Below are 144179 nucleotides of genomic sequence, written 5' to 3' on the forward strand. Positions count from 1 at the left end.
GGGTGGCAACTTTCAAGGATCTGTGTACATGGACACCGAGATCTCTCTGCTCATCTACACTACTAAGAATCTTACCATAGCCCAGTACTTTGCCTTCCGGTTACTCCTACCAAAGTGCATCACCTCACACTTGTCTGCATTAAACTCCATTTGCCACCTCTCAGCCCAGCTCTGCAGCTTATCTATGTCTCTCTGCAACCTACAGCATCAGTTAGCACCAGTTTATGAACAAACGCAGATTTTGCTTAAAAAGCACAATAGTTCTGCATCATTTGTGAAGAAGATTCAGAGCTTCTGAGGAAGGGTCACTGGACCTGAAACATCAACTCTGATTTTTCTTCAGGGATGCTGCCAGACCTGCTGAACTTTTCCACCAACTTCTGTTTTTGTTCCTTATTTACAGCATTCACAATTTTTTTTTTATTTTGCATTACATCTCGCTTGGGGCCATAGTTTGCTATCACCTTAGACAACAGTAGCTGCCTCTTCATTTCTCTAAAGTCTACATCCTGGCTACAAGATTACTTCCAAGGCTAACCCTTTTTCAATAGCAGATGTAAACAGGATGGAGGCCAGATTACATATGAACTTTCCATAATAATTCACTAATCCAAGAGAAGTCCTAAGATCAAATACAGATGTGAGAGCTAGGCACCTTTGAACATCCTCACTTTGTCTTCCAACTGGTGTAACCTCGTCTTGTTGACTCTGTAGCCGAAGTTGGTCGCTTGGGGTGCCTGGAATGCACATGTTCCCTTCTAAGGCATATGCCCGCCTTAGAGAATTGAATAAGCACTGTGTCCAGGTTCTCTAAGTGCTCTTTATTGGTCTTCCTTGTTATTAGCACAGATAAATCCAGATAAATAGCAATCTGTGGTAAATTGTGCAAAACGTTCTCCATTGTCCTGAAAAATGGCACAGACTGATGATACCCCAAATGGTAGTTTTGTATATTGGCATAAACCCTTATGTGTGTTAATTGTAGTGTCCTTCTGGAAATCTTCATCTAACCACAACTGCAAGCACGCATCGCTGATGCCCAGATTTGTGAAGGACAGGACACCCTACCAGCTTTGCCTCCATGGGAGGGATTGAGTATTTATTCAGCTGCAAAAAGCAGTTTATTGTTTGTTTAAAATCCCCACAATGGAAACTGACCCATTGGGCTTCATAATTGGTACAACTGGTGCTGCCCATTCCACAAACTGTACTGGTTTGATGATCTGTAGTTGGGGAGGTGACGGCCCAGTGGTATTATCATTGGATTATTAATCCAGAGACCCAGATAGTGTTATGGGGACCCGGGTTTGAATCCCACCATGGCAGATGGTGGAATTTGAATTCAATAAAATTATGGAATTAAGAATCTAATGATCATCATGAATTCGTTGTTGATTGTCGAAAAAACCCATCTGGTTCACTCATGTCCTTTAGGGAAGGAAACTGCAATCCTTACTTGTTCTGGCCTACATGTGACTCCAGATCCACAGCAATGTGGTTGACTCTCAACTGCCCTCTGGGCAATTAAAAATGGGCAATAAATGCTGCCTGGCCAGTGATCCCCTCATCCTGTGAATGAATAAAGAAAAAAAAATTCCTTCACTTTCCAGCTGCCTGATTTCTGCCTCTACTTCTGCACATAAGGCAAATTACACTGGATAGGCCTTGCAAAATTGTGGAATTGCTTCCTGGTTAATATGCAAGGTGGCCAGGAGATAGCAAGAACTGCAGATGTTGGAGTCAGAGTTAATACAGTGTGGAGCTGGAGGAACAGAGCAGATCAGGCAGCATAAGAGGAGTAGGAGAGTCAACATTGCTGGCCTAGACCCTTCATCAGGACTGGTGCATGCAAGCTGGACCTGGCTCTTTTGATAGTCCCTCAACCTTCCTGAAAATCATCTGGGTATTTGATAGGACTTCACTTGCGCAGCCATTTTCTAATTGAAAAATGCTGAGCCAATCAAGGTAAATCTTTCTCAACCATTTTCGCTCCGTCAGGCTTTGGCCCGAGCCTTTTACTGCACTAGGTGATAACTGAACCAGCTGCTTCTCATACAAGATCAGAACTGATGTTGTACCTTCAATGTGTAAAGGTTTGCCTGTGTAGTCTAGCTAAGGTCAAATGCAAACTTAACGGTTCGAGTCAGAGCTAATTTTATTAAAAACTGGCCCTGAAATCACTGATATAGCTGCAAGGGTATTAACCTCCATTAGAATCAGGTGACTATTTAACTAGATGTTTATTTTGATTGGTTCTGATTTGGATGTTGCTGAGCAATTTACCTATTCTAAGCCAGATGTAGGTAGGCTTTCCAGGTTGTGCGCTTTCCTGAATACAGGCATATGAGTTCTCTTACTTAGTTCAAGCCAAGTGGGACTCTTTCATTGTCACGAGGCCACACATCAGTTGCAACTACAGTGGCTTGCCAGCTCAGATCCTGAAGAAAATGCTAATGCTTGGCTGAGACTTCGCTTGTTTTGGGGTTTTGCATTGGGCTGACCTAAAATTCCTCTGTTTAGGATATTTCCTGAGTGAAGCTATGCAATTGCTTTCACTCAGCTGGTCTCCCACAAGCTCTGGTGGCCTGGCAAGAGTGTCCATTTCTATAGGCATACAAAGAACAAAGAACAATGCATCACAGGAACAGGTTCTTCAGCCCCCCAAGTCTGCAACAACACATTTTGCCCTTCCGTTCTAAAACTGTCTTCACTTACGGGATCTGTATCTCTCCATTCCCTTTCTATTCATGTATTAGTCCAAATGTTTCTTGAATGCTGCTATTGTGACTGCTTCCACATCTCCTCTGGCAGCATGTTCCAGGCACTCATTGAGTCATAGAGATATACAGCCTGGAAACAGAACCTTTCCCCTTTCACACAAAACCTATGCCCTCCTGTTTTGGACTCCTCCAGTCAGGGGGAAAGAACCTTGTCTATTTACCCTCTTGATGCCCCTCATGATTTTATAAACCATTATAAGGTTACCTCTTAGCCTCTGATGCTCCATGGAAAATAGCTTCAGTCTCTCTCTATAGGTCAAACCCTCCAACCCTGGCAACATCCTTCTAAATCTTTTCTGAACCCTTTCAAGGTTTGCAACTTCCTTCCTGTAGCAGGGAGACCAGAAGTGCACTCAGTATTCCAATAGTGGCCTAAGCAATGCTCTGTACAGCTGCAACATGACCTCCAAACTGCTATACTCAGTGTACTGACCAATCAAGGCAAGTGTACCAAACACCTTCCACACTATCCCATCTACCTGCGACTTCACTTTTAAGGAGCTATGAATCTGCACTCCGAGGTCTCTTTGTTCAGCAATACTCCCCAGGACCTTACCTTTAAGTATAAAATTCTGCCTGATTTGCCTTTCCAAAATACAGAACCCCTCAGTTATCTAAATTAAACTCCATCTGCCACTCCTTGGCCCATTGGCCTATCGGCCCATCGGATCAAGATCCAGTTGTACTCTGGGGTAACCTTCTTCTTCGTTGTCCACGACACCTTTAATTTTGGTGTCATCTGCAGACTTACCAACCATACCTCCCGTGTTCTCATCAAAATCATTTGTATAAATTATGAAAACCAGTGGATACAGACCAATCTTTGTGGCACACTGCTCATCACAGGCCTCCAGTCTGAAAAACAACCTTCCACCACCATCCTCTGTCTCTATCTTCGAGCAAGTTCTGGATCCAAATAGCTTGTTCTCCTCTATTCCATGTGAACTAACCATGCTAACCAGCCTACATGAGGAACCTTGTTAAATGCCTTATTAAAGTCCAGTTAAATCATGTCCATCACTCTGTCCTCATTGATCTGCTTCGTCACTTCAAAAAAGTCGCTCAAGTTAGTGAGACACAATTTCCCACACACAAAGCCATGTTGACTATCCCTAATCTGTCCTTGCCTTTCCAATTACATGTAAACCCTGTCCATCAGGATTTCCTCCAACAACTTGCCCACCATCAACATCAGGCTCACCAGTCTATAGTTCACCTGGCTTTTCCTTACCACCTTTCTGTCATAGCGGTATCACATTAGCCAACCTGTAGTCTTCTGGTGCCTCGCCTATGGCTATCAATGATACAAATATCTCAACAATCACTTCCCTAACTTGCCATGGATTTCTGATCACCTGATCAGGTCCATGAGATTTGTCCACCTTAATGTATTTTAAGCCACCAGCCTCTCCTTCTCTGTAAGATGGACATTTTCGAGAGGTCGCTATTTGTTTCCCCATGTTCTCTATCTTTCAGAGATAGTAGGAATTGCCGATGCTGGAGAAATTGAGACATCAAGGTGTCAAGCTGAGATAATGGCAACTGTAGATTCTGGAGAATCCGAGATAACAAAGTGTGGAGCTGGATGAACACAGCAGGCCAAGCAGCATTTTAGGAGCACAAAAGCTGATGTTTCGGGCGTAGACCCTTCATCAGAAAAGGGGGATGGGGAGAGGGTTCTAAAATAAAAGGGGAGAGAGGTGGAGGCAGATCAAAGATGGATACAGGAGAAGATAGGTGGAGAGGAATACAAGAGAGTTGCAGTTGGAGAGAGATCCCCTGAGGCTTGGCTGGAGGGAGGAGGGTAACTTCTTCAGGTTAGGCATCCCTGGAAGAGGCTTCACAGTGTAGAGCTGGATGAACACAGCAGGCTAAGCAGCATCGGAGGAGCAGGAAGGCTGACAATTCGGGTCTAGACCCTTTTTCAGAAATGGAGGAGGGGAAGGGGATTCTGAAATAAGTAGGGAGAAACGGGGGCGGATAGGTTGGTCCTATCCCCTCCCTAACTCCCCACCTACACTCACTTTTACTGGCTCAAACCCCACCTCCTTGACCTGTCTGTCTCCTCTCCACCTATCTTCTCCTTTATCCATCTTCTATCTGCCTCCCCCTTTCTCCCTATTTATTTCAGAATCCCCTTCTCCTCTCCCATTTCTGAAGAAAGGTCTAGACCCGAAATGTCAGCTTTCCTGCTCCTCTGATGCTGCTTGGCCTACTGTGTTCTCTATCTTTCTTATCCTTCTCCACAGTAAACACTGATGCAAAATACTCATTTAGTATCACCCTCATCTCCTGCAGTTCCACACATATATGGCCTTGCTGATCTTGAAGGGGCCCTACTGTCTCCCTGGTTATCCTTTTGTCCTTAATGTATTAGTGGAATCCCTTTGGATTCTTCTTAACTTTATTTACCAAAGTTATCTCAAGTCCCCTTTTTGCCCTCCTGATTTCCCTCTTAAATATAGTCCAACTGCCTTTTTACTCTTCGAGGGAATCACCCGATTTCTGCTGTCTGTACTCACATATGCTTCTTTCTTATTCTTGACTAAAACACTCACATTCTCTGGTCAGCTTGCATTCCCTACACCTACCAGCCTTGCCCTTCACTCTAATAGGAACATACTGTCTTTGGAGTCTCATTATCTCATTTTTGAAGGCTTCCCATTTTCCACCCATCCCTTTACCTGTGAACATCCGCCTCCAATCAACTTTTCAAAGTTCTTGCCTACTACAATCAAAATTGGCCTTCCTCCAGTTTACAACTTTAACTTTCAGATCCTGACTATCCTTTTCCATCACTATTTTAAAACTAATAGAATTATGGTCACTGACCCCAAAGTGCTCCCCCATTGATACCACAGTCACCTGCCCTGCCTCATTTCCTAAGAGTAGGTTAAATTTTGCACCTTCTCTAGTAAATACATCCAGATACTGAATCAGAAGATTTTCTTGTACACACTTAACAGAAGCCTGTCCATCCAAACTCTAAACACTATGGAAGTCCCAGTCTATGTTTGGAAAGTTAAAATCCCCTACCACAACCACTCTATTATTCTTACAGATAACTGAGAGCTCCTTACAGATTAGTTTCGGAATTTCTTGCTGACTTATGTGAGGGTCTGTAGTACAATCCCAACAAGGTGATCATCCCTTTCTTATCACCACGCTTTGAGTGAAAAACTAGCCTCGCACATCTCATTTAAATGTTGCCCTAGCATACCTTGAACCTGTGTCCCCTAGTAATTGACCTCTCCACTCTAGGAAAAGCCTCATACTTTTCACTCTATCCATAACATTCACAGTCTTATAAACTTCTATCCGGTCACTCCTCAATCTTCTGCATTCCAGTGAAATCAAACTCAATCTATTCAACCTTTCTACACAACCAAAACCCCCCATACCAGGCAACATTCTGGTAAACCTTTTCTGTACCCTTTCCAAAGCATCTACATCCTTCTGGTAGTGTGGTACATTGCCATCTTCAGTGATCTGTGGATCTGCACACCCAGATACCTGTGCATATCAATACTCTCAAGGGTTCAGCTATGCACTGTATAATTTCCACCTGCACTTGATCTTCCAAAATGCATTACCTCACATTTGTCCAGATTAAACTCCATCTGCCATGCCTCTAACTGATCTATATCCTGCTGTGTCCTCTGACAATTCTCCTCACCATCCACTAATCTTTGTATCATCTGCAAACTTACCAATTAGACCAGCTGTGTTTTCCTCTAAATCGTTTATGCAGACCATGAATAGCAGAGGTTCCGGCATTGATCCCTGTGGAACACTACTAGTCACCCAGCCCTCCATTCTGAAAAGCATCCTTCCACTGCTATCCTCTGTCTCCTATGACTAAGCCAGTTCTATAATCATCTTGCCAGCTCACCCATGATACCATGTGACTTCATCTTTGGTACCAATCTGACATGAGGGACCTTGTCAAAAGCTTTACTGCAGCCTCTGTAGACAACATTAACCACTTTTCTCTCATCAATTGGCTTTGTCACATCCTCAAAAAAATTAATCAAGTTAGTAAGGCATGACCTCCACCTTACAAAACCATGCTGTCTATCACTAATAAGTCAGTTTGCTTCTAATGCATATCAATCTTATCTCTAACAATCTTTTCCAACAATTTCTTTACCACTGACATGAGGCTCCCAGGCCTGTAATTTCCTGAATCATCCTGCTACCCTTATTAAACAATAGGGCAACATTGGCTATTGTTCAGTCCTCTGGGGACCTCACCTGTGGTCAAAGTGGATACAATGATATCTGTCAATGCTCTAGAAATTTGTCCTCTTGTCTCCCTCAATATTCTGGGATAGATCCCATCAGGACCCAGCATCTTATCTTCCTCAATATGATTCAATATGAAATGTTAGGCTCCTATTACCTGAGAAAGCTGCATATTCACAAGCTATCAGGAAAATTAGTCTTTGCTTTTTAAAGACACACAACACCTCTTCCTTTGTAGTAGCAACTTGCCTTTGAAATTCAACACTCCCTTCCCTGAAATCATCCTCCACCAATTCCTTCTTTTTGGTGAACACTGACGCAAAGTATTTGTTTAAGATTACATCTACCTCTTCTGGCTCCACACACAGTTTCTCTCCTTTGTCCTTGAGTGTTCCAACCCTTTCCCTAGCTACCTCTTGCTTTTCATATATGTGTAAAAAGACTTGGGATTCTCCATAATCCTGTTTGCCAATGACTTTTTATGACCCCTTTTTAGTCTTTTTAATTCCTTGTTTAAATTCTTTCCTATTTTCCTTATATACTTCAAGGGCTTCATCAGTTCCCATCCTCTAGACTTATGCTTCTTTTTTACTTTGTGACTGAGGTTATAACATCCCTGGTCATCCAAGGTTCACATAACTTGCCATATGTATCCTTCATTCTTGGAGGAACGTGCCACTCCTGAACTCTTATCAACTGCCGTTTGAAATACTTCCACATGTCCAATGTGGATTTACTTTCCAACAACCACCTCCAATCAAAATTCTCCAGTTTCTGCCTGATATTGTTGTAGTTCACCTTCTCCAGATTAACATCTTCACCCGAGGACTGCTGTTATTCCTATCCATGACTATCCTTAAAACTCACTGTATTATCGTCACTACTCCCGAAATGCTCCCTCACTGAAACTTCGCTCACCTTGTAACTCATATGCTTCACTGGCCACATTCTCTAATGACAAAAACAGTTGTAATTCTTGTTTAAAGTCTAGATGGGTTTCAGCTGGTTGGTGTTTTACATGGTTACCTCAATAATCCTACATACCAAATGGTCTCTCAGCAGCTCATTAAGGGCTAAAAGTCATAAAACCAGTCATCTTAATGTTGCCAAAAATTTCGACATGGATTCTCCTGGTTCTCAAACTGCCAAGTAAAACTGAGTGTCTCAGAATTAAAGGAGGCTTAGGATTGTAACATTCCTTGACTTAATTTACCAACTCTTGAAGATTTTAGTATCTGATACCCCAGGAAATGTTAGGCTCCTATTACCTGAGAAAGCTGCATATTCACAAGCTATCAGGAAAATTAGTCTTTGCTTTTCATCCACCCTAATGGCATTTGCCTGGAAAGAATAACACATTCTTTCCACACAGTAGGCCCAGAGTCTAATGGCAAGATTGAATGAGTCAGGGTTCCCAAATAACGGCATGATGCCAGAAATGTTTACCCCAACTCTAAGACAACTGTTATGAGTGAACTTCTTCAGGAGGTGAGATGTTAATGGGTTAACATCCCATGAATTTTTATGCACCTTCTCTCCTCATACAGGGGTATGTGAACACTGTCTCAACTTCTTGCCTGAGTAGGATTGGGTGTGAAACATCTATATACACAAAAAGCATTAAGCTCTGTAATCTTAGGTAACAAAATGTGAAGCTGGATGAACACAGCAGGCCAAGCAGCATCTTAGGAGCACAAAAACTTTTGTGCTCCTAAGATGCTGCTTGTCCTGCTGTGTTCATCCAGCTTCACACTTTGCTATCTTGGATTCTCCAGCATCTGCAGTTCCCAAGCTTTGTAATCTTTATGGCTCTACCCCCACACTGCTGCCTACCCCTGAATCTGCTGAAATGGCCAGGCCAGTGACCTTTGATCAAGCCAGGCAATTGTCACCATATGAAGTCACATCCTGTCGTTATCATACACTTTGTGACGATCACAACTGTATCCTGTTCTCAGATGTAGTAATTGTTTTATGTATGTGCCAATTCCAAGGGTATAAAAGCGGGGGCTGTCCCCAGTTTGGGGACAATCGCACACGATACTCAGCATTCTGTGCTGGCTTGCATACAGCGATCCTCCGTAGCTTGTACTTGCTTAATAATAAAGGATTGTGTTTTTGTAACAAGATCAGTGTCTTGCTCTTGCATCAAGTCCGTGAGGGTCTCTGAAAAGTGAACCCAACATTTGGCGCAGCGAGCATGGTTCCAACATGTACTGAGGTCTTACGTGGAAGACTGAATAAGTGATTGTTCGGGTGTCGGTTATGTGAGACAGACAGGCCCACAAGGTATGATTCACCTTGGTCTCTCTCACAAACTTACCATGCGTGTGGCCCCTCGTCCCTATGCAGCTCATGACTGATGGAACCCTGAGACGACTCATGATCTTGTACACTGATTGATCCTATGCCTGGAGGTTAGAGTCCCCAGGGCTATGATAAACTAATTCTGGGAGGTTAGAGTCCCCCAGTGACTGGTGTTCGAGTCCTCTCAACTGTAAGTACCGGGAATTTGGGGGGTTAGAGTCCTTCTGGAATTCGGAGGTTAGAGTCCTCCAGTACCAGTGTTCAAATCCTAGGACATTGTACCTAAGGTAAAGGATAACTACAGTGACTGTCTCAACCACCCTGCCTTAGACCGGTTGTAAGAGGGGAAACCCCCCACGCGAAGGTCAGGACCCTGAAGTGGGCGTGGAGACCAAGGATACTGGACTAGCATATAGAGGTAAGTAAAACTTGAAGCATTAAAATGGGAAAGACATTGGATAAGTCGGGTGCCAGAACCCCTTTGCATCGGTTATGTTGGGATGACCCCAAAAATGAAGAATTGTTCAGACATCTGTTGGCATGCCTAAATAAGAAATTGGGAAATGAAATTTAGCCAGTAGGGGCAACTTGGGATGTAGCTAAATGCATTAAAGCAAAAGAGGTAATTTGGAAACGTAATACGGGGACAAAATGGAAAACTTTAATATCCACATGGAGAAGGAGTGCTGAGGAAATAACGAATGAGTCTAAACAGGCCAGCTGAGAGAATAATGCACGTCGGAGAGGGATTAGAGTATGTGATCATGAGGGAATCCCTAAGTCGTGGCAGTGTGAGGATTATGATTTGAGTAAAGCAGAAGAGGAAACCTCAAGAAAGGAGAGGCAAAATAAGGAATCAGGGTTGAAGCGTCAAGCCGGTTTATCATGTGGGAATAAAATCGGAGGTACCTCCTGACATATCTGGCTTGCCGATGTTGTTTCAAAGTAACGACACAAATGAGCAAGACGAGGAGGACTGAAGAAGGCACCCCTTTGCCCCACCAGGACCACTACCCCCTCCACAACTGTACCCGCCTGAACTCTGTAGCTATGGGATTACCTCCTTGTTCTCAGACTCTTCCTGCGATTTATTCTTTAGTTACTGCGGTCTCTACTATTACTCTCCACCAGCCTCTTATCGTCTGTACCTCACACGCTGTTGTAGCCCTCCTCACCTCCCATCAGACTCAACACCTTACCCAGGCACGTTTAAGCCGCTACGAAGTAGCACTCCTTCACAATCCCCTTTGACATTCTTTTTCTGCTCTATTATTAACTCAGCCACATTCTTTGAGCAGAACACCCACATGACTGCTTACTAAGGAACCAATTTCTAACCTCTCCCCACCCAGACCTTACTGTGATGTCTCTCTCCCTACTTTGGATCTTATCTTCCATGTCCCCCGATTGTCGACACCGCCTCACATTAGAATTGGCAGCGTTTGAACTGAGCAGAACTTTTTGCCTTCACCCATACTTTCATTCTAGCCTCAGGGAAGTCAGCGAATATTTACACTGACTCTCAGTATGCCTTTGGCGTCTCCCACGACTTTGGCCAGCTATGGTCTCAGCATGGGTTTTTAACGACCTTGGGCACGCCCATCCAGAATTATTTGTATGTCCAAAACCTTCTCCAGGCAATCCTTGTCCCTAAACAATTGGCTATTATCAAATGCACTGCCCATTGCCTCCGATGACAGTGTAGTTACTCAGGGCAATGCTCGGGCCAATCAGGCTGCCAAACAGGCTGCTGCAGATCACACTTTTATTGTGCCCTCTATGCGCAAGCAGGCGATAAATCGCTCGCCTGCTTCGAACATGACGGGTATGCCAGACATTGTCAACTGCTCAGCACTGGCAGGGGGATGCCCCTGCCTCAGAAAAGGACATTTGGAGGGCACATGGATGTTCGCATTCTGCGTCGTCAGGCGTTTGGGTTACTCCAATCTGCCAAGTGTGTATACCTGATGCTTTGCCTCTGCTCATTGATTGTCTTCATTCTGATACCCAGAAGGAGGGAATGAGTGGTATCATGCTCTATATCTGGTGACACCCCCGACTGGCTGAGGCAGTCTGGTCTCGTATAGCATCATGTTTGACATGCCAGCAAAACAATGTTGGTCAGGGGGTGAGATGCTCACCAGGAAGAATACTCTTGCCAGGTGGACCGTATGAACGTATTCAGCTAGATTTTATTGAATTACCGCATGTAATTGCAGTAAGTATTGTCTTGCAATTGTTGATGTATTCAGTAGATGGATAGAGGCTTTCCCAATGACAGATAACAAAGCCTCAACGGTGGTAAAACTGTTATTAACTGAAGGAATACCAAGGTTTGGAGTGCCTCGACAAATTAGTTCAGATAATAGCCCCCACTTTGTAGGAAATATTAATAAGGAATTGTGTGATGCATTACACATCCAACAACAATTTCATTGTGCCTACCACCCCCAGGCAGCAGGAATAGTGGAAAGGGTGAACCGGATTCTTAAAACCAGAATAACTGTGTTAATGTCTGAAACAGACCTCAACTGGTTGAAGGTCTTGCCTTTAGCCCTGTATCATATGAGAATTACCCCATACTTGACCACTGGACTGTTGGTCGCAGGAATAATTTATGGCCGACCCAGTAGGACCCCTTAGGATGCTGACACAGACTCACCTGCCCAAGTAGACTTAAATATTATGGGAGAGGAGATACAAAAGTACTTTCAGCAGCTAACATCGTCTCCAAAGTTTTTCCATTCACAGGTAGAGCACGCCTTCGGACCACCATCACAAGCGATGAATCAGAGCTCAGACAACCAGAATGAACCCCCACACTGCAAACAGGAGACCTCATGCTGATCAAAGACTGGTTTCGCTCCAAGCTCGGACCCATATGGAAAAGACCCCAAAATGCTCCTTCAGACGCCAACGGCAGTCAAAATCCAAGGACAGAGTCGCTGGATCCATCTGAGTGACTGTAAACAATGGGGCCCTCAGATGGCCTAAAGACGACACTCACACTTTGCAATATCTTGGCCACCTTTGTGGTATTAGGCCTGGAGGACAATTTGTTTTATAAGACACATATCCAACTGCATGGTAATCGAACAGTATGATATCTGCTAGCACAGTCTGTAGAAGCTTTATTTGTAGCAACCCCAGGATGGAACCCTCACTAACTCTATGAAGTCGATTGTTCTGGGTGAGCCTTGCCAAGGGGAGGGAGGAGCTTGGAAGAGGGGTGCACAGGGTTGATGTGTCAAATTGATAGTTAACAGCCCCTCCAATTGTACAGGTACTAAACCCAAGTCTGGGAAGGAAGGGGCCAATTGTATGAATCCTACCAGCTATCTACTTTGTTTAAATGGTACTGCAAGTTGTTGTGTGTGTGCCTTAGTAAATGTCACCAACCATCAGCATGATGCTTCCTGACCCGTCAGTGTGTAAAACCAAACTTGTACAACTAAAGGAGGGCTATTAAACTGCCCTAGTTTGGAATCAAGCCTGGTAAGTGTGACTTCAGGCATACAGTGGATTTGTGGGAGTTGTAATGGCACCCATTGTAGAAATGGGGTATGGGGTGTTTCCATTTCACACCTCGGACTTCCAACTATTTAAAGGTCAATCCTCCTGGAATAGTTACAAGATAGCATGTGAGTCCATTACCTGCTAACATGCTAAGAAGGGATTCGTTTTCCTTCTCAAATGGGACCTTTTCTACTATACTCCACCTTTGCTGGTGCTGTTTGCTGTTGGGACCATTGGGTCTCTCACGCTCCCTTGTCCCCAACGAGCACATACTCGACGACGAATTGTCACACACTCCATAAGCAAGATGTTTTACGCTGAGTGGCAGGATCCGAGCACCCTGGGCTCTCGTTTGGGATATGGCTTCCTGAGAACTGTCACTTTGGGAGTCTCCTCGGGGACGGTGTCCGCTAAAATCCGAAACTACCTTATGTGTGGACTCACCGGCCTGGGAAATAGCACAACGTTGGCATTGGGAGCAGTAAATCGAGAATTAGCCGAACTTCGGCTCTATGTTCAGCAAACCCGGTATGCAGTGGACTATCAGCTGGCTCAACAAGGAAGAGTATGTATGATTATAGGGGATAAATGCATTACCGATGAATCCTATAATATTACTCAAGCTATCCAAGCCATACAGGGTCAGTTGGACCAGTATAGAGGAGGACCCCGACCTGGAGAAGAATGGTTGGGGTGGCTTCTGGGCACTTCTTGGGGCTGGTGCCAACTGTATGGATTGGTTGTCTTACTGATTGTCGTAACTGTTTGCTGCGTGTTCCTGGTATGCTTGAACTCTTGTTGCATAATTATTACCGACAGACTAGTAGCTCCCTTCTCGGCCCTGATTTAGGTTATCATGGAATGATAAAAGGAGGGAATGAGATGTTAGTGGGTTAACATCCCATGAATTTTTATGCTCCTCTCCTCATACAGGGGTATGTGAACACTGTCTCAACTTCCTGCCCGAATAGGATTGGGTGTGAAACTTACATAGGGGTGTGAAACATCTGTAAACACAAGAAGCATTAAGCTCTGTAATCTTTATGGCTCTATCCCCATACTGCTGTCTAGCCTTGTTTCTGCTGAAATGGCCAGGTCAGTGACCTTTGATCAAGCCAGGCAGTTGTCACCACATGAAATCGCATCCTGTCGTTATCATACACTTTGTGACAATCAAAGCTGTATCCTGTTCTCAGATGTAGTAATTGTTTTACATATCTGCCAATTCCAAGGGTAGAAAGGCGGGAACTGTCCCCTGTTTGGGGAGAATCGCTCACAATACTCAGCACTCTGTGCCGGGTTGTGTTCAGTGATCCTCCACAGCTTGTACTTGCTTAATAATAAAGGATTGTGTTTTTGCAACCAGGTCAGTGCCTTGCTCTTGCATCAAGTCCATGAGGCTCTCTAAAAAACGAACCTAATAGAGGGATGTTTTGTCTTGTTGCCACTGAAATAACTCTAGAGACCGGTATCCCATCAACAAGTCATTTTTTTATTGTATGTGCATGGTACCTTACAATGATCCAGCTTCCTCAGAGCAAACAGAACATCTGACATTCCTGTTTATATTTGTCAGCCAGGGCTCCCTGATTGCACCAGGTTAACAAATCCAATCAGGGAATTTGTATTCTATGATGTGTACCTGGCTGAATGTGTTACAATGTTATGTTTGGTTTTTGAATCTGCAAAGACTATATAAAATCAATTTTCAACCTTTGCATGTACTTGGTATATACTTTTTTATGAATAAAGTATATTTTTCAAAATAGGATATATTGTACTTTCTTAGTGGCTGCAGAACAGACAAGACTTTGGGTCACATACACAAAACAAGGGGGTGTTGCTCAGTTTGTGCAACCAATGTGGATTTGCATAATTAAGTCTAAGTGGTAAACATATAGACAGAGAAATGCCGTAGTGTTTGAACATTTTCAGTCAATTAAGCTACTATGGAGGCCCGATTTTGAAGAAGGGTTGTACTCTAAACGTTAATTGTTCCTTTCGTCCATATGCTGCCTGACTTGCTGTGTTTTTCTGGCCTCCTGTTTATCTCTATCAAGGCGCAGTATTTTGCGGTCAAGTTTGTGATATGAACGTTTTGAGCACACAGACAGCGTGAATGAAAGTAGGGAACCAACCTGATGAGTAAAGCTAAAACCTCTCTGTATTTTTTAAAAAAAACGCCCTATCAGCTGGAAAACACTGCTCCCGTCCGCTTGGCACCAGCCGGTCAGTTGGAACCTTGTATTTAAAATCCGCGCGTGCCTCCACGTGCGGGTTTCCCGTTTGTGACGTAAAGGAGTACGGCTATGGGGGTCTTGAAACTGTCGAACCGGAAGAGAAAGCCGGCGCGTTCTGGTCGGGGTGCGAAGGGTGAATGGTTGGAGGGGGAGGGGCCTGAAAACCGTCGAACAGGAAGAAGCTCGTGACACTGTCATTGCGCTCAGTCTGTCGGTGCAGGCGGGCGAGAGTGAGGAGGTTGTGAGAGAGCTGGGGGTGGTGGGGGGCAGCAGAGGGGTGGGAGGGGAATTTTTTTTTAAAAAAGCAAGTTTTTCTTTTGTGGTGTATATTTGTGGAGGCAGGGTGGGCGTTTAAAAAAAGCAGGTTGGGGGTGGGGTCGACATAGGAAGATAATTATTATAATGTAATAACTGACAATGTGAGCTAAGCCGGTCGAGGAGGACGGGAGAGAGAGAAAAAAGCTGATGGTTCTAATTGGATTTTTCTGAGGCGAAAAAGTGGCACTGAAAAAAGGCGGTGACTCGATATTTACGTCCCCTTTTTGTAACCGTATGTTTTTTTTAATATTTTTTAATATTTAGGAAGGAAACAGAAAAAGGAGGGAGGGTGGGGGAGAATTGGTGCGGCCGTCACTCACGCTCGATGGGGGATTACGGGTTCGGTTTACTAGTGCAGACCAATAATACCAACAGTAAGGTAGCTTTTCCAGTCAGATACCACCAGACTCCTCACCACCACCATCACCAACAGCAGCAGAGCGCCTCCACTACCGCCGGCTCGCCTTGGTTTTTTCCTGCCCCGGTTCCCCAGACCATGCAGGATGAGCTACTGCTATCGGAGAAATCCAAATCCCCACAGCAGCAGCAGCTCTCTCCCCGACTCGATCAAGCCGCTCCTCCTGAACTAGTGCTCCTGCCCGACTCTCCCCAACCCGAAGAGGACAATACGAGTGGTGCTGGCGGCGGCGGCAGCAGCAGCAAAGAGAAGCTGAGGATGGAATCGCCCATCCTGGCGGCTTTCGACTATCACGAGCCACCTCCTCCACCTTCATCCTCTTCCTCGTCGTCCTCATCGGGACTCGGAGGACCGGGGACGCCCTCTCTCACTTCTTCTTCCTCCTCCTCTTCCTCCTCCTCCACCTCCTCCTTGACCGGTTTCAGCAACTGGTCAGCAGCGATGACTCCTCCTACCGTCGGCGAGGACAACTTCTTTCACCAGGGAGTCCCTGCTCCCTCCGCCAACGGGGCGCTGCTCTTCCAAAACTTCCCTCACCACGTCAGCCCGGGCTTCGGGGGCAGCTTCTCTCCTCAGATGGCCCTCTCACAGCACCACCATGCCCCCCACCACCCACACCACCATCACCATCATCCCCCTCCGCCTCCACCCCCACCGCCTCCACCCCCTCACCAGCAGCCGCCTCAGCAACAGCAGAACAGGAGATCACCTGCCAGCCCGCACCCCGCTCCATTTCCGCACAGAAATGCTTTCAATCAGCTGCCTCACTTGGCCAACAGCATCAGCAAGCCCCCCTCCCCGTGGAACAGCTACCAAAGCCCGTCGCCCACGTCGTCCTCTTCGTCGTCTTGGAGCTCCGGTGGTGGGGTCGGTGTTTGGGGTGGAAGCCAGGGGAGAGATCACCGCCGAGGGATGACCGGTGGGATGGCAGGCCTCAGCTCCATCTCCCCAATGAAGAAGCCTTTCCCCGGCAACCACATTCCGGTGCACAAGTACTCGAGATCCAGCTCGGCTTTCCCACCAAAGTCTTGGGTGGAAGATAGTATGTTGAGGAGTGATAATATTTTACCGTTTCAGGTAAGTAGTTATTGGAGCTTAATGTATATCTCGATTCAGCTGCAGATTATTAAATGATCGTTGACGAAAGTATGTAAATATATTGTCAACAATACGGCAACTTGTTGACAGTGGCGGATGAGTAGGTTTCAAATACAAAGGATTGTTTACACAGAGCTTTAGTAAGAATCCCGAAAGTAGTCTTTGATTTTAGTTACAGTATCTATAAGTCAAGTAATCATTGCTTTGAATTTCTTGCATTTTTCCCAGTCTTTCTTTGCTCTTCCAAATCTGAATTCTAACTGCGAGGAAAGAGGCTTGACGTTTTTTAAATTATCGAATGCGTCTTTGATTGCGACCGTTTGCTGTTGGAAGTGTGTGATTCTTTTGCAATAAGTTATTTTTCCTTAAATTTAGGAGACCAGTTCCACTTAGCCGTTTTTTTTTAAAAAAAAACTTATAATTAAGAACATCAGAATCTTTGATTCTTTAAATAGACAAATGCATTTCAAAAATGCCTACAAGGGATGCAGATATTAATCTGTGTAAGGAAAGTGTGGTTCAGTGCCCCGCATAGCTTTTTAAGTCAAAATAGAAACTTTGCATTTTAACTCATAGCAATTTTTAAAAAAACTTCGCTTAACATAATATCGATAGACAAACGGTTTAGCATTTATACAGTGTTTCCACATTTTAAACCTTATTACCTTGGAAGAGTTTTGATATTTTTGTGCATTTGTTGGTATGTAGGTTGGCGATGCACCTCCAAAAATTACAATGATTAAGATTGCTGAACGGAAACAGAAGTTGCTGGAAAAGCTCAGCAGGGCTTCCTGATGAAGGGTCGCCTGACCCGAAACGCTAACTCTGATTTTTTTTTTCTTCACAGATGCAGCCGGACCGGCTGAGCTTTTCCAGCAACTTCTGGTTTTGCTCCTGTTTTACACCATCCATTGTTCTTTGGGGTTTTTATTAAGATTGGCCTCCCTGAGACGAATGAACTCCATGTGTGTGAAGGCATGATTGGTTAAATGAATTAATCTGTTATGCAGATATTTGCATTCAGATCAAAGTCAGTTCTGTGCTTTTAACCATCACGTTTGATAAACGGTTGAACCTCTGCAAAATATATGACAAAACAAGCTCGGAATTAGTAACAAATCCACACTGGACTGATGACGTTTTCAGCTACTGGGTTGTGGTATGCCGACTTATTTTTAACCCTGTACTAATAAAGCAAATTAAATATCCTATAGCAATTTCTACTTGGTATAGCCAAAGTGATTACACTCTTGTTGACTTTGAGGAGATTAATAGTAGCTCTTAAGTATTATTTTGACTTGGGGATATGAAAATGAAGGATACTTCAACACTGTTCCTTTGTTTCCTTAATGAAGCACTTCATTAAGGAGCAAGACTCTGAAAACTTGTGATTTCTTCATATAAACCTGGACTATAACCTGGTGTCGTGTGGCTTCTGACTTCAAAGTATTGCACTCATTAATAGAATAATTTTATATCAGAATATTGCCCTATTTTTAAACTGTCTGTGGCTTAATTTGCTTTCAGGATTTTAAGTATCTTAATTTTGCAATGAGTCAATTATGCAGACATACAGCATGGAAACAGACCCTTTGGTCCAACTCGTCTATGCCAACCAAATATCTTAAACTGATCTAGGCCCATTTGCCAGCATTTGGCCTGTATCCCTATTCCTATACCCATCCAGAAGCCTTTTAAATGTTGTAATTGTACCAGCCTCCACTGCTTCCTATGGCAGTTATTTCCATACATGCACTTGTAAAGGGGGCCTAACAGGCAACTTTTTCTATCTTTCCCCTCTCATCTTAAATCTGTGTTGTCTAGTTTCTGACATGCTAGCCTGAGGAAAAGACCTTGATTGTTCACTGAATCCGTGCCATTGTTGATATTATAAACTTCTGTAAGGTCACCCCTCAGCCTCTGCTCCAGGGAAAATAGCCCCAGTCCATTCAACCTCTCCTTTTAGTTCAAATCTTCCAAGGCCAACAGCATTCTTGTAAATAATTTCTGAACTCTTTCAAGTTTCACAACACATTTCCTATGACAGGGAAACCAGAATTGAATGCAATATTCTAAAAGTGACCTAACCGATGTCCTGTACAGCTGCAACATTTTCACCCAACTCCATACTTGAGGGACTGACCGATTTAAAGGCGGGTGTACCAAACACCACCTTCGCTACCTTGTATCCCTGCGATTTCACTTTCAAGGAACCTGCATTCTAAGGTCTACTTGTTCACTAACACTTTTTGAAAAATTTGCATTTATAGTACATTATTTGCATTGAGTATATGAGGTCTCACCTGCACAATAAAGTTTTTGGGTACTGGGAGCATCATACAGATCAAGTTGCATCATCACTCTGATAATTGTTTTTATTTAATAAGCTTCCAATGCAGTTCTGTAAGGTTGCATTGATTGTTCAGTTTCTTTACGTTGCCTCACTAAGGGCTGTCTTAACATATTTAAGTTTTAGCAAAAGTAGTTGCTTTATGCATTGTCCTGTGGAAGTACTGTGGAATGGAGCCATTTGAATGTTAGTTGAGTGTTGGTTCAAGTAGTTTACCAAGCAAGAGCAGGACGTTTAATTTTTTTTAAAAAACAAAAGGAAATCAGTGTTTACCGCCTTTTGAAGAATTGGTCTCTTGCTGGGATCTGAAATTTTGTTTAAATGTTTAATCATGAGTCAGCAGGTTGTTTGTTCATGGGAGGTTGTCACAGGTGCATGTCCTATGCTAATGTTTACAATATCACAACAGATGATGCTAGATAGAAATTAGTAAATTGCCATCTTGTTTTATTTAGTCACCCCCTTAGTTTGAGCATTGAGTGTGTGTATTTTCTTTGGCCTGCTTGAGATCAGTTATGTATGCGAGGAATTGAGTCCAAAATCTTCTTGTTTATATGGCTTAATTGATTTTATTCTGGTTTTATTTCTTGTGGCAGGAAGAATTTTACGTGGAGCATGACAGATTGTATTCGTTCTTTAAATGCCAAAGATTAACTTAGTAAATAGGAGAGCACACAGACATAATTAGGGTAAAATATGGGTCAGAAAACACTACTGCATATGCATGACCTAAACTTTCGGTGGTGGGTGGAGAGGGCGGAAAGCAAAGCTTCTAGTTGAGCAAGTACTTTATAAGGGGGCAAAAGCAGAAGTTGCTGGAAAAGCTCAGCAGATCTGGCAGCATCTGAGAAGAAAAAGAAACCAGAGTAATTGTTTCGGGCCTGGTGACCCTTCCTCGGGAACATTAACTGATGTTTTCTTCACAGAGGCTATCAGCTAATGTTCCTGAGGAAGGGTCACTAGACTTGACACATTACTGTTTTTTTTCTTCTCAGATGCTGCCAGACCTGCTGAGCTTTTCCAGCAATTTTTTTGCTCCTAACTTACAGCATCCGCAGCTGTTTGGGTTTTTATTTTCTAAAGGGGCAGTTTGTTGGATCAAGAAACCTTTTAATGAGCAACGGTAATGGTACATAAGGCCCCTTCCTCTGTGCCCCAACCTGAAGTACTCAGTAAAGAAACATACACATTTGTACTAGAAAATAACAAGTCTTTGCCAATTTTATACTTGGACTCAAACATTTGGAAATATTGGTCATTTAGCCTAGTAATGATCTAAGGTGAAATAGGTCATCATTTTGCAGAACGTTTTTGTTTTTTGTTCAGAGGTCAGCATTCACCAGCAAGTTGTGCCTTACATATGATTTAAATTGTTTTGATGTTAGACATGCCTGAAGGTTATCTCCTACCTGCCTTTAGAAGGAAATGAGGCTTTTCCTGTTAAGGGGTTTTGATGAATGACTCTGCAAAAATCTTTCTAGTTTTATTGAAAATTTAGCTGAGGAAGAAAGGTGAAAAAGTCATAATGGGGGGAAAAGAACAAGCTTGTCCATCACTGTAAGTAAATGAGCTCTGTTCTGAGTCCCTTGATGCCTGTATTTAAGAATACTTGTAAGACTTACTGATGGCTGTAAACTTCAACCATTTAATGAGGGGATTATAACTTATAAAGACCATTGATGTAGTGAGCAGAATGGCAATGTATACATCTAACAAGTCAATAGGTAAAGGATAAAAGAATATGTAGTAGAATGGCAAAGTGGATTTGAGTTTGAATGCCTTTATGAACACAGATATTAAAAATTTGTTCAAAGCTAGGCTTCTGCTAAATATAGTAAAATGTTTAATGAAATGTCATTGGAGATCCAATTAGATGTGGGTTCTTGTGTGAATATTCTTATTCTTTTTGTACTGCATTCAATGCAGCCTTAAATCTGGTGTTCTTCAGAAACGAATTTCTAAATTTACAATGCTAGTGCATTATTTTCTGAAATGTAAAGTTACAGAATAAAATTGCCCTGGGTAGAGTGACTGTGACTCAGTCAGTTCTGTTGATCAGCCGGCAATAGTTTGAAAGATTTATCATGTATGAATGGTTGAATGATTTTCAAGTGATTACAAGAACTTTGGACAAGGTTATATCTATAAGTATGAAGTTTTTGGATGTTGGGAAGAAATTCATTTAAGATTGCTTCGCTGTGTTATCAACAAAAATAAGTGCATGGGATTTTAGATAATCCTTTGACATGGGAGGTATGAGAAGGAGAATAGGGTAAACTATTCAGTTTCTGGCTATCGTGACATCATTCTTCCCAGTAATTGTGCAACCTGTTCCACAATTTGTTAGATTCTATTTAGAGTTCTGCATTCAGATTTATTTATTTATTTTTGACGCCAAACCTTTTGGGGAGATATTGGCTTTGGAAGAAGTGGCCTGCATTGATTAGAATAGCATATAATGTGCAAAATTATATTGCTAAAATCTTGTTTCCTTGAACGAGTTTGAAGGGTGATCTAGACTGGCTTTTATATGGATATTTGAGAGAATTTCTTTGTAGGGGAGAATCCACAATGTGAAGATGTGATTGTAAAATTAGAGGTCATTTAAAAGTAAAGTTACGTATCACACTTCTCAACGGAGATTTAAACTTCTTACCCAAAAATGATATGCAAATTGTTTAAACATAAGGCTCAAAAACAATAGTTTTGTTAGGTTATGCAGCAAAAGCAGTTAAATTGTGCTCAGATACAGACCAACTATAGCCCAATTCAGTGATGAAGTAGGCACAGGGCTGATGACCTTGTAATTATACCAATAATCACTACAGAATATTTAATCTTACCACAGTTGGATTAAAGTTTTTCGCTCCATTATGCTTTTGAGACAAATAGTTTGCCAGGATGCAAACAGCAAAGGGGTTTCTGCTTCATATTTGCTTTTTGCAATTCACAAGCTGAAATTGGAATAGACATTGGAGATATTACTAGTGCTGCATTAGCCAGCCTTCATTCTGAAATTTATTCTAGTTTTTCATTCATTCCTTGGATGAAGGTATTGCTGGCTAGGCCAGCATTTACTTTTCATCCCTAATTCTCAAGGGCAATTAAGAGTAACCACGTTGCGGTAAGTCTAGAGCCACATGTGGGTCAGAGCCTGAGGATGGCAGTTTCTTTTGCTGGAGGTCATTAGTTAACTGGATGGGTTTCTCTAACAATTGAAAATAGTTTCGTGGTCATCATTAGACTCTGGATTTCTGTTTTGTTTTCTTTAAATTGAATTCACATTCCACCGTCTGCTGTGGAAGGATTCAAACCTAGTCCCCCAGAACGTTACCAGGGTCTCTGGATTAGCAGTCCAGCGGTAATGCCACTAGGAATTGAGAATCTCAGTGAATTTTAAACCTACATTTTAAGACATCTGTCACAAGTAGGTAGTGCTTTCATTAAATTACAGTAGTTTATGCGAAGTAGGACGGTTGTCAGTAAGCTAAAATAAATTGTGCCACATAATTTAATCAAAAATAAAGCTCAAAGTTTTATCTAATTTTTTAAATGATTTTTGTGGGCTGTGGACATCATTGCCTAGCCAACATTTATTGCTCATTGCTAGTCGCCCTTGAGAAGATGATGGTAACCTGCCTCCTTGAACTGTTGCAGTTCACCTGGTGTGGCCCATAATGCCATTAGGGAGGGAATTCCAGGTTTTTGACCCAGTAACAGTGAAGAAAGTGATATATTTCCAAGTCAGGATGGTGTGGCTTGGAGGGGAGCTTGCAGGTGATGGTGTTACCATGTATCTGCTGCCCTTGGCTTTCTAGATGGAAGTGTTCGTGGATTTGGAAGGTGCCTGTCTGAGGATCTTTGAATTTCTGCAATGCATCTTGTAGATAGTAGTAGCAGTGTGCACTAAGCACCGGTGGTTGGGGGAGTGGATGCTTGTGGAGGTGTGCCAATCGAACAGGCTACTTTTGTCCTGGATAGCATTGAGCTTTGTGCACTGTGGGAGTTGCCCTCATCTGGGTAAGTAGGGTATTCCAACACACTCCTGATCTGTGCCTTGTGGATGACGAATGAGCTTTGGGGAATCAGGAGGTGTTATTGCAATATTTATAGAGTCAGAGTCGTAGTCATTGATTAATACAACATGGAGACAGGCCCTTTCACCCAAAAAGGTCCATGTAGACCATGGTGCTCACTCAGCTGCTTCCAGCTGCCCACATTTGTTTCATATCCCTCTCAACCCTTCTCATCTATGTACCTATCCAAATGTTTAGATGTTGCTATTGTACCTGCCTCAACCACGTTGTCTGGCAGCACGTTCCATATACACGCTAGTCTGTGCCTGAAGAAGTTGGCCCTCAGGTGGTTCTAAGTCTATCCCCTCTCACCTTAAACTTGTGCCCTCCAGTTTTCAGTTCCCCATCCATGGGTAAAAGACTATATACATTCATCCTAACTATGCCTCTCATGACCTTAAACAACTTATTAAGGTCACCCCTTATTTTCTTACATTGCAAGGAATAAAGTCCTATCCTGGCCAATCTCTCCTTATAACTCAGAGCTACTAGTCCTGGCAACATCCTTTTAAAATCTTCTTCGCACATTTTCCCATTTCGCTGTCTTTCCTATATCAGTGTGACCAAAACTGTACACAGTACTTCGTGTGGCCTCACCAACGACTTATGCAACTGTAACAGAACATTCCAACTCCTATATTCACAGCCTTGACCGTTGAAGGCCAGCATGCTAAATGCTGCCTTCGCCACCCTGTCTGCCTGTGACGCCAGTTTCGATGAACTATGTACTTGTACTCTAGGTCCCTTGGTTCTGTAACCCTCCTCAGGACCTTGCCATTTATTGTATATGACCTACCTGGGTTTGGTTTCCAAAGTGCAACACCTCACACTTATTTATATTGAATGCATTTGCTAATCCTCAGTCCTGCTGTAGTGTTAAAGTCTTGGATGGAGAGGAATTTGCTAAAGTGTTCAGGAAGAATTTCTCATGCAGTATGTAGACTGTCCTACTAGAGGAGGGGAAAGACTTCACCTCCTGTTGGGAAATAACGTAGGACAAGTGACAAGTGTTAGAGGGAGAGCACTTCGGGACCAGTGACCATAATTTCATTGGTTTTAAAGTAGCTGTGGAAAAGGATAGGTCTGATCCACAAGTTAAGGTTCTAAATTGGGACAAGGCGTATTTTGAAGGTCCTAGACAGGAACTTTCAAACATCATTTGGGGATGTTGCTGCTCACAGGCAAAGTGACATGTAGTAAGTGGGAGGCTTTCAAGATTCAATTAGTGAGGGTTTAGGGCCAACATGTTCCTGTTAGTGAAAGAAGTAGGGAACCTTGGATGATGAGAATTTTGAGGCCCTGGTCAAGAGAAAGGAGGAGGCATATGTGTGTGTAGGCAGCTGGAATCCAGTGAATTCCTTGAGTACAGAGGGTGTCGGAGTACATTTTGAGAGAAATCAGGAGGACTAAAAGGCAACGAGAGATGGCTTTGGCAGATAAGATAATGGAGAATCCACAGATTCGACAGGTACGTGAAGGGCAAAGAGTGACTGGGGAGAGAAGAGAACCTTTTAAATATCAACAAGGTTGTCTGTGCAGAGCAGCAAGTAACGGATGAGATCCTAAATGAATGTTTCTTGTCAGCCTTTACCATTGAGAAGGGCATGGATGTTAAGGAATTTGGAGCTAAACCGTGATGTCTTAAAGAGATTTCACATTACAGAAGAGGTGCCAGAAGTCTTAAAACACAGTGAGGTAGATAAATCCCTGAAACTTGATGAAGTATATCCCAGGATTTTGTGGGACGCTAGGGAGGAAATTGTGAGGCTCCAGAGAGATGTTTATATCATCAACAGCCATGGGTGAAGTGACTGGTGATTGGACGGTGGCTAATGATGTGCCAATATTTAAGAAAGTCACGAGATATTAGGCAAAATGGATTGCAGCTGCCAGGCATTTCCCAGAAGCCTAAGTTGAGAGTGGCTTCTGAGAGTCAGCATCTACAGGTGTTTGGAGAGGTAAAGACTCATTGGGATAGTTAGCATGGCTTTATGCATGAGAAGTTCTCTTATGAATTTGGCAGAGTTTTATTGAAGGGGTTACCCAGAAGGCAGAGGAGGACAATGCAGTAGACAACTGTGTGGACTTTAGTAACATCTTTGGCGAGATACTATATGGAAGGTTGTTGAGTAAGATTAAATCTCATGGGATCCAGGGAGAGCTAGCCAATTGGATATAAAATTGGCTTGATGGTAGAAGACAGAGGGTGGTGCTTGAGGGTCATTTTTCAGACTGGAGGCCTGTGACCAGGAGTGTGCCATGAGGATTGGTGCTGGGTCCATTCGTATTCATTGTTTAAATGAATGAATTGGATGAGAATTTAGAAGATATGCTTAGTAAGTTTGCGGATGACACCAAGGTTGGTGGTATAGTGGACAGTGAAGAAGGTTATTTGGGAATGGAACGAGATCTTGATAACTGGGCCAGTGGGCTGAGGAAAAGCAGGTGGGGTTTAATTTGGGTAAATGTAAGATATTGCATTTTGGTGGGTCGAGCCAGGGCAAGACTTACAGTCAGTGGTAGTGTCCTGGGGGGTGTGAAAGAACAGAGATCTAGAGATACAGGATCATAGCTATTTGAAAGTGTAGTCATAAGTAAACAGGATGGTGAAAAAGGCTTTGGTATGCTTGCTTTCATTAGTCAGACCACTGAATGTAGGTGTTAGGATGAATTGTTGCAACTTACAAGATAGAGGCTACATTTGGAGTACTGCATACAGTTCTGGTTGCCCTACTATAGAAAGCATATTATTAAACTAGAAAGAATGCAGAGAAAGATTTACCTCCCCTGGACTGGAAGGTTTGTGTTATAGGGAGAGGTTTCTTAGATTAGGACTTCTTTCCCTGGAGTGTAGGAGATTGAGGTGACCTAACAGGTCTGTAAAATCTTAGCCATACTCTGTGATAAAACCGAGGGCATCAGTTTAAAGTGAGAGGGGAGAGATATGAAAGAGTCCTAACCTACCACGCACGCACACCGTGGTACATGTCTGGAATGGGGGCTGACAGGGTTAGTGTTGGAAGCAAGTAAAGTTTCATCATTTAAGAAACATTTAGTCATGGGTGGGATAAGTACAGAGGGATATGGACCAAACGTAGGTAAATGGAACTAGTTTAACTGTGAAAACTGGGCAGCACGGGCAGGTTGGGGTGAACGGCCTGTTTCCATGCTGTAGACTTATATAACCACTATCTATGTGGGTGTTGACTTTGACATTTCAGTGAATGTTCAATAGAAGTGTATCAGAAATGAGTGAGTGCTAAACACTCAATATACTTTTAAAATTTGGTTTAAAAAGAGAATGAAGTTTTGGAGTAAGTAACAACAAAATAATTTTTTCTTTGGTAAATTAGTGTTGTGATGTAAAATAACAAGGTGTAGAGCTGGATGAACACAGCAGGCCAAGCAGCATCAGAGGAGCAGAAAGACTGACAATTCAGGCCTAGACCCTTCTTCAGAAATAGGGGAATGGAAGCGGGTTCTGAAAGAAATAGGGAGAGAGGGGAGGCGATAGAAGACGGATAAAGGAGAAGATAGGTGGAGAGGAGACAGGTCGAGGAGGCAGGAATGGAGTCAGTAAAGGTGAGTGTAGGTGGGCAGTTAGGGAGGGGATAGGTCAGTCCAGGGAGGATGGACTGGTCAAGGATGCAGAATGAGGCTAGTAGGTAGGAGAGGGGGGGTGGGGCTTGAGGTGGGAGGAGGGGATCGATGGGAGGAAGGTGGATTCTCTGGAACGGCAGAAGTTAAATTCTTTTCTCTGCAGGGTTATGAGAATGTGGAATCCTTTCACCATGGACACACTATGATGCAAATTTGAAGGAGTTTGGATAAGTATTTGAAGTGGAAAATTGTAGTTGATACAGAAAGAAAATGTGATTAAAATAGATACATTACCATTTCATAGAATTCTAACAGCCATGGCCTTAAGGACACCATTAAGTGCCATATTTTCTTTGATCCTCTGCTAGCAGTCCAACAAAAATTGATGACCTGAGTGGCAGTGCATCTGACCAACACATGAAACTAGTCAAAGTTATGACGGGCTCAAAGTATCCTGGGAGTTTGTAAACTTCAGTGTTGTCATCATGGAAGAAATTTTTTAAAAATTGCTTGGAGCACAACATAATGAATTCTCAAACATATTGCATCATATCTCACTCAGCTGTTTTCTCAAAAAATTTACATTTTTTGTTTTTGTACCAATTGATGTAATTTTGCATCATATACTTATTGGTTGAGTAATGAGTTCTGTCAATATGTGCAAATGTTATTGTTAAAACATGTCCCTTTTCTTAACTGGAGAGCAATTCTCAAGTTGTTCTTTTATTAGAAATGTCAGCCATAGGTTAGTATAGTCGCACTGTTCTCACTTGAGTGAGAAGATCGTGAGTTCGATACAGAGAGTTGAGTACAAAATCTGGGTTGCCAAACTTGTGCAGTGCTGAGAGAATGCAAGTTTGAAGTATAATCTTTTAGATCAAATATTGAAGCCTGCCAGGCCTTGGTTTCAAGTGGTCTTAAAAACTATTCTGGTGCTATATTTTAGAGTGTATGAACAAAAGAAATAGTCCATTAAAATCTTTCAACCGCACTGGAAAAAAGGGAAAGTTCTGCCCAGTAGTTGTATCACCCCTTTTTAAAAGGCGTTCATCTGCTAGTTACAGCATTACTGTTTGTAGGATCTTGCTATGATCTAAATTAGTTGTGAATTTTTATAGCTGTTACTGCACTTCAAAGGTACTGCTGGGCACAATAGGACATCCTCACTTTATGAAATGCACCCTTCGTAAAATTTGATAGACGCTGGACACAAACTGACCCGACACCACAACTAGGCAACAAAATCCTATACACGCTACAAAGACTTAAACAGGACAGATCAACAAAGCAGACTACTTAAGAATGAAACCCAAAGGAAACAACACAGCCCGATTCTTTGGCCTCCCTGAAGTGCGCAAGCTGGAAGTCCCCTTCAGACCCATCGTCTCCCTACCAGGCACTCCATCGCACAGATTAGCCAGAGAACTACAAAGACGACTCCATTACCTAGTCAACAAATCACCCCTCTCCATCCATTAGCCCAAGAATTCCTCAACCCCATCAACAACATAAAGATAGAGGAAGAAGTGACCATGATATTGTTTGATGTCACTGCCCTATTCATGTCAATAGACACACCACTAGCAAGGGAAACAATGACAACACTACTTGAACAAGAACACGACCCCAGTGAAACCATCTCCAAGGACAACATGCTTAAAGTACTGGACCTATGCCTGACCACCCACTTCACCTTCAATGGGACACCCATGGGGGATTGCCTATCTCCGGACTCCCAGCAGAAGTAGTGTTGCGAAGACTGGAAAGGACTGCCCTTCCGAAAATCGAACCGAAACTATGGATATGCTACATAGATGACATCTTTGTTATCATTAAACGGACCAAATTAGAAGAGAGACAAACTCCTAAACAATGCCCTCACCAGAATAAAATTCATCAGAGAGGGGGAGAAGAACAAACAACTCCCATTCCTGGATGTCACGGTAGAGCGCAAGACAAAGGGAGAACTGCAAATGAAATTACACTGATAAGCCCCACACGCAGACCAGGTATTGAACTTCAATAATAACCATCCCAGCGCGCGCACGCACACACAGCTGTGTGCAAACACCCTTTAAAAGGGCATCAACACACTGCAGCAACATGGAACTACACCAAGCAGAGGAGGAATACCTCTTCCAAGTGCTCAAGGATAATGGATATCCAAAGAACTGGGTCAGGAGATGCCTACATGAACAGCACCAGAAAGATTCTACACGCCCCAACACGCATATCACTACCCTATGTCAGGAATGCATCAGAACTCGCCGCAAGACTTATGACCGCTGGGCATCAGACTGGCTCATAAACTCACATCAACCCTACGACAGCTACTCACCCAAACTAAAGACCCACTCCCCACTATGCACAGGACCAGTGTCATCTACAAGATCCCCTGCAGAGACTGAGAAACACTACATCGGACAAACAGGAAGGAAGCTAACAATAAGAGTACATGAACGCCAACTGGCTGCAAAAAGACATGACCAATACACGTTCCTTTCAATCCACATGGACAAGGAGAACCAGGACTTCGACTGCGACAATGCCAAGATGCTGGGACAGGCTAGGCAGAGACAAGCACAAGAATTCCTAGAAGCATGGCACTCCATGAAGCAGGCTATTAATAAACACACTGAACGCAACCCCATATATATTCCACCGTGGAGGAAACCCAGAAGTGAGGCTTAAGTTCCTTTTTTAGAGATTATTCCTATCTCTCGATTGTTAAAAGTTCTGTGCTACTGTGCCTACACGATGAAAGTTACGTAACCAAAGATTGGTTATGCTCTGAATATCTGAAAGGGTTTGTCCATTTTCCTAGTCTCATTTTCAGAAAGTTGCTCTTTCAAAATGTTGGGATAATGATCCGGACAGACTGCTATGCTGTATCTTTCTGTGATTTACTTTTGAGCACAAAGCACTCTTAGTTGTTTGATACAGACGGTGACAATTTCTGGAAAAATTAAACATTCAAAGCTTTTCATTTTCCACTTGTCAGATCAATTTACAAAAATACTAATTTGAGGCAGGTACCAACATTTATGCTGGTAAGAGGAGAATGCTGATTGGCAAGTACACCCCTGTGGAAGTGTTGCTCTGGCAAATGCACCAATGAATGACAGTTAACTGCTAGACTTTGTTTAACTTTTAAACCAGGCAGGTTGACTCTGAGGACATTTTATTGTGGCACGCTTGCATTCACTGGAAGCTACTTCAAGATTCTCCTGCTTGCTGCCAGATTCAAGCTGATCTTTGGAACAGGGAAGTTCATACCGCAAGGATCTATTGGATAAGGGTAATACTGTGACCAGTTTGGTTTAAAACTTCAGCTGTTGATCATCATTCGCAAGCTTATTCTCCATGGCATTGCCTTTACTAATCAAAGCCCTCTTGCCAATCAATTACCATTCTCCTCTCATTGAGCATAAATGTTTTTTTTCTTTTAAACTGGTCTTGTGAATTGCCCTTATGATGAGGACATGACAAAGCTTTGACAACTTGTCTTTCATCCAGGGGAAAAAAAAATTCCAAACTTCCATTCTAAGCATCTAGACTGATTTTTATTTGAAGTTCCCACAGATTGCTACATGAATATGACACAGCAAATATATAAAATGTAGCAATGCTTTTTAACTAGATAAATCACAAGCAATTTAAGAATCTCCCAGGTTCCATACTTTTTAGATAAGAGTTCACCAAAACTTTTCTATTTCCAAGACTAATGGAATCAAATGACACACTCAAGAAATCATACCAATAATGAGATATTACTGCACTGTATCCTATGTTTGGTTATGGAAACAAAACCCTTAAGTCTATTGATCTTACAGTGAAAAGTTAAAAATTTGATTGCAGTTTATGGTAAAATTGCTACAACAATGAATTATTGAAAATAAGTTCTTAAAGGTACAAATGGAAGAAATCTGACTTTCTTACAGCTGTCTAAACTCGTGCTGAAACGAATCGACTTCAGCATTTCATTGATTTACTTTTTGGCTTAAATTAGTGTTACATATGATGATTTAACTAAACATGGGTCCCGAAGGCCAAATTGAGACACTAAAGTTGATAAAGAAGAATTGTGCTGGTGGGTGGTAAGTTTAAATTTACACCAAAGATCAATGATATTGCTTGTCTTTTGATGAAACTAGCCTTCATAATTAGAAAAGGAAGAACTTGAATGGCAGCATTCATGTCCTTAAGTTCCAGAATATTCAAAACTCACGTAGTGATCTCAAGTTGCTAAGTAGGTGGTTTATCAGGTGCTAAGCGAAGGTCTACTTGAAGTGACCAGTACTTAAAGCCTTCAGAACACCTTCTGTTTACTTCCAATTACTCACAATCCTGGATAATACCAATTATGCAGTATATGCAGATAAATTTGATATTCTTAATTATAAAGTATGCTATATACCTTTTAGTATGATGTAAGCAAATTCCAGTTTTTTTCAATTTTTAAAATTGGCTTCATATGTCACCTTTTTATCTTAAATGCATTATTCTCTCATCATTAATTTTGCCCTTAAAATTTTATTAAAAGATGATCAAAGTTTTAAGCTGTCTGAAAATTCTTCAAGCAGCTTATTCTGCTTGACATCTCTTTGACTGGAGATTCTGTTGATTTGAAACCAGTTTCAAACTTCTCTTTGGAAAAGGGAAATTCATACCACATGGATCGTTGGATCTTTGTAGGTGTCTTTTTGCAAGGTCAATAACGGTGCCATAATTTGTAACTAATGGCAAAATTTAAGCCATGATGTTCACTTGTTTATCTAATCATAGCATTTTTAAACTCCAATTAGAGTTAATAATTTTTCTCCTAAGGATTTTCATGTATGAATTTGGTATTGAAATAATATTGACTCGGAATCTGAAGTTGAACGAATGCAATTTTGAACAATGTGATCTTGCAAACAAAACTTCACTTTTTTTCATTTAAAGTTGCTTATTCATTTAAAATCACCAAGATTTAAATTAACATTTTACAATACTAAGCTTATTTTAATGTTGACTTTCTGTTGGGAACTGATTTTTGTGAAACTTCATTATGAATTGCTGAATATCTAAAGTTGTACACTTACTGTTGAATTGCATATAATACTAAGTGTATGGCACTTGAGTTGTATAGGTTTTGCACCTCGAGGCGTGCGTAAGAATGTTTAGATTCTCCTACAAGAACTCTTGCATTTGAGGTTAACATACCTAAAACACGTACTGTTTCTATGTATTAATTAAATTCCACATTCGCCTACCATCACCTTGTGTGGCAATGGGTGGAGTACTGAATAAAGGAAGTGAATTGTATGCAAAATTATGCCTTTCTTAAAACATGTGTTATGTTTTGCCTCAATGTAAAATCATCTTCTATTTAATAGTGTTAGAAGTTTAATTTGTGGTAAGCAGTTCTGAAACACTTTTTAAATTACAAATTTCAATTTTTGAAAATTTCTAATCCATCTCTTCGAGGTTGTGGAATTTATTTGAGCTGGAATAGTTGAATGCTGCATCTTTAACCTGGTATTTATACACAAGTTTGTATAATTCTTCTGCTACTGATGAGCGTGAAGTATCCCAAACCCACAATGAATAAAACTAATGTAAGGTACAAAATACCATGCAAGGACTGGGAAAAACATTACATAGGCCAAATTGGAAGAAAGCTGACAATAAGAGACCAATTCTCACTGGTCTCACTACACACAGACAAAGAAGGACAAATTCAATAATGGATGTGTTGTCCTAAAATCACAACAAAACACACGTGCTACAGAATTCTTGGGAGGCCTGGCACTCCAACCAGAACTCCATCAACAAACACACTGAACTGAACTCAATATACAAACCACTAAACAGAACCAGAAGTGATGCCAACCACCCCAGCAAACCGAGGCATATAAATATCAAGTGGAACAGAACCCCAACGCTTCACCAGAGGCGCACTGTTGATGTTACCTAACAGGGTGATGAAACATCTGCAATCAAACACACTGGCTTGGCGAGCAAGGCTACAACCTCGACTATAACCCAAGCTACAAAACTTCTCAACTTTTAATTCTTCAACCCCTTGATCAACAGGTATTATTTTGTAAAGGAAGGGAATAAAAAAAAACTCTTCACTGATGAATTTTTGTTCAAGTTGAAACTTCAGAAGAGAGAAACTGTTTGGCAAACTGTGAATCTGTTGAGGATTGTAATGATTTAAATTATCGTTTTTTTTCATTTTAAGGTTTCTTGTTTAGTTTTGTTTACAAGACGAGACTGTTCAAAACTGTATCAGCTTTACCACTTGACATTTCAGTCACTAATACAATTTCAACTGTAAATGCATTTCCCTTCACACCATTGCGATGCTTCTTTTGTAAAGATGTCCTTGCCTATGTATCATCAAAACATAACCAGTTTTGCTAGTGGGTCGTACGATTAATTTGGACTGTATACACTGCTTTCAATCTTCAGTACTATTAAAGTGCAGCAGTTGAATAACTACATCTATATCATCCATATCCTTCAACAATGCGGTTTTTCACCTCCAAACTTGCACATTGAACAACAGACTTTTTTTTTGAGAGCCAGGCTGTGATGTTTCATTTATGAACTCTTTGCCTTTGTATGCCCTGTATATTTGCATGTCATCCCTACATCTCCCTCACTAAATTTTGTGCCAATAAATTTGATCATTATTCACGCTAAAGTTGAAAAGTTTAAAAATTACTCTTGGTAAAGAACTAAAAGGTCATGTTTCTTGACTTTTCTCTCTCATTTCTTCTCAGCTTAGATGTTGTAATATGGTTCCTTAATTTAGCTTTGTGTTGAGTTTGACTAATTGCTGTATCTTTAAGGTTTTTTTTCTCTCGACCTCCATTCTGGAACTTTTACTTCCCTTTAGTTTTCTAAATCCGCTGTCTCTCTTTAAAGGACGGTACAGTGGCTCAGTAGTTAACACTGCTACCTCACAGTGCCAGGGACCTGGGTTTGATCCCAACTTCTGGTGGCTGTCTGTGTGGAGTATGCATGTTCTCCCTGCGTCTGCATCGGATTCCTCTCAGTCCAAAGATGTACAAGCTAAATGGATTGGCCATGCTAAATTCTCATAGTGCTCCAAGATGTGTAGATTAAGTGGGTGGGTTATAGAGGGATGGGTCTGGATGGGATGCTTTGAGGGTTGGTGTGGACTTGCTGGGCTGAAGGGCCTGTTTCCATACTGTCAGGATTCTATGATTTGATTTTTAGTTTTGTATTTACAAGGTCAGATCAGGCAAGGGTCCCCACATTATTAATGTCATCCATGAGGATGAATGCACTGGCTCCCCTTGTTTGTACACCTGCACCTTTGGTCACAAAGTTAAAGATACCCCTCCATTATGGATACTTTTCTCCCAGTCCTCAAAACGAATTTTAGAAGGAACTAATAAGCAGGTTTTCTTGTCCTCACAAAAATTAAATTTAATAAGTAACTATGTGAAGAATTAGTAACAGCACATTTTTATACAAGTTAAGAATAAGTGAGTCTAAAAATATTTTTTAAATACAACAGGCCAGACTGAGTTTGTGAAGAATGAATTGTTGGGAGAACATTGTGTTTTGGTTGTTACTGGTAACTTTGACGTTAGTAGTAGATAGATTTCAAGGTGCTTAGCTTTGCAGATCAAATGCAATTCTTTTATACTGATTCCTTTGTGACATTGACTAGCTGTTAACACTCAGTGGGGAAGTAGCTTTTCTTCTTTGTTGCAGCAGTGATTAATGGCTATTTCCAAAGCTGTGACCTTCACGTCCTACATGTGAGGACATCAGGCCAGTAACCCTACCTCTGTGTATTCTTGAAAGGGGAAAATGCAAATGTACCTCCCCAAACAACTGTCTATTTTGTGAACATGTTTTTACCATCTATTTGGGAAAGTGAGTCAATACTCGAGCCTCATCAGTTACTGGGATTGTCATGAGGTTTAATTAAGTTACTTTATTTCCCAATAAGCTGCTATTTATGACACAGAATTCAAATCAATTCTAACCATAAATAAACAGGATTAATGATCAACACAGAACTCTGCTTGCTTCAACTCTATATATTTCCTAAAACCCTACACATAAAGACAAACATATTGAATACCAAACAGATGGAAAAGGACTGGGAAACAGTTCAATAGCACCAGTCAGCATCATCCAGTGATCTTGCTTCCAATCTCTTTAATTTTAGTTCTTTAAAGTCTTTGCTTTTTAAACAGGATGGTTGAGATATTAATTAGTCAATCTTTCAGTTAGGGGCAACAGTTTCCATCATTTGCTGTAAGATATTAACTATCTTTCAGTTGTTTGTCAAGTTGACTCCTCCACATCTAGTTCTGACCACGCACATCACTGTGCAGTCTGTCTCTGGGTGAAGCGTGCTGTGCGGACGCACACATGCTGTTGTACTATCTTGGATATCTGCCCCCAGAACCTGAAGAAAGTAACAGTGTAAATACCTCTCAATGAGTTCCAATAACTTGTTATAGAAATGCAGAAGCTCTTTCCACAGGTCTTCAATTGAAGCAGTCCTGTTACCATTTGGACATGATCCAAAAATAAAGAAAGTTTAAAAAAGTGATCATTCACAGACTGAGATCCTCACAAGAAAATACAATTCAGTTTGTAGTGCATTTCTAACTTTGAAAGCTTCCTTGACATCTACAGTTGTAATTCCTCCTGCCCCCACCCCTTCCACAAGACAGCCACTGGATTTACGTCAGTCATTTTTGCTGTATCAGATGTTTTATTTTCTTGAAAATAAAAGAACTAAAGTTTGATATGTTGGTAAATGATCTGAGATTATAATCCAGGGTCTTGACTTGGGTAATCTGATGTAGTAAAATCACTAAAGGATTATACAGCAAACCGTCTCATTAATGAACCAACCCTCTCGATAAACCAAAAATTTTATATACCTGAAATGTTAGAAGTTTACTTTACAATCGTGAACTCATTTCAGAGTAGCCGGTTGAGGGTGCAAGTGAGAAGGCTGTGTATTGCAAGTTGCATTGTTAAAGTGCTTTATGCTATAGATAAAGTACAACAGTGTGTATGCCCCCTACGTTGCATCTCTACTACTTGGTGTTTTTAGATATTGGACCCCTTGATTTAACTGGCACACTCCTGGTCCCGTAGATTCTGGTTAATTTTGCTGTCCAATCTCTCCTTGCATCGATTTGTTGCATTTTTCACTTTGGTCACTAATTATTTGGAAGCAAATAATACACTTTTTCACTAAATATTTAGTAATATTTTGGATTATAGGGCAGTTGTCAAAAGTAATTGAAAATATTGTTTTTCTTTAAATTGTAACAGGTTTCTGTAGTAGTGGCGAAGAAGTAACTTCCTTTTATGTCATCAGTTCATCATGGGAATGATACTAGTTAAAAGTCTAATTGGATTTCTTTCAAGCTTGCATCATCCACAAAATTCTTTCAAATTTTTGTAGAAATTCCAAATTTGATTACAAAATAAGCCATTGAGTTCATCTGTTTTGAAATCATCACTGGTAACTCTAACAGTCATAATTTGTCAGCTGTAATGAAGTTGTCAGCAAACGAATTCTGTTCTTTTCTAGGATCGAAATAGATTATATGATACTTTAAACATGCATTCACTGGAGACTTCACTAATTGACATCATGAGAGCTGAACAGGACCCACTAAAAGGTAAATTTAATGTTTCATAGTTCTTACAATAGTCATTCAACTCAATACATTAGAAATTTTGCTTTTTTTCATCCCCTCTGTGTTGGAAAGGGCTTGACACCTGCCCTTGGCAATATGGCTGAAGTCAACATCTTGATGTTTTTGTGACGATTACATGAATCTCTAATAGCTCCTTGATGTGATTAACATTTAAATTAGCAGATTTCAATTTGAGAACTAAATTTGGTTGTGTGTATAAATCATTTGAACCTTTAGATTGGCTGACTGGTGAGCTCTCTGTAGTGAGATGATAATAGAAGCAATGGAACGTAGAACATTACAGCACAGTACAGGCCCTTTGGCCCTCGATGTCGTGCCGACCTGTCATACCGAACTCAAGCCCATCTAACCTACACTATTCCATGTACGTCCATATGCTTGTCCAATGATGACTTAAATGTACCTAAAGTTGGCGAATCTACTACTGTTGCAGGCAAAGCGTTCCATTCCCTTACCACTCTGAGTAAAGAAACTACCTCTGACATCTGTCCTATATCTTTCACCCCTCAACTTAAAGCTGTGTCCCCTCATGCTCGCCGTCACCATCCTAGGAAAAAGGCTGTCCCTATCCACCCTCTCTAACCTTCTGATTATTTTATATGTTTCAATTAAGTCACCTCTCAACCTTTTTCTCTCTAATGAAAACAGCCTCAAGTCCCTCAGCCTTTCCTCGTAAGACCTTACCTCCGTACCAGGCAACATCCTAGTAAATCTCCTCTGCACCCTTTCCAAAGCTTCCACATCCTCCTTATAATGCAGTGACCAGAACTGTACACAATACTCCCAAGTGTGGCCGCACCAGAGTTTTGTACAGCTTCACCATAACCTCTTGGTTCCGGAACTTGATCCCTCTATTAATAAAAGCTAAAACACTGTATGCCTTCTTAACAGCCCTGTCAACCTGGGTGGCAACTTTCAAGGATCTGTGTACATGGACACCGAGATCTCTCTGGTCATCTACCCTGCTAAGAATCTTACCAAATGCGGGTAAATTTTCACTTTGCACGGGCATGAGTTCTGTTGATCCATGACACGTCAGCTTGTTTAGTTCTGCTCAGTGCTGTTGAGCATACCAAATTAAGGAACACCAGAAAATGAACAGTCTTGCACCTGTAAAAGTTTTGTTTTGTTATCAGGATCAGGAAGACAACTGTCATGGATATATGGCAACATCTAGAACCATCAATTAGAATTGCGAATATGATGCTCCAGGTTCATAGATATGCTCTATTATTACCAGCTTTATCATCTGGCACTCAAATTAACTCGTGAATTGCAAAAGTAAGAAAGTTGGAACAACAGCAATCTGACAGAACGTTTGAACTGCAAATTTACCAAGCCCATGACTGCAGTGCGCCGCAGTAGAATAATTTTGAAAAAGTAGAAGCATGGCCGTAAGATGGCTGCAGTGGTCACTTGATCACAGGCAAGGCTGATGAGACCCATGTGAAGTAATCAAAGCCAAATCAGTGGTAGAACCTGGTTGGCTTCTTGCTGCCTCACTTATAGGAGTCCTTAGTTAGCCATATCCTCTTGTTTAAATCATGACACCTCCAAAGGACTTGTAAATAATATAAGCCTTGTTCTCCTTGCCTGCACCACACTCTTGTTTTTAAATGTGTATATTGCAATTTTTTTTTCTGGATTGTATAATAAAATTCCTCAGTTTCCCTTCAGAAAATCTTGGCAATTAGCTTTGTTATTGAACGAGCTGTTTTGTTTGAAAGCTGTATGCTTAAACAAACGTTATGACCGATCAAGACAGTTTTACAAAACCCCTCACGTGGTGGTGTTAGTTCTTGCCGGTCACCTGTTACAGATGGTCATTCCTGAATAACGCTCAAGAATTAATCTGTTACACTCCTTTGTGGGGACAAAAGTACACCATCCATGTCAAATGCAATAGGTTCAGTTCAGACATCACGACTGAAAACTGTCAAATTTGAGCTTCTATGGGATGGCAGCAACAGAACTGTATTCAACCAAAATCTGTAATCTCATGGCCTAGTATCTGCCACTTTGCTAACGGCACCACACCAGGCTGGTAATTTTGGTTTTGTGTGGTATTCAGGACAATATGCCAGATGCAGCACCATGCATACCCAAGAGATTTGAAACTACAACACAGGACTGTGTATATGTCAAACTGTGACAGAGGTACGTGATAGACAAGCTAAGTGAACCTACAGCAAGTAATTCAAACCAAAGCTGTCTGGTGCTCATGGATCTAGACACGAATAAAATTGTGCATTTAATTAACTGAACACTTAACAGGAGCAGGCCAGAAACTTACCCCATCGTCAGTTTGGCAAGAGCTGGCATATTTGTGTAAAGCCAAGAAGAAAATGTGCAATCATCTTCAAACAGGAATGCCTTGTAGCTAATCAATCTTTACCTCCTCAGGGAGTTGTCTGTTTCACATCAGTCTTTAGTCAGTTCATTTCACAATATGACAAACTGCTGAAATCACTGAAAAGTAAACTTTCTGGACTCAGACATCACTTGGCTATTACCATGAAGGCTTGTGTGCTTGAATTAGCCGTGCCGCAATGCCAAGCTGCTCCACTACAGCTAAACATTTGCATCTGTGAGATAATACAGAAATAAAATCTTGATTTGCAAATGGGTGAAACATTCAGTGATAGTTCAGCTCTGGCAGCATCTGTGAAGTGGGGGGGGGGGTGGAAATCAGAGCTAATGTTTCGGGTCCAGTGGTCCTTCCTCAGGACTTGAAACGTTAACTGTTTTTTTCTTCACGGATTCTGCCAGACTTGCTGAGTTTTTCCAGCAACTTTGTTTTTCCTGATTTACAGCATCCACAGTTCTTTTGGTTTTTATATCAGTGATAGTGTCAAGTCAAATCTGTTCATTGGTGCTCTGATTCCCACAAAAAACATGTAAAATAGTAGCATATGTAGACCATTGAATCTTTCAAGCCTGCTCCATCATTCAGTAGGATCGTAGCTGATCTTTGTGCTCAGAATTCCACACTACCCTCTACCCTCTACTCGTGATACCTTTTGATTCTCGTGCAGAATAATCACTTTCAAGACAGAAGTGGATGCCCCCTTCGGCGGCTGAATTCTAAAATCTCTGCCATCTCGAAGGGAATCTCTCCTTGTGTCTGTAAAATCTTAAAGCATTATCCTGTAGCTCTAGATTGATCCAGAAGAGCAAACTTTTCTTGCCCACCCACTTTATCAAGGTCATCCAGTATGTTTAAAATTCAAACAAGTTCCCCCCACTCTTCTAAACTCCAGTGGAAACAGTCCCAGCCTATCCAACCGATATCAAGGCAACCCAATCATTCCAAGTTTTTGGTGCCATAAGTTGACTTGCTTTCGAGATACTTAAATCCCTCCTTCAATAAGGAGACCAAAAATTTGTTCACAATTTTGAGATGTGCTCTCTGAATGCCGTATACAACTGAATCATAACATTCTTAATTTTATGATTTCCTCCCATAAAGAATAGCAACCCTTTAGTGACCTTGATTATGTGATGTATCTACATACAATCTTTGTGGATCATTAGATCACCTCCAATCAATGAATATTTGCAGAAGTTCTCCATTTTAAGTAATTGTTTTTATACTTGCTAGCAAAGTGAACAACTTCACATTTTTCACATATTTATATGTCATCTAACAAATGTTTGCCCACTTACCAACCTATCTATATATCCTTCTCCATACTTTGCTACTTTGTCACTAGCAAATTTAGCTACCATGGTAGCTCTTCCCTCATTTTAAGTAGGTGTTCAGCCCCGGAACTATTGTTTATGTTCCGCTTAAGGTTATAATTAGATCTGAATGAGAGCAATACGTTAATCGGTGTGGTTGCCATCACTGAATCTAAGATTTTTGCATATAAAAATTGCCCGGTGTACTTAAACTCATAACTAGCCAATGTAGCTCTGTTTTGCTTTTTACTTTACCTTGTAATAAATGAACAAAGCCAAGAAGATACGTAATAAATATATGTTAAGATTAGATTGCCTACAGTGTGGAAACAGGCCCTTCGGCCCAACAAGCCCATAACGTCCGTTGGAACATCTCACCCAGACCCATCCACCCCAATAACCCACACACCCCTGAACACTACAGGCAGTTTAGCATAGCCAATCCATCTAGCCTGCACATCTTTGGACTGAGGGAGGAAACCGGAGCACCCAGCGGAAACCCACGTAGACACAGAGAATGTGCAAACTCCATACACAGTTACCTGAGGCTGGAATTGAGCCCGGGTCCCTGGCGCTGTGAGGCTGCAGTGCTAGCCCCTGTGCTGCCCGTGACATGAATTCCCTAATCCCAAAATGATGAGATAAACCATTATTTTGGAACATAAATTTGGGTGTGCCATTTTGTGAAGGCAAAGCCATGGAGCGTTCACTTAGGCCACCATCGAGAAAAATAAAGACGAGATAAAAGCTAATGGCTGAAGTGCTACAAAGATTTCCTGTACTAGGTACAATTTGTTAGAAGGTGGAATGATTATTGTGTATGTTGACAGAAGACCAGAATTGAAGGTGCACACCTGCTAACAGCTGATTTTCCAAGGAGAGGCCAAATTTAATGCCCTGAAACTGAAATGAGAACGTCTATGACTGTCAAAACATTTCCTGCAAATCGTGGTTGGTTTGGTAGATTTGAAAGATGCCATTGTCTGGATGAGTGGTTAAGCTGTAATTGTGGACAGTATAATAATTAGTAATTACTGAGTTGAAGGCTGTCGTGAAGGGAGACACCACACCACAAAATCTTTTAATGTAGGTGAGACAGGCTTTGTTGAAAGGATAATGTTTAGTAGGTACTTTCTTTCAAAGAGAAAACTGCACCAGAATTAGTCAGGAAACAGTTGATTGCATTATCACCCAATAACAAAGCCAGAGGGTGAGTTCAGAATTCCAGTGAGTATGCTTTGCACATGAATTTTCAATAGCTTTTTGTCTAGTTGCTGAGGAATATTTTACTGGGGTGGGGAGGAGGAAAAAAATCGCTCCAAAAGCTTTGTTACTTTTGGGTAATGCCCCAGGACGTCCTTTTGAGCTTGAACAGCCCTCTATTTGAAGTGGTTTCTAAGTCTGTTTAGAAATCTGTACCCTTTCCTACCTGGATGTTGTATTGATTTATACTTGTGTAGTGTGAATTGTTTTATTTATTTACGGCTTAAATGTGAAATAAACATTTGCACTCTGGCTGAAAATTTTGGGTTAGTAATGCATCTCCAGAACTTAGATTATTTTAAATGAAAATCTTGCTTCAGTTTCAGTAGTGATTTAAACCAAAGCATTCCTGTCCTTCCCACATGCCTAGATGAGCACAACTCCAACAAAATCTGAAGCAAAGCATCGTGCTGGACAAAGCCTGATGGCACCTTATCTATAATATTAGGTATTCATTCCCTCCACTAGCAAGGTGTCAGCATTGTGTACACTTAGAAGACATTGTAGAAATTTGTAAACAGGTAACAGCTTCCAAACCCATGACTCTACCACTTAGATCAAAGGCAACAGTGAATGGGACTATCGCCAACTGCAAGTTCTCCTCCAGGCCATTGTTACACGCAGGCCCTGTAAGGTGCGATTAATTTGTTTTCCTTTATTCACCTGCTCTCTTCATTTGTCACAAGGCTACTTTTAGAAAAGACCCCTCTTTTGGATACCATTTCTGCCAAACCCAAAGGAGCTAATTTTGCTAGGATTTTTTGAGTTCGCAGAAGTGATATTAGTTAAGTACAAAGTAAATAATTATGCTGCAGACATGCACAAAAGATTATAAGAAATAAGTAAGCGCAAAAATAGGTATGAACCAACCTCACTGGGTGGTTTATGATCGGATAGTCTAGCAGTCAATTTCAATATTCTAGGCTTTGCATGTAGCTGAAATCCTTTTTGGTCTGGTTCATTTTGATGTTAGCTGGGACCACACAGGGAGGAAATACTTGTCGTGTTTCCTGCAAGCTGGCTTCTAGGCCTTGGCGAAGTTGTTTTGTTTTAAACCTTCAAAGAGTAACTAGTTAATTGTTCTTCTACTGTGAGCTGTATGGTGCACTAGTGCCCCAAACGCAGGCGACTACACAAAGATCGCTGTTCATAGCGCGCTTTCTCCCACTATTACACTCGCAGACCATAGTTGCAGTTGATTTTTAACCCTATTTGTATATACTTGGCAGGGCAAAATCCAAAAATGCAGGCAAAAGGAGGACTTTCTGCTAAGAGAGAGTGAGTTAGTCTGGCTCTGTGTTTCTGTGTGTCTCTTCCTGTCTGAACTATCCCTGATATTCCTTGACTGATGTGATAGTCCATGGATCCCACACAGTACTTTGCCAGATAGCACTGAATTTTCACCGGCAGTCTTAATTTTGTCTGTAGCAGTTCTAATTTCAAAGAAAATTTTGGAATATAGCCTAAAATAAAATTCCCGTGATGCTTTGGAACTTTCATCTATTGTAATGACAGCATTAGACGGCACGGTGGCTCGGTGACCGGTGCTGAGAGGCTGCAGTGCTAGAGATTTGGGTGCAATTCCAGCCTCAGGCGACTGTCTGTGTGGCGTTTGCACATTCTCCTCATGGTTTCCTCCGGGTGCTGTGGTTTCCTCCCGCAATCCAAAGATGTGCAGGCTAGGTAGATTGGCCATGCTAAATTGCCCATAGTGTTCAGGGTTATTGGGGGATGGGTCTGGGTGGGATGTTCCAATGGTTCATGTGGACTTGTTGGGCCGAAGGGCCTGTTTCCAGAGTGTAGGGTCTCTGATTCTAATTCTAATTCTAATTCATGCTGTCCTAAATTTGGTGGTTGTTTTACTGTCCCAGAATATACAGTTCAGTAGATATATCTGTGTCGTATGAACTGCAGTTGTTCAAGATGGTCTGCTCAACCTACACCCAAATATTTAGGATGGGCAGCATATGCTGGTTTACCAGTGATGATTATATCCCATAAACATGTGAAATAAGATCAGTGAACTATAGCCTTGAGATTGAAGGAAGAAGAGGAAAGTTTTTGATCAATTTAATTTATAGAACATAGAACAATACAGTGCAGAACAGGTCCTTTGGCCCTCATTGTTGTGCTGACCTGTGAACTAATCTAAGCCCTTCCCCCTACACTATCCCATCATTATCCGTATTATCCACATTTGGTTTGTATAGTGTTATTTGAATAAAAATGCTTTAAATGAAGTATATTTTGAAGGAAAATATTTTTACTTTGATAAAGAATTGAGAATATTGGAAAGAATACAAATAACTGCAGGGAAAGTGATTTGAAGTAGACCTGAAAAGCAACTGCAGCCATGATGGATCAAGTGACCAATGTTCTATAAATGTACAGACCTTGTATGTGCCATTAGTAGGCTTATCATTTAATGTAAAGCAAGGTCTTTGGCCATTGAAACAGAAAATGGGAGTGAGAATAAATTATTTGGCCCTCCGTGCCTGCTCTGCTATTCAATGATTGCGGCTGATCATCCAGCTCAGTACCCTGTTTGCATTTTATCCCCATACCCTTTGATCCGTTTAATTCCTTCTTGAAAACACTTCAGGTTTTGGCTTCAACCATTTTGTGGTAGAGAATTCCACCAGTTCATCAGCTTGCGGGAAATATTTCCTTTGTCCCAACTAAGTGGTCTGTTCTGTTTCCTTAGCATTGGACTCTGGTTTAGACTCTCCGGTTACTGGGAATGTCCTTTCTGCATTCAGTCTTAGTCCTGCTAGAATTTAATAGGTTTCTGAGAGATTAACATTTATTCTTCTACACTGTGGGGGTGTCGGTTTGTCAGTGGCTGGTTGGCTGTTTACAAGGCACAGTGATTCTGACAAGGTGGGCTCAATTCCTGTACTAGCTGAGGTTACCACGAAGATTCTCCTTAATCTCATGGCATGGTGACCACCAGGTTAAACCACCAGCAGTTCTCTTTTTTTTCTAATGAGAGACCAGCCCCATTATCTGATAAGACTGTGCCAACTTTACTTTTTTATAGTCCTAATCCATGCAGTCTCTTTTCGCATATTATTCCTACCATTTCAGGAATCCAAATCTGCTGTACAAATGGAACTTTTTTGTCTCATTCCAAATCAAGAGGAGCTCTTGGACAACGTACATGAAGTGAAACTGTATCTCAATGAGTCAGCATATTCTTAGGAAAGGCAGAAAACACTTGGGGCTGAGCACAATGAGGAGGAATAATAACTTCAAAATATTCAGTAGACAGTACTTTACTGTTACTGAAGAAATAGGTCACTCTGCTATTGAAACTTCATTATCCTTTATATGAATAGGTTGTTGATTTGAGAAGAGTATCATGCCAGCATGTTTTGTTGAATCAACCTAAATTGGTTTGCAACAACCAGGGAATGTTTGTTTTGTTCAAAGCACTGCTTCAATGAGTTGGATTAGTGAGTGTTTTTTAACACTTAAACTGGTCTAACTATTACTTCAAATATCTGACTTTTTTTGGAGAATAATTTTGATTTTTATTTTTCCCTGCGCTGTCACTTGAAACCAAATTTATTAAACTTGCTCATGTATGTTTGAGCAAAATTAGTGTTTTTGCTTCTTGTCCCACCTCTCTCTTCTCCCCCCACCGCCCCCAACTCACTGCTTATTTCTGGTTAACAACATTTTAGTATAATCATGTTGAACTAAAAGACATCAATTTCTGAATATTCATTTAAAGCATGCTGTTATTTTGTTTAAATTTGAAGTGAAAGGTATAGACAGTGGCCAACTATTCCTAAACAACTTAATTTTGTGCTCAAATCAGTTTGTGAAAATGTGGACTAGTATCTATTTTTCCTCCACTTTTTTTTTTCAAAAAATGGTGACTTCATCACTAGACGTTATTCTATACACAGCAGTTGCTCTCCGCAGTACTTCACGCGGTGATATGGGGAAACTTAAGAGCCAGTAGCAAAAACAAAGTTGCTGGAAAAGCTCAGCAGGTCTAGCAGCATCCGTGGAGGAGAAAACCGAGTTAACGTTTCGGTCCAGTATCCCTTCCTCAGAATGAGCCTGTAATCTTTTAGGGACGTCGCATCCAAGTTGTATTCTATTACTGTTATCATAGCCAGGTGTGTACTTTTCCAGCAGGAGTGATAGGATAAGCAAGTGTGATAACTGACTTGTCTTTTTCTCCCAAATTGTCTACTTCATTTCTGAAGAAAGGTCCCGACTCAACATCAACTTCCCTGCTCCTCAGATGCTGCATGGCCTGCCGTGTTCCTGCAGCTCCACACTCTGTTATCTCTGACTCCAGCATCTGCAGTTCTTACTATCTCTGTCTAATCATACTGCCTTGTTTGCTATCCTATTTGTTAGCAGTTAAATTGAGGACCATCTGTAGAGAAAGCCCTGTAGTAATGATATATCTTTGCTTGTATAAGGTTTGTTTCATCCGGCTGATTTTAGGTATTGAGAATATTGATCGGCATTCAATATGTGGGGTATTGTTTTCTAAAATCAGGAATGGCATAGTGGGAGAATTTCCTGTGTCTGTTTTGAAGAGTGTAGAATTTATGCACTCAAGTAAGCCGCTACTGGACTGGACCGGACCAAAACTTACTCATTTGTTTACATTCTTATCTGAGAATAGTATACTCCTAGATGTGGTTCAGAATTTTGTTAGGATCTTTAAGACCAATGTCTTTTATATTTAAAAGAAAACTGAAAGCCCAGTTATTTGTTGAGAAATGAAATATCAGAATTTCACTGTTTAAAACAACTCATTTTCTACATAGGAGATCTAATCTTTTAAAGCCTATAGTGTGGAAACAGGCCCTTCGGCCCAACAAGTCCACACCGCCCCTTGGAGCATCCCACCCAGACCCATCCCCCTTTAACTAACACACACACACACCCCTGAACACGGGCAATTTAGCATGGCTGATCCATCTAGCCTGCACATCTTTGGACCGTGGGAGGAAATCGGAGCACCCGGAGGAAACCCACGCAGACACGGGGAGAACGTGCAAACTCCGCACAGACAGTTACCCGAGGCTGGACTCGAACCTGGGGTCCTGGTGCTGTGAGGCTGGAGTGCTAATCACTGAGCCACCGACCCACCTCCTAAGGCAGAGCAAACATTAAATACTGACTTTGGTAATCTTCTCAAGGAATTTCAGCTCATCTTCTAGAACTTACCCTGATTCTCCAGCCAATAGCAGTGCACAGAGTTGCACAGAGTTCCACAGCGCATTCTTCAGCAAAGAGAAAAAATATCTGCAGAATTTCCTCAACACTGTCCGGAAGCTGCAGCAGCTGTATTTGGGTTTGATCTGAGCTTTATAACTTGGTTTTAGTCACTTTCAGATTGTGTGTACTGCCCAATGGACTTGATCAACTTCTAAGGTTTATAGCTTTCAACTGGTTTAGTTTCCTGTCAGTGGTTTAGTTTCCAATCATAATTTAAATCTTTGTTTCTTAGCGACTGATCAAGCCAACTTGACTTCCCTTTCCAGTCAGGGTTTCAAATACAATCTTTGATCATTGATTCCATTTGCGAACAACAGGCATTGGAGTCTAGATGGGTGATTCTTTTTCTTTGCAATTGGTTCCATTGGAATTCCGTGAGGCACCCAGTGACCAGAGATATTTAACTGGACCAGTTTCTCACTGTGGCTACAAGAACAAGTCAGACAGAAGGCATTAATTGGCAGTGACTTGCATCCTGACCACCCAGAGATCTGGCATTAGTTACAGGGGACAAGCCAAGCATTTGATGGAGATTCTTTACTTTTTTTGCTTGAGTGCAATTTCAATATAAATACTTGACACAGTATCCCCCTGATTTGCACTGTATCTGCAACTGCTACTTTAATTTGTTTAGCCCATTACTGGCTTACCATGACTACGTTTTGTGCTTGTCACCGTATTAACTTGAAATATACACTTGAGTCAAAATCCTGCAACTCCCTACCGTCAAATCATTTTCTCTTTTTTTTGGAAAACTTAACAGATCTTTTGCATGAAGTGACTTGCAGACCAACCTGTGCTGGTTTCATGAGAACGTTCAGATTGAAGTGCAGTTGTACAGTGATGGACTGTTAACTAAAAAAACTGTAGGAGTATCTTTACTGCACCACATGCAGCAGTTTAAGGAGGTTTGCCATAATTATTTGGGAGGCTTTTGCCCGCAACATCCAGACCCTGTGAATGAAAATAAAGCAATTCATTAGTACTGTCTCCTACCTGAAGGAATTCCACAATTGTTCTTGTATTGTGTTCATAGCTGAATATATAAATGCTTAGTTTATTTTTATTTGAAGGCTGTACAGGAGTACCTTTTGCAAAAGACTGATCAGGTGTTAGAAATTTTAATTCCAATCTAATGTAACATTAAATGCTACTGCAAATATATCAATACAGCAAGCATTTTATTAACTGGAACTCACAGGCGTAGTGGCATGGCAGTTGATCAACTGATCTGCATTGCGGCAGTAAACCCTGACAAAGCAAAACTTTGAGACATCCACATCCCTCAATCTGTAAAAGCATCCAGTGCACCTCCTGAAATCAACGTAAAAACACAGCAAGTTAAAGAAATGTAATGCAGATCACTTATGATTTATTTAGTGTCAGCAAGTAAAGGGTGGTGGGGAAAGCTATCGGCTCACATTCAATGAATGATCGTTTGGAACTGATCCAGTTTCCTGATTTGCTAGGAACCAGCAGGTGTCTATGCACCTAGTCCAAAAATCTGAAGTTCAGAAACTTTGTTACAATTGACTTTATACCTGCAGTTCTGCAGTGAATGAGCCAGCAGCTGATGGGAGCGAAGTGATGGTCATCCTCAAGAAGTGAGTAGGTCAACACATTTGCAGGAAAGTACTGAAAGGACCTTCATGGCTGTACTTTGTGCAGTGCTATTCTAAAGAGTCAAGCCTGCTGTGGTCAAGAAAAAGTGCACTTGGGCTTCCAAGAGTGCATAAACTTGTAAAAGATGGACATGGCTTATCATTAAAGAAGATTCAGTCAGAAAATAAATGCTCAGACACCATGGTTGATCATCATATTGGAGGTGTATAATTTTCGCTGGATTATCAAGAGTACCGGTTGATAAGGTGCCAGTTAAAATGGAGTTTGCGGTATATATCAATTTGGTCCTGCTGTGGTAATGTCACTGGGCTGACAATGCAGACCCTTAGGTTAACAATCTATTTTCATGAAGTGGAGGCCCTACTGATGGGCAAAGTCAGAATTCACACAATATCAGGTTATGGCCTAGCAGGCTTAATTGAAATCACAAGCTTTCAGAGCGCTTCTGTGATTCCAAATTAACCTGTTGGACTAAAACCTAGTGTTGTGACTTTTGATGAAATTCATGATTGAAAATCTCACTGGCAGGTAGTGAAATTTGAATTCAATTCTTTAAATGATTAAATATTTAAACAAAAAATCTGGACTAAAGGCAACCGGCCATATGACCTTGGTCAGTTGTAAAGACCCATCTGGCTCTCAAATGTCCCTGGAAGGTAATATGGGGAGGTGATGGCCTTGCAGCATTATCACTGGACAGTTAATCTGGAGACCCAGACAATGTACTGGACACATGGGTTCGAGTCCTGCCACGGCAGATGGTGGGTCTTAATTCAATACATACCTGGAATTAAGAATTTAATGATGACCATGAAACCATTGCCGATTGTCAGAAAAACCCATCTGGTTCACTAATGTCCTTTAGGGAAGGAAACTGCCACCCTTACCTGGTCTGGCCTACGTGTGACACCAGTCCTGCAGCCACCACGACTCTTGCTGCCCCTTGGCAGTTAGGGATGGGCAATAAATGTGACTCCCACATCCTGTAAAAAAAGAAAAAGTCTGTCTTTTCTATTTGTCCTTCTTGTGGACTCGACCCATTTAAGTGATTTGACATTTTAAAGCCTCCTTTGCAATTAGGGATGGACAATGTATGCTGTCTCAGCCAGTGATATCAATGTCCTATGAATTATTTTTAAAGGAGCCATAAAATATGAATAGCTATATTGGCTCTCATTGTAGACTTAATTTGGGCCTGCGTTAAGACAAATGTGACTTTAATGAATTTCAGATTTTAATATTTCATAAGTAACCTGAAAATAATTCTGTACTTGTGTCATCAATCTCCGTACCAACAAATTTGGAACCAAATCAACATTCAGCACCTTTTTGAAGTTTTGTTGTGAGGTTTCCTGCTGGAAAGGGTGACCTAAAATTGGCTTCTTGGTTCATGCCTCGCTTAACTTTCTTTATTTTTGTGTAGGTCGTCTAAACTACACACATCCAGGATCAGACAGTCCTCTTTCTATTAATGGTAAGTATGTATCATAACTTTTCAGTGCCAGTTCTTAATTGCTGAAATTGATGAACATTACAGGTCCAATCACCATGCCACGATGGTGCGGCAATAGAAATTGAGCCTTTTCCAAGCACTGAATATCTCAGTTCACTAAGTTTTTTTTTTGTTCTGAAGATAGCTAAAAGTATAACACTTCATTTTTTGTTTAAGATTCGTGCCATTTAAGCCTACTTTGCTACTCTTCACTGCCAACCATGTGCCATTATTGAATAGATAAAAATTAGAGTACACAGTGAAATTTACTTTGCACACTGATTTCTTAAATTTTTATGTTATGGCAAATCTTAGAACTGAACTGAGTATCAACAATAATAAACTGAGAGGGAGGTTCATGTCATGCTCAGTCTCTGGACAATGGAATTCTATTTCTCATCTTGGAATAGCATCACCGAAGAATAACACAAGACAGAAGTTACTTCTATCACCATTCAATTATCGTTCTATCATGCCTGTTCTGTCTCTTAATTGTTCAATTAGTTCCTTTCCGTACCTTTCAGCTATTTCCTCGCGAAACATGCGTCCAAGACTCTTATGAAAACTGTTTAATCTACTTTCATGTGAATTTTGGATCATAACAAGGTCAAACAGTAGAAATAGATTTTTCTTAATTACTCTATAAATACTTCATTATTTTGAACAGTTATCTCTTGTCCTAAAGTAAAGATCCATCTCCACTAATTTGCCTAAGTAACTGGTTTTTAACTTGCATACTGAAAAGAAATTAGATAAAACCATGAAATGCATGATGAAAAATATCAGCTTGATGGGTAAGAGTATAAAACAGCCTTAAGTTCTTATGAGTTTATAAACCTATACAATGGAACTTGGGCATCTTGTTTTTAAATTTCATACAGTTGGACAGCCAAAGTATTTCTCTAGTTCAGAATGACCCATTAGTGGTTAGTGAGATTTGAAATTGACACAACTTCCTGAAAGACAGTTATTTTTCTTGCGAGTTTGATGTAATCTGTGTCACAAATGTATTTTTGAAATCTGGAGGGAAAGTAATGTTACCAACAAGCTGTGCAATATGTAGTAGCCTAAAAGGTTCCTTGCAGTTTTTATTCTGTGATGAATATCAGCTGAACAAAGGTGACAGGACCTTGCACTAACAAAAAGCTCACAAGTAATATTTTTAAAGGGAAAAAGTTAACAGGGATTGGGTGTATGGGTTAGTGTATAACAAAGCATCTGTAAGAGAATCCCTAATACATTCATTTCTATTACACTTGACACCTTACTACGTTATCTAAATTTTTTTGGACAGGTATAGGCATGTCATGCATGAATTGTGTTGACAAATTGTACTGCACACAACCCACTATTTCTAGATTCCTACATTCTCAGTATAGCCTAAACTTTAATGCCTATTGTGTTGTGGAGACGAAGTGGTTTAAAAAGTAAATAAAAGCAATTGCTGAAAATCAGGTTTGATAGTATCTGTCAAGAGAAATAGAGTTAATCTTTCACTATGGCTGTGAAGAACTCTGGAACTTGGAAAGTACCATTGCTAGAAGTTGAATACCTGCTGAGGGCATGCTGCAACAGAAAATAATGAGAATAGATCATTACAAATGATGAAAGGAAAAGGTAAACTGGAGTGATGCTGCTGATTTATTGATTCGTGTATGAGTCATTTCATGGAATGTTAGTGTATTCGCATGAATTCCCAATCCTTGTGTTAGAGTTCACTTTTTTAAATTAATGTTTAAGCGATTGAAATGGCCCATTCCTAACACAAGTAATCTAAATTCAAACTTTGTGGATAGAAGAGGTGTAGTCCCATTCTTAATACAGCAATGGTAAACTGGTGAGTTTTGAAAGGTACTGTCACCAAAAAGCCTCAGACAGCACCTTCCGAACCCACAGCCACTTCCATCTAGAAGGTAAAGGGTAGCATATACATGGGACCACCGCCATCTTCAAGTTCCCCTCCAAGCCACTCACCATCCTAACCTGGAAGTGTATCATGATTCATTTACTGTCTCTGGGTCAATGTCCTGGAATTCACTCCCTAATGGTATGATGAGTCAATCCACAACAGGTGGCATGCAGCAGTTCAAGAAAGCAGCTCATTCCCAACCTCTGAAGGGCAACCAGGGGCAGGCATCCCACACAAAAAGGAAATATTTCACAATTCTTTGAAATTAAGTTTGATTTAAGAATGATTCACTGTCAAGATCTTCAGATAATTGTTTTCACAGCTTCAATTTAGATAATCATATGAAGCTAGTTACTCTTTAATGTTATATTTTATAATATCACTGAAGAATTTAGTTTTTATCAGATGAGGTATTCATGCTGTATCTTAAATGCTTAATTAATTAAAACTTTTTATTGGAACCATACCTTTTTTGAATTTTCAGATTAAAGGTCATAAACCACATTGCTTATGATGAATGTGCATAAACTGTTTTAACAGCACAAAATCATTTTAGGGTTTTCTTTATTTAAAAACGCTAGTTATACTTCATACTGTGACTAGAATGAAAGCGCATTACAGTTAACAGATGACAGTACTGAGAAGTGACGTAGGAGGATTCTAGGAAAATTTCAGCTTGGTCACCACCACTGAGAAAGGGGGTTGTGGACGACCTGGTGTTAAACATGAAGGAAAGCACCCAATAAGGGGCAGGTGTGAGAAGTGACTGAGGAAGATTCTGGGAGATTTTTTTCAATCCTACTGGCAGCGTATAAAGGGGAGGAAAGTGGGAGTGACCATTTTGGAGGGGGATGTTAAGGTCAAAGTCTGGCTTTGGTGAGCATCTGGTTTTACTGAAAGAGTTGGGAGATGGGGTGCAAGCAGTATTAAGACAGAGCAAGGTGAGGTCTTTCCTTATTTTAATCCAGTCGTTGCTACAGGGATGATAATGACAGTTAGTGCAATGGTATGCTCCTCCTGTGAGATTTATGAAATCATGGGGAAGCCAAGTGTCCCTGACAGCTCTCTGCAGAAAGTGTGTCCGCCTGCAGCTCCGTCCTGACCTCGTGTATTGGTTGAAGTGGCATCAAAGGTTCAGCCAGATAAATGGATAGGAGGGGCAGGCAGACAGTGCAGGAATACTGTGTGGCTGTTCCTTCTCAAACAAATATATACCGTTTTGCATACTGTTTGGCCTGATGGCCTGTCCGGGGAGCCAGATCAATGGCACTACAATTGACTGTCCCTGTGTAACAGAGCCAAAGTGAAGGTGATCAGAGGTCAAAGGGATTCTATAGTAAAAGGCACAGGTTTTTGTGGCTGAACCTCCAGAATGGTTGTGTTGCCTCCCTGGGTCCCAGGGTTGAGGATGTCTGAGTGGGCACAAATATTCTGAAGAGAGGGTAAGCAGTCAGAGGTTGTGGTCCACATTGGTAGTGATGATCTATACAGGAAGAGAGATGAAGTCCAGCAAAAGGTGTTGGGTTAAACAGTTGTAAAGCGGGATTTGCTCCCTATGCCATGTGCTAGTGTGGCCAGAAATAGTAAGATAATACTGTTGAATGCATAGCAAAAGAGCTGTTTTAGAAAGGAGGCAGGCTTTCAGATATCTGAATTACTGGGATTCCTGCCAGGGCAGGTGAGACTGTACACGGAGGATAGGTTACACCAAATTGGAGGGGCGCCAATATCCTTGCAGGGAGATTTGCTAATGCCACTAATTTGGCAGGGGTGTGAGAACAGAGCAGTAGGTCAGCATGTAGAGTGGTTTGAGGAGAAGGTAAAGGCTAGTTCAAGTAAATCTAATAGGAAGAACTGGTAGGGCCATGTAATGAACTCGGCAGAACAGGCAGTCTGACGTATTTATTTTGATGTAAGTAGTACAACAATTAAGGCAGATGAACTGAGGACCTAGATTAATATACAGACCCACGATGTTTTGGCCTTCACAGAAACTTGGCTGAGTGTAGGGCAGGACTGGAACCTCAACGTTCCAGGGTTTAGATGTTTCAGGCATGATAAAGAGGGATGTAAAAGAATAACAGTTGTATGAAAGATTTAAGGAGAATGTTATAGCTGTACTAAGAGGACATCTTGGAGGCTTAATTCAGTGAGGCCATATGGGTAGAATTTGGGAGTAAGTGAGGTGCAATCATTGTGATGGGGTTACAGTATCAGCCTCCCAATAGCGAGTGGGCAATGGAGGAATAGGTGGGAGAGAAAATGAACAGGTTGTGTCAAGGATGCGGGGATGAGAGGGAGGGTTGGACATGAGATGAGACCGGGTGGGGAGAATTAAAACTGAATTCCATGTTTAGGCCATCGGGCTGTAGGCTCCTGAGGAAAAATGAGGTGCTGCTCCTCCAGTTTGTGGGTGGTGTCATTGTAACACTGGAGAAGGCCCAGGATGGACATGTCACTCGGGGAGTGGGAGAGAGAGTTAAAATGGTGGCATCTGAAAGGTAGTGTTGTCGTTTGTCACGTGCAGAGCGCAGATGCTCAACAAAACAGTCTCCGAGCCTATGCTTGGTCTCACTGATTGTATAAGAGGCCACATTGGGACCTGCGGATACAGTCAACTTTGCATTCTCTTTTCAGTGAGATCCCAGAAGACTGGAGAATAACCACTCTTGTTCGTTAATGTAAAGAGGGCAACAGGGATAATCAAGGATAGACTGTCGTGACATTATTGAAGATTCTTAGGGATAGGATATACCTGCATCTTGGATAAGCATGGATTTATTAGCGATTAGAATTAGCATGCCTTTATGTGTGTTGAGGTTTTGTCTTTCAAACTTGATTGAGTTTTGAGGAAGTGATGAAGATTGAGAGTAGGGCACTGGGTGTTGTATATATGGACTTGGGTAAAGCATTTGATAAGTTTGTCATAGTGGGCTGGTCAGGAAGGACAAGTCATGTGGGATCAGAGGTGAGTTTGTGAATTGGATCTAAAATCAGTATCGTCAGAGATGGAAAGTAGTTGGGGAGGGGTGATTTTTCTGACTAGAGGTCTGTGACCATTGGTGTTCCACAAGGTTTAGTGCCAAGCTTGCAGATGGCATAAAAATTGGGGGTGGGGGGAGGTGGGGGTGTAGGAGGGAAGTGGTTATGGTTGGTAAGGAAGGTTGTCAAAACATATAACAGGGTATACATTGGTTGGAAAGTTTCACTGAGAAATAGCAAATGGAATTTGGTATAGAAAGTTTAATGCATTTTGAGAGATCAAACACAAAGGTAATTGGCAGGACCCTTGGGAGCATTAATATGCAGAGCCATCTTGGGCTACAAGTTTGTAGCTTCTTGACAGTGGCAACAGAAGTGAATAGAGTTGCAAAGAAGGCATAGTTATTTCTGCTATGTGTGTTTCGTTAACGTGAATTGGCTGTAATGTGATTGATTAAATTGCTATTTGGATAACACAAACTTTTTACTGTACAGCATAGTGATTTTCTATAGCGATTTCCCTATAACACAACTTTCTGTGGCGATTTTCTATAGCATGAGGTTGTGCAAGAATGCAACTATCATGGTTTCGTAGAACTCCTTGTACGGTATTGCTGGTCTTCGGTTGGGACCTTGAGTTTTTTTTTTAAAAAGTTGCCAAATTGTTGTAGCTGTGTGTGACTTTAGGCTACATTTGTGTGCAGTTCTGGTCACTCCACAGGAATTTTTACAGGCTTTGGAGAGGGGTTCAAAAGGGGTTTATCAGCATGTTGCCTGGATTAGTGTAAAAATTGTAAGGAGAAATTGGATAAACTTGGATTGTTTAGAGTGTTGGAGGCTGAGGGGCGATATGATACAAGTATATAGAATTATGAAAAACATGATTTTTTTTCCTCCCGGGGAAAATCTCTCTTACTGAGAGACAAAAGTTTAAGGTGAAGGGGTAAAGTTTTTTTTTAAAGAGGCTGGTAGGTGCCCGGAACACTTTGCCAGGGGAAGTGGTATAAGCAGATACAGGAGCAAAGTTTAAGAGGCATTTACGCAGGTAGGTGAACAGGCAGGGAATAGAAGGGTATGGACCATGTGCAGGCAGATGGGATTAGTTTAGAATGGCATAATGTTTGATGCAGACATGGTGGGGTAAAAGACCTGTCCCTATGCTATGCTGCTGTTATGAAGTGAAAGGAGTGATTGATTAGTTTTTGGGGTTTGTAATGAAGTGTTATCCACAATTATCATAACATAATCTGAGAATGTAATGTTAAGTAGCATTATTATTTCCTTTTAATACATTGCATTCTAGTTAAACAATGAACTTCATCTCTGCAGTCTCTTTTAATTATTTTAGTTATTCCAGTCTTAATGTTTAAATGTCTTTGGCAACGTCACATGTTAGCATGTGTTGTTTAATTCCCGATGGAATGTTTCCACTTACGACAGGTTTTCCTGATTGCAAGAGGGAAATAATGGTTATTTTGACATAGATTATATGTATGTAACAATGGCACATCTTTGACTAGTGAGTTCTGATCGGATAATCCATCTCCATCTTTGTTGTTCTAATAATAAAATGAAAGTGTTTGCATATTCTAAAACTATATAATCTGTTTCTGATTAGTCAACCTGTGCAGAATACAGCACTGACATTTGGGGGCTTCTAAATTCAGTAATTCTTCTGTTTAAACAAAATTAGTGCTAGCCCCTTCACATTTCATCTTGTGTGTTTAGATCTACATACAGGAACAAAACTAAGTTGCCTTTTAGTGAGACTTCCGTAAACTCTGTGGAGAACTGATAAAGGCTGGGTAAATATAAAAGGCACATTTACACTTTTTTATTAAAAACATGTAGATTAGCAGAATAGGCAGAGTTGCATTTAAGCATGACGTAGTACGTTATTGAAAGAAGTATATGCTCTGAAAAGATTCTAAAAGCTGTTTTATGCATGTAGATAAAGTCTTTAATAGCTTTTTTGGATTTTGTACGTTGGAATATAGGCAAGTCAAATAATTATGCGTAAGTGAATGGTTGGAGCAGATTTGGATTGTGCAGTTATGACTTAATCCACTACGTAAATACTGCGGAGAGCGTTGGAAAAAGGCTGTTTAGCCAGTTGAGCTGCTTCCATTATTCATCACAATAATGATCTGTCATCCAGCCTCCTCATTCTTTTGCAGGATGTGGATGTTGCTGGCAAGTTCAGCATCATTCCCATTTTCAACTGCTTGTGAAAATATGGCGGTAAGCCACTGCCTTGAACTGCTGCCAGGAGGAGCTGTACACTCCAGTGCTAAAAAAGGAACTCTAGGATTTACACACGATGATCGTGAAGGAGTGGCAGTATAGCTCCAAGTCATAATTGTGTGCAGTTTGGAAGGGAACTTGCAGATCGCAGTGTTTAATACATTTGCAGCTCAGTTCTTCCAGATGGTAGTAGTCATGGCTTTTGAAGGTTCTGTTGCAGGAGCCTTGGTGAGATGCTTCTGTACATCTCGTGGATAGTACACATTATACCAGCGCACAGTGGTGGCAGAGATTGAATGTTTGAAGCTGGTAGATGGGGTGCCAATCAAGTGGGCTATTTCCACCTGGATGATATTGAATACATTTGGAGCTATACCAACCAGGCAAGTGAAAAGTATTAAGCCACACTTAAGGCTTGTGCTCAGATAATGTGGATAGACTTTGAGCCAGGAGTGATTTTTACTAGTGGAGAATTTCTAGTTTCTGACTGGTTATGTGGCTGGTCACCGGTAACCTCCAGGATATTAGTGTGGAACTTAGCAATGGTAAGGCCATGAATTTCAAGGTCCATTGGTTGGATCCTCTTGCCTTGCTTTGAGGGAGCTGTTGCTTGTCTCCTTTATCACATGAATGTGACTTGCCACTTATCCAAGTCAGGATATTTGCCCAAGTTGTGCTGCATAAAGAAAAGGGCTGCTTCATTTCTGGCCTTGTGGAGAAAACACAATTGAAGCAGCTGAAGGTGCTTGGGCCTAGAACATTTCCTGTCTGTGCCCTGTATCCTGTCGCACCATTTGGTTAATAAAAATTCATCAATTAGCAATTAACCCAGCATTAATTGCCATTGTGAAAACAATCTGACTTTTATGATATTTTGGGTCGAGACCCATTTTCTAAAGAAGGATCTGAACCCAAAACATCGTGGTTTTTTTTTCTGCTCCTCTACTGCTTGGCCCACTGTGTTCATCCAGCTTCACATCGTGTTATCTCAGATTCTCCAGCATCGACAGTTCCTACTATCTGTGACTTTTATGATACTTTGACACGTTTTCTTACCAAATGCTTATTTGAAAAGCCATGTGGGTACAGTGGGCCAAATGGTCTGTTTCTCCACTAAGACTTGTGATTCTGTGCTGTTTATATTCAGACCAATCATTCATTATACAACTGTATTTTGTTATTAAGCTAGATATGCTCCTCTACTATTATAGTTAATCATGATGGCTCCGCTCTAGAATTGTTTTATATTAGAAACATACTTATTCCGAGTTCTGCATTATTCCCTTAGTCTGCCTTGGATCTCTGATCTATTCCGTAGCCTTAAATGTGAGTTTTGCTTTAGTTAGCTCTGTTTTCATGCCCATTTAGTTGCTCTTAGTTTAAAGTCCTAGTCTTAGACTCCATCTTCTACCTTTCAAACCAATGTAAAGTTAAACCAATCTAAGAAACATCTCAAAAGCATCCAATGAGCTCCTCATCAAAGCTGCTACTTGCAGCCTGATCTTTCCAGATTATGTATAGATTAAAGTCATCCTTCATTTCTGACCTTTTTTATTTTGGGGCCTGTAGACCACTCATGGTAGTGAAGACGTTTTCTCCCTTCGTTCCTTACCTTAATCTAAACTGATTTCTACATACTGGTCTCGTGAACCAATTTCAGTTTGAGCTATTGCAAAAATGCCATCCTTAAAATATTATTCTGTTTAGTCTACGTAGCACCCCCATCAAAGTGAATATCACTTTCCTAAGGTGATTCCCATAATTGAATGCTGATGCTTGATCTGGTCTAATCAGCCTCATCATCTGGTTAGGTCTTGCTACAGTTGTACAAGGCCTTGATGATGCCACACAGAGTATTGTGCCAGGTTTTGGTTGCCTTATCTGAGGAAGGATGTCCTGACTATGGAACGGGAACACCTGTTGCCTGGGATGGCAGGACTGGCATACGAGGTGAGACTAGATTGGCTAGGACTATATTCACTTGAGTTTAGGAGAGTGAGAAGGAAATTTTATAGAAACTCCTCAGTTTTAACAAGTCAAGATGGGATAAATGCAAGGAGGAAGCTTCTGATGACTGGAGTGTCTAAAATCTGGGGTCATAGTCTAAGATTATGGGATAATTTCTCCAATCTGTTTATGCAACAGAATTTGCTCATCCCTGGGAGCAATCTCATATCTTTCCTGCACTCCAGTGCGTGTGTAATTTTCCTAAAGTGTGGCACACAAAACTGCAGCTGAGGCTGAATAACAACTATGCAAGTTTTATAATTACTGCTTTTGTATGTATTAATAGTGCTGTCTCAACATATGTTGCCACCTTCAGTGATTAATGTGCAGTACACTCATGTCCTGCTATTCCTGCATGCCATTTTAAAACTAGCCTTTGTTTTTATATTCTTCCTACAAAAGTAAATCCCTTCACTCTTTTCTGCATTTAGTTTCATCCACCACACATGTACCAGCCTTTTGAATGTCCTTATGAAATTCTGACCTATTCCTTATCACTGTTCATGATGATTTCAAACTTTGTATCGTGTGTATGTTTTGAAGTTGTGCCCTGTAAACCAATGTCTAGGGTAAGATCTAGTTGAATGTAATTCACCCATAACAAATCTATGTTGGCTTTGTCTAATTAAACTGCATTTGCCAAGTCACAGTTTTGTCTTGAATTACGCACCAAAATTAAAGACTGCCTTGTCATTTCTAGGTTTAACTTTAAACTTTGAACAGTAACATTTGCAATTCTTCACTCCTCTTACTGTTTTTGAGTCCAAGGATGGCTGGAAAATCTGGTCATGCCGCCTGAATGTCCACATTAATTTCCCCACAGTAATTTTAGATACAACTTCTCAAATGGTCTCATACCTCATTGGTTTAATTACAGCTTGTCTATCCATTAACACCTGCCTTAACATTTTTAAACACTAATGACAGCTTTTCCCTGGCATAACTGATTCCTTACTTGACTGTCTAGTAAATGCTTACATATTTTATATATATTTTAACTACTTATTCTAAAGTCTGACTAGTCAAAAGATCCTCCTCTGTTTTTGAATCTCCTGTTATGTGGTAATAAATCATTGTTTTGCTTTGAAATCTATCTTCTGTTGTATTTCAAACTTGATCGATTTTTCAATTTGAAGCAAATGGAACAACCTCTGAAATTCTTGCAAATTGACATTTGTCCACTTCATCTCTCACTAGAGAAGTAAAAGTCAAGTCAGCTTAGTCCTACTAGTGTGTCTCATTAAAGAAACAATTGGTGGTGGTTAAACTTGAGGGTCATCACATATCAGGTGAGTGAAGATTTTGAAAAAGAGTCCTTCGTGGTAACCTCAGCTAGTTGCAGGAAGTGAACCTGTATGGTTGGCATCACATTGCATCACAAACCAGCTGTCCAACCTACTGAGCTAACTAATCCCACTTAGGAAATTAACTGAACCTGACCATTGCAGGACTGTATTAGCTACAACTTGAATTATTGTAGTTTAAGATGAAGTCAGTCCTTTTTATAACAGCACTCCTTGTCTTGTGCTGTTGTAGCACTTCCTTTAAAACTTTTGTCATATGTCAAATTTTCTTCTGACAGGCATGACTATCAAGCATTAATGTTAGCTGAAAAATATCATGAAATCATCTTCTGCTACACTTTTTAAAACTTTGGGAGATGTGATTACTTTTTTTGAGGTATGAAAGGGATAGCTGGGATTAGGTGCAATGTATAGTGTGCTTACTGTACACTCTGCATTCAAGGATTTAACATGTTCAAAAATTGATTTAAATAATTGAGTTGGCAGTTTTGGAGCCTTCTGGTTGTTGTGTAATAGAATAATATAGAGCATGAATGTGTTCTGCCTTCTGCCTTGAGGATAAACTGATTAGTTGATCAGATCATGTGCATTTCTACAGTGACACTCTCACCATCCGTTGCTTTTTGCCATTTATGTAAATGATTTGAATGTGAATGTGGAGGTATGATTACTAAGTTTGCAGAGGACACCAAAATATGTTGTGTAGTGGATTGTGAAGGAGGTTACTGCAGAATACAACTGGACCTTGATCAGATGGGCCAATGGAGCCAAAGAGTGGCAGGTGAAGTTTAATGTAGGTAAATGTAAAGTGTTCTATTTTGGTAAGGCAAACTAAAGCAGAACTTATACACTTAATGGTAGTATCCTGGGGAGTGCTGTCGAACAAAGACCTAGAGGTGCATGCCCGTATTTCCTTGAAAGTGGAATTGCAGGTAGGCAGGGGTGGTGAAGATTACGTTTGGCACACTTGCCTTCATTGATCAGAACATTCAGTATGATTTGGGATGTCATGTTGTGGCTGTACAGTACATTGAGGCCTCTTTTGGTATACTGTGCTCAATTCTGGTCTCCCTGCTTTAAGAAAGATATTGTGAAACTTGAAAGGGTTCAGAAAAGATGTACAAGGATGTTGCCAGGGTTGGAGGGTTTGAACTATAGGGAGAGGCTCAATAGGCTGGGGCCGTTTTTCTTTTCTGGAGCATCAGGAGTGACCTTTATCAAGGCTTAGAAAATCTTGAGGGGTGTGGATGGAGTGAATCGCCAGGATATTTCTCCTAGGGTGGTGGGGGAGTCCAAAACTAGAGGGCATAGCTTTTAAGGTAAGAAGTGAAAATTTTAAAAAGGACCTGATGAGTAACTGTTTCATGCAGAGTGGTGCATGTTTGGAACAGGCTACTACAGGAAGTGGAGAAACTGATGCAATCACAATATTTGAAAGACCTAATTTGGATAGGTACATGAGTAGGAAAGGTTTGTAGGAATAAGGACCAAATGCTGGTAAATGGGACTAGCCTGGGGAAAAGATCCTGAGTGTTCACTATCCACACCCCTCCTGATTTTATAAGCCTTTATAAGGTCATTCCTCCGCCTCTGACACTCCAGATTGGCATGTCTGGTTGTTGCAGACGAATTAAAGAGAAGGTTCGGTTTCTATGCTGTATGAATTTCCCTTTGCTTTCCACAGTGCTGCATTTATGGCTTGCTAAGACTACACTTGGAGTGGTGTGTCCGGTTTTCCTCCATATCTGAGAGGATATACTACTGTAGATATGTACAGCAAAGGTTCTGTAGCCTGATACAGAGGTTGGCACGATTGTCGTGTGAAGAGAGATTAGTGAATTTAGAAGAACAAGTGGATCTGTGTTTGGAAGACACAGCATTCAAATTGGGCAAGACAGACAAAATGCAGGGTGGGTGTTTCCACTGGGGAGTCTAGAGCAAAGAGTCACAGTCTCAGGATATGGAGTAGGTCATTTTAGAACTGGAATACGAAAACTTTCCCTCCCAGAAACTGGGTCTTGGGATTTTTTTGAGATATCAAGGATATGGAGAGAGCGTGGGAGTGTGGCAGTGATGTAGAGGATATTGAATGGGGGAGTAGGCTACGAGTCAAGCATCCTACTCCAGCTAGTTTTAATGAACTGGAATGCAAGATACCGTGTTATATTGTATCCTCTATCGCCTGGGTGAATGCAGCTCCTAAGACCAGAAATTTGCCATTATTCTGTACAAAGTAGTCCACTCAATCAGCATTCCAACCAGAGTTTGCCATTTACTCCATCTATTAACTACATGCACTGCAGCAGCTCCTAAACCTTCAACATTTAATAGGTGCATTTGATCAACATTGCTTTTGTGTTTTCTTTCAAGTCACACATACCGGTTTGAACTTTATCATCCTTCATTGCCACTCGGATGAAATCTTGGAACTCCTTAAGGAGCTAACATTGCAGCACCTACTTCTTCACATAGACTACAGTGGTGCCTCAGGCAAATTGTACTGTTGTTTTTGATCTAGGGTCAAGACTTCCCTAGATTACTCTAGGTGACCATTGTGATAGTTGAAATCTTTACAACTATTCGACTAATTCCATCTGTTTTTTTGGCAAGACCAAGAGGAATTTGATATAACTGTTCATTATCAGCTTTTTAATCAACTATGCAATTTATCCTGCCTTTCTTCATCTCTCACTTTTGAAAAATATTGATCATTTAGTAATTAATGATTGGAAAAAGTTGTTAATTTGATATCAAATCCTTGCTAATGCCACAATAGCAGGCTTCTGTTTAGGGTTTTCAGTATTAACATTTACACGTTTTACAAATGTGATATCCATTTAAATTGCACATTTCCCTTTTGCACTTTGAAACTAATTTAGACTGTTTTCTTGACATTGTAATCCATAGTTTCTGCATTGCTTTCTCTACATGGGTGTGATAAAGGAAATAAATTTATCTTCTTTGATTGAAAAGTGTTTTCTTTCTGTTTACATGCAGCAAGGACATATGGGCGAAGGCGAGGTAAAACCATGAAAATAAATTTTTAATATATTCATAGCATAGTACTTCACAATGACTAGTCATATGTTTTTAAATGCAAGTCACAACTTCAAACACAGTAACTCCTTATGAAGGACTTTGAAGTTTCAGCATGAGATGCATGACACAAAGTATATTTTATTTAGATTGCATAAGATATCAATAACAATGAAGTTTTTCCTTGTACATTCATAATTCATTCTAGACCTCCGACCTGTTTCTAAGATGCCCAAAATTTGGCCTCATGATTTCCTCTGGGTTCCTTGACTTTGCATGATGTTTAATAAATGCAAGCTTAGAATTCCATTTGATAATACAGAAGAAGACTTGATACACTTGTGGGGCGGTGGGGGGGGTGGTGGTGGGAGTTGGGGTGGAGAAAACTCTGTTACCCTTCCTACACAGTTTCACCTTGATTTGGTCATTACTCCATTCTGAACTACTTCCAATAAGACATGGAAAACTACTCTTTGTAGTTTGAACTTCACTTGGTGTCCCTTTAATTTTAACAAATTTGTATGAATATTTGGTACGTTCTAACTATATATAGCAATGATATAACTTGATTTATTGTTTTGAATATAGATTATTTTCATTAACACTTCACCACGTTTCCCTGTTAGATGTGGCGATGAAACCAAGGAGAGGGAGAAAAATGTCTGTCTGTGCAACTTTTCATCTCCATTTGAAAATGTGCATCTGAAATCTTTCATTCTTTGGAATTGTTTTCTCCAAATTGCCAGTCCTTAAAATAGCATTGAAATGGCATTTTTTAAAAATAGTGATCTGTTTTACTGAGACTTTTATTTTATAAAGCCAGTGTGTGTATGTAGCTACTGCAAGAACAAAGCGAAACTACTTTGCTTTACTGCATGACTAACCAATATTAGATGTCTACAACTGTGTACTAATTTATAAAATCGGATGCTTCAACAGTTTGTCCAAACAATAGAAAACTATTTCCATATTTTAGGAAAAAGTAGACCACATAAAAATGCAAACTTCATTTTAATTTATGCTGGTAATACACACATTTACACAGTGAATTTGTTTTCAAGTTTGTTCAAGTTGCATAATGATCACTAAAAGAACAGTCACTGACTAAAACTGAAATACATTTTCTTAACTCATGTGAAGTAAACGAGGTGAAAAACAAATGTGAATAGCTTGATGCCAGCAATAACTTTGTTAACAATCTCTAAGCTGTCATAATTGAACCAAAATTAATGAAAGATTAACTTCAGATTCAAAGTTCTGGTATGCAATATAATTAATTCTCGGTGCATTCAAGTAGTTAGTTTTTGAATTCTGGGGCTTTGGACAACATTGGATATTGCCAGAAAATGAGTACGGATTTAATCAGATAGTAGGAACTGCCGATGCTGGAGAATCTGAGATAACATGGCGTGAAGCCGGATCAACACAGCAGGCCAAGCAGCATCAGAGAAGCAGGAAAACTTGACACTTCGGGTCAGGACCCTTCTGAAGAATGAGGAAAAAGTAACCTTCAGATACACCTCTTATTTCCTAGGTTGCCTCGCTAGTTATATGTGCAGTTTCTTTTCACCTGGTGAGAGAAATCCAGAAATGATTTCTCTTCATTTTGCCTTAACTGAATCAAGACCTGTTAAGTAATTATCATTTCTTTATTCTGTAGTGATCCTAGTTGATGCAATCTTTTCTCTTCATCCACCCTCTCGGACTGATGAACTTGTGCAGCAACTTTCAAGCCCAATATATCTCTAAAATAAAAACAAAATGCTTAATAATCAGTAGATGAATCTGCATCTTTTGAGAGGAAAACAGACGGAATATTCCATATTGAACTTTGACAAAAATTGGGGAAATTTAGGAATGATGGCTGAAAGGAAGGGTCAATTAAATGACAAAATGGTGCAAGGTCAAAAGGAGTGACAAAGGAACAAGGAAGGAAAACTTGTCTAGAAGTGGTATGAATGGCAGAATGGTGAACAGCTGCTGTCTGAAAATGAGGAGAGAAGGGCATTGCAGGAAAAGCAATGAGTAAAGACTAAGCCAGTAGTTTTAATGTTGAGTATAAACTTAAAAGGCCTGAAGGCTGTAAAGCTCTCAGGGTGGGGGGAAAAAGATTGACGTGCTGTTCCTTGAGGTTCTTTGGGCTTTGCCTGCCATGTCGGAGGCTGATGATGGAAGAGTCAAGCTCGCAACAGAATTTAAATAATAGGTCTGTGGAAGCCTGGGGCCTCTATTACCAACTAAACAGGAGTGATCCAACCAAGTTGATACATCACCTGATCTTTTATTTCCTTGCTGCTTGCTGTCCAAGGGCCCAAACACTCCTTAGACCTGAATCAGCTTCTTGTTTGTATTTTCAATTTGGTATATCATATTACCTATTCAAAATACGGCTTCCTCCATATGTGAAGGCAAAATGAAGATCAGATGACTCTACTGTCATTTAACTCCCAGCTTTCTCTGTTGCAGATGTGTGATATACCCTTTAGAGATGTGCTAACTATGCCATCATCCAATCATTGCATGCAGGCTAATAGTATAAAGCTCTGACTCTGTCTTACTGAGCTTTGTTCTTTTATGCCAACATGTGATTGGAAGTGTACCGCAATACACTTAAATTCATTAACTTGAGCCCAGACATGCATGTACTATTGAATTTAAGTCTGCATAGTAGATACCAGGTGCTTTAATAATTCTTTGAATTATGTGACTGACAATTTAATCTGCAACTATTATAGTTACTTGTATTATCAGCTTTCACATCCTAAACTTTCACTTGCTGTTCCATTTCTAACTTTTCCCAGTTCTTGCCAATGTTTATTGACCAGAAATGTTACCTGTCAACCTGTCTTGACTGATGCTGTCCGATCTAAGAATTTCCTCCACTTTCTGGTTTATTTCTAGTTTCCAACTCATACGTTTTTTTTTTGGTTTTTGATATCTTTCCTGAAACTTGATCTGCAAAGCTGAACATTTATTGCAGTGTACAATCTAATCATCTCTTCCACATTTTTATTTCTGCCTCCAAGATAAAAGCTAACATTCCAATAAACAGCACATAAGTTGTGCAGTTGTGTCAGAACTTACATTTGCACCCTTTACTCACTATTCCTGTCCATTTTGACAACATTGACAAGTTGCAAATGTGGGGGGAAAGATATTGTTCGTTATGGAAGAGGTCTAAGTTGAATACTGCAGTATTCCTTATACTGTTGAATTATTTTAGATAATATATTGTGACTTTATCTCTTGAAATTTGTGCATTTCAAGTAACTTCTGATAATTCAGATTTACCAACAGCGTTAGTCCTTGGACAATACAATTGCTATTGACTTCACACATCCTGATTTTTCTAGATGGCAAATATGCTTTTGAGCTGCTTTCAGATTACATTATTTCTTCCCCCATCCAAAGCAAGCAGACAACTTACCAGTAATAAAAACACATGCTATTAACAGTAGCAGCTGTAGGGAGAGAAAGGGTTCACATTTCAAGTGGGATGTGATGCTTCTTTGCAACATATTCCATTCAGCTTTGTTCTCTTTCCATAGGTGTTTATAAGTGCTGAAGTACACAGACCTATTTTTAAGATAATAAAATGTGAGGCTGGATGAACACAGCAGGCCAAGCAGCATCTCAGGAGCACAAAAGCTGACGTTTCGGGCCTAGACCCTTCATCAGAGAGACCTATTTTTAATTTTGATTTCCAGTATCCTCTATGTCGTCTTTAATACTGGAAGGTGGTGGTTGCTGTTTATCAAATGGCACTTAGCATTAGTAAGCACACTATTGCCCAGTTTGGGTCCTGCTACTCAGCTCGTCCTCATCATGGATTTGATTCAAACATGGCCTACAGAGCTGAATTCCAGAAGTGGAGTAAAAATGACTGCCTTAAATTCTGCTAGAGCTTCTTGATGTCTGATATTAAAGTCAATGAGAGTCTGGTTAATTGCTGTCTGCTGGTTAGTCATACCAAGAATGAAGGATGGCAACTGTGGTATTAAAGGCCACTCATCTCCGTTTCAGTACACTGATGCAAGAGTTTCTCGGGATGGTGTTCTAGGCCTGGTCATCTTCAGTGGTTTCACCCATAACTTTCCATCATTTACGTTAGAAATGGGAATCATCAGTGCACAGTATTCAGAACCATCAGATTGAACAATAGTGCATCAAATGATTCCTGTACTCTGTACGTGGTCTGTCTTGTCATCACATTCTTCATAGTTGTGGAATTGGTACATGGGCTGTTTTTTAAAATCCCAGGCATCCCCTTTCTCATTTTAAATCGGTCTGCGTCTGCACCTGCGCCACCCCCCCGCCCCCAACCCTGAACAAAAAGCCTACCCATCGTGCACAATGTTCAAGTCAGGAGTGTGACTGATTATCCTCTACCATCCAGGATGAGTTGGTGACAAGTAAAGTCAAAAAGCTTGACTCCATCTCCAACCTGTGCTTTAAATTATTTACTCTCTTCATTATTGGCATAAACCAGCAGTAGTACAAAGCGTATAAGATGCATAGCGGTAACTTGGCAAGGTTCAGCTGACAGCTGCTTCTAAACCATGTGGCTCCCTACCACCTAGAAGTTCAATGGCACAGATATGTGGGAACACCACTTACAGGTTTCCCTCCAAGTCACATGCTCACTGACTTATTATTATTGGTTCAGAACTTGGATCTCCCTGACTTTACTGTATGTTCCTACATTACAGCGACTTCAGTTGAAGAAAACAACTCACCACCATCTTTTTGAAAGCAATTTGGTTGGTCAACAAATAGTCTTGACTGCAATGTTCTCGATGAATATAAAGAAAAATCCCCAGGAAATTTGGCCTGGAGGGCAATGTGGCACACTTACACAAAACTGCTTCATACAGAATTAGATATGTTTATCTTACAAAGATTTAAATTGTATAAAGACAGTCCCTTGATAGGTTTGAATCTTCCAATTATTATCTTCTCTAAGTCTAAATATTTGGTAATATGTTCAGTAGCTGTGACTGTTAGGATTGGCTCACAGGCTTCAATTCTATTTAAACATTAACATTGCAAACTGAAATTCCTATCTAAAGCTTCCCTGAAAATCATGTAAAAGGATAATTTATAAAAAAAAATGCAGAAACGAGAGCTCGAGGGCTGAAGAGCATCAGCTTTTACACAATCTGTTTTATTTGAATCAAGCAATTCTTGGGTTGTTTGATAGTTGTACAAATAGGATGAAGTAGATAAAAACAGACTATTTCCACCAAATGTATAAAATCCAAAGATACAAAATGAAACAATGTTTTAGAGCGCAGAAGATGTTTTTACAAGAAATCATTGGACTGGAATGCACTACTAGAGTTAGCGCTTAATGCAGAAATTGTGTCAAGTTATGATTAGTGTTTGAAGAAAAAGTATTATATTTATGGGCACAAGGTGCATACATTTGGATTTTTCTGCTTCAATGAAGGTTAAATGCCAGCAAGAACAGGTTGAGTTAAATAGTCTGCTTTCAGAATCCTCGTAGCTTGGGGTGGAAATGTAGGTAATTCCAGAGGATCAAAGCTGTGCCTTCAGCTGCAGGTATTTGCAAAGTTTAATGGAAGGGAGGAAGTCTGCATAAGACAATCCAAGTAAACTGGCGGAGATAGGGGGACTGAGACAGTTCATGTCACTAAGATGAGGGTAGCCATTTTTTTATGATAATGCATCTAAATATTAGAGATAACAAGGTGCGGAGCTGTATGAACACAATAGGTCAAGCAGCATCTTAGGAGAAGGAAAGCTGACGTTTCAGGCCTGGACCCTTTTTTTTTTCCAATGAAGGGCCCAGGCCCAAAATGTCAGCTTTCCTGTTCCTAAAATGCTGCTTGGCCTGCTGTGTTCATCCAGCTCCACACCTTGTTATCTTGGATTCTCCAGCATCTGCAGTTCCTATTATCTGAGTCTAAATATTAGTTCAGACTCTAAGAAGATTACTAGGTTGCAAGCTATCTGGTTCAGCTTTTGTGCCCAAGGAGGGATGAAGTCATTGGTGAGAGCAGAGATTTTGTAGTGAATGTCACATGCAATGTGACTTTGGTCCTCCACATTGCTTAGCTGGGAGATGTTGCTCAGATCTAGTATGCAAATAGTTTACTTTTCTAGATTAGGTACATTCAAGATCAAAAATGAAGTAAATGACCAGTGCAGATCCATACTTCATATTTTATACAGATACTTTGAGGGCAGGCTCCATACTATACTTGAAGTTCAGGAAAATCAGCAATACTGCAGCATTCACTTCTCAACATTTTATTTGTGTTAACATCATTGCCTGTGAACTAAAGTTGTATGGCGGTGGCTTACAGAACTGATGAGCCAGATATATTATGAAATGGACAGTTGATGAAATCCATTCTATTTCAACATTATTATAGAAAAATGTATAATTGTAATTTTGTAATCCTGAAGGTGAAATATTTTTTTAAAAAACTGAAGTTTTTTATTGCAATCATAATTTCTTCATTTGCAAAAAAAGTACAAGAACATTAAAAATCTGAGCAGGAGTAGGCCAATTAGCCTGTCTCACCAACTCTGTCATTTAATACTATGATGACTAATCCTCGGTGTTAACTACGTTTTCCTACCCATTCTAAAATCAAGAGACCTAAATCAGTCAGTTTTGACTATCACTGTATACGAACAGCATGTACTGTCTTCTGAGTAGAGTATTCTAAAGTGTGTCAAAGTTTTGAGTGAAGAGATTTCTCCTCTCAGCCCTAAGTGGTTGTCCTATGGCTGTGTCCCCATGTTTTAGATGCTCCAATCATGGAAAAAACCTGTCAATGTCTACATTGTCAACTCTAAACTTTTCCTCAGCAGTGGGAAATTACATTAGATACAAAAAGCGATTGGGAAGCTTAAATATCTCTAGGATATTTCAAAATAAAAGGAGACAAAAAAGCTGGTAGGTTTTGGGCCAATAGTGTAATGTCTTATTGGGGAAAATGTTAGTCTGTTGACAAAGTTGTAACAGCAGAGCATTTAGAATACGTAATATGGTGTTTGAGGTAGTATATTACCATGGATAAAGGGTTAGATAACAGATAGAAGAAGTGTTGGGATAAAGTGGGCAATTTCAGGATGCTGACCTGTAACTAGCCATAGGTGTCAGCGCTGGGTCAACCACCAACACTCAATACCAGCAATGTGTACAATGTACAAGTTGGACTGCAGAAATTCACCAAAGATCCTCAGACAGCATCTTCTATACCCACAGCCACTTCTACCTAGAAGGACAAGGGTAGCAGATATATGGAACCACCACCTTCAAGTTCCCCTCCAAGCTGCTTAGTGTCCTGTCTTGGAAATATATCACTGTTCCTTCACTGTCGCTGGGTCAAAAGCCTGGAATTCCCTCCTTTCTAATGGCATTGTGGGCCAACCTACAGCAGATGGACTACAACAGCTCAAGAAGGCAGCTCACCATCATCTTCTCAGGGGCAGCTAGGGACAGGCAATAAATACTGGCCAGCTAGTGATGCCCACATCCCACAAATGACTTTTTAAAAAAAATTACAATGTATATTGGTGACTTTGAGGGGAGTGAATCTACTATAATCCAGTTTACATTTGATACAAAATAGACAGGAAGGCAGGTGGTGAGGCGCAGAGTCTGCTGAGGGACTTAGGCAGGTTAAGTGAGTGGGCAAAACAACGAACAGTAACATGGGAGAAAATGCATTTTTAGCAGGAAGAATAGAGGAACTAATATTATTCAAGTGGAAAATGACTGCAGATAGCTACAGTCCAGAGGGATTTCAGAATCCTCACGCATAAATCACAAAAAGCTAGCATCAGTGTTCAGAAGGTAATAGGAAAGCAAATGGCTAATGGCCTTTATTTCAAAGGGAATGGAATGTAAAAATAGAAAGGATTTGTTAAAAACAATATAAGGCACTAATTAGGTCACAACTGGAATAATGTGAACAGTTTTGAGCCCGTTATTCAAGGGAAGATATATTAGCTTTGGAGATTGTTCAGAGAAGGTTCACAAGGTTGATTTTGGATACAAGAGGACTGGTTTATGAGGACATTCTGTAAGTTGGGCATTTAGTCATTGAAATGTAGAAAAATAAGAGGGAACCTTGTTGAAGCATGCAAGTTTCTTCGTGGACTAGGCAGGGTCCATGTGGCAACGTAACAAAGTGTGAAGCTGGATGAACACAGCAGGCCAAGCAGCATCTCTGGTGCACGAAAGCTGACGTTTCAGGCCTGGACCCTCCTTCAGAGAGGGGGATGGGGAGAGAGGGGGAGGCGGACCGAAGATGGAGAGAAAAGAAGATAAGTGGAGAGGAGAGTATAGGTAGGGAGGGGATAGGTCAGTCCAGGGAAGACGGACAGGTCAAGGAGGCGGGATGAGGTAGTAGGTAGGAAATGGAGGTGCGGCTTGAGGTGGGAGGAGGGGATTGGTGAGAGGAAGAATAGGTTAGGGAAGTGGAGACAGGCTGGGCTGGTTTTGGGATGCAGTGGGGGAAGGGGAGATTTTGAAGCTTGTGAAGTCCACATTGATACCATTGGGCTGCAGGGTTCCCAAGCGGAATATGAGCTGCTGTTCCTGCAACCTTCGGGCGGCATCATTGTGGCACTGCAGGAGGCCCATGATGGACATGTCATCTGAGGAATGGCAGAGTGAGTTAAAATGGTTCGCGACTGGGAGGTGCTGTTGTTTATTGAGAACCGAGCGGAGGTGTTCTGCAAAGCGGTCCCCGAGCCTCCGCTTGGTTTCCCCAATGTAGAGGAAGCCACACCGGGTACAATGGATACAGTATACCACATTGGCAGATGTCCGTGTGGCAAGGCTGTTTCATCTCATGGGAGAGTTTAGGACCAGAAGAGAGAATCTCAAAGTAAGGGGTCATCCATTTAAGACTACTCCAGCGGGTAGTGATTATGTGCAGAGGGTTGTTATGATATATTCAATGCTAAAATAGATAAAATAAACACTCTTAAGAAATCCAGGAATGAATAAATAGATAAGGAGTTGAGAATTATCAGATGAGCCATGATCTCGTTGAATTATGTTGTCAATTTGTTGTGCTGAATGACCTCCTTCTGTGCCTTATGGTCTTGTGTTCCCTCTTAAACCACAGTCAGATTTAAGTGCATTCCCTCTTTAACATCTCTGCTTTCAGTCCCTTTGTTTGATATCCGTGGTGCAACATTCCATTGAATCCAATGGGCTTTCATTTTTTGCGAACTAGTATTACTCTTCTTTGTAACTTCTATTGTAAATCTGTATGCACAACAACTGTTCTGCCTTCGTGAACTTCTTCATCATTCCAAAGTGCTGTATCAGGTTGCTTGAGCCCTCTTTGCCTTTAAAGATACCCATTGACTTTTATTTGTTAGCCCATACTTCTCTAAAATAGTTATTTATATACTTAGAAACAAGTACAAGTTTCTGTGGGAACCAAATACGAACTATATGCAGATTTTTGAAGTGCTATGATGAAAATATCTGAAATCTTCAAACTGGTGCGATGTAAACTGCGGTCATTGTTTTTCATGCATCTGTCTTAAGAAAGGATAGCTGAAGGGTAGAATACAAAGTTTACAGCACAAATGCTTTCCTGACATGAAACAAAGCATTTGCGAATTCCTTAATAGTTTATTATTTGTTTTTTTCTAGGTCATTCATCACTTTTCCCTGTTGAAGATGGGTTCCTCGATGATGGACGTGGTGATCAAACTCTTCATAGTGGCCTAAGCTCTCCTCATTGTTTTCCTCATCAAAATGGTGAACGAGTGGAGCGATATTCCCGTAAAGTGTTTGTTGGTGGCTTGCCACCTGATATTGATGAAGGTAGGTCTGCATTTTTGCAAGAATAGTTTGTTTCAAAATATGAGTAAATATTTTGTATATTTTATGACAATTTAATATTAGGACAAACCACAATTTTTTAAAAAATTGAAACGAAAAGTCCATATTTCCCTCTTGTTGTGTTATATTTCATACTGAAGCAAGACGGGCAATGTGCATGCATGCCAAGATTAAGTAGTGATCTCGGTCAAGAAATGACTCTGCTTTTACTTTTTTTTTCTATATTGACCGATGTAGAATATATTTTTTATGTCCCTTGTAGAATAACAATCCATGTATTTAGGAGAGACTGAGTATGTTTTTGTTCAAACAGATGAAATCACGGCTAGCTTTCGTCGTTTTGGTTCTCTGGTTGTTGACTGGCCTCATAAAGCAGAAAGCAAGTCATACTTTCCACCAAAAGGTAAGTCAAATTAGATCTGACAACTGACTTTTTGTGTAATACTATGATTGAGAGGGAGAAGTCACATTTGAACAAAGCTGTCTTAATCTTCATTGTCTTTACAAATGCTTTATTGATCTTTGTTTTAACCTTGTTGCATGCAATGAAAGGAAACAATTATCAAAGTAAGGTCTTTGCCTTAAAAATTGGATACTTAAATCAATTTTAAAGTCTCTAAACTTTGCAAAACTAACATTACTAACTAATGTGACAGTTAGAACAATCATAACATCTTGGTGTAGGTCAGTGGTTTCAACCTGGAATAATTATGAAATATTATTTGCAGGCTTTGAATGTGGCCGGCTTTTTTGGGTGTGGTACATTGTGCTGACTCAAAGGTTAAAAGTGAGAATGCGCACTTGATTGAGGTGGAGGTTGATGGAATAATATATTGGTCATGTGGGTTAATTGACATTAGGGGATATTAAATACAATACCATTTATCCAGATAGAGGGGTGGAGGAAAGAAAGCTACACTTTACACCAGTTTAATTAAGGTGGAGTTTCAGGCAGAGCCTAGGAAGGGTGTACCATCATGCTACAATCTTGGATAAATCCAAAGAATTGGAAGGAGGAAATAACATCAATAATTTCTAATGTGTAAAACTGATGTAGGCTATGTTTATCCACCTGCTGTCTCCACTTGCTCTATGCATAAGATCAGGACTCGGCTAAATTCATTTTTAAAAAATATGGCAGCCACTTAAATAAACGTCAGATCCCTTGTAACTGATAATGTTTGCCTCATGTCTGTTTTGTATTTCTATTCCTCCTATTTTTCTGTATGGTTGCAGCCTACTAACTGGCTGCTACCTAAAAGAAGTTTGCATTTCCTTCAAATTCAGTTAATATGCTCTTGATTACACCTGTGTTCCTCCCAACTCCATCACACACTTGAAGGCCATTCTTTTGATTGTCAAAGCAGTAAGATTGCCTAATTTCCCTATAATTAGCATTCGAGGGTCACTAGTGTTCTAAAACTTAAGACTAGATAAATGCTATGGCTACATCTTAAACATTTATCCATTGATTTGCTCCATCATCGGCACAACATGGCTCAGCACGTGCCAACATCAAAATGTATTACAACACCCAGCTTGGTCACCAACACAGACGATAGGCTGAAGGTTTCTCTGAACGCAGTTAAACTCTATAACACCTTCAATCAGTATCCCCCAATCTACAATGTCTGTCAGGTACATGGATGATGACAGTAAGCACATGGGAATACCACCACTTCCAATTTCTCCTCCAAGCTATTCTGACTTGGAAATACATCATTCTGTTCCATCTTTATTTTTATAAAATTTCAATTCACAAACAATATCTTAATTTAGTGACCATCTTCCATAATATTTTGAAAGATGCACTTTGATGTCAAAACTTCCGTCACTTATCACTTGTGTGGTTTAAAGTAATCTGAAGTGTCTTGGCGTATTGTTGGCCTTCAAGAAAGCTGACTACAAAACTAAATTTGAAGATTTTCCCCAACTGCAGTGTGCAATAATGGGATCAAGGAGGCTTGGAGAAAAAAGTTGATTCAATTTTTTCCAAAGAAAACATAGGATAAAGTATTTCCTAATTGATAAAACGCTACAACAAAATTTAAAATTTAACTGTTAAAATATAGAATAAGGAAGAAAACATGGTCAAGGAAAGCTCTTGGGTAGCTTCATGGTGTAGATAAGTGTTATTGCCATGATATTCTAATGCAATTCTCAATATAGTTTTAGTTGCATAATAGTATTTTTTCCAGTGATCATCTTTCCAAAATTATATACAACAAGGTAATAACCCTACCAGCAACCTCAGATCTAGTCTGTGATGACTGAACGCCCAGTTTTCAGATCCCTGTGTCATTTGTGGAATATCTCTTTAGCTTACTAAAATTACCGCAGAACTTTAATTTTATCAAGATGTAACAACATTGTATATGAGTCCTAATTAAAGAGGTGAAAATTGTGCCATTTGGTACTTGTGATTCTAAAATTGTATGTTCCAATATTTATAAAAGGTAAAATACTAGCTAGATGAATAACAAAAGTAGTTAACCTTAATAAATCACTACTACTTCTTATTTTGTAGGCTATGCATTTCTGCTGTTTCAGGAGGAAGGTTCTGTGCAGGCTTTAATTGATGCTTGCATTGAAGAGGACGCAAAGCTATACCTCTGTGTATCAAGTCCAACCATCAAGGATAAACCAGTGAGTAGATCTCATTGAACTCGATGAGAACAAAAGTACATTAGTCTCCTCTTAAATTAAGAATGGATTATATTTGAATTTTAAGTTTAATTGTAAATGCAAGTATTTTTAAACACAGGTTCAAATACGACCATGGAATCTCAATGATAGTGATTTTGTAATGGATGGTTCTCAGCCACTTGATCCACGGAAAACGATTTTTGTAGGTGGTGTCCCCAGGCCTCTGAGAGCTGGTAAGTCAATAAGAGCAATGAAATACTCCCATTGTATAAAATGTCATTTTTCTTTTTGTTTGGAATTATTCCATCTCCTGTGGCATTCCATATGTAGCATTTACTTAGAGGTTGACAGGTAATTGGACCAAGATACAGAGAGAGTTATTTATTCTCATTTTAATGAGATGGTTATAATTACATCATAAAACCCAAAAGAAATGTGGATAGTGGAAACCAGAAACAAAAACAGAAATTTCTGGAAGAGTTCAACAGGGCTGGTAGCATCTGTGGAGAGAAATCAGATTATGTTTCGGGTCCAATGACCTTTCTTCAGAACTGGTGAAAATCCTTCAGTTCTGAAGAAGGGTCGCTGGGCTTGCAATGTTAACTTTGATTTCTCTCCACAGATGCTGCCAGACCGCTGAGCTTTTCCAGCAATTTCTGTAATTACTTCATGTCATGTTTGCAGAAGCAGTTTCAGTTGTTGATAAGAACAGAAATGTGAAAAGTTTGAGATCAAAAGCCAGCAGACATTGGACTTTAATACTAAAAACACAAAATGAGTACACAAAATGAAAAATAATTTTATTCAACCTGATTTGTGCATTTTAGCTTTGAGCTCATTTCAGTTCTTAGTGTTCCCTCAATCACTTAACCACTCTCAGCTCCAAAGAAATATTTTGGAAGTTTGTCATGTGGCCGCTTTGCAAAATAAAGTTAACATGATGTCAGTGAATACAGTTCATAAAAATTCTGGATAGGATTTTGCTGCATTCTTTCAGAAAACAAAAATGTCATTTTCTTTGTATTTTGTAACTTGAGGACAGTTGTAGAATGAGTATTTCCAGAGGAAACACAAAGTTATCAAATCTCATGACACAAGTTCAATTATCCTTTAACATTTCCAAGAAACTAATGAAATATTTAATTTTATGCTTGGAAATGTTTGTTAACCTAGTTGTGGAATGTGCAACTTGAAATAAAACGGCTTAATGTACTTCAGAAAAAGGTCAACTTAGCAGATAAAATATTAAGTGTGAAACTTTCTTTTGGATAAATATGAGCACATTTTGAAGTGATAGAACAGTCCCCAGATATGTAAAGAAAGGAATCAGTATCATCACTGTACTTCTGGATGTTGTTTCAGAATTGTTGATGCAGTTAGACTATGACTGAATTGAGGAGAAATTCCTTCACTAGGAAGAGAGTGAATGTTTTGAAATTTTGTACCCTAGTGGGTTGTTGAATCTCAGTCATCGAATATGTCCAAGACATAGATGCATAGAATTCTAGACTGATGAAATTAGGGATATGGGGATAGTGCAGGAAAATGGCATTAAAGTCAATGATTGGCCATGGCCTAGATTTGTATAGGAGGCTGAAGGACTGAATACCCTGCTTCAATGTTGCTAAGGAAGTAGAAATGAAAAAATTAAAAGTCATGCAATGTATGATGGAAAGTGAGTTGATTACCAGAAGAAATTTCTATGGATCCCCAAGTATCATAGACACAATTTTCAGGGGCCAGAGGCCATTCAGTATACTGGGCCTTTCAGTAGGGAGGAAACTTAGATGAGATGATCACGTAGCAAAGCCCTTTGACCAGAATGTCAAGAAATCTTCGGAATAGTAGTAAAAATGTTTTATCATAATCTTTGATATGTGCTTCACTTTAAAATCATCCAGTGGGAAACAATGCTTGTTAAAGACTGACCTCTGTGAATTTTACTTGCTATTTAACAATGGATGTCTTGCCACATCTGTTCATCTATTTAAATAACTGGAAAATTGAGGTTAGCTTTGCTATCGTGGTGAAAATGCTGTAGTGTGCACCTTGTAGACAAAAATCTGGTAGGAGCGGACAGTTTGAAAATTGACCCTGGAGTTTCTCAGCTCAAGTTCTAAAACCAGCTTCGACTACATAATTGCTACATTGGAACGAAGTGATAGGAATCAGAAATTATGATAACAAAAGGATTAAACAGCAGCTTGCATTTAAAATAGGAAAACGTATGTTGAGGTGTTTTACAGAGGATAATTCAGCAGCAAAAGTATTGTAAGAGTAGTGAACTAGTTATCAACAGAGGTTATTAAAAGCTTAATTCAATGTATGTCTGGAATTGGACTTTGAGGTTTTATTGAGAAGTGGAGAAATTTTGGGAAGAAGTTCTAGAGCTTGAGTCTTGGTTTATCTTCAATCAAAGGCATAAGCACCAATAGTGAAGGAGAAGTGAGCAGAGAAAGTATGGCCAAAGAGAGAAATGTTTCCTTTGATTCAGGTGTAGAATTGTTAATTGCACTTGAAGTGCTGGTGAGGTGCCTCCTTGATTAATGTAATCCATTTAGTGTCCCAGGATTTTGACCTAACAACAGTGTAGGAACAGTGATATACTTCCATGTCAGGATGGTAAGGAGCTTGCAGTTGGTAATGTTCTCATGTACCTGCTGCCCTTGTCCTTCAAAATGGCACTGGTCATTGGTTTAGAAGGTGCTGTCTCAGGATCCTTAGTGAATTTTTGCAGTGCCAACTTGTACGTGATATACATTGCTGCTGTTGCGAGTTGGTGGTGGAGGGGGTGACTGGGACCGTATCCACAAACAGGCAGGTGATCTGCTTGGTGCTGAATGGTGTCAGCTTCTTGAGTGTTGCTGGAGTTGTACTCCCCTAAGCAAGATGGAGAATGAACTGAAAATGCTGGACAAAGTAAACAGGTTGGAACGGGTTTTGAAGTCTTGCTGGACTAAAGGTTAATTCTGTTTCCACAGATGCTGCCAGATCTCCTCAGTTATTCTAACATTTTCTGTGTTCTTTCAGATTTATAGTATCTTCTGTAGTTTGTGTTTATTGCGCAAGAATGAGTATCCTATCAATCCTGACATGTCTTGTAAATAGTTAGCATAGAAGTAGCAGCAGGAGGAGGCCATTCAGTCCTTTGCACCTGCTCTGCCATTCTTCACGATCATGGCTGATTGTCCAACTGAATAGCTTAATCCTGCTTTCTCCCAATAACATGTGATCCTACTCGCCCCTTGAATACATTCAATGCTTTGACATCAACTACTTCCTGTGGTAATGAATTCCACAGGCTCACCACTCTTTGGGTGAAGAAAATGCTTCCTCATCTGCATCTTAAATGGACTACCCCAGATCTTCAAGATAATAAAATGTGAGGCTGGATGAACACAGCAGGCCAAGCAGCATCTCAGGAGCACAAAAGCTGACGTTTCGGGCCTAGACCCTTCATCAGAGAGGGGGATGGGGGGAGGGAACTGGAATAAATAGGGAGAGTTTCCCTCCCCCCATCCCCCTCTCTGATGAAGGGTCTAGGCCCGAAACGTCAGCTTTTGTGCTCCTGAGATGCTGCTTGGCCTGCTGTGTTCATCCAGCCTCACATTTTATTATCTTGGAATCTCCAGCATCTGCAGTTCCCATTATCTCTGATACCCCAGATCTTCAAACTGTCACCCCTCGTTCTAGACACACCCACCATTGGGAACATCCTCCCTGCATCTACCCTGTCCAGTCCTGTTAGAATTTTATAAGTCTCTGAGATGCCCCCTCATTCGTCTGAACTTCAGCAAAAACTAATCCCAACGCAGTCAGACCTGCCATATCCGGAATCAGCCTCGTAAACCCTTGCGGCACTCCTTTGAAAGCAAGAGCATCCTTCCACAGAAAAAAACACCAAAAGTGTACACAATATTCCAGGGGTGGTCTCACCAAGGCCCTGTACAACTGTAACAACACATCCCTGCTCCTGTATTCGCAACCTCTCGCAATGAAGGCCAACATACCATTTGCCTTCTTTTATCACCTGCTGCATCTGCACCTGCACGCATACCTTCAGCGACTGGTGCACAAGGATGCCCAGGTCCTGTTGCACATTCCCCTCTCCCAATTTACAGCCATTCAGCTAGTAATCTGCCTTCATGTTTTGCCTCTGAAGTGAATAACCTCACATTTACCCAAATTATACCACATGTGCCATTGATTTGCCCCCTTACCCAACCTGTCGATCATGCTGAAGGATATCTGTCTCCTTGTCCTAATTCCTCCCCCACCCAACATGGTATCATCTGCAAACTTGGAGATCTTACATTTTGTTTCTTGATCAAAATCATTAATATATATTGTGAATAGCTGAGGTCCTAGCACTGATCCCTGTGGCACCCTGCTAGTTATTGCCGGCCAATTTGAAAAGGATAATTCCTACTTTTTTTGTTTCCTTTCTGCCAACTAGTTTCCTATTCATCTCAGTACACTTCTCCGAATCCCATGTGCTTTAATCTTACACGTTAATCTCTTACGTGGGACTTTGTCAAACATTTTCTGAAAGTCCAAATATTCTACATCAACTGGCTCCCCTTTGTCAACTCTACTAGTTACTACTTCAGAGAATTCCAATAGATTTGTCAAGCATGATTTTCCTTTCATAATTCAGTGTTGACTCACTGATCCTGCCACTGCTTTCTAAATGCACTGCTATGAAATCCTTGACAATGGATTCGAGAATATTCCCCACTGCTGATGTTAGGCTCACTGGTCTATAATTCCCTGTTTTCTCTCTACCTCCCTTTTTGATTAATGGAGTGACATTAGCCACCCTCCAATCTGCAGGGACCATTCCAGAATCTATAGAATCCTGGGAGGTGACCACCAATGCATCCACAATCTCTACAGCTACTTCCTTAAGTAGTCTGGGATGTAGATTATCAAGCTGCGGAGATTTATTGCCCATCAATCCCAAACATTTTCATAGCACCATTTCTCCACTAATATTGATCTCCCTCAGCTCTAACTGGCTTTGGGGAGACAGGACATGAATTACTTGCTGTAGGATCTTTAGCCTTTTGAATTGGTGTTGTAGCACAGTAGTTACAAGGCTAGCCCAGTATGGTTTCTGGTCAGCGATAACCCCAGGATGTTGATGTTGGTGGGTTCAGGAATTGCAATACAGTATGAGTTACGATTTAGATTTATTTTCTTGTTGGAGATGCCATTGCCTAAACATTTGTACGGTACAAATGTTGCTTGCTGCTTGGACCATGTGACATAGAAGCAAAATTAGATCTTTCAGACTACTGAGTTTGCTCTGTCATTTGATCATGCTTGGTATGTTTCTCAACCCCATTCTTCTACCTTTTCCCTTAACCTTTGATCCCCCTACTAAGCAAGAACCTATCTATCTCTGTCTAAGATACACACAATGATTTGAGCTGTCAGCCTTCTGTGGTAATGAATTCCACAAATTTACCACCCTCTGGCTGAAGAAATTCCTCCATCTCTTCTCTAAAGGATCGTCTCTCCACTCTGAGGCTGTGCCTTTGTATTTTAGTCTCTCATACGAATAGAAACATCATCTCCCCATCTCCATCCAGTCCTCTCAGTATTGTGTAAGGTTTGGTGGGATTTCCCCCCCCCCCCAACCCCATTTCTTCCAAGTTGTATTGAGTACAGAAAAAGAATCCTCAAAAGCTTTTCGTATGACAAGCCCTTCATTCCAGGAATCGTTCTTTTAAACATTGTCTAGACTCCCTCCAGTATCAGCACATCCACATTTTGATATGTGGCCCAAAATTGCTTAATACTCCAAATGCAGTTGACCAGTGCTTCATAAAGCCTCAGCAGTATGTCTCTGCTATTGTATTCTAGCCCTCTCAAAATGAATGTTAACATTTCATTTGCCGCCTTAACTGCCAACTGAACTAGCATGTTACCATTAAGAGAATCATGAACTCGGACTCCAAAGTCACTATGTGCCTCAGGTTTCTAAAACCTTTCCCAGTTTAGAAAATATTCTATGCTGTGGAAACATTGGAAAAGGTGCAGAGGAGATTTACCAGGATGTTGCCTGGTCTGGAGCGCAGGCCCTATGAAGAAAGGCTGAGGTACTTGGGTCTGTTCTCATTGGAAAGAAGGAGGCTAAGAGGGAATTTAATTAGAGACATACAAGATGATCAGAGGATTAGATAGGGTGGACAGTGAGAGTCTTTTTCCAAGGATGATGACTTCAGCTTGTACAAGGGGGCATTGCTACAAATTGAGGGGTGATAGATTTAAGACAGATGTCAGAGACAAGTTCTTTACTCAGAGTGGTAAGGATGTGGAACACCCTGCCTGCCAATGTAGGGTGCATTTAAACAGTCCTTGGATAAGCATATGGATAATGATGGGATGGTGTGGGGCATGGGGTGCTTAGATTAGTTCACAGGTCAGCGCAACATCGAGGGCCGAATGTTCTATGCCTGTATTCATCCTACCAATGTGTTCTTCCCAACCTCACTTTCCCACATTGCATTCCATCTGCTACTTCTTTGCCTGTTTGCCTAACTAACCTGTCTTAGTGCTTCTCTAACCTATCCTCATCCTGAATAGTACCTGTCCCTCCACCTATGTTTGTCATCTGTGAACTTAGCAACAATGCCCTTAGTTCCTTCATTCCGATCATTAATGTATAATGTGAATAGTTTTGTTCCCAATAATGCCCCTTTGTCACTAGTTGCCATCCTGAAAAATACCCATTTGAGCCCACTCTCTGCTTTCTGCCCGTCAACCAGACCTCTATCCAGGTTGAGACCTCAATAACCTGCCCCGAAAACAATGGGGTTTTATCTTATTGCTTGTCAGCTCAAACCTGGATATTGTCCAGGTCTTCTGCAATGAATAAAAACTGCTTCAGAATCTGAGGTGTTGCAAATGGACTGAACGTAGTGCAAACATTAGCAAACATCTCTAGTTCTGGCCTTACAATGATGGGAAGCTTATTGATGAAGCAGCTGAAAATGTTTGGACTGTGGGCACTATGTTGGCAAGCTCCTGCAAGAAGTCCTGGAGCTGACCTACTTCCGTTTAACGTGGTAGAAGAACACAGTGCAGTGGAGGGTGTCCTTGAAGAAAAGATTTCATTTTTGGTGCAGAAGAGCTCTGTTTATTTCTACCAATGCTGTCGTGGACTAATGTAGAGTTCATGGATGCTGTCATGGTGCTATTTGAATCTAAGAATAAAAATATTCAATTTGAGACATTTCAGTCCAATGTTAGCCACTAAGGACACATCATACAATGTATGGTAGCAGGTGTGCCATATTTTCCCTAATGAACTGCCGTTTATCCAGAGTTTGAGGTTAGTCAAGAAAGTATTGTTGAATCTGTAGATGACAAAGGTTATTGATGAAGATTTTAACAGCAGATAGATTGACATCAGCCTATATTACTTCCTCTTCCAACCGTTGTTTTCATCCATTCAGGTTTAACCTCTGCAACATCCTCTCAAAACAGTTCCCATCTCCTGTTCTCCACAACTCACCACCTACTTTAGGATGCTATTTAAAACTTACCTCTTTGAAGGATTATTTTTAAAAATCCTTTTTTTATTATATCCGTTTCCTTGGCAACATTTTTTTTTGTCTGTTAGCTCGCAGACGTTTTATTGCCCTGATGGGTAACGTCAGTGCAGCCTCCGATGTTTTCCCACCTGGTATTTAAACCCTGGAGTCTGTTGGATTTGATTACCTTATTTCCAGTTTTACTTCACAGTGGTGTATATATAGGGTCTTCTTGGTGAAGAACCAGGCCTAAAGAAATTCCCGTGCTTGTCTCTGTTTTGGTTTGCCCTAGGATCCTGGTGTTGTCCCAGTCGAACTAGTGGTTCTCCTGAGAGTGTTATTTATTATTATCATCAAATGGACCAAACTAGAGGAGATACACCAACTAATAAACAACACTCACCAGCGTCAAAGTCACCAGGGAAGAGGAAAAGAATGAACAACTCCCATTCCTGGATGTCATGGTAGAATGCAGGGCCAATGGGGAATTCCTGACGAAGGTACACAGAAAAGTCACACACTGACCAAGTACTGAATTTCAACAGCAACCATCCCAATACCCACAAACAAAGTTGCATAAAAACACTATTTAAACAAGCGACAACACACTGTAGCAACGCAGAACCACGCCAAAAAGAAGAGTACCTCCTCCAAGTATTTAAGGACAATGGATACCTGAAAAACCGCATTTGACGATGCCTATCATACGAACAGCAATAGGAAGATACTGCACTCCATAACACACCCCTCACCTTACCATACATCAAGAACATATCCAAACTGACCACAAGACACCTATGACCATTTGGCATCAGAGTACCACACAATCCCATGTCAACCCTATGCCAACTGCTAACTTGAACCAAAGACCCCTTACCCACTATGGGCAGAACCAACATAACATACAAATCCCATGTAAGGACTGCGACAAACACTACATTGGACAGATAGGAAGAAAATTGGCCACAAGGGTACATGAACACAAACTAGCAACAAAAGATATGACCAATACTCACTCATCTCCATCTTCACACGGATAAGGACAACCACCAGTTTCACTGGGATAACAGGATCCTAGGACAGACCAAACAGAGATAAGCACGGGAATTCCTAGAAGCCTGGTTCTCCACCGAGGAAGGCCATCAACAAGCACACAGAATTAGACCTATATAATCACTGCAAAGGAAAGCCAGAAATAAGATAATCAAATCCAATGGACCCCAGAGTTTGAATACCAGACGAGAAAACACAACAGCGCTTCATTGGAGGCTGCGCTGATGATGTTACCCAGCAGGGTAATGAAATTAGATTAGATTAGATTCCCTACAGTGTGGAAACAGGCTCTTCGGCCCAACAAGACCACACCGCCCCTTTTGAGCATCCCACCCAGACCCATCCTCCCCCCCCCCCCCCCCCCCCAATAATCCACACACCCCTGAACACTACGGGAAATTTAGCATGGCCAATCCACCTAGCCTGCACATCTTTGGACTATGGGAGGAAACCGGAGCACTTGGACGAATCCCAGGCAGACATGGGGAGAATGTGAAAACTCCGCACAGACAGTTACCTGAGGCTGGAATTGAACCCGGGTCCCTGGCACTGTGAGGCTGCAGTGCTAACCACTGAGCCACCGTGCCGCCATGTCTGATGATAATAAATGTCTGCAAACTAATTAACCAGTTTGGTAAGTGAATCAGCTCGATAAGCAAACCAACCAAAACATCCACAATCCGAGCTATAGATCTACTCAAGAACCTTAGATATTATAATTTATTTATTCTTCAGAATAGTCCACACACAGGTAATAAAAATTATAATGGTTTCACAAGTATACTTTGATACCAAATGTAGTTTAGGGGTCAAAGTAGCATCCTTGATTCTTCTATCCTGTAGCAAGTAATGAAACATTTGTGCATCTGTGCTTTTGACCCTCAGAGTTTGGTACTCATATGCTGGTGAAAATCGTTTTTGTTCAGTTTTGATTATTTTGAAATAGACACATTTTGCTGATCAGATAACTTCAGGTCTGGCAACATCTGTTCTGATGAAAAGGTCATTGGACTCGAAATGTTAACTGCTTTTCTCTACAGATGCTGCCAGACCTGTTGAGTTTCTCAAGCACCTTCTGTTTTATTTCAGATCTCCAGTGTCCACAGTTCTTTGTTTTGCTTTGAATCTGCCTGCCTTGTATGTTGTCATGTTGTCATAATGTCATAAGACCATAAGACACAGGAGTGGAAGTAAGGCCATTTGGCCCATCACGTCCACTCCACCATTTAAATCATGGCTGGGCATTTCAACTCCACTTCCCTGCACTCTCCCTGTAGCCCTTGATTGCTTGTGAGATCAAGAATTTATCGATCTCTGCCTTGAAGGCATTTAACGTCCTGGCCTCCACTGCACTCCATGGCAATGAATTCCACAGGCCCACCACTCTCTGGCTGAAGAAATGTCTCCTCATTTCTGTTTTAAATTTACCCCCTCTAATTTTAAGGCTGTGCCCACGGATCCCAGTCTCCCCACCTAGTGGAAACAACTTCCCAGTGTCCACTATTTCTAAGCCATACATTATCTTGCAAGTTTCTATTAGGTGTCCCCTCAATCTTCTGAACTCTAATGAATACAATCCCAGGATCCTTAGCCGTTCATCATACGTTAAACCTACCATTCCAGGGATCATCCGTGTGAATCTCTGCTGGACACCCTCCAGCGCCAGTATGTCCTTCCTGAGGTGTGGGCCCCAAAATTGGACACAGTATTCTAAATGGGGCATAACTAGAGCTTTATAAAGTCTCAGAAGCACATCGGTGCTTTTATATTCCAACCCTCTTGACATAAACGACAACATTACATTCGCTTTCTTTATCACGGACTCGACCTGCAAGTTAACCTTTAGAGAATCCTGTACCAACACTCCCAGATCCCTTTGTACTTCTGCTTTACGAATTTTCTCACTGTTTAGAAAACAGTCCATGCCTGTATTCTCTCTCCCAAAGTGCAAAACCTCGCATTTGCTCACGTTGAATTTCATCAGCCATTTCCTGGACCACTGTCTAAATCTTTCTGCAGCCTCCCCACCACCTCAGTACTACCTGCCTGTCCACCTATCTTTGTATTGTCAGCAAACTTCGCCAGAATGCCCCCAGTCCCGTCATCCAGATCATTAATATATAAAGTGAACAGCAGCGGCCCCAACACTGAAGCCTGCGGGACATCACTTGTCACCGGTTGCCATTCCGAAAAAGAGCCTTTTATCCCAACTGTCTGCCTTCTGTCAGACAACCAATCCTCAATACAAGCCACTAGCTCACCTCGAACGCCACGGGCCCTCACCTTGCTGAGCAGCCTCCCGTGAGGCACCTTATCAAAAGCCTTTTGGAAGTCTAGATAGATAACGTTCACTGGGTTTCCCTGGTCTAACGTACTTGTTACTTCTTCAAAGAATTCTAACAGGTTTGCCACACACGACCTCCCTTTACAAAATCCATGCTGACTTGTTCTAATCTGACCCTGCACTTCCAGGAATTTAGAAATCTCATCCTTAACAATGGATTCTAGAATTTTACCAACTACCGAGGTTAGGCTAATCGGCCTATAATTTTCCATCGTTTACCTTGATCCTTTCTGAAACAAGGGGGTTACAACAGCAATTTTCCAATCAGCTGTGACTTTCCCAGACTCCAGTGACTTTTGAAAGATCACAACCAAAGCCTCCGCTATTTCCTCAGCCATCTCCCTCTCTTGGATGTAGCCTATCGGGCCAAGGAGATTTATCGATTTTTGGACCCTTTAGTTTTTCTAGCACTTTCTCTTTTGTAATGCCTACCGTACTCAACCCTGCCCCCTGACCCTCCCTAATTGTTGGCATACTACTCAAGTCTTCCACTGTGAAGACTGACACAAAGTACTTATTAAGTTCCTCAGCTATTTCCTTATCTCCCGTCACTAGCCTTCCAGCATCAATTTGGAGTGGCCCAATGTCTACTTTTGCTCTCGTTTGTTTCTTATGTATTGGAAGAAACTTTTACTATCATTTCTAATATTACTAGCTAGCTTACCTTCATATTTGATCCTCTCCTCCCTTACTTCTCTCTTTTTGTAGTCCTCTGTTTGTTTTTGTATATTTCCCAATCTTCTGATTTCCCAGTGCTCTTGGCCACTTTATAGGCTGTCTCTTGTTTTCTTTGATACATTTCCAGACTTCCTTTGCCATCCATGGCTGTCTAATCCCACCCCGGATAATCTTTCTTTTCTTTGGGATGAACCTCTGTACTGTGTCCTCAATTACACCCAGAAACCCTTGCCATTGTTGCTCTACCGTCTTCCCCACAAGGCTCTGCTTATGCTCTTATTCTCGCTTAAGTGTGTGACCTGCAGCGACACACCCACCTAAAGACAAAACTGACACCACAACAACAGGTCACTTTTTAAAGATCCCATGCATGTAGACCAAGGCATTCTCTCAGAATCCAACACAAGGAATGAATATAAAAGTTTAATAGAATAAAGTGGATAACTGGGCTGTAGTATTTAACCACACATTTCTTTGATAGGAGCACTTGCATAAAACTTGCAGGCTGGGCAGTTGATTGTAAAATGGGTTGCGACATAGCTTAATGTGGGTGATAGATGATGCAAGAAAAACAGATGTCACAAGTGCCTTAAAACATAAATTCTATGGATAGAAGAACAAAGGAATCGAAGGATTCAGGTGTACAAACAGCACCATAGGTGACTTTAAAAGAAAAGTGACAAAGAATGTTAATAAAGCACTGAGATTTATTTCTAAGATTGTAGAACTTACAAGTAGTGAAATTATATGAAACCTGTTTAAAACCTTCAGGCCACAATTCTAGCTTCCATATTAGAGAAAGGACATTGAGTGCAAAAAGATTTGCAAGGTTGATACCAGAACTGGTGAGATTACAGCCAAATGACACACATTGACCACGTTGAAACCTTTTGCTTTAAAGACAGATTTTTAGCAACTTAGAACAATTTGTATTTACATAGCACCTAATAAAAGCACTTCCCAAAACAACAAATGCAATTAATCCACAAACAGAACTTCTTATAAACTCTGTCAAAAATGTATAATGAGGGTATTCCAGAGCTAAAGCTGGTGAAGGAGCCAAATGAAGCACTATAAATACGAGGTGGTTTCAAATAAATCTAACAAATACAAAGAAATTTCTTCACGCCACTGTGTGTTTAGAATGTGGAACTTACTACTGTAAGAAGTGGTTAAAGCTAATAGCTTATTTGATTTCAAAAGAAAGCTTAATGAGTGTATAAGGGAAATAAATGACAAAGATTTGCTGAAAGGCTGAGAGTTTAGAACAGTACAGCACAGAACAGGCCCTTCAGCCCACAATGTTGTGCCGACCATTGATCCTCATGTATGCACCCTCAAATTTCTGTGACCATATGCATGTCCAGCAGTCTCTTAAATGACCCCAATGACCTTGCTTCCACAACTGCTGCTGGCAACGCATTCCATGCTCTCAAACTCAAGACCCAGTCATTTTCAGCTGCTTCATCAATAATCTTTCATTCATAACGTCAGAAGTGGGGATGTTTCTTGATGATTTGTTTCCAAACAGCACAGGCAAATTAGGCCAAATGACATAAATAGGGCATAGACTGAGGAGTGGCAGATAAGTTTAATTTGCATAAATGTGAGGAATTGCACTTTTGCAAAACAAATAAGGGCAGAAGACATACAATTAATGGTAGGCCCCTAGGTAGTGTTATAGAACAGAGATCTAGGGGTTCAAGTACGCAATTGTTTCCAAGTTATTTCGCAGCAGATAAGCTAATTAAGACATTTTGCATGCTTGCCTTCATTGCTTATACCTTAGAGTATAAGAATTGGAACATGATGTTGAAGTTGTACTCAATGTTGATGAGGCCTCTTCTGGAGTACTGTGCAGTTCTAGTCACTTTGCTATAGGGAGGACATTAAATTGGAGAGGATTCAGAAACAATTTACCAAGATGTTACCAGAATGTAGCGTTTGAGATATAAAAAATAGACTGGGTAGGCTGGGACTTATTTCACTGGAGTGCAGGTGGTTGAGGAGTGACATTATAGAGGTTTATAAAATCATGTGTGGCATAAATAAGATGAATACCAAAGGTCTTTCCATAGGATGGAGGAGTTCAAAACTAGAGAGCATATTTTTAAGGTGAGAAGATAAAGTTTTTAAGAGGGCATGAGGCTTAACTTCTTTTCAGAGTGGTTCATGTGTGGAATGAACTGCCAGAGGAAGTGGTAGATGGAGGTGCAGTTGCAACATCTAAAAGGCAGTTGGATAAGTACGTGAACAGGAAAGGTTTGGAGGAATAAAGACCAAATGCAGGCAAGTAATACGAGTTTAGTTTGGGAACATGGTTGGCTTGGACTAGTTGGTCCGAGGGGTCTGTTGCCATGTTGAATGATATGACTATACAAGAATAAAGAAGTAATTTGTGTAAATCACTGGTCAAGCTGCATCTATGATTGGATTTAAAGCTGTTCTGCTGATAGGACTTGGAGGTTGGCTTACTGTGATCTTCCCACACGCCCCGCCCCACCTTAATTATGTGTGGTGATTGCACTGGCGATCACTTTCACCCTGCCAGTGGGCCATTTAAAGGTATCATGTCATGACTGTTAGATTTAACTGGCAGAGGGAGAGGCCCTCACCAAGTGGCCAGCTCAGCAGAATTCCCTGTGCAGACTGATGTCAGTAGTTGGGATATCCTTCACTGATATTACCTGAGTTCAGTGCAGTACCCCACTCCTCAGCACCCTCCCTATGGCTTTCTGAGCCCTTCAGTCTTTACTCTTGTAGCCAGGGCATCCCTGATTTAGTGCTGTGAAAAACCCCAGCCATACCTAGTGGATCAAACACTTCATCTTCCAATACTGGGGAAATGTTAACCTTTGCCCAACAGTTCTAGGGCAGGATGTCTTATCCCTGAGGGTTGAAAATTCCTTCTCTAGTGTGTCGGTGCCCCCTTCCAGACAAATGGAAATTGAGGAATCCAGTGTGTTATATAATTCAAGCTACGGTGTTTTAAATGCCTTATTTTAGAAGAAAAAATGTTAAAATAATAATTCATGATTAGCATAAATTCAGCCAGATGGTGCCAGGTATGGGACATTTGTTTTTACGATGAGAGTATAGAAGTATTAGAACTAGCTTAGACAGATTAGATGGTATAAAGCAAGTTTTCTTTTCCCCAGGTTGTTACAAACGATATTGACCAGGTCAAGTGAGTATAGAAAGATTTGTTTTCTTGATTAGGTGGTGTGGCCAATGGAGGGATAAATTGTCATGACTAGATTAAGAAAAGAGTTTAGAATAAATTCCTTTCTACTGGTTTACTGAAGCCAGGAATTATTTGCCTCAAAGTTTATGAAAGAGGTAGATAAATATTTGAAAGAGAGTAAAATGCAAAAAGCAGGAAAAAAAAGAGATGCAGGTCTTTTTAGGGTAGAACCAGACAAATTTTGGCTTGATGATTCTTTTAGTGGTGCAAATGCTAAGTTTCTGATACTCAGTTCACACAATCTAACATCTGACTCCAGGCTCAATTTCTGTATTGGACAACAATAAATATGTTTTTGTCTCTACTGTTCAATTTTAATTTATAAACCTAGTTTTGTTTGATCAAGATCAATTTCCCCTTAACCTGCTGTGTTAGTATCACTGTTGTGTCAGTTCATCAGGATTAGCCTGAGTAACCAAGGCTGGAGAAGTATTTGTTGGAACTTTTGTGCTTCTTTGGTATCAGGCTACTTGTGCACAATCCTAGACGTGTGGATGTCCAAGGAGAATAGAGCAGGTTTGGCTGTGATAAATGCTCAGCATTGAATATCCTGTCTACTCATAACATCTGGATCCTCCATGAAGACCAGGACAAGATTTCATGAAATTTACCAACAAATGGTGTTAAGTTTAAATGATACCCTACAAAAATCTCAAGTTATGCAAATGCAGAAAATAAAATTGATTTGTAATTTTAATCCTTCCCGAATTTTTAAATTTAATACATTTGTACAAGTGCAATGGTATTCTGATATAAGTTCTGTTCTTTGCTTTTATCACTTTTTATGCTGCAGTGGAGCTGGCAATGATCATGGATAGGCTCTACGGTGGAGTATGCTATGCTGGCATTGACACAGATCCTGAGTTGAAATACCCAAAAGGTGCGGGGCGTGTGGCTTTTTCAAATCAACAAAGCTACATTGCTGCTATCAGTGCTCGCTTTGTTCAGTTACAGCATGGAGACATTGATAAACGGGTGAGTGATGATTAGTGCACACTTATTGCATCGGAATATGCAAAAAATATGTTAACTAAAAGATAGTCATAGAATATAAATTTAAGAAGGTGATGGTGTGGTGGTATTGTCATTGAACCAGTCATCCAGAGACCCAAATCCCACCATGGCAGCTTCGGTGAGGGTGAAACACCTGTATGCTTGATTGGAGTTCTATCTAGTACAATGTAACATGGTTGTAGCTGTTGGAGGATGGCCATTTTAGCTCCAGGATATTTGTGGGAGTTACCCAGGCAAGTATCCTTGGTCCATGACCACATCTTGTCACATCTGGACAATGTCCGGTTTGTTGCAAATCAGTATTTGTGCCAAACAAGCCCTCCACCATCATCATCCTGGGCTTATAATGACCTGAACCTGGACTAACCGTATAAATATTGTGCGAATGATGCATTTAAGCCTGTCTAGGGGATAAAGTGATCTGCTTAACCGATAAGAGAAATTTTGGCTTTATGATTCAGCTTTGCTGCTTGGTCATAATATTAATTATTCATTAAAATTGTCAATTTATTGATTTTTAATTGTTTTTGAGTGAATTCATAATTACTGCTATGACAAGCCTTACTTGTGAAATTTGCTCATCAGCCTCCCAGGAAAAGGGGAAGTTGAAATGTTCTCCCCCACCTCCCCTCCCCCAAAAAAAAACCATATGAAAAGAGTGGGATCTTGATCTAGAATCAACAAGGACTGCAAATACATGGGAGCATCATCATCTACAAGTTCCACTGTAAGCTATTCACCATCCAGACTTGGAGATATGTTGCCTTTCCTTCCGTGTCATTAGGCCAAAATCTGGAACTCCCCTCTGTGACAGCATCGTGTGGGTTACGAAAGCAATGGATTTCAGTTCAACAAGGCAGCTTATCACCTCCTTAAAAGCAGTTAGGGATAGGCAATGAATCCCAAATACCATGAATTAATTGGAGAAAAAAAAATGAGTATAAAAGTTAAGAGATATAAATTGATGCCTTTTTGCTAATGTAATGTCTGCATTGAAGTATGAAATTTAGAATTAGCCTGATACTTTTACTGCACAAAGTATTTTATTTCTAATTTTATTCTAGTTTCTTTCCTACATTAGATGAAAATGTTGGATTTTATTTAGTTCTTTTGTGCCAAAAATTGCTAATTATGTTTTAGTTTTGGGAAAATATCTTTGCCTATATTTTGGCCCTTGATTGTCATAAATTACTTTTGGCAAAAAGCTTTAGAATTGTTTAACTTTCCACACATTTTTTGATCACAATGTTGAAAACTAACGGCACAAATCCTCTTGAATGATTATGATGTGGTAGGCATCACAGAGACATGGTTGCAGGGAGCTCAGGACTGGCAGTTAAACATTCAACAATTCACAACATATCGAAAAGACAGGGAGGTGGTCAGAGGGTGTGGGGTTGCCTTGTTAGTTAAGAATGGAATTAAATCTACGGCACTGAATGACATAGGGTCAGAAGATATAGAGTCTGTGTGGGTGGAATTGAGGAACTACAAAGGCAAAAAAAAACTATAATGGGAGTGATGTACAGACCTCCCAGGACCAGGGGTGCAAGATGCACCGAGAAATAGATAGGGCATGTCAGAAAGGCAAGGTCACGGTGATCATGGGGGACTTCAATACACAGGTGGATTGGCTGAATAATGTACAGTACAAAGGTTCATCCCAAAGGAACGAAAGATTATCCGCGGTGGGATTAGACAGCCGTGGCTGACAAAGTCAGGAAATATATCAAAGAAAAAGAGACAGCCTATAAAGTGGCCAAGAGCACTGGGGAAGGCTACAAAACCAGACAGAGGAATTAAAGAGCATAGAACATTACAGCACAGTACAGGCCCTTCGGCCCTCGATGTTGTGCCAACCTGTCATACCGATCTGAAGCCCATCTAACCTACACTATTCCATGTACGTCCATATGCTCATCCAATGACGACTTAAATGTACCTAAAGTTGGCGAATCTATAACTGTTGCAGGCAAAGCATTCCATTCCCTTACTACTCTGAGTAAAGAAACTACCTCTGACATCTGTCCTATATCTTTCACCCCCTCAATTTAAAGCTATGCCCCCTTGTGCTCGCCATTACCATCCTAGGGAAAAGGCTCTCCCTATCCACCCTATCTAACCCTCTGATTATTTTATATGTTTCAATTAAGTCACCTCTCAACCTTCGTCTCTCTAATGAAAACAGCCTCAAGTCCGTCAGCCTTTCCTTGTAAGACCTTCCCTCCATACCAGGCAACATCCTAGTAAATTTCCTCTGCACCCTGTCCAAAGCTTCCACATCCTTCTTATAATTCGGTGACCAGAACTGTACGCAATAACAAAGGATAACAAAGAGAGCAATAAGGAAGGAGAGGATCAAATATGAAGGTAGGCTAGCTAGTAATATTAGAAATGATAGTAAAAGCTTCTTTCAATACATAAGAAACAAATGAGAAGCAAAAGTAGATATTGGGCCGCTCCAAATTGATGCTGGAAGGCTAGTGATGGGAGTTAAGGCAATAGCTGAAGAACTTAATAAGTACTTTGCGTCAGTCTTCACAGTGGAAGACATTAGTATGCCAACAATTAGGGAGGGCCAGGAGACAGAGTTGAGTACGGTAGGCATTACAAAAGAGAAAGTGCTAGAAAAACTAAAGGGTCTAAAAATTGATAAATCTCCTGGCCCCGATGGGCTATGTCCTAGAGTTCTGAGGGAGGTGGCTGAGGAAATAGCGCAGGCTTTGGTCATGATCTTTCAAAAGTCACTGGAGTCAGGGAAAAGTCCCAGATGATTGGAAAATTGCTGTTGTAACTCCCTTGTTTAAGAAAGGATCAAGGCAAAAGATGGAAAATTATAGGCTGATTAGCCTAACCTCGGTAGTTGGTAAAATTCTAGAATCCATTGTCAAGGATGAGATTTCTAAATTCTTGGAAGTGCAGGGTCAGATTAAAGCAAGTCAGCATGGTTTTAGTAAGGGGAGGTCATGCCTGACAAACCTGTTAGAATTCTTTTGAAGAGGTAACAAGTATGTTAGACCAAGGAAACCCAGTGGATGTTATCTATCTAGACTTCCAAAATGCCTTTGATACAGTGCCTCACGGGAGGCTACTGAGCAAGGTGAGGGCCCACAGTGTTTGAGGTGAGCTGCTGGCTTGGATTGAGGTATGGCTGTCTGACAGAAGGCAGAGAGTTGGGATAAAAGGCTCTTTTTCGGAATGGCAACCAGTGACGAGTGGTGTCCCGCAGGGTTCAGTGTTGGGGCCACAGCTGTTCACCTTATATATTAATGATCTGGATGAAGGGACTGGGGGCATTCTGGCGAAGTTTGCCGATGATACAAAGATAGGTGGACAGGCAGGTAGTACTGAAGAGGTGGGGAAGCTGCAGAAAGATTTAGACCGTTTAGGAGTGTGGTCCAGGAAATGGTTGATGTGAGTAAATGTGAGGGTTTGCACTTTGGAAAAAAGAATACAGGCATGGACCGTTTTCTAAACGGTGAGAAAATTTGCAAATCAGAAGTGCAAAGTGATCTGGGAGTGTTGGTCCAGGATTCTCTAAAGGTTAACTTGCAGGTAGAGTCGTGATTAAGAAAGTGAATGTAATGTTGTCGTTTATCTCGAGAGGGTTGGAATATAAAAGCAGCGATGTGTTTCTGTGGCTTTATAAAGCTCTAGTTAGGCCCCATTTAGAATACAGTGTCCAATTTTGGGCCCCACACCTCAGGAAGGACATACTAGCCCTGGAGCGTGTCCAGCGGAGATTCACACGGATGATCCCTGGAATGATAGGTTTAACGTATGATGAACGGCTAAGGATCCTGGGACTGTACTCATTAGAGTTTAGAAGGTTGAGGGGAGATCTAATAGAAACTTACAATATAATGTATGGTTTAGAAGGTTGAGGGGAGATCTAATAGAAACTTACAATATAATGTATGGTTTAGAAGGTTGAGGGGAGATCTAATAGAAACTTACAATATAATGTATGGTTTAGAAGGGGTGAACGCTAGGAAGTTGTTTCCGTTAGGCGGGGAGACTGGGACCCGTGGGCACAGCCTTAAAATTAGAGGGGTTAAATTTAAAACTGAAATGAGACGACATTTCTTCAGCCAGAGAGTGGTGGGCTTGTGGAATTCATTGCCGCAGAGTGCAGTGGAGGCCGGGACGTTGGATGCCTTCAAGGCAGAGATCGATTAAATTCTTGATCTCAGAAGGAATCAAGGGCAACGGGGAGAGTGCAGGGAAGTGGTGTTGCAATGCCCATCAGCCATGATTTAAATGGCAGAGTGGACTTGATGGGCCAAATGGCCTTGCTTCCACTCCTGTGTCTTATGGTCTTATGGTCTAACGAAGTGCTGCTTGACTAACTGCATTTCACAGCAGTGCCACTTTAATTAGCATGGAGACGGGTTCCCTTTCAACTATGGGTAGCAAATCAGCCTGCGTAAGAGAAACAGAAATTGCTGGAAAAGCTCAGCAGGGCTGGCAGCGACTGTGAAGATCTGAGTTAACGTTTTGACTCCAGACACAAATAAGTAACTCCCAGTTTTCTTCACAGATGCTTCCAGACCTGCTGACCTTTTCCAGCAACTTCTGCTTTTGTTGCTGATTTACAGCATCCTCCGTTCCATTGGGTTTTTATTAAGCGGGCTTGTGAAGCTGGAAAATCAGTAGACCATCTTATAGCTTGAGGAATGCTTAATGTTAGCTAAATAGTCAGTGTTTTACCTTAAATTTGAGAAATAAACTCATGGAATTAGGTCACCACTGGGGAATAGGGAGGAACCCATGGGGTTGCTTTTGCACACATATATAGGCCCTTCAGGTTTGACTGTAGTGCTTGCCCTCGTGTGATGACAGGTACCCACCTATGGATTGTTGAAGTGTACCAATTGGTGCAGGAAACTAGGGGGCAACTGGAAAATTGAAGTTGACATTTTCTAATTTGATAACAAAGCTCTAGATGGCTACCAGCTGCATGGCATAGGCAGTCCTACCAACTCTGATCTTCCAGCATTGAATTGAGGAATCATGTTTGGAAACTGACTCACAACCAGTGACTACATTTTTTAGCATCCATCTACTTCTGTCCCTATGTCTGGAAGGATCTTGAAATATGCCTATCTCCAAAAATGGTTGAGAGTATTTCTATGATTTTCAGTTGTTTTTTGGCCGCTTTTTTTTTTAATTGATGAAAGCAAAAGGCTATGATGCCACCATTTATTTCTCATGAGTTGGATGTTGTGCAGTTCTGGAAATTGTATCAAAGGTTGCACTGTTTTTGCCTGTTTACCACTTACCGCAGCATCAAATAATAGAAGTCTTCTGTCTATTTTTAGGTGGAAGTCAAGCCATATGTCCTTGATGATCAGCTGTGTGATGAATGCCAGGGTACCCGTTGTGGTGGGAAATTTGCTCCATTCTTCTGTGCCAATGTCACATGTCTGCAGTATTACTGTGAATACTGCTGGGCTGCCATACATTCTCGTGCTGGAAGAGAGTTCCACAAGCCACTTGTGAAAGAAGGAGGAGACCGTCCACGTCAAGTTCCTTTTCGTTGGAACTAAGCTATTTAAACCTGTATCTAGTGGCAAGATAAGAGTGCTGTATAGCTGCAGACACCAGATTAGCTAGGAAACTAAATAAGTGCATTCTTCTGCTGCCTCATCCCAGATTTCAAAATGTATGTCTCAAATTTTCACTTCAAAATAATTTGGTTAAACTCTAGTTTCAGTGTTTTCTGTAACCATTTACTGACTTGTGATAACACTGGATCTTTGATCCTTAATGAAATAATACAAATTCAGTCAATGTGCATGATGGTAGTTCTGGGTCATGTGCTTGGACAGCTTGGTGCTGTACGTGATGGGAATGTCATGTTGCAGAAACTGATCGGGAAGCGGTTTTAGTTGTATAGACAGAATCTAAAATTAATGTGAAGTTATACTGCAGCCCTTCTATGTTTGGGTTTTCAATTAAATTATATCTAAAGTAGGGGAACAGCACTATGTATTATATAATAAGTCTTGGATTTGCCCTCCAACAATATGAATACCAGTTTCTTTTTCGAACTGTGTCTGTGTGCTTTTAAAAATTGTTTCAAACACACTACGGGCTTCACTAATAGGTGTGGTATAAATGCTTTTGGTGCTTCCCTATCAATTCACCACTACCCCAAAATACACAATGTAAGAAAGGGGTTTAGATTGCTGCTACAGTTGAAGTGTGCACTTATTTCAGAAATGAAAAACCACAGTTTGAAGATCTGCTGCCCCTAAAAGTTTACCAAAGTTGTTGAGATTGACATGTTTAATTGTCGAGAGGCATTTTCCTTGCTGGAAGAGATTTTATACCTTTATTTTTTTGATGTTGCTATTTACAAAGTCGACTTGATCTACTAATATATTGTCATGTGTCAGCTTTTGCTCTCCATTTTGACACACAAAAAGTAATACCTCAATTGTAGCCTTGATTTATATTTTTTTATTTTTAGTGATGCTGTTTAATTGCAAGAGACAATAGGAGCCTTGCTGCTGTTTAGATGGTATGACAATTACCATTTTTTTCCAGTAAAATGGGAATTAGAAATAACAAAGAAAAAGGCTACAATGCAACACAACTAGATGTAGCACAGGCTATGGCTTCAGCTGCCTAAGATTTTTTTTATTTTTATTTTTATTTTTTATGTGGAATAGTATGAATGATTGAATGTTTACTTGTACACCTGTTTTGCATGCACTATATATTCATACATTTGCCCATTATCTACAGTACTTATATTCTGCCTATAAATCTTTTGTTTATAAAGTTACATTTTGAAAATGTAGATGGCATACAACAAAGGAAACACAACACCATTTGAGTCCAAGGTGCATGTTTGTGTTACTGTAGGTTAGCATGTGGTGTCATGACACTCTTAAGTGTATACTATGCAGGTTGGCTTTAAGTGGTACTGTGCCCTTGCAAAGGCGACGTAGGTGCTGGACTGCATTGAAGGAATTATCTCCTTGTGATTATTGCGTGATTCAGCCAAAGGTCGTTATGCATTTGTGATTTTCTTTTATATGTGAAAGGTTATTGTTCCTTACTCTTGCTATTTTTTTCTGATTACAGTGCATAGCATCTTCAAACTCCTGCAAACCAAAGACTGGATGATTCACTGCGATCTGCTGACTTGTGACTCACAAGTAACACACTGATAATAGCAGTGAAACTCTTCCTTTGAAGTAATAGGGTTTAAATAACTAAACCAGGTCAAAATGGAGGCATTTGCTGTTAAATGATCAAGTTTAAAGAGTTTAAATTTGATCTGTGTTTTGACCACAGTGGTGATAAACTAACAGCAGCAGAGAGTTATGAGGGTGCTTATCATTTAGCTCGTCAGGGATTTACTATTGAAGTAAAGAATTTGTAATTCTTAGTGGCAATCTTTAAACTATAGAAAGTGCTGGCTATCATCCTTTCTTGGTGTACTGGTGTGCTGTTGTGCCATTCCTGCCCAACTCTGGTGTTTGTAGTGTAGTGAATTAACATTTTTGAAATTTGACACTGAAAGATAACTTTTCTACTACTAGTTAACTCCCTTTTTAGGTAACATTCTACCTTTGAACTTTTTGGTATGTTGTTTCTCTAGTTGACTTTTTGTTCTTTTCTTTTTATATACATGTCAACATTTGTTATGCACTACTTTTGTAAATCTTGTTTTTTCCAAGTTAATATTTTTAAGCTCACTTTTTTCACTGGCATCTCTTTTGCAATACCTCGTTTTTTTCATAATCTAAAAGAGATTAATAGTTTTTTCTACGTTTGTTATTCTAAAATTTGCACATATGTAGTTAACTTAATTGTGCAAAGAAATGAGTTGAAGCAATCAATTTTGTTTCCATTTCCTGTCCTTTTTTTAAAAAAAACATTTGAAGGCAAAGAGAACTTTGAATATCATGAACATTAGGGATCAGCAATGCTGTTGATAAAACTGCAGAGTCTGAAAATCCATGGTCATAGAAAATATAATCCTCCCAGCTCCAGGTGTTCATGTTCGTAAGTGTAAAGTAATAACACAGTAGATATTAGAACCTGGTTGCAATATCAGCCCAATCCTCATGGTTTAAATGTGGATTCTAGTTTCTTCCAATGTACACTGTATTTTCACCTAATATTCTTTGAGAATAATTATATAGACTCCTTTTCATAGTTCCTGTATCTATGGTACCTGGCAGAAATTACAAGAGACACACAACAATTAGCAGTAAACTTTGACATATGGATTCGTTAGGTGTTTGATGGTTAGAAAAAGATTTACTGGTTTTTAACGGACAAAACCAGTTTGAACTGCCATCAAGTTACCTCAGTTCTTGATAGTGTGCAAGGCTGAAATGATTAAGAAAATAAAAGCATGCGTGTAAACAAAAAAATGTAAACTTCAAAACTAACTTGTTTATTGTATGTTGTAAAGTTGTTTACACAAGTTAAATTTCATTTCTCACTTGCCCATAGCATGGCAAATATATCCTCATACACAGACCTCTGCAGAATGCATGATTTTAAATCTGATCTTGTGGTTCAAGAAGGAAAGGATTTTATGAATGCCATTGGGAGGACTTGATAATTTATTCTTTGTGTCTGAATTTTAAGGATTTCTTACAAAGTTACAGAAGACTTGAATGTGGTAAATTGTGAAAAGTTAATGTCATATTGTTATGTGCAATACTTTTTTTCTAACTTCTGAAAAAAAACTTTACAGTGTAAACCTTTAATGCGATTTTTTTTATTGCAAACATTCAGATTAATATGTTGTCCACAATGTCATTTTCTACTGTTATTATATTCCCTTTTATCTTAACTGATATTTGTAAATTCAGAATATGATCTTTGTACTAATATAAATAATTGAAGTTATTTTTAGATATGGACTAAAGGAAAAATGTGCTTGTTTGCTTATTTTTGTTACCTTACTTTAAAAAGTAGCAAAGACTACTTTTCTCAGCAGCATTATAATAATTGGGTCAGTATCCTGTCCAGCATTTTATTTTTTGGTATTTTAAATTGAAATGTATAATTAGTTTTTTATCATTTTGACCATCAGATTTTTTATGTTATAATATTTTTTGAATGTGCAGCTTTTTTAATATTTTAAAATGTCTAGTTTTTATTGAAAGCTTATGTATTCAACACTGTATGGCAAATATTCATAAAAAGAATAGTTATTTGTGGAAGTCAGCCATCAGTGGTGTGGCTGAATTCTTTGTGTGCTTTTCACTGTTTGGGGAGGTTGTAGTGATGATTAACAATTTTAAATAAAGGAAACTCATTTTTATTAATACTTGTTCACTTTTTTGAGTTGATATTTTATGTACCCTCTCTACTAAATTATTTGGTACAAAAATGTCCCTTTCTGCGGCTTGTTTGTTGAAGTGGTAGTAAAACATAATGTTGTTGAAGTTTTATGCCAACTATTTATAACACTCAGTAATTTTAAAATATTTGTAATGTGAAATGTTGAATGATTAAAGTGTTTCAATGTACTGTAAATGTCTGAGCTTTATACTAACACTGGTCTGCAAATTATTTTTTATTTATTTGTTTTGGGCAAATAGCTAACCATTGCCTATACTGCTTCTATGTATTGCATCTTGAAATGTACCTAATACAGTATTCATGTTTTTATTGAAGGTTGTTCCTGCCTGTCTCTCTCATAGTCTTTTAATGTTGGTTTTAGAGGCCAGTTTAACATGAACTATTGCAACACATGTGACTTGTTTACATGAGCCCTCAATTGTAACACATGTTCATTACACTTTTTACAAATAGTTAGGCTTAAGCCTACATACGAAACATCAAGCAGAATTATAGAATGAGAAGAAAAACGTGTAGCATATTAGCATCAAATAATAGTTTCCATGACATTCAGTGTGGAACAAATGTCAGTTATGCAGTCTTAAAATTAGCCAACGTTTGTGATACTAAAGAACTTTTTAAAATAAACATGGTATATATTGAGAACCAATTCAAGGGCCACAGCTGTCAGAGTGCATCACATCTATCTCCAAATTTAAAATCTATTGGTGTTCTTCAGGCCAAAGGAAACCAGTGAAACAACAGGTATTATGGTTCAGAAATAAAACATTTGGGCCATGGCAACCTAGTCCTTGCCAGTTCATCCTCTCCATATCCTTTGATATTACCCTTGTACATTAAACAATTTTGAAAAGAAAGTGGGTAGTAAAACTATTTGTAGCAGACCTTCACATTGCAACCATGCCCTACATTTAAAAATGTCTTCTAGCCTATACCTCCTCTTTTATTTTGTTCAAATTTTATCTCCATATTCATGTGCCCAAAGGACAGTTGAGTCCGTCACATTGCTGTGGATATGGAGTCATGTGTAGGCCAGATCAGATAAGGATAGTATTTTTTTTCCCTAAAGTGCAATAGTGAATCAGACTTCTTTTTCATGGACAATCGACAACTGTTTCATTGTTGCCATTAGACTACTAATTCCAAGTTTTTATTGAACTCAATCTACCTGCCATGGCAGCATTCAAACCAGAGTCCCCAGAAAATTACCAGGGCCTCAAGGTTAATGATTCAGCAAAAGTACAAAGCAAAAAAGCCATCACCTGCCCTTCTGAAAAAGTTAATTAAGTGGCTGTAGATATCTCAGTGGGAAAAACTTATCATTTTATTTGTAACCTGCTATGCTGACATCACCTTTGTTTCCTCAATTAATATTAATGTTTTGTTCTGAGGTCCAGCATAACTTTATGCAAGTGTATTGTAGTTTGATGCATTCTTGTACATTTCAGTATGACTAATGAATGTCTTTTGGAAGTGGGAATTTTGAACTCAATATAAAACAAGGAATGCCCTAGATGATAAGTACCATTAATAAAGTTGGTTGTAAATTGGATTTTTTTTCAAAGCTACAAAACATATCACCTTTTTAGATTAGAGGTGTAGGCTTCATGTTGAATTGATTTTTGATTTACTATGGGTTTTTTAAATGGATGAGTTGAGTAAAGGACATGAGATAATAGTACATATTAATTACTTTGTCCTCATTCCACAAATGCACCCCCAGGTGCAAGATAGCTGGCTTTTAAGTTATTTTGAAGCGATCGGCTGCAGTTACAAGGTGCAAGGGAGTAGGTAGATTTGATTTTACCCACTTTGTTTGGTTTTGGAGATTTATTTTTCTTTGGGTTTTGTCAGCATTTCTCTAATCCAACCGAAACCTAGAACTCCAAATCATAATACTAAATTCTCATTCTTTCTGCCCTAGCACCATACTTTAGTAGTCATCATTTGTTTCTTTTTTTCTACGTGTCTGGTGGTCCATCTGAACACACTTTAAATTTCAATCAGATTTTCAACTTGCTTTGGTGACCTTGCAACTCTCGGCATTGTCTCAGCCATTTTGAGGATTCAAATAGTCTTAGGCAAATGTAAAAAATTTCCAAAGTTTCTGTTGCTGCATTGTGTCTCAACCTTACAAGCACATCTTATTCAGTATTGAATATCCTGCAAAAAAAATGTTAAAAAGTATGATGCAAGAGTAGTGAATATTCGACTTGCGGTCAAGCTAGCTTATTAGCAAATTTTTTTAAAAGGAGCAAAAAATATGCTCTAACCCCTTCCTTGCTGAATTACAGCACTAAGTGAATATTTGTAGTTAAAACAAAAAATGAATTCAAATCATCTGCCAATCTGCTGGTCATTCTTTATCCCCATTAACTGGCAAATGAAAGATTGTTAATTTAAGATTTTTAAAAATTCTGCTATAGGGTACAAGTGGTGAATTGAAATATTTTTGTTCTCTTCAATATTAAGCATTCAGAGTAATTTTGAGGTCTGAGTCATTCCTGAACAGAACTTTTTTTAATTTGAAATACTGCAGGTACTTTTGCCTGTAATGTCCATCTATGGGGAGGTTGGAAGTGGAAGGGTGGAGCAGCTGTTCAGCTTTTTTTTAACTTCTTTATTTTCTTGTCCGCCCAAGGAGTCTTTATTCACAGAAACAGATCCCTTTTTTGTTCTTCACCATCCCAGTGGTGGCAAAAAGATCAAATGCAAGAACTGTAGATGCTGGAAATCTGAAACAAAAACAGAATTTGATGGTAAAACAGGCCTGCACTGTGGAGAGAAACGTTTTGGGTCCCTTGTTCAGAATGCTTTTTTCCAGCAATTTATGGTTTTTGTAGTTTAAAAAAACTGCAGGAAATCACTTTCTCACATAAATTGCATGTGTTTAATTAGCAATTTAAACATGACACTAACAATAATGGCAAATCCCTTATTAAAACCATTTAAAATCAGTACCAATGGCTTAGGCGCACATTTCCATTAATTCTTTTCAGCAATGCTTTTCTATTCAGCAACTCTGAGGAAATATACATCTTTTGTAATCAAGCTCTGGGCAGAAGTAGTATCTCTCAATATAGCACTTTTAGGTCAGCCCTTCAGTAAAAAGTGACTTTTCCTTCAAATATAAAATATTCATAATTCCTCATCTCTTTCAATTAGTGGCGCAATATTTTCAGGAGGATTACTAGCCACCTGGACTGAAGCTACATCTTATAGTTTTAACCTCCAATAATCTGCCTGTAAATGCTTGATTCCATGACAATGTAAACGCTGTTGGCATTTTTAATTAATTCTTATCCTCTGCAATTTTTTTGACCACCTTGGAAGTCTGTCTTTTTACTACGACTAGAATCTTCCTTACTATCAGCTGCCACATCTCTCCAGACCTTGTGTGGGTTTCCAAACAATGATTTGTTGCTGTTAAGGTGTTTGGGGGTAATAAAATTATAGCTATCAGCCAAAACAGTGGCTTCCATTTGTATTAAATTCTATTATCCTTGAAGTGCAGTCTAATACTGGCTAAAGTATTATTTTTAAATTCTTCCCATTAACAGCACTTTTCCCTTTCACTGAATAATAAACCATATCCCCTAGTAAATTACACAAAGTTTGTCCTTTCCTTCGATTCTGAAATTTTAATAGGCTTTTGAAATGTGTTCATTGTGTTCACTATCATAGTCTTAAAGTATTCATGAAAGGCTTGAATAGGCATCCAATGCCTTTCCTACAAAAAAAACTTTGTAAATGAGCATGTGATTTAGGAACAGGAGTGATGAATACTCATTGTCAAACTAGCTTAGTAATTTTCTCACTAAATCTGAGCACGAGGTGAATACTTCTAGTTAAATCAAAAGATGAATTTAAATTACCTCCCAATCTGCCAGTTCTTTCCCATCCCCAATAACTGAATGAAGAAAGGTTTTCATTTGTTTTCTTGATTCTGCTACAGAATTGAACTATATTCATTCTTTTGTCCATAAGCAGAGATGTATTTTTTAAGAAACTAAAACAAAGTTGCTGGAAAACCTCAGCAGGTTTGGTAGCTTCTGTGAAGAGAAATCAGAGTTAACGTTTTGGGCCCAGTGAACGAGCATTTATTACCTGTCCCTAACTGCCTCATTTTTTAAGCTTGTGTTCCTTTACAAACAGGCTGTGATGTGTTTTCCCCCCAAAAATCATATTTTTGTGAAACCTAAAAGTTACCCACAGCAAAACTCATTAGGGCTAAATCAATGGTGTGAGTTATTCATACATTCAAATTTTGGGTAGGATTATCACAACACTAATAAAGAGGAAATGAAAGTGGTCATAATTGAGACTAACTTGACCTTTAAAAAATTCAAAGTTATGGCATTCATTCATGTAAATTGTCTGAATCTAGGAAATTAGTGCCCAATGAAGGTACTTGTCATGGGTTGAACTTTTAGAACTCATTTAAAGTTGAAAAAAGCACAGTGAGATGAGATGGTATCCACTTTTATAGCAGTTACAAGGTTTATTCTGGAGCTGGAGAGATTTAGATTAGAAGTTGCATGTATGGGGCTTGTGGCTTAATGGTAGTGTCCCTGCCTCTGAGCAGAAGGCCATAGTTCAAGATCCATCTACTTCAGAGGTGACTTCTATAAGTCATGCAGCATAGAAACAGATCCTTCAGTCCAACTCGTCTGTGCTGACCAGCCTATTAGAGACAGCACTTGTCCTATCTTCTGCTTGGCCAGAGGTAGAGATACTTACCACTGCCTGGGATTCAATTAATAGACATCTAGAGAATGAGAAAATAATTTAAAACCACCTTTTTTTTTTAGGAAGGAGATCATACCTGACTAACCTGGTAAAGTTCTGGGGAAGGTGGCACATACATTGGACATTGGACATCTATCTTTCAAAACTTTTGACAGATTGTCAAACAATAAACTATTGGGGAACCTCAACAGATATGCAATATCTTACAACATTTCTTAGGAACAGGCTAGCAAATTGGATTAAAATGCAGTTAGAGTGGAACAAAAAGTGAATGGCAGTTTCTCTCAATAGTTGGAAGTGAACAGCACAAAGTCACTGTACTCTGCTCTGCAACCACTTCTGTCTATTAGTGCACACCCATGATTTTTGTTTTATTCTTGTGTGGGGTGTGAGCATTTCTTCCTTCCCTAGAGGGTAATGGTGAAACAGATTCTTATGACAATGGTTACATGGTCACCACTTGACTTGCTGATTTAAATTTATGTTCTTTCTTATTCAAATTTCACCACCTGTCACGGTGGATTTGAACACATAAAGACTTTATATTCCTAGTTCAGTAATATTTTCATTACACAGCTTCCTCTTAGGCTTGATTACAGAGGTAATGGTAGTAATGTCCAAAGTAAACTGCAAAAGGATATCCCAAAAATGGTGAAATGAAGAAAAATGCAGTAATAATTATGTCCTGAGTGGGAGAAATTTTAAATGGAGATGAATACTTCTTGCTCAAAAAAGATTGAATAAACTTTCAGAGTGAACTATATGCAGCTTAAACGATACACTGTCAGGCTTTGTTTAGATTTTAAACCAGCCAGGTTGTTTCTGATTGGTCAAATAGTTGTCCTGGGAAATGAGCCAACAAATAGCTGTCACCTTTTTACTGAGCCTAAATCGATGCAAAGGATCTACCTGTTCTATCTGCCTGCAAAGAACAGGGCCCTGTGTATTAACATATGTAGCTCCCTGTATATGCAAATGTACTACAATAGAAGTATGATTGACAATGCTAAATTCGTTATCCATATAATCCTTCAACACTCAGGATTATCCATGGTGCCATGGGCTTGGTTGCAGTTGGACTTCCCTGAGGAGCGTCAGGGCGAATGGGGACAGAGACAGTGAGTAACTGAAAAGTTGGGTCAGTGGGATAGAGAAGGAAAGAAGTGCTTTTATAAAAGTTTATTGTAAGAAATAAAGCCTCCAGAGAAAGAAGAGAACAGATTAGGAAATAAGGCATAAATTATGAGGCCCGCTTGCACTGTAAAACACAGCCATGTGACATCACAAGTGCACGGAAAGCAGCTGATTTGTGAGTAAGTTTGATTAGTTTTTCTAAACTTTAAATTAAAAGTTGGATATTCAGTTTTACTTAAGTCTGTATACATTTTTCTCCATTTTCTTAAGAAATTGTTTGCTAAATTTAGTACGTACATACTATTTCAAGAGTATCAGATATCTTTGAGAATTACAGGGTGGCAGGTCAAGAGGAGTATACATTCTGTGGTATTTCAGAGTTCACAGACATACTATATGTCCTAGGCAAACACATCTGCAGGAAGCATTATCAGCTGCACAAACTTGAGCTCTGGGTTTTAGAACTTGAGCAGCAGCTACACTATTTGTTACACATCCATGAGGTAGAAGACCACGTGGGTAGCAAAAATAGTGAGATGATCACACTACAGATCACAAGAGTGCAGGCAGAACAGAGAAGGGTGTCACCAAAAAATCTAAGAAAACCAGGTAGATAGAGTGCAGGAGTCTCCTGAGGCAGTCTTGTTTGCCACTCAGTATTCCACTTGCAGAACTGATAAGGGCAATGGTTCCTCAGGGGAGTGCAGTCGAAGCCAAGTCCATTGGCACCATGGGTAACTCAGCTACAGAGGGGAGGAGGAAGAAGAATGGAAGGGCAATAATTGTAAGAAACTCCACAGTCATCGGAATCACACAGACATTTCTGTTGCACGATAAGTGTCTTGCCTCCTTGGTGGCAGGGCACAGATATCATGGAACAGCTATCAGACACGCTTCTGGGATTGGGATCAGTAATATCATGGTCCATATTGGGACCAATAAAGTAGCTAGGAAGAGGAATAAGGTCCTGAAGGCAGATTTCAAAAAGCTAAGAAGGAAATTAAAATGCTTGACCACAGAACCAGTAATCTTATGATTATTCGCAAAGCTGCATGCTAGTGAGCATAAGAGCTGGAGGATCAATCAATTGAACACATGGCTGAAGAGCTAGTTGAGGAGACAGGGCATGAGATTTCTGAGAAATTAGGTTCTGTTCTAGGGCAGGTGGGATTTATACAAGCTGGATTGATTACACATTAAAGTGACTGTTAGTAATATTCTTACGTAGAGATTTACTAGTGCTGTTACATACGCTTATCAGGTGGATGGGAATCCAGAGGTAAACCAAATTGGAAGGAAGTAAAGTTGGTAACAGAATGTCAAAAAGATGCTAGGGATACTAGAAAACAGAAAAAACAGAGCTGAGCATCAGTTATATTGCATGATGACCAACATCAGGAATTGGATAATCAAGGATATTCAACTGTTAGGAAGGGAAGGCAAGAACAAAAGGGACCAAAACAAAGTTTCTGGAAAAGGTCAGCAGGTCTGGCAGCTTCAGAGAAGGAAAAAACAGAGTTAACATTTTGGGTCTGGTTCTAAGAAAGGGTCACCGGACCTGAAACGTTAGCTCTGTTTTTTCTTTCCCAGATGCTGCCAGACCTGCTGACCTTTTCCAGCAACATTGTTTTTGTTCCTGATTTACAGCATCCACAGTTCTTTCGGTTTTTAAGAAAAGGGAAGTGGACTTGCACTGATAGTAAGCAATAGGATCAATACATTATTAAGGGATCTTATATTGGAAGAAAAATGTGGAGTATCTGTTTGGGCAGAACTGAAAAACAACAAGGGACAGCAGACATTAGTTGCAGTTATCTATAAGCCATCAAATAATAATGGTAGTGTCGGCCTTGTCGTTAATCAGGAGATGAGAGAAGCATGGGGCATAGGAAATGCAGTTATCATGACTTCAATATGGATATAGATTAGATAAACCAACTGAGAACTAAAACTATGGAATGTATTAGGGGTCATTTCTAGAGAAGTATATTGATCAGCTGACTAGACAGCATGCTATTTTAGATCCAGTATTATGCAAAGACAAATGAGCTACTTAACAATCTTGTTATAATAGAACCTTTCTGGACTGGAGACCACAATATGATAGAATTTTATACTTTGTTTGAAAGTAAGTTAGTTTGTTCTGAAGTAAGAATATACATTTGAAGAATGCAAAATATGCAGGTGTAAGGTACAAGTTTTTTGAGACACTCGGAAAATACATTTAAAGGCATGGCTGAGCATTGACAATGGAAAGTCTTTAAAAAAAAACTGTTAATATCGTATAGCAACTATACATACCTTCAAGGTGCAAAAACTCAGAAAAGGTCAGACATTCATGGCTGAGAAAGAAACTTCAGGATTATGTAAGATTATAAATTAGAACTTAAGGAGTTGTCAGAAATATCAGCAATTCTGAGGATGTTAACATTTTTAGAATACAACAAAGGAGGATTAAGAAAAGAAGAATAGAAAATGAAAATAATCTAGGGAAAATACATGAAAACAGATTCTAAAATCTTCTATCGGTGTTTTATTGGGGAATGTTTGGCTAAAGTGAATTTTCATCCACTACAGGCAAATTCAAGAGAACTTATAAGAGGGAATAGAGAAATTACTAATAAGACCGATAAACTCAAGACAATGCATCTAGTATACGTAAATTTTCAGGCTTTTGCTAAAGATCGCCTCAACAGGCGGTTAGTTGGAAAACTGAAACACATTGGAAGGTGATAAAGTACTGTCATGGATTAATGATTGGCCAATGGAAAAAGACAATAGAATGAATGGTTCACTCTCTTGTTGGCAGACTGTGAATAGTGAGGTAGAGCAAGAATCGGTACTTAGGCCTTAGCTATTCATAGTATCCATCAATGATTTGGAGTAGAGATCAGATGTAATATTTCCAAATTTTCAAATGATACAAAGCAAAGTAGGAATGTATGTTGTGAGGAATCAATGAGGACAGTGAAGGCTAACCTGCAGGCGCAGCAAGTTATTAATAAAGTGAAGGGATATTAGCTTTTGTTGAAAATGAATTTGAGTATAGCAGTCGAGAAGTCTTTCTTCAATTGTATAGGAGTTTAATTAGACTGATCCTGGAGTACTATTTACATCTTTGGTCTCCTTATCTCAGGAAAGGTATTATTTCACGGGGAGTGAAATGAATGTTCACCAGATTTGTTCCCAAGATGGTAGGACTGTCCAATGAAGAGAGCTCTTCAGAGAATGAATAATGAAGCCTCTATTCTCTAGAGTTACGAAGAGGTGATCTCATTGAAACTTAGAAAAGTCTGCAAGTGATAGGCAGGGTAGATGAACGTAAAATGTTTCCCTACTAGGGAGTCTAAGGAGTGGAATTTAAAGATAAGGGGATACCACATAGGTCCAAGGTGAAAAGAGTTTTTTTTAATCAGAGGGTAATGAACCTTTGGAATTCTCGACCATAGGCGGCTATGGAAACTCAATCTTTGAGTATGTTTCAGTTACAAATTGATTTCTAATTACCAACTGTGTACAGACTTATGATGATGGGGTGGATAAAGTCACTGAACAGTTTGATCAGTCATGATTGTGTTGAATGGCAGAACAGGACAATGCGAACAAATGGTTAACTCGTGTTTTTGTGTTCCTACTTTGCTTGTTGAAAACAGTAGAACAAAATGGGTACTTTCTACCTCTGATTATCCTGAAAGAGCGAAGTATCTCAAATGCTTGAGCAACAATTGGAACTATCTGTTTCATGCTACTACAATAGCAACACGTGCTGTTTGTCAACAACAGGATGCTGCTGTCAAACCAAACAGACATTCTACATTTCATAGAAATGGATAACATAATATGAATGGCAATGCCAGTCAAATGTCAACTATGAAACTGCATGTCCTAGAGACATGTTTATGAAGGAATGTTTTAATAAAAACATATCCCTTCAGCTGGTTGCAACAAGTGTGGTATTGACTGTACCTAACCAGTCACAAACTTACAACACAATGCCCAATATTAGTTGTGATTCTGGAGTTGGACAACATTTGCTGCCTAAGACTGAGTGTGTAAAGAATTGCACTGACAATCATAAGCATGCTTTTTGGCAGAGAGTGGCAAAGAGTAATTCCTGTGTAATGGAATGCATAAGGCCCAGAGTAATTGTGCTTTTGGTTAGTTGCTTGCCTATTGTCACAAGATATTTTGAACTGATGGACTTTGAGATTCAGTGTTTGCATATGTTGGTAATTCTGTATTGCATTACCGCAAAAAAAATTATATTTGTGGGTATGGCCATTGACAGTAAAGGTAAAAAATGCTACCTTTCTTTACTGGAATGTGCCAAAGACTGAACCAATTAAAAGCATTGTCTCTGCTGTAATATAGGAAAGTAGAGCAGTCAGTTTCAAAAGTCTAACAAACAAAATAATATGTTTTTTAAAGAGTGATAATGGGAACTGCAGAAGCTGGAGAATCCAAGATAACAAAGTATGGAGCTGGATGAACATAGCAGGCCAAGCAGCATCTCAGGAGCACAAAAGCTGACGTTTCGGGCCTAGACCTTTCTTCAGAGAGGGGGATGGGGAGAGGGAACTGGAATAAATAGGGAGAGCGGGGGAGGCGGACCGAAGATGGAGAGAAAACAAGATAGGTAGAGAGGAGAGTATAGGTGAGGAGTTGGGGAGGGGATGCAGTGGGGCAAGGGGAGATTTTGAGGCTTGTGAAGCCCACATGGATACCATTGGGCTGCAGGGTTCCCAAGCGGAATATGAGATGCTGTTCTTGCAACCTTCGGGTGGCATCATTGTGGCACTGCAGGAGGTCCATGATGGATCAGCTAGAAACTGATGTCCATTTCAAGCCCACTGACTCCCACAGCTACCTAGAATACACCTCCTCCCATCCACCCTCCTCCAAAAATTCCATCCCCTATCCCCAATTCCTCCGCCTCCACCGCATCTGCTCCCAGAACGAGGCATTCCACTCCCGCACATCCCAGATGTCCACGTTCTTCAAGGACTGCAACTTTCCCCCTGCAGTGGTCGAGAACGCCCTTGACCGCGTCTCCCACATTTCCCGCAACACATCCCTCACACCCCGCCCCCGTCACAACCATCCCCAGAGGATCCCCCTCGTTCTCAGATACCACCCCACCAACCTCCGGATACAACGTATCATCCTCCGACACTTCCACCATCTACAATCCGACCCCGCTACCCAAGCTATTTTCCCATCCCCACTCTTGTCTGCCTTCTAGAGAGACCACTCTCTCCGCGACTCCCTTCGCCGCTCCACAGTCCCCTCCAACCCCACCACACCTGGCACCTTCCCCTGCAACCACAGGAAATGCTACACTTGCCCCCACACCTCCTCCCTCACCCCCATCCCAGGCCCCAAGATGACCTTCCATATCAAGCAGATCATCACCTGCACATCTGTCAATGTGGTATGTTCTATCCATTGTACCCGGTGTGGCTTTCTCTACATTGGGGAAACCAAGCGGAGGCTTGGGGACTGCTTTGCAGAACACCTCCGCTTGGTTCGCAACAAACAATTGTACCTCCCAGTCGTGAACCATTTCAACTCCCCGTCCCATTCCTCAGACGACATTTCCATCATGGGCCTCCTGCAGTGCCACAATGATGCCACACGAAGGTTGCAAGAACAGCAACTCATATTCCGCTTGGGAACCCTGCAGCCCAATGGTATCAATGTGGACTTCGCAAGCTTCAAAATCTCCCCTTCCCCCACTGCATCCCAAAACCAGCCCAGTTCTTCCCCTCCCCCCACTGCATCCCAAAACCAGCCCAGCCTGTCTCTGCTTCCCTAACTTGTTCTTCCTCTCACCCATCCCTTTCTCCCACCTCAAGCCGCATGTCCATTTCATAACTACCACCTCATCCCGCCTCCTTGACCTGTCCATCTTCCCTGGACTGACCTATCCCCTCCCTACCTCCTCACCTATACTCTCCTCTCTACCTTGTTTTCTTTCCATCTTCGGTCCGCCTCCCCCTCTCTCCCTATTTATTCCAGTTCCCTCTCCCTATCCCCCTCTCTGATTAAGCGTCTAGGCCCGAAACGTCAGCTTTTGTGCTCCTAAGATGCTGCTTGGCCTGCTGTGTTCATCCAGCCCCACACTTTGTTATCTTGGATTCTCCAGCATCTGCAGTTCCGATTATCTCTGATCACAAATGCTCTGTTCATCCTAGTTTATCACTGTTGGAGCTGTACTCTTCCAGAGGAAGGTAGGAAACGTTCAACGGAGAGGCTTTGTCTGCATAGACATTTTGATTTTTCTTTAAAGAGAGTAATTATACATAGCTGTGATAATGGGAACTGCAGATGCTGGAGAATCCAAGATAATAAAATGTGAGGCTGGATGAACACAGCAGGCCCAGCAGCATCTCAGGAGCACAAAAGCTGACGTTTCGGGCCTAGACCCTTCATCAGAGAGGGGGATGGGGTGTGGGTTCTGGAATAAATAGGGAGAGAGGGGGAGGCGGACCGAAGATGGAGAGAAAAGAAGAAAGGTGAGGAGGAGAGTATAGGTGGGGAGGTAGGGAGGGGATAGGTCAGTCCAGGGAAGACGGACAGGTCAAGGAGGTGGGATGAGGTTAGTAGGTAGGAGATGGAGGTGCGGCTTGGGGTGGGAGGAAGGGATGGATGAGAGGAAGAACAGGTTAGGGAGGCAGAGACAGGTTGGACTGGTTTTGGGATGCAGTGTGGGGAGGGGACGAACTGGGCTGGTTTTGGGATGCGGTGGGGGAAGGGGAGATTTTGAAGCTGGTGAAGTCCACATTGATACCATTGGGCTGCAGGGTTCCCAAGCGGAATATGAGTTGCTGTTCCTGTTCCTGATGCCACCCGAACGTTGCAGGAACAGCAACTCATATTCCACTTGGGAACCCTGCAGCCCAAAGGTATCAATGTGGACTTCACCAGCTTCAAAATCTCCCCTTCCCCCACCGCATCCCAAAACCAGCCAAGTTCGTCCCCTCCCCACACTGCACCACACAACCAGCCCAGCTCTTCCCCTCCACCCACTGCATCCCAAAACCAGTCCAACCTGTCTCTGCCTCCCTAACCTGTTCTTCCTCTCACCCATCCCTTCCTCCCACCCCAAGCCGCACCTCCATCTACCTACTAACCTCTTCCCACTTCCTTGACCTGCCCGTCTTCCCTGGGCTGGCCTATCCCCTCCCTACCTCCCCACCTATACTGTCCTCCCCACCTATCTTCTTTTCTCTCCATCTTGGGCCCGCCTCCTCCTCTCTCCCTATTTATTCCAGAACCCTCACCCCATCCCCCTCTCTGATGAAAGGTCTAGGCCCGAAACGTCAGCTTTTGTGCTCCTGAGATGCTGCTGGGCCTGCTGTGTTCATCCAGCCTCACATTTAATTATACATAGCTGTTGTGATTTAGCAGATCCCTCAGGATTAATACAATCCAGATTACTTTGAAGAATTCAAACTCTGATGGGTAAAGCACAGCTGTGATCCTTCCTCTTGCTCACAACCAAGCAGTTTGCCAGTGTTCACTGTTAGGTGCTTGATGAGAGATAGTCCTGTGGGTGATGAATTGACTGATGTGTAGTGCTTGTGGAAATATACTTCAGCAAGTGGTCAAGAAGGGAGAAAAGTGGAAGAGTTATTGATTGTTAAAAGGGCTCTGTTTAAGGATTGTACATGGACAAAGCCTAGTAAATCCTCATCCACTGAGATTTTAGCAATCATTGATGAAAACTAATATCAAATTTGATTTTCTCAACAATACAATCGAGAAATAAACAATATCCAGGGTAAAACCTTAAATGACACAGTCTAAATTACAGCACAAGGTGAAGAGCTGGATGAACACAGCAGGCAAAGCAGCATCAGAGGAGCAGGAAAGCTGACGTTTCGGGCCTAGACCCTTCTTCAGAAATGGGGAAGGGAAAGTGGGTTCTGAAATAAATAGGAAGAGTGGGGAGGCGGGTAGAAGATGGATAGAGGAGAAGATAGGTGGAGAGGAAACAGACAGGTCAAAGAGGTGGGAATGGAGTCAGTAAAGGTGAGTTGGGGAGGGGATAGGTCAGCCCATGGAGGACGGACAGGTCAAGAGGGCAGGATGAGGCTAGTAGATAGGAGATGAGGCTGGGGCTTGAGGTGGGAGGAGGGGATAGGTGGGAGGAAGGGCAGGTTAGGGAGGCGGGGACAAGCTGGGCTGGTTTTGGGATGTGGTTGGGGGATGGGAGATTTTGAAGCTTGTGAAGTCCACAATGATACCATTGGGCTGCAGGGTTCCCAAGCAAAATATGAGGTGCTGTTCCTGCAACTTTCGGGTCGCATCGTCGTGGCACTGCAGGAGGCACAGGATGGACATGTCATCTGAGGAATCGGAGGGGGAGTTGAAATGGTTCGTGACTGGGAGGTGCAGTTGTTTAATGCGAACCGAGCATAGGTGTTCCACAAAGTAGTCCCCAAGCCTCCGTTTGGTTTCCCCGATGTAGAGGAGGCCACAACGGTAATCACAGTATACCACATTAGCAGATGTGCAGGTAAACATCTGCTTGATGTGGAAAGTTTTCTTGGGGCCCGGGATGGGAGTGAGGGGAGGTGTAGCAGCCGGTGTAGCACTTCCTGCGGTCGCAAGGAGAAGTGCCAGGTGTGGTGGGGCTGGAGGGGAGTGTGGAGTGGACAAGCGAGTCACGGAGAGAGTGGTCCCTCCAGAAAGCAGATAAGGGTGAGGAGAGAAAAATGTCTTTGGTGGTGGGGTCGGATTGAAGATGGCAGAAGTGTTGAAGGATGAAGCGTTAGATCCGGAGATTGGTGGGGTGGAATGTGTGGACGAGGGGGATTCTGCTTTGGTTGCTATTGCGGGGGAAAGGTGTGAGGGATGAGTTGCGGGAAATGCGGGAGACATGGTCAAGGGCGTTCTTGACCACTGAGTGGGGGAAGTTGTGGTCCTTGAAAAACGAGGGCATCTAAGATGTTCGGGGGTGGAATGCCTCATCCTGAGAGCAGATGTGGCAGAGGTGAAGGAATTGGGAATAGGGGATGGCCTTTTTGCAGGAAGGTAGGTGGGAGGAGGTGTTTTCTTGGTAGCTGTGGGAGTCAATGGGCTTGAAATGGATATCGAATGGACTTCACAAGTTTCAAAATCTCCCCTCCCCCCAACCACACCCTAAAACCAGCCCAGCTCATCCCCCCCCAACCTGTTCTTCCTCTCACCTATCCCCTCCTCCCACCTCAAGATGCACCACCATTTCCTACCTACTCACCTCATCCTGCCCCCTTGACCTGTCTGTCCTCCCTGGACTGACCTACCCCCTCCCTAACTCCCCATCTACACTCGCCTTTACTGGCTCCATCCCCAGTGCTTTGACCTGTCTGTCTCCTCTCAACCTATCTTCTCTATCCATCTTCTATCCGCCTCCCCCTTTCTCCCTATTTATTTCAGACATCCTTCCCCTCCCCCATTTCTGAAGAAGGTTCTAGGCCCAAAATGTCAGCTTTCCTGCTCCTCTGATGCTGCTTTGGCCTGCTGTGTTCATCCAGCTCTACACCTTGTTATCTCAGATTCTCCAGCATCTGCAGTTCGTACTATCTCTGAATTACAACACATTTTACTTGCAGAACTTTTAAAACCAATAGTTCAGACTTATTTTGCACAATAATGGTTAGGTTATTTAATTATTCATTCATACAACTTGAAAGTTGTGGTCAAAGCTAGCCTTCAATTTACATCCCTATTTGCCCTTAAGTGAGTGGCTTGTCAGGCTATTTCAGTTAAAAGTCAAGCACATTTTATTATGAAGGAGAGGTTGACCCCCACCTCTGATAACTAAAACTGAAACACCCAGAGAAGCTCACCTTGCCTCATAATCTGATAAAGGAAGTGCGAAAAATAGTATAACCTTCCTCTCAGCACCCAGTCTGTCACAGATGGGTGGTTAATTAAAGTGAACTCCCTGATACTCACTTTACAATCAACAAGTAACAATTTATTTATCTGTCAGTGATCACATTAACAGAACTACTAACAAACTGAGCAATTGCCCCCAACTACTATTCCTGAATAAAACAAAAGTCTAATGGTATGCTGTTCCAATAAATATAAACCCCACTTATATAAACCAAATTCATAAGAAAAAATAAATTAAAACTTAGACTGCCAAAACGACAGTCAGGATGCATCTTCTGGAATGTTCCAAGTGTTTTCTTCTATTCTTTGATCGGGAATTCTTTCTTCATTAATTCCCTGTGACAGGAGTATTAGCTAAGAGTGCCATGGTACCTTTTAGATGGTGCTTAATCAGAGATATAAAAGATTTTTGAGAGAGCTAGAGTTTTACTTTTCCAACGGCAGTTCACTTCAGACATTTTTTCTTTATTTCCAAGCTTAGAAAAACATATCATCTCTTAAAGGGACCACATACTTTTCCTGCCTATTATTTTTACAAACAAATTCTAACATCCTGCCTTCCAACTCACAAGTACTCTGTGCAACTTCACAACACATTGCCATGGGTCTGGAGCCACATACTGCATAAACTAGGCCAGTGAACACCTAGCAGACTTGCTTCACTAAAAGACATAACAAATTATTGTGGTTTTTGCAACAATCCAGTAGCCATGTGCTCACTATAATCGAAAACTAGTATTTTTTGTTTTATTCCCTACCTCCACGAGCCTTCTTTTTGTCAAAGGTGCCATTTTCCACCGAAGAATGTTTGCACAATCACTCAAGATCCCCTGCTTGGCACCCTCCCTCGCTGACACCACCTACTGCTTGAGGCTTCATTACACAAAGAAGAAGGTCTTTTTTCACTCAGCTATACTCATGACATTTTGGGGGACCCTGCAGACTTACTAAATAGGCTTGACATAACCAAATCCCAATTTTTGTTAAATATTGTGGGGTGCATTGCATGGTTCAACCTGTCTCTGCTTCAGACCAGTTCACCCATCTTGAATGCTGTTTTCATTTCTGAAGATTTGCCTACTTACAAAGCTTACAAGATAATGAGAGGCATAGATAGAGTTGATAGCCAGAGACTATTTTCCAGGGCAGAAATGGCTAACACAAGGGGTCATAGTTTTAAGCTGGTTGGAGGAAAGTATAGAGGGGATGTCAGAGGCGGTTTCTTTACACAGAGAGTTGTGAGAGCATGGAATGCGTTGCCAGCAGCAGTTGTGGAAGCAAGGTCATTGGGGACATTTAAGTGACTGCTGGACATGCATATGGTCACAGAAATTTGAGGGTGCATACATGAGGATCAATGGTCGGCACAACATTGTGGGCTGAAGGGCCTATTCTGTGCTGTACTGTTCTATGTTCTATACTTGTGCTCTGCATCCTGTCAGTTCCTTAACTTTTTAAATCCCTATTACAATAAAGACATAATTTTCTTTTTCTCACTTTGCCACTTGTGAGAAGTAATTCAAAGGCCTGGTTATACAGATCTGATTCTCTAAGACTTAATCCTACAACAGCAGTTGAAGAACATACTTTCAAAAATAGAGCAATAGTTTGGCTAAGACTAAGGATTTCCTCAACAAGGCTTAATTCTATGTGTTGCTCTTCTCGTTTAGAGTTTGTCCCTTCATGTTTGTAAAGACCTGATGTTGGTGGGAAAAAAAATCTCCATTATTGATTTTTGGGCCTTCTGTGTGCTTTAATCTCAGATCACATTTGTGGTGCGGTCAGCAGGAATGAACAGCGAAGGCATCAAATCATGGCAGATGAGATTAAAGGAAGCTGTTAACATTCCTTCAGTTAGGAGTCTCAGTTTTACATGGAGTGATAGAGACATGTCCCATAACGAGTGTAAGTTTAGGCAAGGATTGACAGAGAAGTAGAAGTATCAACTATTACTCAGCAGTTTTTCCAAAAGCATCTTTCTGAGGGGTGTGACCTGATTGAAGTCTCTTTCTTTATCTGGAAATACTTCATGAAACATTCCAGGAAGGTGCGACAGGAGTGAAATCTCCTGTTACAATCCACACAGAAGCTTGTGTCATCACCTGGCCTTGGCTGCATAAATTTTGACATCTTTTCACACTGGGAACTTTGGTGCAGGAGCCCAGATTTGAGGGCAGAAAAGGATGGCTAACACCGAATGCATGATGTGGAATGCTGGTGTTGGACTGGGGTGGACAAATGCAGACGTCACACGACACCAGGTCATAGCCCAACAGGTTTATTTATAGTCACAATCTTTCCTTATCCTTCACCTGATGAAGGAGCAGCACTCCAAAAGCTCATGAGTGAAAATAAACCTGTTGGACTATAACCTAGCATCATGTGATTTCTTACACTGAAGGTAGTTGGAGCCTCAAGTCAAATGAATGGAACATGCAGAATTATTCCTGTAAAAATCTTGAACAGCTAGTTTTGGTCTCATGGTCTATTGAAACATCTCTTACCTTGGGGGAAATAATCAATTTACTTACAGATAGCTGTCAAATAGAGAGACTCAACTCACTCAGTTTCAGTTCCATATCTGGTACAGATCACACAATGCAAATACTGATACCGCAACTCGGAAGATTGACTATGATAGTGATCCTACCCTAGACTGATTAGAGCGGGCTTTGGCTGACACATTACTCAAACTCCAAATCCAAAGCAGCATTCTGACAATGATTCACTATAATATTTAGAGTAAGATTTTGCAGAGAATCTCTGATGCACGTATAAATGAGATCCAAACCAAGCCCAAATAGGTAGAACTAAGTTTGCTTTAGATTTATCATCTATCTCTAAAGGGTGTCTCAGATAGTTTTGGCTGATTCACCCAGAGATCAGTTGACTGCACCAGTACTGGAAGGACCAAGCTCCACAAACCCAGTGTCAACTCATAAGGGGGTCTAAACAGGCATGGAAACTGTTGCACTGTTGGAAGAGGATTAGGGAGGGAGATGGAGTCATCTATCTGCTGGTTCATGACAAGGAACTTTCTTATCTTTCCTGAAAGCATCAAGTGTCAAGATTTGGAAGTGATTCATGCTCAAACAAAATACCAAGAAACTGAAAAGATCACTGCTTTGACCTGATAGCAGTGATACTGGCCCAGGATGGCTGCTAGTGGTGATGATGGCTATTGAAATCAGTGAAAACAGGGAAAGTGACTTCACCCCACCATGAGATTCCTGGTCATGAAATAGATTTTTTGATCCTTGATCCGAGCTGTACCAGGACTGAGTATGTTCGTCTTCACAGATATCTTTACCAGGATTATGCAGGCCACTCCCACTCACAGCCAAAAGGCTTCAAATGTTGCCAAAATGTTAGTGCATGTATGGTTTATCTGTTCTAATATTGTTTGTCATATTCATAGTGATTATGGGTGCAACTCCAACAGCAAGATCCTACAGAAACCTTACATGTGACATTGTCAACAGCCACATCAGCCCTATCATCCACAGAGTTATGGACAGTGCAATTGAGTCAACTCTACCCTGTATGACCATACATGCACCTTGACAATGAGAGGAGATGATAGTGGCCTGAATACCTTCCAGAGCTGGTTAATGCCTATAATAGCACCCCACACTCATCCACAAGCTATTCTCTATATTAAATCTTCCTTGGACAAGATCCAGTCCTTCCTATGTATCATCTCCTTGGATTCACCACATGTTCGAATATAGATGGTCAGGTCAATGAATGACCTGTGCATCACAGAAGGTTGAACCAGGCATTCAAGGTGGTGTTCAAGAAAACAGAGAGAGAACCACTAATGAAACAAAGTTGAACAAATGCAAAGCCATCAGGTCTGACCTTCCAGTTGGAACAAGGTTATTCCTCTGAAATCAAAATATCGGGGGGTCGAAGGATGTGTAGGATCCTGAACCCAGAGAGTCATCACATGGCTGGACACAGGGGATCCCACCTATTTTGGTGAACATAGCTGGAGGGCGGCATCAGAAAATAGTTCACAGAGGGAAGGGATTTGCTCAGGGCCTAAGTCCGGTGGATGACGTGAAGGCAAGCAGCTTACTCATTGATATTGATTGATTTATTGTTGTCACATGTACTGAGATACAGTGAAAGATGTTCTTTTGCATTCTATACAGGCAAATAGTACCATACAAAATGCATTAGTGTAGCAGAACAAAGAGCAAAATACAATGTTACAGCTGTAGAACAGTTGCAGAGAGAGATGGATCAGATTTAACATTTGAGAGGTCTGTTCATATGTCTGATAGCAGCAAGGAAGAAGTTGTTCTTGAATTTATTCATACATGGATTCAAACTTTTCTATCTTCTGCCCAATGGAAGGCGGTCAATGAGAGTATTTCTGGGTGAGAGGAGTCCTTGATTCCTGAGGCAGTGGGAAGTATTCATGGAGGCAATAAATAGTGGCTAGTGTGCACGATGGGCTGGGCTGTGTTCATGGCTCCCTTTATTTTCTTGCTGTTTTGGGAAGTGCAGTTGCCATATCACACTGTGATACACCCAGATAAGATACTTTCCATACTGCATCTATAAAAATTGGCAAGACTCTGTATGGACGTGCCAAATTTCCTTAGACTGATGAATTAAAGACATTGCTGACCATCACATCAATGTGAGTGGATCAGTACAAAATATTGGTGATCATCACTCTCAGAACTTTACACTCTCAATGAATCTCCACCTCAGGACAATAGATGCAGACAAGGTGTATTCTTGGATAACAAGGTGTAGAGCTGGATGAACACAGCAGGCCAAGCAGCATCATAGAAGCAGAAAAGCTGCTGTTTCGGGCCTAGACCCTTCTTCTCACTCTGCTTCCTGAAGTCAATGATCAGTTCCTTTGTTTTGTTGATGTTGACAGAGAGATTGTTGTCCTTACACTGTGCCATGAAATAGTCAATCTCTTTCCTGTCTCATTGTTATTTGAGAACTGACTTACAATGATGGGGTCATCAGCAAACTTGTAAATGGAGTTGGGGTGGAATTTGGCCTCACAGTCATGAGTATATAAGGGGTATAGCAGGAGGCTGAGTACACAGCCTTGTGGGTCACTGGTGTTGAGGATTATGGTGGAGGAGTTGATATTGCCTGTTCTTACAGATTGCAGTCTATAGATTAGGAAGTCGAGGATTCAGTTAGAGCAGGAGTTGCCAAGACCTAGGTCTCAGAGTGTGTTTGTTTGGAACTAGGGTGTTGAAGGTGGAAATGTAGGCAATAAGCAGAGTCTGATGTAGGTGTCCTTGTTATCTAGGTGTTCCAGAGATGTGTATGGTACCAGGAAAATGTTTTTTTCTGTGGAACTGTTGTGCCAGTAGGAAAATTGCAAAGGATCAAGGGAATTTGTTAGGCTGGAGTTGATTTAATCCATGACCAAACTTTCAAAGCACTTCATAGTTATGGGGGTCAGAGCCACCAGTCAGTATTGGTTGAGAAATGCTGCATTATTCTTCTTTGGCTGGGATGATGGTGGTCGTCTTGAAGCAAGTGGGGACTACAGATTGTGGTAGGGATTGGTTAATGATGTCTGTGAATATTCCCACTAGCTGGTCTGCCAGCTGATTTACATAGCATCTGATTGCATGGCTGTGGACTCCATCTCGGCCAGTTGCTTACCATGGGTTCACACTCAATAAGGCCGATCAAACGTGTATGGTGGTGACTGTGGGTATAGGTGCATCTAAGGCTGTTGGGATAGGTCACATCATTTCACTTACCTTCTGCTCAAAGCAAGCATAGAATGCATTGAGCTCACAGCGTAGGGGTGTACTGGAGCCCACAATTCTGTTCAACTTTGCTTGGTAGCCCATTATGTCATGTAAGCCTTGCCACAAACAATGGGTGTCCATGTGGGTTGGTCTGGATCTCAAGCTTAGTTTGCTTTTGCCTCTTGGTGTTTCTGATGGCCTTATGAAGGTCATACCTGGATTTCCTTTATACCCAAATTGTATGTCTCAGACCTGGTCTTCAGTAGGGACTGAACCTCCTGGTTCATTCATGGTTTCTTGTTTGGGAACATTTGGATTAACTTCTTTGAAACACATTCACTAATGAAATCTATGATGGTAGTGGCGTACTCATTTCAGTGCTAAGTTCTTGAATGTGAACCTGTCGTTGATGCTAAGTAGCCCCATAGAAGCTCTGTCATTGATTCAGACCAACACTGCACTACTTTCTGAAATGTGCACCCATGCTTCAACTTCTGCTTGTAAGCTGGGAGAAAGACCGCAGTGTTTGTAATCTGATTTTCTAAAATGTGGACCAAAGATGGAGCGATAGGTGTCTTAGATAGTTGTACAGCAATGGTCAAGGATGCTTGGACCTCTGATGTTCTGTTTGGTTCTGTTTGACTAGTCATAAAGATTAGGCTGCATGGGACCGAGGAAGAGCTAGCTAATTGGATTCAAAATTGGCTGAATGGTAGTCGGCAAAGGATGAAGGTTGTTTCTCAGATTGGAGGCCTGTGACTAGTGGGATGCTGCGGGGGTCGGTGCTGGGACCTTTATAATTTGTTATTTACATAAATAATCTGGATGTGAATGTACAAGGCATGATTCATAAGTTTGCAGATGACACAAAATTAAGAAGTATTGTTGATGGCAAGGAAGGTTATCAAAAATTACAGAGGGATCTTGATCAGATAGGGAAGTGGGCTGAGGATTGGCAAATGCAATCAATACAGGTAAGTGTGACACATTGCATTTGGAAAGTCAAGCCACGTTAGGAGTTATGCAGTAAATGGTAAGGACCTAAGGAAAGTTGTGGAGCAGAGGGGCCTAGGAATACAAGTACATAATTTACTGAAAGCGGTGTTACAGGTGGACAGGGTGGTGAAGAAGGCATTTCGCATGCTGGCCTTAATCTGTCGAGGCATTGTGTACAGCAGTTGGATTGTTATATTACAGTTGTATAAATTGTTGGTGAGGTTGCACTTGGAATATTGTATACAGTTTTGGCCACCCTGTTATAGTGAAACGGGAAAGTATGCAAAGAAAATTTACAAGGATGTTGCCAGGGCTAGTAGCCCTGAGTTATAGGGGGATGTTGGCCAGGATAGGACTTTATTCCTTGGAACATAGGAGAATGACGGGTGGCCTTGCTGAGTCATATAAAATCTTGAGGGACATAGAAAGAATGAATGCATATAGTCTTCTTCCCCATGATAGGAAATTGAAAACTAAAGAGTTTTCAAGCTCTTTAAGGTGAGAGGGGAAAGATTTAAGAAAGACCTGAGGGGCAACTTCTTCAGGAACAGACTGGTGTGTATATGGGATGTGCTGCCAGAGGAAGTGGTTGAGGCAGATACAGTGGCAACATTTAAAAAACATTTGGGTAGGGACATGGATAAGAAGGCTTTAGAGGGATATGGACCAAATATGGGCAATTAGAGCTAGCTAAGTGGGCACCATTGTTAACCTGGATCAGTTTGGGCCAAAGTGCCTGTTTCCATGCTATATTACTCCAAGACTCTATGACAATGACCCTGGTGGGACAGGAGATATGTTGATGCTATTTCAGTCACAATTTCTTGAGGTTGGCCTGGTTGAAGTCACTGGCTACAATGAACAAAGCCTTGGGGCATTCTGTCTCAAGCATCGTCTACTTCGTCAAATGCACTCTTCACTTCTGCATGGGATGGGATGTAGACTGCTGTCAGGATAGTGGAAGATGAACTTGCACTGCAGGTAGTCAGGACAGCACTTTACTGTAAGATATTCTAGGTTTTGGGAGCAGTAATTCAACAGGGTTGCCATATGTGAGCACCAAGAGGTATTGATTCTAATGCAGGCCTTACTGGCCCTTGTCTTGCCTGAGGGCACCTAATGGCCTATTTGGTGAACTGAGAAACTCTGAAGTTGTAAGGCACAATCAGATGTTGCAGGAGTGAGCTATATCTCTGCAAAACAAAACACAGCACAATTGCTTAATTCCCTTTAGAAGGTGAGTCCAGCTTTAAGCTCATCCAATTTGTTCTCAATAGCTTGCTCATTTGCTAGGTATATACTGGGGAGGAGGGACTTGAAACCCTGAAGTTTCAGTCTCACCTGAAGTACAGCATGTCTCCCACATTTCCTGGGTAGCTGGCTGCTCCTAGTTGATCCCAGGCATTGGTCAGGGACATTAGCTGCTCCAAGAGGTAAGTGTGGGCTCCTGGTGGAGTTCTGAGTACCAATTGCAGCCTTAAGTATCTTGAGCGGTCTTGTCACCAGATTCAGTCAGGTCTTCTCAATGTTTTGGTCACTGTGGGGTCTTGTTCCTATGTTGGTTGGGCCTCCATTTTGCATTTCCACGAGGCCTGGGAGGGCAGGCCTCAAAGAAGGTGGAAGACCTCTTGGCCTACAGTTCCAGCTTCGGCAAGGTAAGTAGGTGAGTCCAATGTGATCCTGAGCACTAGTCTTGTTCACCAGCACTTTGGAGATGGGTGGGGGCCTTGGACTTGGTCTGGTCAGGCCTCCTTGAGGTCAGGTCACCATGGGGTCAAGTCTTCTTCCCGAGCTTGTCAGATCTCAGTTCTGGGTTTCCATGAGGTGGTCAGGCTTGTGGGAAGCTGGTAGGCCTTTAATTCCCCTTGGCTTGTGGTTCTACCAGGGTCTGTAGCAAAGCCTCATCAATTGCACAATCTTCATTATGGAACCTGGCGTGTCAGGATGTGATGGTTCAAGTTAGGTTGAGTTGGACAGTGATGAGGAATCCCGAAGTGAACTGTCTGTTGTAAATCCGAGGGGAGCATTCAGTGAGGCAAGGTCTACTCCAGCCCTGGAAAATGTTTCAAAGGTGATCTGACAGAAGGTGGTAATTGAAGAAACAAGTTCTGTCAACCGCTCAGTCCTGAAAACCTGACCAACAGAGGGCCCCAATTGGGTGATCCACCACAGAGCCTGGATTCCATGGAAAGTACCAGTAAAGACAAGAAGCTGAAAAGGTCTGCCCAGCCAAAGACTGGACATTACCCGAACCTTTGCAATTTTCCCAGATCGTTGATGCAAGAAGAGAGTGCTGCTACTGACGTGGATGTAAACATTCTAGCTATCTTGACACAATTAAACTTAATGGTCACCGAACTGTTTGTAAGTTGTCAATGTGCTATGTGTATTTGAAAGTCTGGAAAATCTGAAGCAGGGCAATGTATAACAGGCTTTCCACCATCAGGTAGTAATAGTGAGGGAGAGTGCTGAGCAGGGGAGTTTGAGCAGTCAAGCAAACTGTCTCTGGGGGAATGGTGTTTTTCTCAAAAAGAGATCCGATAGAGAAAGGGTGACACAGGCAAAGAAATACTCCAACTGCATGTGAACTACTGGCCTACTTCCACGTAAATTGTTTGATCTGCTTGTATATCCTTTATTTCCTGGAATGCTTTAAAGACATGATGCCAATGGAATAAAGAATTCCCGCTTCAAGATCTTCATGCGATTCATTCAGCCAGACACATGGCTAATTATTGTTTGTGAAATGTAATACCCAACAGTTCACTTTTTATATTCTCAGGTTTATGTCCTGTTAAAACTACTGGGTGATAAGAACAATCTTTTGTTGCCTAGGAATACCATTAAACATGCAAGAGATAAACTTAATGTGATTATTCAGAATGACCATTTTGAGAACTCATGAGAATTCATGCAGAGAATTTAAGATAAGAACACCAGAATAAATAACAAAAAGCAACTGACTGGAGGCATAGCAGAGTCAGTTAGAAAGATTAGGGCAGTGTTATTGTTAAACTAATACCTGGAATAAGAAGGTTAGAGGAAAGGTTGGACAGACGGAGTTTGATTCAACTTGAGTTTAGGAGTATAATTTAATTGAATTTTATTGGATCCTGAATAGTTTTGATAAGGTAGATATGGAAAGGGTGTTTACTCTTGTTAGGATCTTAGAACCGGGGTGGGGGCAAAAAGGTTTTGCTGTTGTGGGACAGAGATGAGGAGGGCTTTTTTCCTCTTTCAGAGGGTCATAGAACATAGAACATAGAACAGTACAGCACAGAACAGGCCCTTCAGCCCACAATGTTGTGCCGACCATTGATCCTCATGGATGCACCCTCAAATTTCTGTGACCATATGCATGTCCAGCAGTCTCTTAAATGACCCCAATGACCTTGCTTCCACAACTGCTGCTGGCAACGCATTCCATGCTCTCACAACTCTCTGCGTAAAGAACCTGCCTCTGACATCCCCTCTATACTTTCCACCAACCAGCTTAAAACTATGACCCCTCGTGCTAGCCATTTCTGCCCTGGGAAATAGTCTCTGGCTATCGACTCTATCTATGCCTCTCATTATCTTGTATACCTCAATTAGGTCCCCTCTCCTCCTCCTTTTCTCCAATGAAAAGAGACCGAGCTCAGTCAACCTCTCTTCATAAGATAAGCCCTCCAGTCCAGGCAGCATCCTGGTAAACCTCCTCTGAACCCTCTCCAAAGCATCCACATCTTTCCTATAATAGGGCGCCCAGAACTGGACGCAGTATTCCAAGTGCGGTCTAACCAAAGTTTTATAGAGCTGCAACAAGATCTCACGACTCTTAAACTCAATCCCCCTGTTAATGAAAGCCAAAACACCATATGCTTTCTTAACAACCCTGTCCACTTGGGTGGCCATTTTAAGGGATCTATGTATCTGCACACCAAGATCCCTCTGTTCCTCCACGCTGCCAAGAATCCTATCCTTAATCCTGTACTCAGCTTTCAAATTCGACCTTCCAAAATGCATCACCTCGCATTTATCCAGGTTGAACTCCATCTGCCACCTCTCAGCCCATCTCTGCATCCTGTCAATGTCCCGCTGCAGCCTACAACAGCCCTCTACACTGTCAACGACACCTCCGACCTTTGTGTCGTCTGCAAACTTGCTGACCCATCCTTCAATTCCCTCGTCCAAGTCATTAATAAAAATTACAAACAGTAGAGGCCCAAGGACAGAGCCCTGTGGAACCCCACTCACCACTGACTTCCAGGCAGAATATTTTCCTTCTACTACCACTCGCTGTCTTCTGTTGGCCAGCCAATTCTGTATCCAAGCAGCTAAGTTCCCCTGTATCCCATTCCTCCTGACCTTCTGAATGAGCCTTCCATGGGGAACCTTATCAAATGCCTTACTGAAGTCCATATACACCACATCCACAGCTTGACCCTCATCAACCTTACTAGTCACATCCTCAAAAAACTCGATAAGGTTTGTAAGGCATGACCTACCCCTCACAAAGCCGTGTTGACTGTATTTGATCAAGCCATGCTCTTCCAGATGGTCATAAATCTTATCCCTCAGAATCCTTTCTAACACCTTGCAGACGACAGACGTGAGACTTACCGGTCTATAATTGCCGGGGATTTCCCTATTTCCTTTCTTGAAGAGAGGAATTACATTTGCCTCTCTCCAGTCCTCAGGTACGACTCCAGTGGAGAGCGAGGATGCAAAGATCTTCGCAAGTGGCGAAGCAATTGCATTTCTCGCTTCCCAAAGCAGCCGAGGACAAATCTGATCCGGGCCTGGCGACTTGTCAATCTTAATGTTTGACAAAATTTTCAGTACATCAGCTTCCTCTATCTCTATCCATTCCAGCATGCACACCTGCTCTTCAAAGGTTTCATTCACTACACAGGTCGTTTCTTTCGTAAAGACAGAAGCAAAAAACTCATTTAGGGCTTCCCCTACCTCCTCAGGCTCCACACACAAGTTCCCTATGCTATCCCTGATCGGCCCTACTCTTTCTTTGACCATTCTCTTATTCCTCACGTAAGTGTAAAATGCCTTTGTGTTTTCCCGGATTCCTTCTGCCAAGCCTTTCTCGTGCCCCCTCCTGGCTCTCCTCAGACCATTTTTGAGCTCCTTCCTTGCCTGCATGTAATCCTCTCTAGCTGAACTTGACCCTAGCTTCCTCCACCTTATGTAAGCTACCTTCTTCCTTTTCACTAGAAGCTCCACCGCTCTCGTCATCCAAGGTTCCTTTATCTTACCCCGTCTTGCCTGTCTCAGAGGGACATATTTACTCATCACTCCCAACAACTGTTCCTTAAACCATCTCCACATGTCTATAGTTCCCTTACCATGGAACAACTGCTCCCAGTCCATGCTTCCTAACTCGTGTCTAATCGCATCATAGTTTCCTCTTCCCCAATTAAATATCCTCCCATTCTGCCTAATCCTCTCCTTCTCCATAGCTATGTAGAATGAGAGAGTGTTATGGTCACTATCACCAAAATGCTCTCCCACCACAAGATCTGATACCTGCCCCGGCTCGTTTCCGAGCACCAAGTCTAGAATGGCCTCTCCCCTCGTCGGCCTGTCAACGTACTGCGTTAGGAAACCCTCCTGAACACACCTTACAAAAACAGCTCCATTCAAATCTTCTGCTCGGAGGAGGTTCCAATCAATATTAGGAAAGTTAAAGTCACCCATTACAACAACCCTACTGCGTCCACACTTTTCCAAAATCTGTCGACCTATGCTTTCTACAATCTCCCTGCTGCTATTGGGGGGCCTGTAGTAAACCCCTAACGAGGTGACTACTCCCTTGCTGTTCCTAATTTCCACCCATACTGACTCAGTAGGCAGATCTTCCTCGACAATGGAAGCTTCTGTAGCTGTGATACCCTCTCTGATTAGTAGTGCTACACCCCCTCCTCTTTTTCCCCCCTCCCTATTCTTTTTAAATGTTCTAAACCCTGGAATATCCAGCAACCATTCCAGCCCATGAGAAACCCATGTCTCTGTTATGGCCACAACATCATAGCACCAGGTACTGATCCATGCTCTAAGTTCATCACTTTTATTCCTGATACTCCTTGCATTAAAGCAAACACACTTTAACCGATCCCTTGGTTCCTTCCCAGGAAAATCCTTCCCACTAGCTGGTCTACCTCTTGCTACTGCCTCACCTGCATCAACGCTCACCTCTGGTATACAGCTCAGGTTCCCACCCCCCTGCCATACTAGTTTAAACCCTCTCGAACTACTCGAGCAAACCTTCCACCCAGGACATTGGTCCCCTTCCAGTTCAGATGCAACCCGTCCTTCTTGTACAGGTCCCACCTTCCCCAGAAGGCATCCCAATTATCAACATATCTGAAACCCTCCCTCCTACACCAGCTGCGTAGCCACGTGTTCAGCTGCGCCCGCTCCCTGTTCCTCACCTCGCTATCTCGTGGCACCGGTAGTAAACCAGAGAACACTACTCTGTTCGTCCTGCTCTGCAGCTTCCATCCTAACTCCCTGAAATCACTTTTTATATCCTCAAACCTATGGTCATGTGACCTTGGAACTCTCTGCCTATCAAGACATGGAAGTAGAATGTGGAATTTGAACTGCAAGCAGATCTGCTACGATCTTATTGAATAGCAGAGGAAACCCAAGTGGCTAAATAGCTGATTTCTGCTCCTATTACATATGGTCATATGTGAGGAAGGTAAATTAAATGTGTGGAGAAGAAGAAGGTGAGTTAAAAAGATGGATGTGAGAGAAGGATGGGTACATTAAATTGAGGAATGACTTGTTGAGGGAATTATTTCAGAGATCTTTAACATCAGAACCTTCGTTTTAGTAAACAACATCTTGTTTTGATGGCCACCTTGCATATTTTTCAGTCATACGCCAATGAGTGAATTCTGTTGGTCCAGATGCTGCCAATGATCATCCTGCACTCACCAAACAGATTAGATTATGGAGAGAAATTGAAACCAATTATCGCATCTCTGTATAAACAGTAGAATAATTGATTTAATTTTGTTACAGTTCTTTTGTCACAAATGTTTAACGGAAATATTTACAGATTTATAGTTTGAATAATAATCTTAGAATCTCCATTTTACCAACAAATTATTCCTCTGCAATTGAACCTAGTGCTAATCTATGGTTAGATCTTTTGCTTGCAAGGAAACAAATGACACCCCTCTCAGGCAGCTGAACTTGTTCCAGATGACCTGTGCCCACAGATTGTCATTTTCAATCTAGGAGCTGCAGCTAAATGGCACAACGGTACTATAACCTCCAACTGAACACATTAACATGCACTACAATTGAATATACAACAGTAGTGCCCAATCACTCGTACAAGTGTTGATTACACATTATGGCACCACTTGCATCCTTGGTGACTCCCTGATCTTGCTCCAGCACACCTACGCCATCTGTTTAATTGTTGCCCTGTGACGGGTCAACAATAATGACGACTATGTCATTTTGCAGAGGATGCACTTTGCAATCTGCTCCTGTGAAATCTATACGGTGAAATCTCAGTTTAGAAATGCCAACTGTACATTCTGTAACTGCTGGTCAAAGATCCAGAGTATCATTGTGTTTGTGCTTAGGGACGTGTGGCTGGAATCATGACCATAACTTCATATGCAGTTTCTGCCACCTGTAAAAGGGACGCTGTCATTAAGCAAAATGCAAAGAACATAGGCATTGCTTGTTAAAGATCAGTTCCATGCCCATCCATGAACATCTGCAGATCTGCTGAGGATAACTATTCAGGTTTGTTTGACAATATGGCAAATATATGTGTTAATATACCTGGTAGACTATATCACCTGATCATCAATGCTGCATATTCTTTGCAGATGAGAGTTGAGGATTTATCACTCAAAAGTGAATATAATTAAGTCCCTATAAATAACTGTATGATCAGTATTGTGTTATGACTAAGCTAGCACAAAGTATCTACAGAATTCCAATTAAAACTTTGCATGGAGTTAGAAATACCTGAATAAAAGATTCAACACTGAATAGTAACATGGAATGGGTTAAATTGCACAGCACAGAAAGATGAACACAAAAGAGTTACATCGTTTCCATGCTTTAATGACAATGTTAGGTTGTTTGCAAGTCATTGGTGCAGTTATTTGAATGATATAAATATCATTGACTCATTGATCTGTTATCTGAAAAAATAAGGAATTGTTGCAATGACAAAGAATATCGTTTTAGTTTTCAACTATTATTGTAATTTTCAAAAGGGCTGATATAATTGTCATCCAGTTGGTTTGTAACTATGGATTCAGCTTCCCCTACTTGGGAAGAAAAAAATCAAATGTATTTGTTTAGTACCTTTCACAACAGCCATCAAATTCAAAATGCTTTCCAACAAATTTGTTTTGATTGTCATTGTTGTAATGTGAGAAATGTGGCTGCTAATTTACATATACAGCATTCTGTAACAAATAATAATGTAAATGAACATACTTATCTCTTTCTGTGATGTTGGTTAAGAGATACACATTATCCACGACACAAGGGACACCTTCCCTGTTTTTCTTCAAACAAGTACCCTAGGATCATTTACACCCTCCTAAACAGGCAGGTGGCTTCAGTTTAACACCTCATCCAAAAGAATGCATTTCCGACAAAGTAATGTTTCCTAAGCACAGCACTGGTGTCAATCGTATTTGTTGAGTTTAAACCCTGGTTTGGAACTTCAACTCAGAACTTTGCGATACACTCACAAGAGTGTTATCAACTGAGCTACAACTGCTACATGTTGTTTTCTGTGTGCTATTTTCTTTCCACGTTCGGTGCTGTTTAAAAATATTTACATGTCTCTTGTCCAAATATTATTGTTGAAACTGATTAAAAAGTGATTTTATTTTGGTATAGTTATTAATAACTGTAATGAAAATTAGTACACAGACAATAACGAATCTCTGATTTTGCACTTAGCAAAAATTTCTTCATTGAGGTTCCCTTGTCTTCTTAGCTCAAAATGGTTCCTTGCCAAGATTCCATGACCTCCCTTACAATACTTCCCAAGTGGTCATTTTTCATGTTCAGCTTTGACAATGACAGTTGTAACCTATGGAGAAATAATTTATAAGGTAAATTCAACCTTATTCTTGTCCAATCATATATGTTTCCACTAGGTAAAACCAGACAGCAAAAGGGTAATAGGCAGAGTCATTACTGTGCTGTTCTCTCAACAGAGGTTAGAGATCACCACACTTTAAGTGAGGGGAGAGTTTGACAAGGAGATTCCCTCATGGTAACCTCAGCCAGTGCTGGAATTGAACCCATGCTGTTGGTATAATTCTGCATCACTGACCAGTATTCCAACCGACTAAACTAAAGAATTAAAGAGACTGTGACCTACTTCCTCTGACTTTTTCTGAATTTTCTCTCAATTTCAGGCATATGAGTATTAATTTCCCTGAGAGAAGCAATCTGATGGAATCAATACAAAGAACTTTCCTGAATGGTTGAACCACTCACTGGGAAATCTGCTAGAGAATTGGGAAGCACTGCATATTTATTTTTTGGAAAAAAAAATGTCCAACACTGACTGTTTGGAACATTTTTTTTTAATTTTCCAACTGGCATAAATTCCAAAATGATCACAATTATTTGCAGTCCATGTTAAGATACCTGCTGCCAACTAGGGAGAGAACAACAAGGAACTGGTAGGGATGTGATTTCTATAAAATCTGTGTGTGTATCTGTCATTGAGTGACGACAGGATCAGGCTCCGCTAAGATATTTCTTATGTTTCAATAGATTGATGACAACCACTATCTAGATTCATTCATGAAGAATGGCATCTTGGGTGAGTTACTGGATGGCGATCAACAGAAAAATGTAGTCTGGAAAGACTCAGTGCTTGCAGAAAGGAGGTGGAGGAAATTGGCAATGTTATCCACACCATGAAAACACGAAATTCTATAGAAATCAAATAACCACATTATGCAACAATTGGTTTAACAAAGCTGAAACGGATTGCACTCAGCATGTTAACCCTACCCCCAGCCCACTTTCCAAAGCAGAAATAGAACCAAATTTTACATGGTCAATTTATCATATTGATTTTACCTACCATGAGACAATTGGACAGATTTTTTTCCCCTCACAAAGGCACTTATAAATCTAAAAGAGAAATCTGCATTAGTCAACATGCCCTTGCATTGATGGATGGTGCTTCATTCTAAAGGTCAAAGTTTGTATTGACCTTCTATGAAGCAATTTTCAGAAACAATTTAAGTTTTATTTTACATTAGCTGCTTCCAATTGCACAGTTACAACACAAAGAAAACAAGATATATGGCACAGCATTTCATTAATCTGCTAAAGGGTGATTTCAAGATGCAAGTAAGAAATAAAAGCCCTAAGTTTAGATTCATTATAGCAGTACAAATTTCCTACTACACTTTTTGGGCAAGTACAAAGACACAAAGTACCAAAAATCTAATGTTTTCAGTTAGGGGAGTAATTTTGAGATGTCTAAAATATCACCAAGGTTTTGACAACTTAGATTCAGTGCAGATAATTTTGACCTTGGCTGATAATGCAAATGCAGTTGCCCATTATGTTGAATTCAATGGACATAAAAATCAGGAGAGATGTGCAATATGCCTCTGAATCATTATTGATAATTTTATAGCAACTGCTAAAGTCAAAATTACTCTCACTTTACCGAGTCACCTGTAATTGCTGCTCAAAGTGCATGGATGTTGGGTCACAACAGATTGAATTTGGCTGGTTTTACAGCACAACGTATGCACACTGCATAATGCTCTGTGCCACGTGATAAAGATTTTTTAAAACAAATAAAAGTGCATGAAATTACACAGTTCTACTATTTTACTTTAATAGCTATGAATTTTAAACAACTCTGCACATTTTCAATATTAATAAACCTATGTATGAGCACTAAGCTGCAAAGTCCTCTATTATTAAAGAGACCATTGTGATCATTAGGTCTGAACTGACCTGCCAAAAAGCATCCCATCCAGACCCAGTGCCCTACCTTATCCTTGTAACCTGGCATTTACCATGGCTAATCCAGCTAGTATGCACATCCCTGGGAACTACACCCATGGGTAGCACACTGGCACATTGGCTAGCACTGCAGCCTCACAATACCAGGGGCCCCTGTTTGATTCCTGCCCTTGGGTGACTGTCTGTGTGGTGTTTGCACATTGTCCCAGTGTCTGAGTGGGTTTCTGCTGGATACTTCAATCTCCTCCCACGGTCCAAAAATGTGAAGGTTAGATGGATCAGCCCCAGTAAATATAGGGATGGCATAGGGGGTCTGGGTGGGATACTGTTCAGAGGGTTGGTGTTGACTCGATGGGCCAAAAAGCCTCTTTCTGCTCTGTAAGAATTCTATGATGAAATTGAAATCAAATATATATTGCCTAACAGTTACACATGTTTGGCAGATAGTCAAAAAGTTGAACGCAGAGCACAATTTTGATTTTACATAAAGGTGAAAATTTGTTTTGATGTCCCAATCTACCTGCTCCAATATTACAGGAGAATGTGAAAGATCCCATGGCATTATTTGGGAGAAAGCATGAGGAGCTCAACTGACCTCCCAACATTTTTGCCTCAGCTAATGTCACCAAGCACAAATGAATTAGACACACATATTACTGCCGCTTATGGGATCTTGCTATGTGTAAAACAGCTGGCAGATTATTTTTGTAAATTGTTTGAATAATTTATTGCCTCTGAGGCACTTTCGAAGAACAGCAGATTTTTTCAAGCACCATACAGTATCACATAAATACATATATTTCTTCATTAAAATTAGAGTCATCTCTGAAATCATCCCCCTATGCCACAGTCGTGCACAGTATAAAACAGATTTTGGACAGTGTCAACAGCCTGTGTACAATTAAGGAACTCATAAACTACTAGAACTTCCCTTTTGTACTTTAGGATGTCATTAATTTATTTATGTTGCTGCAATGACTATTGTAGATAAACAAAGCTGTAGCACAGTTGGTAGCACTTTTGCTTGTGACTACAAACCAAAATATTGGTTCCAGTCATACTTCTGACACTGGAGTGTGACAACCCAGGCTGATAATCCAATGTTGTAGTAAAGAAGTGATGGAGTTGCTGTCTTTTAAATGAAACATGGGATCTTGTCTGTCTCATCACAAGTGTAAAAGATTCCATGATTGTATGCTAAAGAAGAGCAAGTAGCTGTCCTACAAAATTCTTATGTCCTTCAAAAGAAAATCTTAAAACAGGTTTCACAGTTAGTTATCACATTAGCTTGCTGTGCGTAAGCTAAATGCTACATTTCCTACACTACAATGTAACTATACCTCAAAGGTACTTAATAAAGACCAAAAGAACTGCAGATGCTGTAAATCAAGAACAAAAACAAAGTTGCTGGAAAGCTCAGCAGGTCTGGCAGCATCTGTGAAGAGGAAAACAGAGTTAATGCTTCGGGTCCAATGACCCTTCCTCAGAACTCTTCTGATTCTCCTGAGATTCTGCTTGGCCTGCTGTGTCCATCCAGCTTCACACTTTATTATCTCAGAACTCTTTTTCTCTTTTTGTCCTCAAAGATAGTTCACTGGCTATGAAGTATTTTACAATTCTGTGAGATCATAAAAGACACCATAGAAATGAAAATTAAGTTTTATATTCTTGATTCATATGTTAAGCTTGTTCCCCATTACTTTTTTGAGTAATATTTCTGCTCCATGTAAACTGTTCAATGTGGGATTTGTATTTTTTTCAAACAATGTAATTATTTTTTAGTTTTCTTTTCTTGTGCAATTTTGATTTTCTACTGAGAGAGTAGACACAGTTTTTCTTTGTGGTCAGGGCCTCAACGTAAAGTTCAAAAGTAGGTTCCAACTCGGCAATTGATCAATCGAAACCAACCATACATCAAGTCTAGTGAAATAATAATGCATGTTCATTATTTGAGGATAAGGCTGTATGGTTGGAATTAACTAGAAGTGTTGTTTATCTAATCTTGACTACAACTGCTTGAAGACTGACCAGAGGTCATGAGATTCCTGCAGAACATCCTATTGAGGCAGTAGTGATGGACAATAGTTTGAAGAACAGATCTTTAACAGAAATGCGTGCCTCTCATCACAACATTTCCCCTTTTTCAAAACTAGAAGCTCACCTTTCAGGAATCAAACAATTTACATGACAACAAAAAAGGCCAAGATATTCTCTTTTTTCCTCAGTGTGTGGGAGGTAGGGGCGCAGGAGCAAACACATATAGCTTTGTTTGACAGTTTGTGGATTTTTTCTTTACTAGCTTGTGTAGTTGGTTTGAATGCTGTACATGTCTGGCCTCTGATTATGGCTTCTCTTAACATTGAAATGCTTGTTCTGCCATTTGCATTCTGCATTGTCTGCACATTCTGGATTGTGCCACATAATTCACATACAGTGTGAAAAGTTAGGTATTTACTGGGAGCTTTTTGGAGGCCACACCATCCAATTGCTTATTCAGCTTGACTGTATTGGCTATTGAGCCAAAGGTGGACAAATTAGCCTGCAGCCTTACCATTAGGTTTGTTGTATTTGTGTCTGCTTTGTAGTGGTGCTTTCATGGTAAAGTCTATGTCTTTTGGTAACATTTCTATTGACATTGACATTGGCATGATCGCAAATTTGATTATCCTGTCTGTTACTTCAGCCATCATTAAGTTGCAATGAAGTCCTTTGTCTTTGCCTCTATCAATCAATAGTCTCTGTCAGTCATTCCTGAAAGGATATGATTTCCAGATGATGTATTCTGAGGTTGAACTTCAGGCATGATTGTTTTCAAGTGTTAACTATATTTTGTGTGGAATTTTGAGGTGATCATCAGACAGAGTTGACATGTTCCATCTGTGAATGTCTTCAATGCATAAATCAATTTTTTAATGGCTTGTTTGTCTGGTTTGGAAATATTGAGTCTGGAAAACATATCTCAATGTGCTGTTGGAACTGAGTAAATTTAGCTAGGAGATCCATTGTCTTCCAAATATTTGTTGAATGTTTTGTGGTCATCTCTTAGCAGGGTTTTTCAGACCTTACCTGGAGACTTATCAATTACCCAGGTTCTCAATTACAGCCCTTCCAAAACTTAATTTAGCTGTGAGTCACTGTACTTTTGTGGCTATTGCCTTAGCTAGTATTAGGTTATTGCTTGACTGTAATGGAGTGCTGGTTAACTCCGAGGTTTATACAAAAATAGTGATATAGGAATGGATTTGTACTGAAGACATAAAAACTAAAATATAAAGTATAAAGTATTTTTTCAACTTATTATGAACTGTTATGAGCTGTTGGAGGCTGCTTCTATATGGACGTTTTCTTCCCAGCCCAGCTTGTAATGCTTTAACTTCTCTCGACCTCCTGTTGGGACAGTGAGCTGCAATAATGCAGTCTCTCCTGTCTGTGAGTTCAGCTTAAATATAGGTTTTGCAAAGTCAGCTATTTACTTTGTGTGATAATAAAATGTGAGGCTGGATGAACACAGCAGGCCAAGCAGCATCTCAGGCGCACAAAAGCTGACGTTTCGGGCCTAGACCCATCTGATGAAGGGTCTAGGCCCGAAACGTCAGCTTTTGTGCGCCTGAGATGCTGCTTGGCCTGCTGTGTTCATCCAGCCTCACATTTTATTATCTTGGAATCTCCAGCATCTGCAGTTCCCATTATCTCTCTCTCTATTTACTTTGTGTTCCTGTTTAAAGTTCACAGCAGTCTGACTTATACTGATTAAGTTTTCTCAATTTCAAAAATCTTTGTAGGGCCTGCTGCCTACTGGCTGCGCAACAATGTATGATGATGCCACATTATGAAGGGATAAATTAAAAAATCCTGCAGAATCACTTACAAATGGTAAGGCTTGATAGTGATTTCACACTCAGCAGTTCTTTCCTTCCACATCATGGGAAGAACATAGAACATAGAACATTACAGCACAGTACAGGCCCTTCGGCCCTCGATGTTGTGCCGACCTGTCATACCGATCTCAAGCCCATCTAACCTACACTATTTCACGTACGTCCATATGCTTATTCAATGACGCCTGAAATGTACCTAAAGTTGGTGAATCTACTACCGTTGCAGGCAAAGCATTCCATTCCCTTACTACTCTCTGAATAAAGAAGAATTGAGCTTTGTGAATTCTCAGCCAAATCTTCAAAAACTCTGCTCCCATCAAGTAACATTCTTCACTGACTCAACCGTATAAATCATAAATGAGAAGGGGTGAAACAATACATAGTTTATTTGAAGATAAGAGTATACAAATAGACCATATGACCTGGGAGCAGAAGTGTTCCATGCAGTTGATCAAGTCTGGTTTGCCAATCAATGAGATCATGGTTGATCTGATAATCCTCAACTCCTCTTTACTGCCTTTTCCCTAGAACACCGGATTCCTTGACTGATTACAAATATGTCATTGCAGCCTTGAATATTTTTAATGACTCAATCTCAACAGCTCTCTGTGGTAAAGAATTCCACAGATTCACAACCCTCTGAGAGACCAAATTCCTCCTCATCTCTGTGTTCATTGTGTGACCCCTTATTCTGAGAGTATCTCCTCAGGTCATGGACTCTTCCACAAGGGAAAGCAACCATTCCACATCATCCTTTCTGATGAAGGGTCTAGGCCCGAAACGTCAGCTTTTGTGCTCCTGAGATGCTGCTTGGCCTGCTGTGTTCATCCAGCTCCACACTTTGTTATCTTGGATTCTCCAGCATCTGCAGTTCCCATTATCACTCACACATTCCACATTTACCCCTCTAAAGTCATTCAAGAATCTTGTATGTTTCAATAACATCACCTCCCATTCTTTTATATTCCAATGAATATAGACACAACCTAGTCAACCCATCCTCATAAGATAGTCCCTCCATACCTAGTACCGACTTACTGAACCATCTTTGGGCTCCTTCTAATGACAGTATATCTTTTCTTGGATTATGGGCCCAAAAGTGTTCACTGTAATTTGGATTTGGTCTAGTATATTGTACAGTTTAGCAAAGCCTCACTTCTTTTGTATTCTGTTTCCTTTGAAATAAGGGCTAGCATTCCATTTGCCTTCCCTATTAAGCGCTGAACTTAGATGCTAGCTTATTTGAAGTGTGGGGTAGCACAGTGGTTTAGTGGATAGCACTGTTGTCTCACAATGCCTGGGACCTGGATTTGATTCCAGCCTTGGGTGGCTGTCTATGTGGAGTTTACATGATCTCCCTGTGTGGGTTTCCTCTGGGTGCTCTAGTTTCCTCTCACAGTCTAAAGATGTGCAGGATAAGTGGATTGACCGTGCTAAATTGTCCATTGTCTATAGGGATGTGCGGGCGAGGTGGATTAGCCATGATAACTGTGGGGTTATAGGGTGGGGGGCGGGGTTGCTGGGTATGGGTTGAATGCTCTTCAGACAGTTGGTGCGGACTTGATGAGTTGATTGGCCTCTTTCTGTGCTGTAGGAATTTGATGATTCATGGATGAGGACTCTCAAAATCATCTGTTTTGTAGCCTTCCACAATCTTTTTCATTCACGTAAGATATAATTCCTCTATTCTTTCTGCCAAAATGCATAACCTCATATTTCCCCACATTACATTCCATTTGCCAAGTTTTTGCCCACTCCCTGAACCTGTTCACATCCTTTTGCAGGCTCTTTGTGTCACCCTCACCATTTGCCTTCTTACCTAGTTTTGTGCCATTCACAAATTTGGCTATAGTTCATTCATCTTCCTCACCTAAGTCATTTTATATATATATAGCAAATTATTGTGACCCCAGCAGTGATCCCTCTGGTACACCAATAGTTACAGATTTCCAGCCTGAAAACAGCCCCACCCCCACCCCCTTCTGCCCTTATCCCAACTCTCTATCTTTCATTTGCTATCCAATCCCCTATCCACACCAGTATACTACCTCCAACACCATGGGCTCTTATTTTATTAAGGAGCCTATTTTGTGGCTCCTTTGCAAATGTTTTCTGAAACTCCAAATATATCATTTCCATTCCTTCTCTGTAATTGATTCTGCTTGGTAAATCTTCAAATAGTTCTAGTTAAGTTGTCAGGCATGATTTTCCCGTCATGAAGCCATGTTGGATCTGCTTGATCCTTCTAAATGCTTTGTTTTATATCCATTATAACAGACTCTAACATTTAGCCAATTACAGAAATTAAGCTAACTGGTCTTTTTGTCTCATTTCCTTTCTAAATAAAAGTGTTATGTTGGCAATTTCCTAATTCTCTGGGACTTTTACAGCATCTAAGGAAGGTTACTGCCAGTATGTCTACCAGTTCTGCACCTACTTCCTTTAATATCTTAGGATGCATCCTGGCAGGTTCAGAGGATTTATCTGTCTTTTGCCGCATTAGGTTTTTTTAAGATAGAGTTAACTAGAAAGCAAAGTATAGAATATTTGATGTTGAGTACTGTTGCTTGTAGACTGAATACAAGTCATGGAACTAAATTATCACATCCTGTTGCGGTAATGAACAGTGATAGAAATATTGTAAAATTGATCCATTTGCTAAAAATGAGTCACACATTACAAGCATTTCAAAATGGTGACATTACTTCATACAGCATAGTATCACCAGTTCTCGTGAAGGAAGATCAGCCAGCAATGATATATATCCCTTGCCTTCTCCCCAGGGTGGAAAAACATTACCTGAAGGAGGAAAGTGACTGCGATATAAAAAGGAATGTTACGAAAGATTGAGAAGTAAAAAAGGGAATTCACATGAAAACAAAGATTTTGATATTGTTACAATGGTAACAACATCAAACCAGAAAGATAATTCAGCAGTGGTTCTTAAGATACAGGCATCACAATGTTAAAGACAGAAATAGCACCACAGTGTGAAGGCTTTTACTCAGTATCATGGAAGGTAAAGAAAATAATACATTTATTAAACAACTATTAATTAATTTTACATTGCACCTTATGGTTTTGGACTGAAATTAAGAATTGTCCCCAGAACTTTATAAAGACAGAAATATGTCGAATTTCTGTTATATTATCATATATTATCATACATAGTCCTCCACTGCCAATGCTCTCAGTAACACAAAAGACAGGATAATTTATAAATTTATAATATCCTTCCAAAGCATAATTGATCCTCACCATCTCAAAATAGTTGAATAAATCACCGTTTCATATGAGAATTCCGTCCTATTTTTCTCCAAGAAGGTCTGCCACCCTCTCCCTCCCCTTACAGACACCAACAAGTTCTAGATTCCTCTACAACAGCATTATTTGTCCATACTCTTTCTCTCTCTTTATAACAAAGACTTTCAGTATATTGTTTGAAGCCTGTGTATATGTATTCCAGTGGCTCAATGTGTTATAATTTGACTTGTGATTGATAGTTTGACAAAAAACTCTCTGGTTTTGCCACTTTGTATTGATTCCGTACCCATAACTTGCCACATTGTACAAAAGCACTTGCACAGGATTTACAACCAACATATAGATTTATTTTTCAAATTGCTCGATATTGATTCAGATTTGTTTGCAATTTCTCCTGCTGACTATGTGTTTCAAACAATAAGAACAAATATAGCTCACATTGGGAATTGACCCAATGTATGAACCACTAATTATAGCACATGCCCAGTGTTCAAATGAGTCTGTCTCATGGTAAAAGATAAGATAATGTATCAAAGAGGAATTCAGCAGAATCATGAAACCTTTTGCAATGAAAATAGTTTTGTTTAATACATGATGTTCATGAACAAATCAGTGGTTTCAGTTTGGCTGCATTTGTTCTGGTTGCTAAATGTGCACTTTGACGAATCGGTCTAAATGATATTAATATCAATGATTTCCAAAATTATTTCTATAATTTGTTAGTTTATAAATGAAAAGTTCAACACAGCACAAGGTCAGTATATTTTAAGAAGCATTTTGTTAGGTTATTGTTTTAATTAATGAGAAAGGTCTTACCACTTACTGACTTGTAGCTTTTAAAATGCCTTGGAGAACTTGCAAAAACTAATTTTGTTCAATTTCTCACTGGTTTATCCAGTGTGGCATATCTCAGCCATACAAATCCCTTCATCAGAAAAGGGTCTAGGCCCGAAACTTCAGCTTTTGTGCTCCTAAGATGCTGCTTGGCCTGCTGTGTTCATCCAGCTCCATACTTTGTAATCTTAGATCTTCTTCAGATTATTTTAAAGTGTACGTGTTGCATTGCTCACTCCTTCCTTTTGAAAAGCAGGTCTGTTCATATCTAAGCTTTCATATGGCACTTATCTTTGTGATCCATGGATGTGCAAAGTAAAACCCACCCATTCCTCCTTCTTACCAGAAAAAAAAGGTGGCTGCAGGGCTTGGGGGCAGAACATCTGGATTTGAGTCTTCAGCAACATTTGACCAAGGCAGACATCTCTCCATCATAATGAAAATTAGGGATTAAAAACAAGAAAGTTATGATAAACATGTATAAAACACTCTTTAATTTCAAAATGAGTATTGAGCATGAATCTGGTCATCGCAATTTAGGAAGCACGTGAGAAATTTACAAAGTTGGGCGCAGAAAAATATTACGAGGATGGTTGCAGAGTTGAGGGACATTAGTAACCTAACAAAGTGAAGAAGCTGGTGTAGTTTGCTTTAAAAAAAAGAATGTTGAGAGGGCATTTCCAGAAGACATTTGATAAGGTACTGCACGAATAAGATGATAATCCAACAAACGATATTGTGGACAGTTTATTAGCATGGATACAGATTGGCTAACTAATAGTGTGGGTATTTTCAGGATTTACATTGATCAGTGCTGGTGTCATACTTATTATATATATATATATTGAATACTTGGATAAGGAGAGTAAATGTACTATTGCCCATTTTGTCGATAACACAAAATAGATGAGGAGGTAAGCGGTAGGAATGATACAAAGGGCTGAATTTTTGGCTAAGCCCAACTTGTGCCAGGTATTTTGGACAGTTTTTCACCATGAGGCCAAGCAGGTTCTCTCACCATATCACACCAAACATGCCACATTAATGACCTAACCCACCCTTACTGAGTCTGTCAAATTTGATTTCAACATAGTCTTTCATATGCCATTCCCAGAACAATTCACCACAATTGGACTTCTGCTGAAATACCAGCATTCATAGTGCAGCTAGACCGATGTTGGTAATCTGGCAGTGCACCTCACTGGCAAAGCCATGCACATGGAAGACGCCTCTTGCACAAACAATTCTACTCTCTCACCTTAGATGTTGTTTAACACTAGGCCAAACAGTTTATTTTTCCTTAACAATGTCTCGTTTGAACTCTCGCTAAGTCAGCACTTGACATTGCCCACAGAACATAGAACATTACAGCACAGTACAGGCCCTTCGGCCCTCGATGTTGTGCCAACCTGTAATACCGATCTCAAGCCCATCTAACCTACACTATTCCATGTACGTCCATATGCTTATCCAATGACGACTTAAATGTACCTAAAGTTGGCGAATCTACTACCGTTGCAGGCAAAGTGTTCCATTCCC

General features: G+C 40.7%; 1 protein-coding gene across 2 annotated transcripts; it reads left to right on the forward strand.

Moving 5' to 3' along the window:
* The first annotated feature begins 15398 nt into the window (after positions 1-15398).
* On the forward strand, positions 15399-101475 carry cpeb4b (cytoplasmic polyadenylation element binding protein 4b). 2 transcript variants are annotated; one of them, XM_048543194.2, is made up of 10 exons: positions 15399-16901; positions 36538-36628; positions 49908-49958; positions 63420-63443; positions 73111-73284; positions 73616-73705; positions 75830-75948; positions 76067-76181; positions 91602-91783; positions 97144-101475. In XM_048543194.2, exons 1-10 carry the CDS (start codon positions 15732-15734, stop codon positions 97369-97371), a joined length of 2244 nt encoding a protein of 747 aa, XP_048399151.1. In that variant the 5' UTR covers positions 15399-15731; the 3' UTR covers positions 97372-101475. The 2 variants fall into 2 exon arrangements, with proteins under 2 accessions (XP_048399151.1, XP_048399152.1); XM_048543195.2 differs by lacking the exon at positions 63420-63443.
* The last annotated feature ends 42704 nt before the right edge of the window (positions 101476-144179 follow it).

Source organism: Stegostoma tigrinum, chromosome 13, assembly GCF_030684315.1.
Source record: "Stegostoma tigrinum isolate sSteTig4 chromosome 13, sSteTig4.hap1, whole genome shotgun sequence".
In the NCBI taxonomy this organism is placed as follows: domain Eukaryota; kingdom Metazoa; phylum Chordata; class Chondrichthyes; order Orectolobiformes; family Stegostomatidae; genus Stegostoma; species Stegostoma tigrinum.

What these genes read in the sequence shown, in the direction of transcription:
- cpeb4b (XM_048543194.2), top strand. Translation starts at nt 15,732, where the DNA reads ATGGGGGATTACGGGTTCGGTTTACTAGTGCAGACCAATAATACCAAC. An exon ending in TGAACAGGACCCACTAAAAG is followed by an intron (nt 36,629 to 49,907) that starts GTAAATTTAATG and finishes ATTTTTGTGTAG; the next exon opens with GTCGTCTAAACTACACACAT. An exon ending in GACATATGGGCGAAGGCGAG is followed by an intron (nt 63,444 to 73,110) that starts GTAAAACCATGA and finishes GTTTTTTTCTAG; the next exon opens with GTCATTCATCACTTTTCCCT.